This window comes from Sphaeramia orbicularis, chromosome 7 (genome assembly GCF_902148855.1).
Source record: "Sphaeramia orbicularis chromosome 7, fSphaOr1.1, whole genome shotgun sequence".
NCBI lineage: Eukaryota > Metazoa > Chordata > Actinopteri > Kurtiformes > Apogonidae > Sphaeramia > Sphaeramia orbicularis.
The window spans coordinates 47517260-47661438 of NC_043963.1; the positions used below are offsets into that span (position 1 = coordinate 47517260).

The 144179-nt window shown below is 38.6% G+C and overlaps 3 protein-coding genes across 11 annotated transcripts in view; all 3 read right to left on the reverse strand.

Moving 5' to 3' along the window:
- The window catches only part of rcc2 (regulator of chromosome condensation 2), an 18676-nt gene extending 8133 nt beyond the window's left edge, over positions 1–10543 (reverse strand). For 4 of the 5 annotated variants that reach the window (XR_003935868.1, XR_003935867.1, XM_030139171.1 and 1 more), the window contains exons 1-7: positions 10424–10543; positions 9268–9477; positions 7873–7966; positions 3846–3989; positions 3624–3755; positions 2566–2654; positions 1628–1742 (exon numbers count right to left, since the gene is read on the reverse strand). Coding sequence is in view for 3 of the 5 variants with exons in the window: in XM_030139171.1 (XP_029995031.1) it covers positions 1628–1742; positions 2566–2654; positions 3624–3755; positions 3846–3989; positions 7873–7966; positions 9268–9468 (775 nt within the window). In the remaining 2 variants the exon portion in view is untranslated. Of the gene's footprint in view, positions 1–1627; positions 1743–2565; positions 2655–3623; positions 3756–3845; positions 3990–7872; positions 7967–9267; positions 9478–9956; positions 10100–10423 lie in introns of those variants that run through there. The other variant, XM_030139172.1, reaches the window with a different exon arrangement.
- An 11718-nt stretch (positions 10544–22261) lies between these two features.
- On the reverse strand, positions 22262–99320 carry tns2a (tensin 2a). Of its 5 annotated transcripts, none has more exons than XM_030139158.1 (28): positions 98676–99320; positions 74384–74489; positions 74217–74254; positions 48686–48724; positions 48204–48242; positions 47134–47183; positions 46499–46682; positions 46200–46250; positions 45976–46098; positions 43351–43415; positions 42820–42903; positions 41863–41975; positions 41496–41556; positions 40212–40287; positions 39755–39884; positions 38845–38910; positions 38534–38650; positions 36638–38212; positions 35606–35771; positions 33795–34936; positions 32241–32372; positions 31991–32086; positions 30288–30365; positions 29332–29409; positions 29072–29240; positions 26396–26464; positions 26086–26115; positions 22262–23067 (listed from the first exon to the last, which is right to left on the reverse strand). In XM_030139158.1, exons 1-28 carry the CDS (start codon positions 98805–98807, stop codon positions 22929–22931), a joined length of 5148 nt encoding a protein of 1715 aa, XP_029995018.1. In that variant the 5' UTR covers positions 98808–99320; the 3' UTR covers positions 22262–22928. The 5 variants fall into 5 exon arrangements, with proteins under 5 accessions (XP_029995018.1, XP_029995017.1, XP_029995021.1 ...); XM_030139157.1 differs by having other exon boundaries at positions 48204–48245; XM_030139161.1 differs by lacking the exon at positions 98676–99320 and adding an exon at positions 88401–88474 and having other exon boundaries at positions 48204–48245.
- A 43799-nt stretch (positions 99321–143119) lies between these two features.
- LOC115422660 (keratin, type I cytoskeletal 18-like) overlaps positions 143120–144179 on the reverse strand; it is a 3278-nt gene continuing 2218 nt past the window's right edge. The window contains exons 6-7 of the mRNA XM_030139103.1: positions 143890–144110; positions 143120–143292 (exon numbers count right to left, since the gene is read on the reverse strand). Of these exons, the coding sequence (XP_029994963.1) occupies positions 143166–143292; positions 143890–144110 (348 nt within the window). The 3' untranslated portion in view covers positions 143120–143165. The remainder of the gene's footprint in view (positions 143293–143889; positions 144111–144179) is intronic.

Here is a 144179-nt window from a genome sequence, read left to right on the forward strand (position 1 = left end):
CCAACATAAAAAAAAGGGAGGACAGAAGTCCTGTTATAATATTAGTCCCAAACAAACTTACATCTCTGTGATGTTTTGATGTGCAACATTTATCTCTTCTGTGCCCTTTCCTGGTCATGAACCATAGAGGCTGCATGGATGATAATAAAGGCCATTTGTAAAAATGTTTTGATTAATTGAGTAAATTAAATAGGCATTAAGCATGAATAACCACTGATAGTATAAATTTAACATAATGTGCTGTGCACTTTTAATACCCCTTGGCCAGAATGGACAGACAGACAGATGATAAAATGATTACAATACCCCTTCAGCTGGAGTTGGCCAAGAGGTAAAAAATTTCAGAGGAGTGAATTCTCAGATGAGATGAATGGCATGTACTGAGGACATGATGAATATAAATGCCAACATTAGCCAATCTTTGTATAATCCCTGGCATAAATTATGGAATCACCACTCTTGGATGATGTCAATTTGATTATTTAATTTTGTAGACTGAAATTAAAAAAAAAAAAAAAAAAAATATCACATACATGCCACAAATAATATTTTATTCTAAGTGACAACCTGGCTTTAAGAAACAATAGAAAGAAGAAAGAAATTCCTAATCATCCTAGTCATAATTGCTTTTTTTTGATATCACGCTGAGGAAAAAAAAAATGCAGTCACTCAATTCCGAAGACAATATTATGAAATCACCTTGTGATTTGCGGTTGTAAAACAAACACCTGCAGATTAAATCTGTCAATTAGTCTACAGTAAAAAAAAAAAAAAAAATTAAATAAAATAGAATACTTGCACACCTTGCTGAGCTGTTGCACCAAACTGATTCACATGAATCATAATTCTAACATGAGAGATGTCAGTTCAAACAAAGGTAAGAAGGTGAATGACCACAGAACGCTGCAAAAGATGTTGACTGTTCACAATCAGCTGATTAAAATGTAGACCAAGTATGGCAAGGTTGTAAAAGAAAAGAATACTGATAGACCAAGGAAAACATTAAAGTGTCAAGACAGAAAACTAAAAACATGTCTTCATAACAGAAAACACAACAAAACGAACAAGAAAAGCACTCGGAGAGCGCAGACCTTCGCCAAGACAGATCTGCCCCCCAATCACCACCAAAATGTAACCATTTCTTCCTTGTGCCAAGTATCAACATTTCCTGAAAATCTCATGAAAATCTGTCCATAACTTTTTGAGTTATCTTGCTAACAAACAAACACGCACACAAACACACAAAACAAAGTGATTACAATACCTCCTGGCAGAGGTAATGAGGAACAAATGGTCAGAAACTGTAAGAAATTGGATCTACAGACAGAAAAATCTATGATTTGCTTTTTTTCAACAAAATTAAATGAATGAACATCCTCCAACAGTGGTGATGCCATTGTTTTCGCGAGGGATTGTATTTCAACATCAAATAAGAAAATGATGTATGTGCTGTCTGTCATTATACTATTTTTAAGGTTTCTAGATTACCTCAAACACATGTAACATTTGTTATTAACACCTTGGTACATTCCAGTATTCACGTATGTATGTTATGTCTTGCTACATATTTTTGTAAAACTTCGCCCTGCTGACAAAGATTAATTGTGACTTCGTGTTCTGAGCTTACCAAGCTGTCCATACTCTGGACATCCAAAGGAGTACAGGTTTCCTTTGCAGTCCACCACCATGCTGAACTCGGCACCACAGGCCACCTTCACCAATGGCTGGCCATTGTAGGAGATCTGGGGGGAGCACAGACACAAAAGTGTTGACCTCTGATGTCACCGAATGAAACATTATGAAATCCCACAGCCACCTTCACAAACATTGTGAAAATCCTATCAGACACCTCCTAATTTAATCTCCAAACTTCAGGAAAAGAATTGTAGATTAAGGATGATTTAGGAAAATTCTCAGAGCAACTCTGAGCAAAGAACCGCAAAAACTTGTATCTCATTGTAGAGGCCTTTTGTTTGTGGGTTCTATCTTGACACTCCCCATGCACACACACACATGCACATTGGTTGTGCATGTGTGTGTCAGCCCTTCAATGATCTGGAGACATGTCCACTTTCACTTGTTGCTAGTTGGGACAGATTGGAGCATCCCTGCCACCCTTGTGGGGATTAAACCGGTCAGAAAATTGAAGAGCTAGATCAGATAAAACAATAAATTTGACAACAAACTGGTTTACAAAACAACTGTTAATTAAAAGTTCAGATTTTATGCAAAGATGTGAGCAATTATTCTTGTATTGTATGAACAATTACCATTGAGAAAAAATTAAAACCTAACTGATTTTAGCCAACATTGTGTTTCATTTATTTTTTTTGGTTGCAATGTATTTTGGAGGTTTTAAATTTAAGTACTTTTTTTTTTCAATTATTTAAGTTTTTGCTAAAACCTATGCCACCAAAATCCGATGAGAAAAAAACATCAAATTCATTTAAACCTCTGTTGTAAACCATTTATTCTCAAATGGATGCAACTTAATCCCACACTTCCTGTCATGCCATTGAGTGCTGTGTGTCCTGCACTGTGGTACAGATGGTAGTGATGGCTTACCGGTGCTGGGCTGAGGACGGCGTCTGTTTGGCTGCCTTGGCCCAGCTGGCCCAACTTGTTCTCACCAAAAGAGTACACAGTGCCATCCTCTGAGGAGAAAGCATCAACAAACAAGCAGTATTTTTAATAGATATTAATAATACGAAATACTTAATAGTATTTCAAGCAAATACTATCTCTGAAGTAAAATAAAAGTTTTCTTTCACAACACTGCTGGTTAGCATGTACTTATTCTGTAGCAAAACAGACCATAATCACATAGTGACCATTCTTCTTAACCATCAAACTCAGGGGTTGAAGCTCAAACTCTTTCATCAAAAGAATAAGCTTGAATTATAATATGGAAAATAAATTGAAGTTCTATTTAATTGGTCGGTATATTAACGTGCAGTTTGTTTAGTAAAGCATGTTTGAAATTGCGTAGTTTATTTCTTTGTCCAGCGGGCCGAGGCATAGTTTACTTATTGTACAAACAGAGGACTGAGGCTGACCAGGTGTCCTGCTTTGTGTGAAACTACACAACATTTTTGATCCTTTGTTCCATATATCAGGGTAACATCCAATGCCAATGTAATGTTTTTATGACAATACAAACATTCATGCACATCAGGTTGGTATCCAGATGTATCACAAATTTTATCTGAATTTTCAAGAAAGCTGTAAAAAGAAAGTGTGACTTAATATACAGTTTAATCTACTACTGTTGAGAGAATAACAGTATTAATCTTCTTTTCTTGACATTCACTAAAACTTAATGATATTTGTACTGTATGATACTGTTATTCCGATGTACTTCAATTTTCATTTATTGTGTCTATTGTATCTGACTTTTTAACTGACTAGTTTTACTGATGAAAATTTTACTTCGGTTAGAGGTGGGTTTAATGTACAGTTTATGATAGTCCTTACCTTTAGTGTAGGATTTTGGTTAGTTTTAGAGATTTACATGCTTTATGGGTAGGAAATACAATAATTTTTCATATCGTCATCACAATCCTGAACAGTGCACAACACACATTTTGCTTGTGTCATGCAAGCCTACCATATACGTGGTCTACCTGTGAGTGCCAAGGTGTGATTGCGTCCAGAGGCTGCAGCAACAATCACATGATCTGCTAGAGCCTCGATTAACTTTGGGGCTTCAAGACGCTTGGTGTCACCATGACCCAGCTGACCTTTGTCATTACGACCTGAAGAGCAAAACAAAAAGCAGGGGTCACATTATTTGAGTCACAGAAAAACAAAGACCTGGCCATGGATGTGGCGTGTTGACTTCTTACCCCAGCTCCACAGCTTCCCCTCAGTAGTCATGAACAGACTGTGTGCAGAACAGGGACCTGACACCACACAGCTAACTTGCACATCGTTCAGGCAGCCGTAGCGATGAGGACCCCACAGGTTTTGGCCCAGGTTGCGGAATGCCGCTAAAAAAAACAAAATACAAAGACACACCACATAAGTATCTCAGATATTCTCCTAACAATCAACTCCAGTCACATTGTCATACCAACACAGAATTACAATATATCAATTTATATTTACAGGTTATATCTCTAATTCTGAGAATCAAGAAGGAAAGGGCAGCATTTCATGAGAAGGCTGTAGTGTTGCATGCTCTGAAACAGATGAGATTTACTCTTTATGCTTATGATACAGTTCCTGTGCAGCGGTACAGTGGCATAGTGGTTAGGACCTCCTTCTCACCCCAACTCCCAGTCAGACCAGAGCCTTTCTGTATTGACTTTAGCCTTGACCATGGTACTGATGAAGATCTGGAGTTAAGTCCCCAAACATAATTGCAGTTCACTGCTCCTAATGCCTGTCTTGTGTTAACACTAGGTACTGAGTGCCTCATAGGAAGGGTAAAATACATAAACCAAATTTCCGTACAGGCATAAGAAAGGGAGTTATGCTATAATTAAGCTCTATCAACATATTAACAGCAGACATCTCATGAACTAATGCAGCATTTTCACAAGAAAAAGAGAAATCTCTCTCTATTTAACTGTGTATGTCAATGGTTTTACAACAGAAGGGGGATGTCTTGATGCTTTGACAAACACAGCATCAGACCCATCTAGAAATGCTCTTTGTCTATGCAGCTGCTCCTGCCAACACCCCCAACCCCCAATACACCTCAACAAAGCAGATTTATCAGGGTGCACCCAAGTACCAAGTCAAGGGTTGAACAAGGCAGCCCACAGTGAGTCCCAGGCATCAGTAGGCCCATTGAGGGGGGCAGCACACAACATGCATGAATACGAATAGGCATTACTGTCACAATCAATTAATGGCATCTCTATGGTGTTCACACATAAGTGGTCTATACATCCCAAACAAAGCAACAGACGTATATGCGACATGTTCTTCATCTTATGTCAATTCATTCTCTACTGCAGACATAGCAGAAATCAATCCTCCATTAATTCTGTCTGGCTACTAAAACCCTGCAAACTGCTACATGTTATGTGGACACCACAGCGATGGTACAGCAAAACACTGCAAAAAACCTCAGCGAATCCTCCCATCTAAGTCTGTCAAATATTCACTGTAATGGCTTGGTGTCATTCTTACTTTTATTAGATGCAGAGGCATAATTTTTATATATCTGCATGTATGTGCACGCCTCCTAATCAAAATCAGACTCTGGCTCTGTGACTATTCAGCTCAGAGTGATAGTGATAGTTACACTATACACAGCTGTGACACCATTTTCTGTGGACTTCAATTACATAAACCAGTAGACAACTGATAGCAGATCACTGACGGCAAATATAACAATTTCTAACAGTCATGCTTCAGATGCAAATGATATGACAAATTCACTGACTGTAATTCTTGTTATTAAATTGTGTTTTGATGCCAGATACAGATGAAGTTTATTGATCCCCAGAGGGAAATTCACTTTCTTAATCAGACAAAATTTAAAAGGAAAAAAGGATGAATCATTACAGTGAGGTGTTAAAATGCAATAGTGTTAGAATGAGTAATGAAAATAAACTAAAAAAGAAAGAATGAATCCTCAGACTGAGGTGTAACAGAGGTGTAGACACCGATGGCTATGGGTATGAAGGATCCTCTATACCTCTCAGTTGTAGCTTTGCACTGGCTACAACTGACCAGTAAAACGTGGGTAGAATGTAAATAACAAAAGCCCCTTTTCCACCACAGCAATTTTATTGGAAACTTTGAAAAACCTTGGCAAGTTTTCACCGAAATTACCAGGGCGGGAAAAAAGTTTCCCTTGACCCCATACTTTGCCATAGTAGCAATTTAAAACAACCCACCCATTAGCACAGGTGAATGTAGGGCTGCACGATTTTAGCCAAAATTAAAATCTCAATAAAAAAAAAAAAAAACAAAAAACTAGATTTTTGAATAAAACTACAAAAAACAACGGGTCGGCATATCATTTTGTGAGCAGCCTGCAATGCAAGGCACTGCTCCCTACCTACAATCTGTGATGGTATCATGGAAGCCCCAAAAATTCTGTGATGGGCCCACAGAAGTTATACCAATGTAAGTCAGTGACAGGCATCAGTCATGCATGTGTGCATGCGTGGACCATGAAAGATGAGTGATCCCCATGCGGTTATATTTAAATTGGGGATCCATGTGTAGAGGAGACCGACTCAGGACATGCTGGAGGGATTATATTTCTGGATTGGCCTGGGAATGCCTCAGGATTCCCTGAAGCTGGTGGATACGACTGGGGAGAGGATTGTCTGGGCTACTCTGCTGAGGCTCTAGCCCCTGCAACCTGGACTGGAAGGAGCAGTATGGAACGGTACGGATCAGTGTGTGGACAACGTAAGATGAGTGATCCCCATACAGTTATATTTGAATTGAGGGATCCGTGTGTGGACCACAGCTTACATTGGTATCACTACTGCGGGCCCATCACAGATTTAAGGTCCATGGTCATTACATGGACTTCTGTGAAAGACCACTCTCACAGTTAGGAGGAGGAGCCTATGGTAGCATGGAGGCCGCGGCTCAGAGGCACACAGCCTGCAGACATGAGAGAGGTGAAACTGATTCGATGATTTCCCTTTTTGAAAAATCGTCCTACTTAAAAAATCCGATTTTAATTTAAAATGTATTAATCACAGAGCCCTAGGTGAATGAATGACGTGAATGACAGGCTAGTCATCCCTAGTCAAGGTGTAATTTTTAAAAAAATGTGGGGAAAAAATTCCAATCCCAAAATTGACAACTGCCCTCTGAACAAATATCCAAGTAGTCAAATATTCAGGTCCAGCCCTGTGAAACACACAATAGTAATTACTCAGCTGTAGCTGTTGTCTTGCTTTTCATTTGTATTAGGCTATACTTTTAAATTCTTCATATTTATTAAGGATAACAGAACTGAGCAGTTTGTTCGAGTGAGAAATGTGCAATGTTAGAACTGCCCGTGCTTGTGATTGGTCACTTGCTGCCAACTGTACCTCTTTACTGTGAACATACTCAGAACTGGAGCTAAAAAACCCAGGTTGACAGTCTGATAACACCATCATGACACTACTTAGTGACCCAAAGAACAGAAAGAGACCCTGGGTCCACTGAGCTCATTTTGTGAGAATTACAAAAGATGCATTAACTTAACAGAAAGACTGGAAGCTAAAGCCGCATGTACAACATTTCTCTCAATGACTGGACAAAAACACAATTATAGCATGCTAACATCTTGCTCTATCCATCCTATGTGTCTCAACTGGGTCAAAAATAAGGATTATACATAATTTTTTAAAAATCATATAGTGTTAGATAAGATAATTATGACAATAAATGAAAACTTATTTATTTTCAGTACAGGGCTGACTTTTGGTTGTGATTATTCATAAAAGACAAAGATGACAAAGGACAGAACAAGATGCAAATATTGAAATGCGGTGAAGACACACTTGCTATGGAATGGGTTCATTTTCTGTTTTGATTTGATGTTTATTTTGATTAATGTGGTGAGAACCAGGTTGTGCTTTATAACAGTAATCAAGATAAAGAAACTGAGCACAATCTAAGTTATTTGTGGTTTTTTTTTTAAGATTAGAACACTTTTCACAAATCCAGAGGTAGAAAGCCTTAACCCCAAAATATGATAAAATCTTTTTCTTCAAACATCAAAATGTGAAGACGCAAAATTAAGTAAAACTACGTCACACATTTAATAAGTGGCTTAACCAAGAATAACTAGAACACACATCATCATTATCATTATGATTATCATATTAAAAAATAACAATAATTATCTTTTTATCACCAAACCATATAAGATCATGTCAGATATGTGGTGTCAAATGATCCTACCTTGTTGTTTTGGCACTTCCTTTCTTCCAATCAAATCCCAGTTGGTTGCGCCAAATATAAGGAGCTGACCTTTCACCTTTGGGCACTCAAGTTTCTGTGGAAAGGACACACTTAGGTCACCAATTAAGAATGTATGAATCAGCCTAAATTCAAATAGTAACCTGACATAATTTTTGCATGTTTACTTTGCAGTTTATTTTCTGTTATCCCTCTCAAGTCAGGTAAATCAACTATGAGGGGGCTTCAAAAAGTTTGTGGAAAAAAGACAGTTGAGAAAATGGTTTAAGTTATGACATTTTTCAACATACGCTCCATCTAAGTCATACACTTCTGCAAGCATTGATATCAGCCTTTAAGTCCATCTGCGTAAAACTGCTATGCTCTTTGTCCACAAACTTTTTGAAGCCCCCTCATACGTCACATAGGCTACTGAAAGTCATGATCATTTGTGAGCATTTCAAAGGCAGTATTTTCTGAAGAGATATCATGTAAACTTGTCTCAAAATGTTTGTTACACTGTACGCCAAATATACCTTTCAGCTGTCCATACAGAGTCAGTGTTTTTTTTCCAACTTCCGTGAGTGCAACCATTTTGTGTGATTTAGTTGCCTTAGTGACTGAACATATTGTATAGAAAAATCGAACAAAACATTAAAGAGTTCATAAGTCAATATACATCTAGAAAATGTCGTTTGTGTCCTACACATTGATGTATAATATGGAATTTGAAGTGATGGTAACATATGATGTATAATGTACGTTATAACAAAAAAGATGGCTAAAACTAAACATACTTTATTGAAAAATCAAACATAAAAATGAAGACTTCATAAATGGCAAGTTAACATAACCCTTGAATAAAGGGAAGAGAGAACACTGCCTCAGAAAAGTTCACGAAACACTCATGAATGATCACAACTTTTATTATGTGCCCTTACTTACATCTTTGTAAAGGCATGAGCACCATGAACAATAAATCAGGGGTCACCAATTCTGGTCTTTGAGAGCTACAATCCTGCATGTTTTAGATGTTCCCTCTTCCAGCACACCTGATGGGTCATTATCAGGCTTCTGCAGAGCTTGATGATAGGCTTATCATTTGAATCAGGTGTGTTGGAAGAGGGATACATCTAAAACATGCAGGATAGTAGTTCTTGAGGACCAGGGTTGGTGACCCCTGCTGTAAATGAACATTTCACTGCACCATTTTTTATCAGAACACTGTAAAATGATGCTGACAAATAAATTCTATGAACCTGAGTATTTAATTTGATTCCTTTTTTTAAATCCTCAGTACTTTTATTACGTTTGTAAATGGCACACAGGTGTAAATTAAGACAAACGTTTACATTATGTTAAAATACTCTCACTAATCACAAAGCGCATCCAACTTACTATTTTCTCTTTCACATCATCTGCCACGGTGACAGGCTGCAGACCTGACTTGGTGGAAGGCTTCCCAGGCTTCTTGTTATTCTCCTGCTCAAAGTCAAACTCATCGTCACTACTGAAGTCTCTCTCTTTCCTTTTACCACTAGTCCTCTTCTTTTTCATCCCACCGTTCCCCGCTACGTCTGTCACCTTCTTGCGTGGCATCTTCAGTACCTTGGGGGAAGGGGGGTGGGGGTACAGTGTTCATTTAGTCAAGGTACATACATAGTGCAGTATATTAAAACATCAACTGTATTCAATGGAAAAAAATCGTTGTTCTGCGGTAGACAACAGTTGTTAGTGGTACACACTCCATAACAGAGGATGAAAGCACTGATAACTGTAAAGATATCCCATTTTTTAGATTTCAGGAGTGATTGGCTAATAACGGGCATTATTAGAAAAATATATCTGACATCTTTACACTTTGTCAGGCGACTTTTGAAAAACGAAAATTGTTTTGCTGTCTGTAAACCCACAGCTAAGACACCACCAAATAATACTGCATATTAATGCGGTAGCTCATAAATAAGCTTACTATATCCAATTAGCTCATACAACCTTCATAGTAAAGTGCTCTGTGTGATATTTTAACCAAAAGTCACGAAAGACAGTGCACGAAAATACAACAAACCACATCATACAACACATACCGGTAACCGTCTAGTGTAGCTGCTAGCATTAGCTTCATTAGGCTAAGCAGCAACCCACTGTCGCTCTTTGTTCACATAATGGTAAGGAAAGCAAGCTAGCAGATGGGCTAACACCCAACACATGAATGTATGTAGCTTTGGTTGGTCGATGCTCAAACGAGCAAAGCAAAGTTTGTAGCGTTAAGTCACATCGAAGTAACCATTACTTTTAAACCCGGTGAGGAATAAGCTTGTGTAAATTTTTTAGAGTGTAACAAAAGGCTCATTAAGCTAATGCTACCTCGCTACTGTAAGCTAACAGGCACTCCAAATAAAGACACAGACCCTAGACGAAACGTTGGAACAACAAAAAAACTTTTAAAATACATTTTTGGATTTGGCGCGCTCTAAGTTTAGCAATAGCACGCTCTCTGTAAAATCTAATAACGTTACTAGACATTTCATATAGCTAAGTATAAATCATGTACCGGCAATTTCCTGATTCAGCAGCTCTCTGTCCGTCTCCGTTTTGATTGATTTGAACAAAAGAAGCTGCAGTCTGCTTTCACATCACGTGGTTCGCCTTTACTATTCATACAGGAAACCAACCCACCACTACACCGCACACCAAGTAACGTAAAACACTTCTCATCCTAGTCCTATTCCCGTTCAACTGCACTCTCTGGCACTAAAAGTTATACATATACTCATTAAAAATCATCTTGCCCTTCTTTACACTTATCCATCCGTAGACAATAACAGACCCAGTTCTCAAACAAAACATAAACTATATAAACTACAACTGCAGCCTCACACCGGATGTTACTAAGTACAACACACTGAACCTCAAATAGATTAGATGAAACTTTACAGATAGTTTTGTGTGAAACTACTGTGCTCATCATCATCATCAGTATTAAAGGTTCAGTGTGTAGTAATTACTGACACCCAGTGGTGATGTTGCAGTTCTAGTTTATGTTCTGTTTGGGCTGTTGCAGGGGTGTCAGGGTGGGGAAGCAAAATTTACAATGAACATTTAGTTGTTTTTTTCTCAGCAGGCACTACGTCAGTTGTTTTGAAACCAAACATATATTGATGTCATAATCATACCTAACACTATTATCCATACCTTTTCAGAAACTTTTGCCCATATGAGTAATCAGGAAAGCAAACGTCAAAGAGTGTGTGATTTGCTGAATGCACTCGTCACACCAAAGGAGATTTCAAAAATAGTTGGAGTGTCCATAAAGACTGTTTATAATGTAAAGAAGAGAATGACTATGAGCAAAACTATTACGAGAAAGTCTGGAAGATACTATTAAAGAAGAATGGGAGAAGTTGTCACCCGAATATTTGAGGAACACTTGCGCAAGTTTCAGGAAGCGTGTGAAGGCAGTTATTGAGAAAGAAGGAGGACACATAGAATAAAAACATTTTCTATTCTGTAAATTTTCTTGTGGCAAATAAATTCTCATGACTTTCAATAAACTAATTGGTCATACACTGTCTTTCAATCCCTGCCTCAAAATATTGTAAATTTTGCTTCCCCACCCTGTAGCCCAGTGTTTTTCAACCTTGGGCTCGGGACCCCATGTGGGGTTGCCTGGAATTCAAATGGGGCCGCCTGAAATTTCTAGTAATTGATAAAAATAAAAACTTGCTAATAATAAAACTATATAGTGAGTTGACAGAGACAATCCTAATACATAAAAGACATGACGAACTCTGAAGCTGAAACTGAAGCACTGTGGTTCTGTTTATCTGTCAAATGTTCATTGTGGTCAGTTTCAGATGGTGCAGCTCTTTCATAATTCATAGTTTGAGTTATTGTTTGTTCAGTATTAATTGCCAGCCTTGTAAATCCAAGCTGGACTGACTGTACATATCCTGACCAAAGAAAATAAAATTCTCACTTTATGCAGTAATCTACACCTGACTTTTCTGCCTCCATCCATAATAATATACATTATGTAGACTAAATGTCATCTAAAATTAGTGTTTATTTGCAACATAGTATAGCAAACTATTACATGATCAAAAACAAATTAATTTTAGCAAAAAAAAAAGTCTCCGTTTTGAATGTCTGGGGTCACCAGAAATTTGTGATGTTAAAATGGATTCACAAGCCAAAAAAGGTTGGGAACCACTGGTATAGCCCATGGACCAAAAACCAATCTGACCCATATGCGAATGGCAAAAATTACAGTGAAGATATTAAACATCAGAATTTTAACCTACAACAACATATGACAGCTCTACATTTTATTCTGGGTTAATGTAAAAAAAAAAAAAAAAAAATACATGACGGAAATGTCTATATTTTCAAACTATCCTTTCACAATAAAATGTGAACAATCTGTACAAATATGAATTATACAGCAACCTGAAATGTCCTCAGAAAAGTAAGTACAATTTTAACAATAATATGCCTGTTACTAAACATTTTGTGTATTTGTAGATCCCCTGTAAGTTGTGTTAATAATAAGCAGAATCATAAGACTGTTGAAATTGCACTTTTCAGGTTGTACATGTTTGTTCAGGTTACTCACATTTTCACAGTGTCATTTTTTTTTTACCTTATAATGCATTCATTCATTCATCTTCTGAATCCACTTTATCCTCACTAGGGTCGTGGAGTGTCCTGGAGCCTATCCCAGCTACCTATGGGTGAAGGCGGAGTACAACCCAGCTAGCAATTTTTTGTTCTCAAAACATTCTGAAAATGTGGCCAAAAATGTTCTTGTAATGTTCTCAGCGGGAAGTTTTTGTTACGCTCCCAAAATGATCCAAGGTAATGTTCTCTCTAAACAGTCTATAAATGTTTTGTGGTATCCTTCTTAAAATGTTTGGTGACAACATTATTCGAACATTATGCGCTAAAGTTCTTAAAACATTCTAAGCGGGAAGTTTTCTTTACGTTCCCAGAATTATCCTGGATAATGTTCTCTGCAAACATTCTAAAAATATTTTGGGTTCACCTTCAGAAAATGTTCAGTTAAAACATTGCTAAAATATTATGTCCTAATGTACTTAAAATATTTTCAGCTGTTTTGTTTGCTCCCAAAAAGATTTAGGATGTTCTGTAAAAAACATTCTAGAAGTGTTTGCAAGCAACTTCTTTTTAGAACCAACTTCACGCAACTCTTGAAAGCATGCATCTGAAAATGCAAATGGAAGCAGGAGAAACAAAAGTTCAAACAGATGTTGTAAGCTCCTTTCTTTATTTTTAAACACAAAAGCTTGTAGCTTGTATTTAAAAATTAATTAAATTAACTATCTGCCACAAAAAAAAAGATATGCATTTTCATATCACCCAACTTGAAATGTTTAATAATAATGTGATAACGAAGAAAAACAATCTTAATTTTTTTTTAACAACTTTATTTATCATTTTTCCCATAACAATTACATCCTTAAGGCATGTCTTACACAATTTGTGAACCTGCCCCCCCCCCCCCCCCCACTTCAGGTGGTGTCCCCACAAATACATCCATATAAACGCATGTTTCAAATGGACAAACAGAACACCAAAAAGAAAAAAAAAAAAAGACTCAAACCAATCTGTGTTGATCATTCCGGTCATATCACCAACATTCTGGACCTCTGGCATGAGACAAAAAAGTCCCAGCAGTCAGACTGTGGGCATTGAGAAGACTAGAATGGCAATAAAAGAGTGAGGAAGAAAGAAAAATACATTAAATAAAAACAAGGAATCAGGCAAAAGGCAGGTTCTTGATATGAGTTATGAACTGTGACCAGGTTCTGCCATATTTATCCTCCAACCTGTGGACTGTATACCTAATTTTTTCCAGGTTCAATCCCAACATCATCTCTCTAATCCAATGAAAATAGGCAGGAGGGTTCTTCTCCTTCCAGTTCAGTAATATCAGAAGGCGGGCATGCAACAATGCAAAGGCAATTGCATTTTTGTGGAGATGAGACATGTTTAGCTCATCACTAACTACACTGAAGATACCTGTCAAAGGGTCAGGCTGCAGTGTTTTGCCAGGTATCGCTGAAAGTGATTGGAAGATTGAAGACCAGAAACCATACAAAGATGGACATGACCAAAACATGTGTCCCAAAGAAACAGGAGAATATTGACATCCAGGACAGTTTGGTGCTACATTAGGATATAATTTAGACAGTCTGTCATTAGAATAATGCAACCTGTGGACAACCTTAAACTGAATCAAACCATGTCTGATACAGAGAGAAGATGTGTGTATACGCTGTATGGTATTTTTCCAGGTGTCTTCTGGTATTATTTCTCCAACTTCTCCTTTCCATGCTGCTTTGATTTTCTCCCACTTATGAGGACAGCTGTTCAGGATTAATGCATATATGTTTGATATTGCTCTTCTATTGAGTGGATTTACATTAAGGACTAAATACAGTAGGTCTTTAGAAGGTGGAGATAGATACCCTGGAAAAAATTTAGAGGCATAACTCCGAACCTGCAGATATCTAAAGTAATGAGACTTTGGTAAATTATGATCTTCACATAGAAATTTAAGCTGTCATCGGTGAAGAGATCTTGAAAACAGACTAAGCCACTTCTGTGCCAAACTGCAAATGCCTGATCTATTTGAGATGGTGCAAAAAGATGATTAAACATTATTGGAGAGAAGCTACATATATTTGTCAAATTAAAATGTTTTCTGAATTGCATTTAAAGGGCCAGCGCTCAAAATGACCTTTCTGGTGTCATTACACACAAATAGTGTTGAAGATGGACCTGTGGAGTTGAATTAATGAAGAATTCAGACCCAAGCATAGCATTTATAGTTTATGTAGATGACAGGGAAATGTTTTAAAATGCATAATTCCATTTGAAAAAGCAAAATATCACTCATTTAAGTGAACAGGTAGAACCAATACATGGCAGGACTTTTACTTTATGGAACTGGAATTCTCCACCACTGCTTACCACTATGATGACACAAAGTGGTGTAACACAGCAATCATCAGGGAAATTTGTGTTGTACCCCAAAATTGCAACCCTGTCTGTATCCCTGCATCCCTTTTATTTACCATGGGAATACTCACAGTGTGTCATCACACTGGTGTGCATTTTTACCAGGTAAAATGTATGTAAACTATTTTATTGTTCATTATTTTGGCCAAGAGTTAAAATGAAAATAAAACCAAAAATACAGCTTCAGTGTGAAATCATGTGCATTGATCAGGGTGTAGTTGGGAAACACTTTCAGAGAGTAAAGTAGGCCTAGATGGAAAGCCTCGGGCTGAATGATAATGGTGGCCATACAATTGTCGTGTATTTTTTAAATTATGTTTTTAAATGCTCACTCCATCTTCAGAAGGTTCCTCGCCAGTGGAAAGAATCTGCTATTGTCCAAAACATGAATTCCAAGGTTTCTTAATGAGTATAGGCTTGTGTCACTGACATCTTGATATGAAAATTTTCAAAAAGATTATTTGGGATGTGATGCTGAACAATGTTCAAGCAAATCTGGATCCACTCTGGTTTGTTTACAGGTCCAGAACGGTGGTGAATGATGTGGCAGGCATTATTTAAACTATGATTTTAGCTCTCCTAGAGGGAACCAAAGCTGTTGTGTGACTTGTTTTAAATGATTTTTCATCTGCTTTTAATTGCATCCAACACCATATTTTGCAGAACAGCTGCAGTATCATCACATTAATCCTGGACTGATATGTGGACTGACTGTTTAGTTAAAAGTATGGGAAAGATAGCAATGCAAAAAACCAAGAAAGCCTTTTCTATCTTTAAACAGTGTTAAGATGTATTTCACATTTTGTCCACATGTGCACATTTCGCAATGTATGCAACATCTGGAGAGCATTAGCGTGTGTTTGTGGAGCAATATCTATCGATCACATTAGCATAATATTGCATGACAACCTTATGGAATTGTAGAATGTTTACATTACACTTTAGCATGAACCAAGGAACACAGGCTGTAGATTCATATGGAAGAATTATGAACCAACGTAAGATTACACCACTGCTGACAAGAGCAAAAAGTTCATTGTTTAGTGGAATATAAGATCTTATATGCATTTGTACTGTGTGATCCTTTGCTGTTTTCCCAGTGCTGTAATAATGATTGCTTCAACTGAAGATCAAGTTGTTGGCTACTTTTGTTCATCTTTGCAATGAATGTCTCATCCAGATCATCCTTACAAACAGAAATGTCAGCTAGATTAATGGAACTTTTAGGATCATATTCCAAATTCTGTACATCACTGGGCTTTGGGAGTCATGTTTTCTGAAAGATGACAAATTGGAACTGGATTTGTGGTATGATGCACTGGTTGGAACTGGTCTCAATTTAAAAGAAAAGTACTGAATACTTCCTAGAGCCTCTTTTGTCTCTAGTGTTGGCATCATCCACAGACATAAGCTGAACATTCTGTACAAAATCAGGAAAAACTGTGATACCAGATGAGCCCAGTAAAGTTTGAACAAGTGGTGCCAGGCACAACAAACCCTGCCGCTCGCATGTATTGTAGCTTATTTTGGCATGGATCCAGCTGATGTCATCATGTCTATGCGTGTGCTGATGTCAGCATATCAATTGTTGCTATATATGTGCCAAGTTTGAAGTAAATTGAAACAAAATTTATGTTTTTATAGAGATTTGAAATTTTGCCCATTATAAGTAAATGGGAGGAGAAAAAAGATTTTAAAACTTCATACAAAATTTGAGCTTTGACCTACTGTTCCCAAAATGTAATCAGATCTGTTCTGGGTCACTGGCAATCTGTAAACCCAATTTGGTATGAATCGAAGCAATAGTTTTGCTGCTAGAGTGTTAAACAAAGAAACAAGCAAACAAAGAAACAAACCAAAAACAATACCCCTTGCCTCCCCTTCGGGGGCAGGGTAATTATTGAGGAACAGTTGAGAGCTTAAATCATGTTTCTGTATTAACACAGGAGTAAGCAAAAGAGCTCCAAAGATGCCATGAATTTTCATGATGTCTTGACTATGACCAGAAACTTCTTTGCGATGAATATTTTTCCATGTTTATTTCAAAATTACCCTTTTATTTTTACACTTGTGTTATTTGGGTGTGTTCTTAAAGCTGCAAGAAAAGTTATGCACTGAAATTCACAAATAAGAAGAATAAAAGTACTGAATATGTATCTGTTGATGATGATGATCGTGTTTTGCATGTTTTTTACCTGCAGTTTGCAGTGCTGTGCAGATGTTCTTTACCTGTATTTTGCATTGTTGAGCAGATGTTCTTTACCTGTATTTTGCAGCATTGTGCAGAGCAGCTCCATCACTTTTCTTCTATTCCATTGTTTGTTTTCAGGACCATAGTGAAAACTTTGTACATGGTGCAAACATCCCAGAACAGCCTGGATACACAGACTACATAGACTGTGCTGCCAACACCACAAACCATGGTAGACATGTGTTTCACTCTCTATCTGCACACATAAGTCACTGCTCATAAAAAATGTTTATGAAAAGCACAAATGTGGCAGGAGAATGTTGTAAAAGGTGCTAAGGACAGTGTTGGTTTGATGCCAACACTTATCATTTCTGAGATGTTAATTTTGTGTGACATATGGGCATCTAAGTTAGCAGTCCATGCCAGTTTTGACCCTTGTCGTCGTCTGAGCAGAAGTGTTACAGACGGTTCTGTCACTTCAGACTTGTTGACAGTTGTCCGTTTTATGTCACCTCCATCGTGCTCTTTGGCCTGGTTTTGGAGACCGAGGATGTGGCAGAATGCTGTTATGGCTGACATCCTCAGCTGACAATGAGCCTTTATGGATGGTATTTGTGCAGGACTTGAACTTTATGCTGCAGAGTCATCCGTGTCTGCTGTCACAAATCACATTGTTCTAGAAGTTGAACGCCACCATGACTCTGCTAGTCATAGTCATAGTTTGGAGAAGTGTGTTTGCACTGTAACGGTGGTACATGTCATGGACACGATGCTTTTGCTGTGTTATTTAACTCTGACCACGGAAAGGGCAAATAGAAAAGTATGACCCTGGATGGTTTTAATGCGTTCTTTGTTACCTCACATATATGCAACCAATTTCAGATCCAGGCTTTAGGCGCTGTGGTGTGGATCGACTTTAAATGATTTGTGCAGATACGACCTCAGGTGTGACCTACTGAAACACTTCATATTATTTCCACCCATATTGAGGCAACTGAATGGAGCAGCTGAGGCGTTCACTGTCTGTATTCTGTATTCATCACTTCACTTCATCCTTCACTTCATCCTTCACTTGTACATCACTCAATAAGAGACCAGTGAATGTACATCAGAGCCTGAACACGTCGACTGAAACTTAAGCTCAAGTATTTTCAATTAACTGAAGTGAAAACTTTAGGACTGATTGAAATTTGACAGTTTTTTTTTTTTTTTTTTTAAAGAAAACGACTGTTCTTGTAAATGCTTTCTTTGCTTAGTAAAGATTTTAACAGGATTAAAAAAAATCTCTCTCTCTATATATATATATATATATATATATATATATATATATATATATATATATATACATACATACATATATATATACATACATATATATATACATATACATATATATATATATATATATATATATATATATATATATATATATATATAAAATGCATTTCTGTTTGGTTCTAATTCTTTGTAGGAGCTATTTCTCTGTTTAGTTTTTTGTTCAAAGTTAATTTACATTTTTGTTTAGTAATTTAGTATTTTTTGCTAATTGTTTATTTTTGATTCTTTGTCTTTTTGTTTGCTTAATATTTAGAATATATTTTTTGATTTTCATGGTTATTGCTTTCATTCTTTACTATTTAGCACCTTTTTGTTTTGTGTTTTCTTATGAGTTTAGACCGTGGGCACCTGGGCATAAATAGGCAGCACTAAGGGAGATCAGCATGCACCTGGGTGGGCCTATGAATTTTTTTTTTTTTACCAGACAGTCAGTCTGGTCAAACAGTCAGTCAAACAGACAAACAGTCAGTCAACAGCATGACAGGATGAGCAGGAGAGACAGCATAAAGGCCTTGGTTGTTGTTTGCCTGCAAAAAGCCAGAAAATAAACCACTTGGGATACATCTAATAATAATAATGGATTAGATTTATATAGTGCTTTTGTATGAACACATACAGTGCATCCATTATTCATTCACACTCTGGTGGTGGTAAACTATATTTATAGCCACAGCTGCCCTGGGGCAGACTGACGGAAGCGTGGCTGCCAATCTGCGCTTACAGCCCCTCCAACCACCAACAAACATTCATACACCAGTGTCAGTAGCAGCATTGGAGGCAAGGAGGGTGAAGTGTCTCGCCCAATGATGCCCCATGACTGGGACAGAGCAGGATTTGAACCGCCAACCCTTCGTTACTGGACTTCCCGCTCTACCATCTGAGCTATGGCCATCCCAAGGTATGGACTAGGGTATGGACATTGTGTTTTTGACTGCATAAACCACAAACCCATGGGGTGCATCTAGGGGTTATTTGAGTTATGTTAAAGTCTTGAGTTGAGTCACTTTTAAGTAGTTTAAGTTTGATGACAAATAGCCGCTATATTCTTAAAGTCACTGAAGGGAACAATAAACAAAATTAAACCCTTACCTGCTGTTTTATTGTCTTTTTTTCTACTATTCACTGTAAATAAACACAGTGACAAAGCATCTTAGGTACCACATCATTTCACTTTAATTCTGTTCTTCATTTTTGCATACAAAATAGCATTTCCTCTCAAACAAACAAGTTTCCTTTTTTATGTCTCATACACTGTACTATAGCTGCATGTGAAAATATATTACTACGTAATATAGAGATCAACAAGAAAACAGGACACAATATATTATCACTGTAATACAACTAGTGTTTTTTTCCCTACCGTACAAGGCAACACACTAAATAAAAGCGTAATAAAAATACAAGAAGCAATAAGTACAAAAATATAACTGGATAAAAAGCTTATTAATACAAGAGTGCTTTGTCTTTGGTTAAGTACATCCGTCTTATCGGGTGTGTTTCCGCTCCATGTGAAGCGGTGGAATCGGTGAACACCAAACACGTCACGGCGGTGGTGTGCTTTAACACTGTACGTCCTTCCCCATCCAGCTTTTCCCCCACATTTCACATACGTTTCTTTAGAACGAACACATGGACGTAATAATACCTACTTATAATCTATTTACCAAAATACCCTCAATGCACCAGAACCTTAAACACACACAGGCCGCTACCTCTCACACCCTCGTGGTTAACATTCGAGTTGACTTTCAGTAGAGAGTTAATCAGCCTCTCGTCCGCTCTTGTTACTAGTGTTTGTGAGTGAAAGCATGATTGTCGTCTAAGTGGAATAAAGTGGGTTACACTGATACAAAGGTGCTGTGGGGGAATGAAGTAAGAGTGGCTGTAAATATACTGTACATACGTCTAAATACCTGAACAATCTCTAGATGCACACATTAAATTACAACGTCAGGGCTCTGGGTGCTTTCACATACACAATATAAACACCTGGGTTTATTTTAAGGCAGTTTATGTGACATATGTTGAGATTTCAAACAGTTCAAACAGCTCCTCGTGTCATTGTCTGGATTTCATTAAAGCTGATGATGAAGACGATTAAACGTGATTTTAACAGGTCGTTCAATGTGGCCAAAATGATCAGATGCAGGTCGACGGTAATGCTTTGGAGAGAGAATTTAAAGTTCCACAACCCTAACCCATTATTCATAATGACTTTTATGTCGAATGTTGTGTTTATTGACTCCAACAAGAGACACATTCTTTACACCAACGTCGTTTTCTTTTTCATTTCCTCCAGGAAGTTGTGATATCTTGATCGTGACAATTAACCCATAAAGACCCAAACAACCAAAATCATCTACTAATGTAAAATGCTAAATAACTTCTGAACCACTAAACCTATTAATATGTTGAAATACTTGGTATAAAATGCAGTTATTCATCTTTTCATGGTCATCAGATATGACCCATTTGGACGTTCACAGGCTCCGTAGTGAAAGTGGAAACACTGTCATATTCTACAACTTTGATTCACCAGTAAAACCCACAGTTTGATCAATGACAGTGGATGGACATACTCAGTTCATGTTCAGTTAATGATATCTCTGCTGAAAAAGGAACTTTTTCTTCAGTTTTCTCTGTTTCTGGTATAATAACCCTCAACTTTAATCTGGGCTTTTATGAACATCTACATGATCAGTAAATGAAATATAGGAAAATACATGATTTTGACTGAAAAAAAGAGCAAAATACAGAGGATAATGTGATAAATGGTCATCAATCACTTAAGAAAAGTTAAATATAATGGAAAAAAACATTTTGGAACTGCCACAAAAGTAACATTGGGTCTTTATGGGTTAATCCAAATTTATCCAACCCCAGAAAATTGTGCACAAGATTTTCTAATCCAATTTTATCACTGCATTGACCAAACATTGTAGTTTCACCAATTGTAGACGTCGCCAAACTCACTTTATTTTATAGTGGTAAAGATATTAAAAAGCAGACATGAACTATATGGACAAAATATTGGCACACACTGAATTCAGGCATTTTATTGCCAATGAGGCCGAGTGACAAAACTATACTGTAAAATGTCTGATTTTGTATTGTGATAAATATTGAAATTATGTGTTTAGAGTTTATTTTATTTTCATTGTCATCTCAAATACTGACAACATGCTTCAGTTTGTTTTTAGTTAATTTTTACTTTAATATTTTTCTTGTTCTGACCATAAATATCATTTTAAACCACAAGTAACTCTGGTTTCTTCAACTCTCAAAAATCAGCCTTTAAACTTAATGAAATGTTGATGTGACATTTATCTTGATAATGGTCAACAACTGACAGGAACGTTTTTATCATGTTTCAACTCAGGTCCTACAAGCTGGAGGTTTGTTGTGTGTAATATTTTTGTTAACCCTTTAGGTGCTGGGGTATTTCAAAAAGCTGTCTGTTTCACTCAGTTAAATTGCTTGCTGCTGTATTGAGGCTTTGGCCCTAAAGAGTTAATATAGTGAGGAATATTTTTTGGTATTTTCATACTGTTGAATACTGAAAAGAAAAGTTATCAGTGTCCTGTGACAGAATATATTTGAATGTTTTGTGCTTTGCATTTTCATTCCACAAACATGTTATTCCTTTTAGTAATAAAAGTCCCTCAATTTCTTCATTTAGAGATGAAACAGATTTTGTTGGTAATGTATTTTATCAGAAAAGAAAGAAAAGCTGCCTTGATATCAGGCATTTAAGGCTGTAACAATGCCACACTACACTACAACAGTTAGTATGGTTTTTTGTCATTAGATTATGTTTTTTAGTAATTGTTTCTGGGAGTTGGAGGTAGTTTTTACTTAATTCACTCCAAGTATTTTTTTTCTTGTTTTGTTTTTTTTGGTTTTTTTTTAGAAAAGCTGCTGGTAAATTGTGAAAACACCATTACATAACTGGAGGAATGGCTTTAGGAAAAGGGACAACTGTTATTGAAGTGAAAAACTGCCCATCAGTAGCCATCAGTGACTGACGGCGTCTCAGGTTTACACATATTCTAACAAAACCTTTTTTATTTGTCAATGAAAAAATTCTGCCAAGCACAAAAACTAACAGATAAAAATCACTACTAATAGGAAACGCTGTTCTGTCTTTTTGGTGACGTATGGTGAAACTTGACAGAAAATCTGCAGTGATCAGATAAAATTGTAAGTTTGTGCAGAATTTCCAGGGTTTGTTTAATGTGAGTGTTGTGGTCACTCTACTGCAGCTTCCTGGAGGAAGTGTCAACATTTCAGGTTCTTAAAACACACACTTCCGCCTGTTTCTATTACCACTATTGGACGAAGAGCCCATGTGTGTTCCAGGAAAACACAAGCACTGATACAACACAAAGGCTCATTATGAACACAGATGCCTTTGCACTGTCACAGGATACGCTGCATGGCACTGTGTGTCTGCTCGCAGGTTGGTTTTCTCTGTTTTGGAGGCCATCTACCGCCGCTGTGACAGCATCACCTTGTTGATGAAGTTGACGATGGCGGGTGCAGGCTGTTCGGGGTCCAGCTCGGCAAACAGGTGGCAGACGTTCTCCGCTAAACTGCCTGGCTTTTTAGCGACAAATCCGAACACCCTGAGGAAAAAAAGGCAAATAAATAGAGAGATTTGATGTGAAGGAGAATGTGGAGGAAGTGGAGACGTTCAGACATAAATTTGTTCATGGGTCAATAAGACAATAAGGTGCCTTCGGTGAATCTAACTGTCACCTTGAACACGCTGCAAAAAAAATTGACATGATTGATTGGGGTTTTATTCTGAACGGACAAACACTTACACACATACAGCAGTACAATTTTAAACCTCTTGAAATTTGATTTAATTGTTTTACACAATTTTCTTTGAGAGAATGTACATGATTTGTGCATGTCCCTTACACTGCCCTTGTAACTTTAGTGAGTTTGATAAGTGTTAAAAAAAAAAACAACTTTTTAGATCATTTACGTCATTATACTCAACAAGTTTTTTTTGGATAAAAACAAGTAATTTTTATATTTATTATTTTATTTTCATGATAATATTTCACATTCTACACATGTGCTTGAAAGTGCTGTCCACCCTGTCCCTTTGGGAGAATCGCCCCTTTAATAATCTAATAATTATAGTCTACGAGAGCATTTAGCATTTTGTGTTTGTACTTAGATGTGTTAAGTAGGCCTGTAATGGTACACAAAATTTTTGGTTCGGTACGTTTTCGGTTTTCAAAGCCACGGTTCGGTTTTTTTCAGTTCAGTACGGGAAGAAAGAACACCCCTCAAAATGTCTATTAATGCATTTATGAATTTTTTTTAACATTTTTCCCCCAATTTTTGGAGACAATAGAATATAGAAAAACAGGAATAATATAATTCTGCTGCTACAAATCAAATAGAAAATAAAACAAATTATTAATATTACTAAATGTATTTTAAACATTAGTATTGCACTTTTCCCTGAAAGGTAGTTTTGAACAAACAAGAAAAATCTAATCACAGTTCTGTCAGTTCACATTCTGCATAAAAATAACAAAAAAATCCACATGAAGTGCAGCATTAACAAGAGGATAAACTGGTATTCTGTTTAAACAAACTGAAGAGAAACTTTGACAACACCATGAAGCAAATTATTTATTTTAGGACAGAGAACAAACTGTTTAGGACACTGTGTGTATTTGTGCGTGCCTGTGTGCACGGGGGATTTTTTATTTTTTTTTTGGTGGAGCCGGGGGGTAGTTATATACCTGGGGGTGCGGTCCATAACTAACGTAACAAATGCTGTTGTGAAATGAAAGTGAAACTTTACATACTTTCAACGTTCTATTTATTCCTCTGTTGTACAGCGTGCGTGATAGACAGACAGACAGACAGAGCTAGTGTAAGTGTTTTAGAACTACCGTAGTTCCTAGGGGCCAAACAACGTCCGTCTTATTAACGTCTCTTTCCTCGTTGTTGTCTTTCACCTGAACCTGAACTGATCCAAACTGGACTGGACTGATGGTGGAGGGTCTTCAGTCTCTTCCTTCCAGGTTCACATCATATTTGTTGGTTTTTTTAACCTTATATCCTTTTTCTTTTTCTCATCATACTGTGCCGTTTTGGTACAGCTGTGTACTGAACCAAACAGGTGCGTACCGAAACAGTTCGGTTCGGTACGTGTACCGTTACAGGCCTAGTGTTAAGCTTAGCATGTCCACCCTGTCACCACAAAATATCATTTTAAGGGGTCATATTTTGCTAAACCCACTTTCATTTGTACATTCATTCGTGTATTTGGACCCTAATAGTTCAAAAAGTTTGAATTTGAACCCTCCAGGTGCTGCAAAGCTATCTTTATATTCATTTTGGCAAAAAATTGCGTGGATTTCTACAACCTGTTTTAATTCCGTCTTAATTTGTTGTGTCTATGACTAGTTACGTCACGACATTTGAACATAAAAGGTCAAGACTTCTGTCGAACATTTCTCCGAGTACGACATAACTGTTTGTTAGCAGCAGCAGTTGTAGTCCATACTGAAAATATGTCCAAACTTCGAACACAAGAGGCTGAACGGGACAGAGCAGCACAGTCAACAACTTGGAGGGGGTGGGGCCTCAAGTGGCTCATGTGTATTTAAAGGGCCAGCGCTCAAAATGACCTTTCTGGTGTCATTAGTCAGAAATAGGGTTGAAGATGGACCTTTGGAGTTGAATTAATGAAGAATTCAGACCCAGGTATACCATTTACGGTTTATGTAGACTACGGGGAAATGTTTTAAAATGCATAATTCCATTTTAAAAAAAGCAAAATATCACTCATTTAATATAACATTTTTCAGAAATTCTTAATATATTTGTTGAACAAAGTCCTTTTCAAAGATGACCTACTGACCAATTCAAGGTCCAACATTTGGTCAGTAAATGCTAATTTTAGCCAAAACTGTCCACCCTGTCATTCATTACCTCCGCCAAGGAGGTTATGTTTTTGTCGGCATTGGTTTGTTTGTCTGTCTGTTTGTCTGTCTGTTTGTGTGCAAGATAACTTAAAAAGTTATGGATGGCTTTGGATGAAAATTTCAGGAAATGTTGATACTGGCACAAGGAACAAATGATTAAATTTTGGTGGTGATCGGGGTTGGTGGGGGGGTGGGGGGGCCCACTGATTGGCCTTGGTGGAGGTCTGCGCTCTCCAAGTGCTTCTAGTTGTTACATGTATTTGTCAATAACAGGGTGGACATATTTGTTTTATATTTTGTGGTATGCTTGTACTTTAATTAAAAATGATCAAAAATGTGTGCGCTTGACCAACATGCATTACTAACAGCCTACAGTCGACTTAACACATTGAACATAAAGTTAAGCGCAAAATCTCATGGTTTTTTTCGGACATTTTAAAGTCTGAAAGGCACCTTACAGTGATATTGGCCCTAATATTGTCTGTGATTTACAACTGTCTAGAGGTGATTTAGTTTTAAGTAAAATGCTGATGTGGTGATGATCTCTTTCATCGTTAAATCATGTACGCTGGTATGATTCTGCTAAGGCTCACATCCAATCTGATGCCATGCACAGGCTCTCCCAATGTTCTAAACACATGCCTGGGTTCTTGTCCTCACTCTAAACACAAACAGAGCACTTACTTAACAGTGGTGTTGTCTGAGTTAGTCCACCTAAAGCCAAAAGAGAGAGAGAAGAGGGCAGACTCAGACGCAGGACATGCAGGCAGAGCGGCCAAAACAAGCTGATGTTCAGCTGCAGCCACGGCCAGCATGCACACAGTCACACATCATATCTGAACTAAAAGGACCGGCCTCTCATGCATGCTCACAAATGCAAACAAAGCATGGAACCGGTGTATGGAATGATGTACTGGGCTTGTAGGTGTGGTTCTACAGGTTAGTTCTGCATCTGTTTACACATGAGTCCACCTGTTTGGTCTTCATCACGTACCTCCTGTCTTTAGGGTCGATGCTGCTGAAGGTTACACTGTTCACGGGGTAATGCCTTCTGAAGAAAACTCTGCACAGAAAAAACAAAATAAAGAATGAGACATGGAGGGTTCATGACAAGGGAAATGTTACATTCTGCTGAATTAGCATGTATACTGTATAGGGGTGGATGTACTGGGTCTTTATAGAGGTAACCCATAAAGAGCCAGTGTTATGTTTGTGGCAGCTCCCAAATGCATTTTTCCCTCTATTTAACCTTTCTTAAGTGATTTAGCACAATTTATATAATATTATCCTCTTTATTTAGCTTTTTTCAGTGTAAATCATGTACTTTCCTGTATTTAAATCACTGATCTTGTAGATGTTCATAAAAGTTCAGATTAAAGTTGTGGGTTATTATATCAGAAAATAAGAAAAAAGAAGAAAAGTGACTTTTTTCATCAAAGATGTCAATAACTGAACATAAAAACAAGTATCTCCATCCACTGTCATTGATCAAACTGCATGGGTTTTACTGGTGAATCAGTGTTATAGAAGATGACAGTGTTTCCACATTCACTACGGAGCCTCTGAACATCCAAATGGGTCATATCTGATGACCATGAAAAGATGACAAACTGTATTTTACGCCAATTATTTACACGTTTTGACAGAATTAACGGTTCAGAAGTTATTAAACATTTTAGATCAGTGGATACTTTTGGTTGACAGTGGATGATTGGGTCTTTATAGGTTAATGCTGCCTTCGTGTGCTATTGGAAATTATGACATTACGAGTGTATTGTGTTCAAGTGCTTTTGCTGTTGTGGCGAAATCATGGCTGACACACTATTTATCATAACCTGCTACTTGGGTTTTGAGCGTGTTAATTCATCTGCATCTGTATTTCTTTTTGTAAATTGTGTATGCTATAAATGTGCAAAATCATCAGCTAACAGCAGCAGAACGTTAATAAAAGCAGTGTTTATCATTCATGATGAATACCTCAGTGCTCTCTGTCATGTTGAAAAGTTCAAAGGTTATTTTCATCTCGGCAGTTCCTGCATCAAAATCTTTTACCAGTTCTACATTGGAAAATATAACATAAGGGGACATTCATGAGCAATTTTTGAGCTCGTAATTAGTATTTACCAAAATTCCCGTAGCACGTGAAGGCAGGATTAGACCAAAAGATGATATTATGAGTGTAGTGTGAAGTCCTGACTGTAGATGGCAGTAAAGCTATTTTATCTGCAGAGGAGAAATGTGAAGCCAAACATCTAGCAGTAGGTATTTACTTCATAATGGTTTAGTGCTTCCTGTTATTCCTGGAGAGAGTGCATCGGTTCTATTTATTTAATATTATTACTTATTTTTTGTTTGTTTGTGTTGTTTTCAATTTGATCTTGTAGTATTGTTATTATGTTAATGTTGTTTTATTTGACTGTTGAGTGTTCTTAAGAAGGAAATATAAAGGTGAATCACATTGTCTTTATGCTTGGAAATGGATACTGAATGTCTGTTTGGAATGGGAGGACCCCAGGAAGAGTAGCTGATGTACTGCATCAGCTAATGGGGATCCTAATAAATAAATAAAACACAGTTAGGCTACTGAATGTCATTATTGGCCTGAACCCAGAGTCAGAGCTTATAGTAATATTAAAGAGCACTGACTTTTATCAGTTAATGACCACCTCACATCAAATGATTAAGAGGACAGGAGCACGTGTCAACTGAAAAAATAAGACCAATGGCCCTGTATCTCACCGGCATATTCTATCAAACATCAATAACAAGTTGAATTTCTGCTGCTAAGTTAGAGTCCTGTGGTCTGGATGCAGATCAATCACCCAATAGAAGTGGGTGGTATTTTCACTGGAGGAGAACTCAACTAATTAAATCAAACTCCATATGACTTCCTATCAGTGCTCAATAGTAACCATATTGATGTGTTAAAGCATTCCCATGTTATAAACCATTAAAAGTAAAGGCAAATTTTACATACTTCAAAAATTTGTCAAAAATTCAAAACTGTGAACAAATTTTTTAGACATTGTCCCAAGGAAGCAACATAAAAAATTTGAAACATTTGATATTTGTCTCTGTAAGAGGCACCCTCTGCACAACCATAACATTATCCATTTCTATCAGTACCCTTTATCCGGCTGTTATTATTAGTATTATTGGTTATTTAGTTATGTATTTTTGTTCATTATGATTTACTATGCTAATATCATCACTATTATTACCACTGTTGTTAATGATAACGATTTTTTCCCCTTCTTTTTTTTATTATCATTTATTGTTGTAACCAACTCCTTCGTCTTTTCTTTCATTTTTTTCTCTCTCACACACACACACACACACACACACACACACACACACACACACACACACACACCAATGTATAATGATGAATATGTAATTAGTATCTGTTACTGTTTTGTCTTATTTGTTATCGTGTCTTTCACATGTTTTATTATGTACTGCTCATTTAATAAAACAAAAAAAAAAGAAAAAAAATTGAAACAAATCTGACCAGTAGTTTCGTCAGAGAAGATGTTTCAAGGAATTGCTGATGAAGATGACGCCGGACACAGTGCCTTCACAATAACTCATGACCTATCAGCTGATGAGATAATAAAATGCAAACACTAAAAACCCTCCTGTCTGTATGTGACAGTGTTCTTATACGTACCTGCGCTGGCTGTCGGTCAGCGTGATGCCCTGTGACGTCACCTTGAACTGGACGACGGTGGCGGCGGGGCGGGGGTTTCGGCCCAGAGTGGCATCTGTTGCCTTGGCGATGGCCTGAGGGCCGGTCAGAGACTCAGTTTCCACCGAGTTCAGGTAGAGAACGTTACAAGCTGAGGGAGGAGGAGAAGTCAGCACATGTGATGAAACTCAACTGTCTTATGTGTAAGGTTTGCGGTTTAGTTTCATGTGACGTCATCTCACCAGCTCCTTGTTTGAGGAGGTCGGCGGCGGTGCTGATGTGACTCACTGGTTGAACCTCCGTCACCTCTCCAATCAGATCTACCAAGATGGAGGATGGACACTGTTACCACAGAAATTATTCTAAACTTGGTGCCATTTGCGAACTGTTTGTTCGATCTAATATTAACAGACTTTAACCCTTTAACCTCTGAGACATTATTCCAGGTAAACGTGCTGCTGTGAATTTGTGTCCATTTCAGGTTCATAAAAGCTGCTGTGAGTATGTGCTTGTGTTCCTTTTCTTCAGTGGTTTTGTTTTACTGTGTGTTTTAGGGTCAAAACGGGGTGAAATAACAGAAAAAGACAAAGAGAGGAAATGAAATTTTACAGGTTTTTACTAAATAAGGCACTCAGAGTGTACATCAATAAGAGATTTAGGATGTTGAACATGAACTGTGAACTGGAACACACTGAACAACAACAGGGATTTGAATTTTGCCCCAGTAGTTTGCCCAGTTTTGGGGCTCGTTTTTTTCTAAATCAGTCCAGCTGCTTTTTGGCACCTGGTTGAACTCCAAAAAGCAGTTACATGGTCAAAACTCAGTAAAACTCAGTAAAAAAAAATAAAGGAAATCATGACAACTCTGCAAACAACAGTGAAAACAAAAACGACAAGGAAAACAATGTAAAAAAAAAAAAAAAAAAAAAGAAGCCCAAACTGTCTATTTTTATAGTCAGTCAGTCCCACTTACAGCTCTGTGTTTTGCCCCCATTACACAGGCAGCCAGGGGTGCACTGAGCATGCTCAGATGTCTATGGAAAGAACAAGGTCTATTCTATCAGTGTGTTTTTAAATTTTTCCTACAAGCAAACGGTTGAATTTCTATAAATATTTCAAATAAAATAAACATCCAGAACATTCACCACAGACACATCAGGGGTTAAAGGATTAACTGAATCTAAAAAGCAGTGCTGACCTTTCTCTGGGATCTTCAGGGCGCAGGGTAAAGAGATGGGTGTGATGGAGTGCTGGTAGACTAAGGCAGACAGACTCCCTGTAAACACGTCAACACCAGTTAATGACCATCATCTTGTAAACAATTTCAGCAACTACAAGACATACATATGCATATCCAAACATATGCTTTTAAACTTGACTGAAACATTGCTTTAACATTTATCTGTTTTCGACACTGACTGATATAAAAATCAACATTCTGATATTTCTGGCCATATTACCCTGCCCTTTGGTATTAAGCAGGAACTGGATGCTGATGTTTTTTTTATGGTAACTTTACATGTAACTCTAATGCCTCATACCCAGAGGTTACAAATATTGCCTTGTACATGGACTGGGGGTTAAACTGTTCTCAGGCTTCAGCCAAAGACATTTAAAAGCAGATCACAAAAAGATTACAAAAGTTTTTAAAAACACAACTATATTTTTGCTCACTTATTTATGTATATTTCTTTAATTTAATCATATTGATAATATATTGTCTAGTACATATTGTACAAATTGTTGTTCTAAATGTGTCTTAAGAGTGTATATATATATATATATATATATATATATATATATATATATATATATATATATATATATATATATATATATATATATATATATATATATGTCACAGTAGAGATTGAAATCCAGTAGGATTCCTAATCCTACTAGGACAGATAGGAATTGTAGTTTGTCCTAGGACAAACTAAAACTAGGACAAACTGAAATCCTACAAGACATTAGGATCTGAAGATTGGAATTCCAATCTGTCCTAGGAAAATTTGCAATCCTACTAGGACAGATTGTAATTCTATTTGGAAGTGGGATCTGAAGATTGGAATTTCAGTCTGTCCTACGGCAAAAAATAAAAGAATTCTGTCAGGACAATCTCGAATTCTATTAGGAGAATGTCAGATTATATCAAAATGTATGGAAAATAGACTGAATCATTTCACACCCAAAATTCCAGTCAATTTCAGCATAGGTAAGCATACAATATCGCCATCACTATTCCAGCTGAATTATTTTCATATCTTAGATACAGTATATGTCCCTTAGGTTAATACACATTGTAATAAGGGTGCCAGCCGTTTGGTCCAACCTTATTCAATGGCCGTATGTAAATGTCATTGGTATGTAAATGGACACATTTGCATAGGGCCATTATGAGTTAAATTCTCCTAGGACAGATTGGAATTCCAATCTTCAGATCCTAATTTCTTGTAGGATTTCAGTTTGTCCTTGGACAAACTAAAATTCCTATCTGTCCTAGTAGGATTACAAATCTAGGACACATAGACACAAATTCCTATCTGTCCTAGTAGGATTACAAATCCTACTAGGACAGATTGAAATTTTAGTTTGTCCTAGGACAAACTACAATTCCTATCTGTCCTAGTAGGATTAGGAATCCTACTGGATTTCAATCTCTACTGTGACATATATATATATAATTTTTTTTTTTTTCTTTTTCTTTTCTAGTTCTCTTTTTTGTTATATTGATAATTTACTTCCTGCTACTTTTTATTATGCTTGAATAGATGAATAGATTCTTGCTTAAATGAACTAGGTATTCTGATTCTGATTATACTTTTTAGGACCTTCAAAAAATCATGGGTATGTTGCTGTAGATTTTCGTTTAGAGATGTGAAAGTATTCCCAAAAGCTCACCAAAGTAGGGCTCATTCTGACAGCCTTTGATCTTCACTCCTCGAGGGCCTGTTTCTATCAGGAAGTGTCTGACCAACTGTTCCAGAGGGTCGCTCACTGTAAAGCAGAAAGATGAGTTGCAAACATGATCCTTTAGCGAACAGAGAGCTGCTGCTCAAAGAGTTAGAAAAGCCAAAAAATGAAAATCCAAGGTAGAACATTGTAAAGAACAAGTGGAATTGCTGTCAAATCACTGAAAGTGTGGTTTCACCTTTGCCGCTGTGGTTGTTGACGTTGGGGGGAGGTGTCGCCACCTTCAGGGCCAGACCATAAGCCCCCTGGAAGGAGTTACTGTCCCGGATCAGGAAAGTCCCAGGCTCTCGCTCCTTTAATGCTGTGATTGCTGCATCCAAAAAAATAAAACTTATTTAACTTACCTTTTTGTGTATGGTGTTAAAGTACCTATTATGTAATGACTTGACAAAATGTAATAATTTTGCAGTTTTTGAAATAATCTGCCATAATTTCTAATACTTAAGAGCCTGAACTTGATGTACATTTCCCTGTGTTTTGTAATAAATTATCTTATATGGTGATGGTTTTCTTGATGAGCCATATCTTTATGAGTCAACACTGGCAGAAATTAATTCATTTTTTCCTGATCAGCTTTTGATACATAGTCCTCGAGTTCAGCTGTATTTGTAGGTAAGTGTGATAAAAAGACAACCTTGCTTCGACTTATGGTCGAAGGGGTCTAACCCTAAGCAGACTAAAATAAAAAAGCATTATCCAAAGTTAGTTTTATTAAAAATATGCATCTATGAAGAAATCAATTTTTGGTGGTTATTATACAGGGTGTCCAAAAAGTGTCTTTACAATTTAAAACATTTATTACAAAAGTAATTGATGAGATATGTTAATCAAATTTGTTCTATGTACTCAGTAGTTATCACAGTCTTTTATCACATTGTGGGATCATGTTCAATTGAATCACTACTCCATTTTTCTTCAACAACAGATCAATTACTACAAATGCTGACCTTTGACCTTTTGACTGAATATGTCACCACAGCTGGATGACCTTCTACCAACCATCATTCTCCAGGTAGATGGTGCACCACCACATTGGGGACAACATGTTGGTGGGTTCTAAATCAAACATTTCCAGACTGGTGGATTGGAAGGGATGGTCCAATTCCCTGGACACCTCGTTCACTACATATCACTGCCCTGGATTTATTTCTATGGGGTTATGTTAAAGATATCATGTATCGAACAAAGATACGGGACATCAACGACCTGACGCTAAAGATCACTGATGTCACTGATGCCATTGATGAGTCTATGATACAGCCAACATGGAAACAAATCCAGTACCGTCTGGATGGGCTTCATGTAACTAATAGTGTCCATATAGAGGTGGATTAAATGAGGCAAACACTCAACGTGCACGTGCAGCATATTATTACATTTTCACCATAAAAGCAATGCAAGTACATGTATAGCAAAACTCAGGGACTTCAGGCCCAGAGCTGATCTGGAAAAACTCATTCACACTTTTATTTTCCAGCAGGACTGACTATTATAGTGACTATAGTGCCAAAAACCTTGACTTCATTAAAAATGCAGCTGCTAAAGGAGGAACTTTTGTAATTTTGTAACAACTACCACATTATGTAATGTATTAAATTTTGTGTTCAGGCTGTTGATTATTTAAAAATGTGGGTGTTCTTATATAATGAGGTGAAAGTATTTTGCATTTTTGTTCAGTTATTACATAATGCAGTGTTTTACATCACTTAAGGCTTGATAAATCTGAACCTACCCTGCTCTCTGGAGATGCCAGACTTGTACCAGAACTTTGAACTGTCCTGGACAAACTTCACGCTGACCCTGTTCTCAGTGTCCACAGACGCCACAACTTCACTCTGACCAACCGATGGTGCAATTTCCCCCACAGTGGGAGAGAATGTGACGTGGTGCTGATGCTGGTTGGCAGAGGAGGACGGAGGCGCTTGGCCAGTCGCTGGCCTCTGTGCCCCCACACCGTCACTGAGTGACTGAGAAGGCGGGTGGCGCTTCTCAGGTAGTGGAGGCTGTGGGTGGGGGAGGGGGATTGTGATGGTGGAGTAGTTGGAGTGGGATGGGTGCAGTTGTGGGCCATGAGTGGGGTAGCAGTGCCTCTTATTAGTGTCCAGAGTTTGATGTGCGGGTCCCTGCGGCTGCGGCTGGATGTGGTTTGGATGATGGGGGTCAGACCCGCTGAGCATTAACCTCCTGCCCAGGGTGGCAAAGCCTGGAACAGGGCTGTCAGAGACCGGAGACCCCTCCATACTGACGGACGGAGGTTGGACGTAGGATGAAACTGAGGCAGGAGACGTAGGGCTGGTGGGCGTAGCGGGTTTCTGCGCTTCAAGGTGAGATTCCCTAGTTGGAGAGGATCCACCGGCCTGTACCGAGGTGAGTCCTGTGTGGTTCTGGGTCTGGTTCTGAGGCTGTGACACTGCTTGGGCTGCAGTAGAAGGTAGAGCAGCAGCCTCTGAGGGGTGAAGAGGGACCGGGGTGGGTTGGGGGCATGTGTTTGGTGCAGGTGAAGCTTGGATGGGGGAGGGGCTCTGGGTTGGTGTGCTCAGCGTCATAGAGTCAGGAGCCGTGGGGTTTGGGTTCTGTGTGTTTGGGTCCACTGCGGAGCTGCAGTGCTGCTGAGCAGAAGCTGAGGACAGTTCGGTTGGAGCGGTGCACTGGTTCTGGGTTTCTGTTTGTGCAGATGCAGTTGGTGTCGGTGACTGTGTGTCCTTCGTAGTTTGGGAGATGGATGAGGATTCTGTGCCGCTTCTTTGGGAATCTGAAGAATCCTGGACAATGTTATCAACATGGCAATGTCCGTTCTGAGGCTGTGGACCCTCATAGTCACTGCTGATGATGTCTGTAGTCCGGATCTCATAGTCCCTCCCACCTGGACTGGGACTTCAATGAACAAACATGAATATTAGTCAACAAAGTATGGGTACCATTATGAGGGAAAATTTTGCATTCACATTTGAATATGTTTATGGTGACACTTGATATTAACATATACATATTTACCTTTAACTAGTTTCTTAAAAGCATACATTAAGTATCATATTAGCCACTATTTATTAAACATTATACATTCCTGCCTTATCTTGCAAGACAATAGTCTACAAGACCATTAATTTATTGATTTCCCTCAAGTCAAGTAGCATGTGCATGTGTAAACACATTGTAAATATGTATCTAATATTTAAATTTAAATCTAAATTGATATAAATACTTCTTTTTTGTCTTTATTTTTTATGTTTCACAAGTGTATATTTTCGGATTTCTTATCTTATCTTATGTTGTTTTACAGCTCTGATTATTTGGATAAAAAAAGAAGTTCTGGATGCATTTGGAGGGTAGTTTGATAAAGCCAAAGTTAAAGAAGCTCTCCAAATTAACCACTATATAATACTATTGGTAATAGTGGTCCATTTTCAGGCCTGGTTACAAGGGAATGTAACGTGTCTGGGTGTAAATGGTGATACTTGAGCCAATACTTTCATAAAATATGAATACTGAGTGCATAAATATCCATGAATGCATGTCTGACGCTGAAAGAATACAAGTGCATACCTTTCCTGGGTGCGTAGAGGGCTGCTGGTGTGGACAGGTGTAGGTGGTCCGGACATGTCAGACGGTGTAGAACAAGCAGCGTGACCATCTCTGTGAACCCTCTTGAAAGAACCATGGGTAATGTGGTCCCTCCAGCCTACACTTTCACCAGAACTACGAAGGCCATCTGAGAAATCACAGGACAGCAGCCTTATTGAACAAGGCATTGCCTGAGGTCAAAGCACCTCCTTTGACAATAACTTCAATTATTAGGACTATAAACTAATATTAATTTTCAGCAGTTATACTGAAAATAGCCTCACTGGAGACTGAAGCTATCTACAGGAACAGCACGGGTAGTATTTATGTTTACATGATAAAGAGCTTTTAATGAGACAATAACTTTTAGACATCATTTTGAAATTTGCAATCTAGTAATATCTTTATTCCATGATGACATTTGGTTGATTCCATGTAATGTTTCTAAATTCTTTTTAGAGCAATTCATTGTTTGGGACTTTTTTTTTCAATAAAGCTCTTCACCAATCCTTAAATTGCTATATCAGCTACAAACCTATTTATCTGTCATGCTTCTGTTAATCCAAGAAATTTACAACATAATTTAATGTGAAACCAAGCATCTATTGGTGAAGTATTTACATGGCTATTAGGTGCTGATATTTTCCTTTTGAACTGATAATTAAAAACACCCCTCTCAACCTGATAGGAAATTCCTCCCAACTGGGCTGAATTGAGCAGGACTCTTTGGATTAAGGTAGTTACAAGGCATTTCTTCTGACTGGGCTAGTATACCAGTCATTAGTGGCATATTAGTGTACATGTAAATACAGCTCATGTTTCTTTAAAATCCTTGGCTTAATATCTAAGTGTCAACTGTTCAAGTTTTGAAACTTAACAGGAGTCTATTCCCAGGAAGATGCCATCTGTGAGTAACGTGTAAAGCATTCATTTAGTTCAGCTTACGTGATGCAGTGCATGTTGCTGCTGATTATGGTCAAGTTCCCAGTGTATTTCTACGTTAATGTGACTCACCAGTGTGTGAGTCAGAGCCATATGACTGCTGCAAGTCTGCGTGGTGGTGGTGGTGGTGGTGGTTGTGCTCTATTGGCCTGTTGCCGTGGCTGCAGGTGCCCGTCATGGAGGAAGGGGGTGGCAAAGGGGACGTGGACTCAGACTGGTATCCTGAGGCATAGCCCCTGCTCTCGGATGGGGACGGCTGATACGGTGAACAAGGGCACACCTGCCGGGGCGTCTGGTAACCGCTGCTGCTGCTGCTGTACTTCAGGTCCAGGTGCGAGTGTGCGTGGGACCTCGACGCCTCTGGGTAAGCCGGGTGTCCAGATGGCAAGGGATCAAAGGTAAAGGCTGGTAGGTCGTGACCCTGTGGGCCATAAGAGGCTACGGTGGCCCTCCTGTGCCAATAGTCAGCCTCCCTCTCCCTCTCCCACTGCAGCTCAGCCTCCCTGTCCCGCTCCCAGTGGAGGGACAGCTCCCTGCCTCGCCTCAACCCGGGATCCCTCTCCCAATGAAGCTCAGATCCATGTGGTAACTCCGCCTCCCGGGCCCTCCTAAGCCCCACCTCCCGCTGCTGAAGCTCTGCATCTCTGTCCCAATGGAAACTTTCAGCTCTTTCCAGTCTCAGAGCGTGGTAGGCGGCTGAGTCCTCTCTGCGGATGCTGCAGTCCCTACAGGGGCAGCCGGCCGGGGGCAGACCGTCCATGAGCATTATGTCATGGTAGGTGGGACTGGTGGAGGGTTTAGTGTGGTGTGGGTGAGGATGGTGGCTGTGAGGTGGAGGAGGGTGGTGATAGGGAGGGTAGTCGTCGTCTCTGCAGCAGATGCGACCTGGTGCAGACAGAGGATGGTGCAGTGGGTGGTTGTGAGGGTGAGGGGTCAGATCTGGGGATGGGTAGGGGTACATATGGCGAGATGACGGAGCCTCTGAGCAGGAGCGGTGTAGGTAATGCGGCGGCCCACTCTGCCTATCCCACACCAGGTCTGGTGGTGGGAGGGACTGGTGTGGGTGTGGGCTGTAGTGCTGGCACAGATCCATGTGTGATGGAGGAGCGGCTGAGTTGGGGCTGGCGGAGGGGGTCGCGCCATGGTGCCCATTGGTGCCGGGAGCCCGATCGAGGCAGTAGCCGTTGGGCATGAGGAGCGTACGGTCGCAGCCCGGCTCGGCGCAGCGCTGGGATCGGTACCCATCCCGACAGGAACACGACCGACTGAGCCTCAGCGTTCCGGTTCGCTCTGAAGGTAAGGAATCACCGTCATCCAAGATGGCCGTCTCTCGCTCTCCGTCTTGGTGTCCCTCAATGCCACCGAGGAGGCGCTCCAGCTCCTCTTGCTCTTGTCTGGTTGGAGGTGGAGGATGAATGGGCTCCTCCTGGCGGTCAGGGTGGACAGATGGTTGATTGAAATGGCTGGAGTGGGCGGAGAGGCCAGAGTCAGAACCTTGAGTGATGAGATGATTGGGTCTGTCTTCTACAATGCCAGGCCCTGGACTGCTGCCATTGGTTGAACTGAGAGAACCTGAGCCGGGACCTCTGCGCTTCTTTATCTGAGCATAAAGGCTGCCATCGACAGGACCCCTGGTGTGGGCAATATCTAACAGACACAAACAGGACAGCTAACTGAAAAGAACTGCATTTTCTAAAACACTGTTATTATATTAGACATTGTAGTTAAGCAGTGCATTAATCATAGACGTTATACTTTGTTATTATATAACGTACTACTGGCCTAATGAGTTGCTATATGGAGAAAAGTTTTTATACATTGTAAAAGCTCAACTGAGTTGAAAATGGCTGCTAGTAACAGATGGAGATGGGTAAGTAGAACCAAAAATGTAAGTGTAAGTGCCAACTTTTTGTGATTGTGGCATATCCAGAGTATGGCTGGCAGTATTTATTAAAGCCAATTTGTTACCTTCCAGACTGTCCTGATACCGCTGGTTAAAGTTCTCGTAGGAGTCCCAGCGGACCACCGGGTCTGCAGTGTTGTAGTCGACTGTAACAGCTGAATCGTTCTTCTGGTACTCACGGCCTGAGCAAATACACATTCCACTTACATTTAATTCTCTCAAAGCTCTCATTGCTTTGCATTCACATATTCTACATCAGTATTCAAGTATTTTTTAGTAATAAGTATTTAGAAAACTTCCTCTTCCACAGATTTGTCAAAGAGATACTGAACTTTTGTGGTAGAATAAATGAAAAGGAATGAGAAGTAAAGCTGACCTTTGATCTTCTCAGGCCCAGAGGAGAAGACAAACTCCACTGTTGCATCAGATGGAAAACGTTCATCTAAGGAGAAAAAGGAGAAAATGTTCTACACTGTGCTGTGCATCAACTCTGCTGAACATATTTTTTCTAAAAGAAAAATATGTTTAATGGCATTTGATATGGTACAATTTCCAAATATAAGTGTAATCTCTGAGTAATTTGGGGGAGTCAAACACTGGTTCTGTTCCAATGTATCAAACTAATACTAATGTCTTCCACAGATGTGTTGTGAGTTGAATCAACCCACAGTGGTGCTTTTACATATATCTGTAATACTTCACTGAGCCTAATGGACTCACCACTGCATATTCATCTGTTTTACAGACTGGCTTCTCAGCTACAATCTTCTATCATTTCAGCTAAAGTGAAACTAATGAGGAAATGAGGTAATGAGCATATTCATTATAGGCTTATGCAATAGACCAGCACTCTGTAGAAGTCCTTTACTCTACAGACTCCCACTGCCTGCAGTACAACTCATTCTCACTATACCGGCCTCCAGAGGGCGGTTATTATGTCCAGGATGGGAATTAAGCTAGAGCTATTTAAGGATTTATTCAACCACAGCATTTAGAGACTATTCTATGTAACAAACCACTGTAAATCATTCCAACAAAACTTAATTCCAGTGAGCCGCTATTATGTCACTTAACTCGATGTAGTGATTATCCTGCTGCAATTAAATAATCATGCCTTAACAGCCACTTAAATCTCTGCAGATACAAATGCAGCCATTGTACAACAAGGTTCAGGTTTCATAGAATGCCTGAAATTGTTTGTAAGTACAGTAGCGTTTCTGTCGCTACACACTTTCCCCATAATTACACTGTTCTTTTTCTACTGCCTACTGCCTTAAAACACTCACCAGTACAAGCTTGGTCCAGCTCTCCTTTGCCAAACCAGAGCTGGGAGCCGTGGATGGTGCAGGTGTGGAACTGCAGCCTGAACACAGTGTCTCTGTCAGCACTTTGGGCCCGTCTGTGGTAGCATTTGACCTGCAGAGGGCAGCAGAGGGGGGCAAAAACAGTCCAAACTACATGAGGGGATAATGAGGGGTTGGGGCGGTACATTTCAGGCTTTTCCAAAACTAGTCACACCTACAGTTTCAAAATGACTAACTGCACAAAACAAACAAATTATAATTCCTTGCTGACAATGTGGTAACTAAATTAAGTTATTAGCAAAAAGATGGACACTTGGGATCAGAGTGTTCTTTTGGTGTATGTTGAAGATAAAGTTATTAAGTCATGATGATGCCCCCTCCCTGGGAGATGTATTATCTGAGGTCATGGGTCTGTCATTTCCTTCCCATGTGAACTCACCATGATGTCACCCTTTAGCAACAGTGCTGGTTCAACGGTCACACACAGACGCCTTCCTCCGGTGCCCTGAAGGTTGCTACATAAACATAAGTACATAAACAAGCCTGTTAGATAAGTTAAAAATAGGACCAATGTCCCTGTATCTCACCAGCATGTTCTATCAAGAATCAATAACAAGTTGAATGTGCAAGTTGTCAGGTTCTGCTGCTATGTTACAGTCCTGTGGCCTTGACGCAGGAGGTCAATCTCCCAATAGAAGAAGGTGGTACTTTCACTGGAGGAGAACTCAACTAATTAAATCAAAGTCCATATATGACTTCTATCAGTGCTCAATAGTAACTATATTGACATCTGTAAACATTTTCATGTTATAAGCCATTAAAATATGACCCATTATAAGTAAAGGCAAATTTTTAAAGCTGCATATGACATTCGTCACCAATTTTTCATCAAATCTGTAAAACCTGAGTAATAGCCTAAGTATCACAAATCTGTTAGTCTTTCTGTGATTACACACCTCCCCTCAAGGTGAACTTTGAAGTGTATGTCATCACAAGCAATCCATTTGTTTGCATAGCAAATCGAAACCGAAACCAAGCCGTCACTCGGGCTTTTTTGGAATTCCACGCAGCAGCAGCAACAGCAGCAGCATGAAGCATTGAAGCCGTTTCCATGTTTGTTGCTGCTGCGGTCATACTGCAGCTGGAAGCTACATAAAAAATTTGAACTGAAGTAGTTGTTTATTGAAAATGTAAACATTGATCACTTTGAGTTTTACCCTTCAAGGTCATCGAAGGTCAAAGGTCATGAACCCAAATGAAAGTCCATATATGACTTCCTATCAGTGCTCAGTAGTAACTAACTTAATATCTGTAACCATTTCCATGTTATAAACCATCAAAATATGGACAATTATAAGGAAAGGCATTCTTTTATATTTCAAAAAATTAAAAAAAAATGTAAAATCAAAATATCTAAAAACTGTGAACAGACTTTGTAGACATTGTTCCAAGGAAGCTACAAATAAATTTTTAAAGTATTATTTTGGTTATTTGCATTCTAAACTGAAGCCCAGCTTTGAAACACTGGAGGATTAGCGTTATAAGCTACACTGAATAAGGCGTCTTTGTGTAATTTTCTTTACCCTTGTCTTTTTTAATTCGACTGTGACGGTGCTGAAACCTCAGCTCATACACAGCGAACACCCTTAAGGCAACAAATCCGCTTCAACTGCAGAGTTTATCTGTGTTATCAATTGAGCATATGACAGCAAACAGGACTCACTAAATGCCTGAAGTGTAGACCAGCTGCATAGACTGGTAGATCTTCACGAAGGGGTAGTAGCCTAGAGAGGAAAAAGAAGAAGGAGATTTAGACATAGGGAGCATTATCAACACGAAGACAGGAATGTGCTGACTGCCAGCCCTCCTTCTAGACATGATCATCAGATTAAAGATAAACAGTGAGTGTGTGAGGGTGGAGGGTGAATGTGACTATACACACTCACAATAACGCTGTGATTCACAGTACAGCGGCAAGACAAACATCACATCACGCAAACATTTTATCTGACTGCAGACATGAGGAAAACATTGACATTGTTTGTTGAGTGATTGAAGGATCTGGTCACTGCAGACTAACAAATACACACCTCCTTCACCCTGGAAATTGGGAAGTGATGGAATGAGAACTTGGTGGAGAAAGAGCGGGCTACTGTTCATCTTGATGGCCCCGGAGAGAAGGCCCCCAAAGTAATAAATATACCTAGGAGACAAAAACGGAGACAGATGCATATCTGAAAAAGAAGACCCAAACATCTGAACACATGTCAACAGTCAGGATGCTGACGGATGTTATAAAACACACATCAAAGGTTCACCATTTCTTAAAATGTCACTGTGTCCCAGTAGGGATGAGGAAAGATTCCATTTTTTTAAACACAATGACATCCTCTCCAGTAAAGCCTGATATTAGGTACCATTTTCATACCATGGATCATTACAGCTGTCAATCATGTGTTTTTAGACCTGCCCTTATGTTCTGAAAATATGTGACATTTTTTCCGTTGCAGGGTCGACTTTCTTTCTTTGTCTGAAAACAAAGGCAGGAGGAAGTGCAGAAGTCTCCCCAGACCATAGAAGTGTGAAAATGCTGAAAGAAAATTCTGGATTGTTTTTCTCAGGACACCAAAACATACTGCTTATTGAAGCGTTAAAGTATCAGTCACTACAATAAATGAAAGGCAAGCACATGACATCCCCTCAGCATCAATTAATAATGGAAAGTAGGGAAAGTATATAATACAAGAGTATATAAACATTATGATCATTACTTGAGCAGTTTTGAATTAGTCACAGCCCTATCATCTACTGCTGTATTTCACTGTCATTCTCCGTTTCTGTAGAAGCTGAAGTTACACAGAGAAATCACATCAAGTAGTTGCTGTCAGTTGCTTGAAGATATGAAGCTGTTTTGTTTTCTCTGCTCTTGGAGTATGATGTGAGGTTTACAGTGAATAACCTCTGTTGTGATGAGGCACACCCTTGACCAACCCCTGACCTGACCCCTTACCCAACCGTTTACCCAACCCCTTACCCATGGCCTCTACCTGTTTTGGGATGGCTGGAGAGAAGAGGACACCTTATCTTCACAGAACTTCCTCATGGCAAGAGTACTGAGAGCCTGGTCCGCCCTGCACATACACAAACACACACACACACACACACGCACGGACACACACACACACACACACACACACACACACACACACAAACATTTCAGCCAACTATTTCCATCATGGGACTCACACTAGACTCTCCAAATGCCAGAAAGTACATGGAGAGGATACAGCTGGCATTGGCCACAGGATAAATAATTTTCCACTGTTCCTGTGTAAAATCCACAGAGCTTAATTGATCAAACGACTTATCAACAAAGTCTGAATGGAAATCATTGTGCATCAGCAACTAGATACTCACTTTTAAAAGTTTTAGACATATCTGGCATACATGTACAAATGGGTGCATTTAAAGGGTTTTTGTGCGTCACTTCAACAACCTGTTAATGTTTTCCGTATGCCGATTCCTTGATTGATGACAAAATGTCAACTTGTGGGCTTGAATGGATCCCACACACTCACCCTGCAGATATCTTGCTGTAGTGCATGTAGGCTGCAATGATCACTCCGGTTTTACCTTTGTGCCCCTGAAGGAAGAAGAAGGATCAGTTATGTAAGACCATGAAATATTTGGTGATGTGTTGGTTTGGTCCTTGGGGCTGTGGTTTGAACAAACAGCTGATTTTGACAGAGGTTCCAATCCAACGGCTCTGACAGGAGGGTGGGTTTCTGACTGTGATAAAGGGCTACAGCTTTCACAGCAGCTCTACCATGGACATAGGGTATAAAAGTGAGTCTGCCATTTGAGCTAAAGAGCAAATTAAAAAGCTCCCTGTGGAGTTTTATTTTTTTACCACTGGGTGCTCCAAACTTCCTGACACATTCCAAAGACATTCCGGCCTCGAATTCCTAATGTGACCCCAGTAAGCAGTAAAGCAGGCTGCACCTCCACACACTAAGCACAAATTAAAGCTTGTTTTGCTCGGCCTGCCTCCACATAGATTCTTCATTCACAAAAACTTGTTTATTCTCGTCCTTGGCGTGATCTGCAGCTGGGAAACTGTTGCCTGTAGCTGGAATGTTCTGGAAAAGCCAGAAGACCACAGTGGTAGTCTGGTTTTAGTATTTCAATTCTCCCAACCAAAAACAATAAATAAAACACCCAGACAAGCCATGGACGCTTTGTCACAAAGCGTTGGCTGGTCACTGTTGGGCAAGAGTGGAAAGGTTGACACCACCACTGTTTTCCTAACACACTGACGTTAAATTAATTGGTAAATAATGCATAACAGTGTGGGCGAGAGGAAACAAGTTGCAGAATTACATGGTGTACTCTGCAATTTCGGTTTTATTCAAGCTATAGTTTAACTGCAATATCAAAGATGATTTAATGCATCTGAAAACAGAAACTAGTGTGCCTTCATCTCTCTATGAATTAGTCAATGAAATATTTTTGGATGTTTTAGTTATCTATCATCCTGGAGGTCATTCTGTAAAAACTTAAAACTAATGCTACAAAATCCTCTGTATTTTTTCATACAAAAGAAAGAAAATTCTTGTGCAATTTTAGGAAAGTATTTTCCTTCTGTGGAGGATCCAAACAGAAAATAGCAAGTAGTGTCAGGCAAACACAGTGGATCTTTAACCCATAAAGACCCAAACAGCTACCATCAACCACTAATCCTGTCAATATATTAAATAATTGGTGTAAAATACAGTTTGTCATCTTTTCATGGTCATCAGATATGACCCATGTGAATGTTCAGAGGCTCCATAGTTACCGTGGAAACACCAGCATCTTCTACAACATTGATTCACCAGAAAAACCCATGGAGTTTGATCAGTGACAGTAGATGGAAACATTAGTTCATATTTTCAGTTATTGACATTTTGCCGAAAGGGTCACTTTTTCTTCAGTTTTCTCTGTTTCTGATATAATAACCCTCCGTTTTACAACAGTTCCCAGTAACCCCCCCAACAATTTCGAAGTGCACTCCCCCATAAACAGTCCATTTGTTTACAAACAGTCACGTCAGTCGGAAATTTTCTGAAATTTGTTGCGACATGCATTGTAGGAAGCAGAGCTACATGCAGCCGCATTACTCACAGGGACTTGCTGTTTTCTTTTTCTTTATCACTGCATTGCACTTTATTTTTCATGCACTTTATCACTGTATTTATTTGATATCTGCCTGTGTGGGTGTGTAAGTGAGTGTGTGGGTGTGTAAGTGAGTGTGTGTGTGTGTGTGTGTGTGTGTGTGTGTGTGTGTGTGTGTGTGGGAGTGAATGACTAGTGAAGAGCTTTTTAATTTTGTTGTATTGTACAATGCAATGACAATAAATTATTCTATTCTATTCTATTCTATTCTATTCTATTCTATTCTATTCTATTCTATTCTATTCTATTTTATTATGGCTGCAGCAGCAACAAACATGGAAATGGCTTCATTGCCTCTTGCTACTGCAGTTGCATGGAGCTCTGCTTCCCACAATGCATGTGACAACAAATATCTGAAAATGCCCGACCGACATACTCAGTCAGTCTCTGTTTCTAAACAAATGGACTGTTTATGGTGGAGTACACTTTGAAATTGTTCACTGTGAGGGAAGAGATTCAGGTGAGTAATCACAGAAAGACTTATGGATTCATGATACTTAGGCTATGACTCGAGTTTTACAGATTTGATGAAAAATTGGTGACAAAAGTCATACCCCACATCAAGGTCTGTTTTTTTTTTTTTTTTTTTTTGGGGGGGGGGGGGGGGGGTCAGTTGAGAAATTCAATTATAAGCAAAAGTGTGTTGTAATTCAAGCGCTATTAAATATGTACCAAGTAAAATAATACTGAAAATTGATTAGTAATGTTTTACACTACAAAAAGCAAAAGCAGCAAAAAGTAATCCATTATTGTAATGCATTACTTTTGTAATGCATTACTCCCAACACTGTAAATGACAATAAAGAATCTTGAATCTAGTCGATGATGAAAAATTATTCAGAAGTGTTAGACTTAGGCAATTATGCTATGAGGCTAACCATATTCCACACTGGACCTTTAAAACATTGTGATATCTGCCCAGGTCTGAGTCTGGTAACCAGGCTCTGAAGGTCTGTTTGAAAATCCCCCATGACCCTGTGAACTCTGACCTTGCAGTGCAGGACAACCACATGCTGGGGGTCAGAGGTCAGCCACATCTCCATAGCCTTACATATGGCACAGATCTTGTCTAGAGGCGGCGCATGGAGGTCGGGCCAACCGAAGTCATGAACCTGGCAGTGGACGGACAATGGAGAACAGATAATATGATTAGAGTAGATTCAATCAACTGAATTCTCAGCACGAGGTTGTAAGAGGAGGAGAAAAGCTCTACCTTTGGATTGAGGCGGGTGATGTCGTGGCGCCGTTCAGAGAGGTTCAGGAGCTGAAATGCAAGAGAGGCTTTGAAATCCGCAAATCTACTGACACTTCGAGGATTTCAGCTTGTGCACGGTGGGTGTGTCAAAATCAAAGGAACTAAAGGGCTTATTTGTGGCTGCAGAGTTCCTGTGGTTACACACTGAATTGTCTGTCTTATCTCTTGTGTAATACAGAAGAAAATCACAGCCCCACTAAACCTCATGAAAGCTCTGTGAATTATAGTTGGTCTGAAATGACAAACTGTTGTCTTACCAGAAACTTGTCCTGGTGTTTGGACTTGAGCATGGCTGCCACCTCCTTTAAGTTAAGCCTGTATCGCTGCTCCTCCAGCTTAGGGGGGAAGAAGACAGAGATGATCCTCTCGGTGATGTAAGTCAGGTCGAAGTCGTAGTGACGCTCCATTACTCGTTCCATCACCCGGTCCACACTGAAGCTCCTGAAGAGAAGGGAAAGGAAAAGACAAAAAGAGACCAGGGATCAGGGGTGGTCATGCAGAGAGAAAGAAACACACAGAAATAGTCCAAATGTCAACCTTATTACACTGTTTCATAATAAATCAAAAGCAATTTAACATAAACGCTCCAGCACTGAGTTTCCTAAAACCTCTGGCTAGTTCTATGGAATGAGAGAAAGAAGGAATAAAAGTAACACAGGCAATATTGTTTGTGACATGTAGTTAAGATCATAAGCCAAGTTGCCCCATCACATGGCTGACACTAAACCTTGTGGAAATAAAAAGTAGAGATGGCCATTAGTTTGAGGAACAAGTGGTTGAAAATAAAAAAAAAAAACCAAAACAGGGACGATCAGTGCCAATGATAGACTAGGTCTGCATGTTGTTTTTAATCATTTCTTTAAGGGCACTTCAAATAATGAAAGGCCTTTACCTTGGCAGGGTGTTCCTCTGTTTGGTATAGGTCAGAGACTTGGTAGACCCCTGTGGGAGAAAAACAAAAGCACAGTTAAAAACAGACCACTTACCTAAAATTAAACATGTACTAAACTTAAGGCTATGGAGGATTTTAACAGTTATGAACACACAGTTATCACTCATCTTAGATTCAGATTCTGTAAACTGGCTTAATCGTCTCATCTACACCAGCTCTAAATGCAAAATGTCATGACATAACTTTGTTATGATGTGCTGCTATATAAATAAAATTTGATTGATTGAGATTCTTTATTTGTCATTTAAACATTACATCATAGATGTGGTGCAAAACAAAAGATGATGCATTGGCCTTGGTAAATAAACAGAAAAAACACTTGTAGAATAATATAGTCTAAAACAGTATCAAAATATATCAATATTCATGCACATAATTAAAAGCTGTGATAAAAACGATACTATTTCAATGTTAAAAAGTACTGCATTGAATATGGCACAAATATTGTACAGGTTTTGGATTAAAGTTAACAGGTAGGGTCAATATTGAGATTCATTCAGTATATTGCTTTGTTTATTTGACATTTCATATACAGTATGTATGTACGTATAGCTAGCTAGCTAGCTAGCTAGCTAGCTAGATACATAGATAGACAGACAGACAGATAGATTCACCTTACTCATTTATTTACTCTAACTTCTTGCATCTTGTCATTTCATCCCACTACATCTTCAAATCAAACTCTTTCCATCCATTCCATTTTGTATATTACATCTCAGTCAGAGTGTTGACAGCCTCACTGGTCTCATTTCTTATTATGGATTGTGTGTTGCAGCCTACAGGAGCTCAAGGATCATCTGGCTCTGTTCCCTCTCTGCTTTGTTTAGTATGTGCTAAATCAAATTCAATGAAGCCACAAATGTTTTTCCCCTGTCAGCTTTGGACATTTTTGAGATAAACTGCATGACGCTCGGGATTCAGGGGAGAAAGGCAAAAAAGGAAAGATACAAAGAAATGAGTCTGAGGAGCAGAGGGACCGAGAGGAAGAACAGAGGTTAAAGTGTGCTCACCAGATGCTGGATGTGTCGAGAAGGAGCGGTCCCTCTTCTCTGCTGGATGTAAGAAAGAAGGGATGACAGGTTAAAAAAAAAGAACGGCATTATGGGAGTAAGAAGATGAGAAGAGGAAAAAGTGGTGTGAGAGAGAGAGAAAGATGTGCAAAAGGACAGGATGATAACAGGAAGTGAAAGGCAAGAGGTTAAAGGAGGTGAACAAGAGGATAAGAAGGAGAGAAAGTGGGATGGGGAAAGGAAACAGGAGAGTTAATTCAACAAACAGACTCTCTAATGGATAAACACTGTTACTTTCTATAGCAACAGCAGCTTTTTTTAAGCCGAAGTCCCGCCGTGCTCCAGGAATGAACCGAGCTCGGCTGAGGCCTCGGCAGGAAGGAACCACACAGTAGTTTTGGGAAGCCATACCTTGTAACTAAGGACAAACATTATGCTCAAAACTCTTTGGAAAAAGAAATGGCTGAGTGAAGTGGACGTACCAGATCATTGGAGGGAGCTGGGATACATGAAGAGGTGACCTGGAACAAACAGAGACAGCCACGTCACATTAAAATAGAAGAAAAATTAACAAACCATCCACTATTGCTTTAGGACACAGGAGAGATTAAAATAAAAAATACAATTTAAAAAAGCAAATAAAATAAAAAAAACTAGAAGCACTCAGAGAGCACAGACCTCCACCAAGGCACATCAGTGCCCAGGATTTGCGTGAAAATTTCAGGAAATGTTGATACTGGCACAAGGAACAAATGATTAAATTTTAGTGGTGATCGGGGGTGGGGGGGCCACAGGGGCCCACTGATCTGCCTTGGCGGAGGTCTGCGCTGTCTTTTCTAGAAAAGCACTCGGAGAGCGCAGACCTCCGCCAAGGCAGATCAGTGGGCCCCCGTGGCCCCCCTACCCCCAGAATCTATTCATTTGTTCCCTGTGCCAGTATCAACATTGCCTGAAGTTTTCATCCAAATCCGTCCATAACTTTTTGAGTTATCTTGCACACAAACAGACAGACAAACAGACAGACAAACAAACCAACGCCGACAAAAACATAACCTCCTTGGCAGAGGTAAAAAGCTAAAGCCAAGGCTTCCAAAAGCGAACCAGGAACATACATTATACATTTTTACTTTTCTACTGTCAAAACTATCTTGACTAAATGCACTTTGCAGCCTTATCCACATTACTCTCAGAAACGGCTTCCAGAACAAAAGAGGTGAAACTTATGAAACTCACAAATAAAGAAAAATTAAGTCAAAAGTGCTGGTTGTAGTTTTCAAAATACAGTTTTGGGTCATGATGCAAAATTCTATGAATAAATGAGAGAATGGCTGTCTGTTCTACTTCAAAACACTGCACAGTAGAAAATATTCACTTTATTCCTTCTAGTGTAAGATTTATAAATCTGTTCAATTAATGTATATAAAAACTGTATATATGCAATAACACTGCAGCATTTTTGTCATTTGTTGTCCAATTCATTAAAGCAGGCCTTTGTCAGCTTTAGCATATTTTACCACTGAAGCAGATGGGTTCTAAAAAAGGTTCAGGGACAGAATGGTAGAATGTCAATCAACAACTAATGTCAGGTAGCTAAGAGCACACTAGAACCCCCCCCCCAAAAAAAAAAACAAAAACAAAAAAAACAATAGGCCTGCTTCGCAATAAAAGTTCAAAATCTGCTCCACATACCTTACATCTCAAAACATGTAAACAAATAAATGAATAAATACTTCAAACATTCACTACTAAACTATAGTTCCATATGTCAGATACATTGTTTGCAGTAAACATAATGTCAGTGCTTCAAACTAGAGCTGCACAATATATCGTTTGAGCATCGTCATCACAATGTACATATGCACAATAGTCACATCGCAGGTCCTGCGATGTAGGAGGCAAATGAACTCAACGTGTTCTCATCTAATTTCAACCTGGTTACCTGACACACACTGCGCGCAGCGATCCATCAATCACAATTGTTCTTTATCAGTTTGCCAAAGCAGACCACGCCCCTGCACGTGGTGTGAGATACTGGTAACAACATTGAAAAATGAGCAACGAACAAAAGAAAATCACCAAAAATGAAGACTTGGTGCCAAAAAGAAGAGCAACGTCAGTTATCTGGAATTATTTCAGCTACAAGAAGGATGATATTGAAACACGTGTTCTGTGTCGACCTTGCACCTATTGCCACAACGAGAGGAAACACAACTAATTTGTTTGACCATTTACATCAGCACCACACAGCTATTAAATCCTCCTGAGTATTTTTTCGTATTCCAATATATATCCCAGGGTTAAAAAAAGTCGCAATGTTAGTTTTTTCCAATATCATGCAGCCCTAGTTCAAAGCAAACCATCCACTCTAGAAGCTTAAAGGGGTCATATTTTGCTAAATCCAGTTTTATTAATGTTTGTCACCTTTGTTTGTGTATTTGGACCCTAATAGTTCATAAAGTTTGAATTTGAACCCTCCAGGTGCTGCACAACTATCTTTATATTCATTCCAGCAAAAATCAAGTGGATTTCTACAGCCTGTTTTAATTCCTACTTCATTTGGTACACCTATAACTAGTTATGTCATGACATTTGCACATGTAAGGTCAAGACTTCCGATGAACATTTCTCTGAGTATGCCATAATTGTTTGTCAGCAGCAGTGGTTGTAGTCCAAACTGAAAATATGTCCAAACTTCGTGCCAATTACCTAAAATATTCAGTTGTTGATTGTATTAATGAACACAAGTGGCTGAACGGGATAGAAATCACAGTCAACAACCTGGAGGGGGCGGGGCGTGAAGTGGCTCATGCGTATTTAAAGGGCCAGCGCTCAAAATGACCTTTCTGGTGTCATTACTCAGAAATAGGGTTGAAGATGGACCTGTGGAGTTGAATTAATGAAGAATTCAGACCCAAGCATAGCATTTACACTTTATGTAGATCACAGGGAAATGTTTTAAAATACATAATTCCATTTAAAAAAGCAAAATATCACTCCTTTAAGCTAAATGTCAGTTGATGTTTACCAAGATAAGACCTCAGGTTTAGAGGAAATATTTGGGCTTGATGAAAAGCTGGTTCAGGTAAAAGGGATAAAACTTCTAGGCACAGTGCCCAGATTAAAGACTAACATAATATTTCAAGGCTTTCAGACGGCAATGGAACTCAGTGAAGCTGTAATGGAGGAGAAAAACACAGACAGTGACACATTTAAGAGTTACAGGATGAGTATCTGTAAAACCACTTAAGTACCACGTAAATACAAATACAGCTGATGTTGGAAAGCATGCTGAAAAAAAAGAAAAAAAAACATGACGTTTGTGCAAATAGGCAACATCCAGCAGACAGGACACACATCTGATTCCCATGTCTGCTGTAATTCTGCAGGTCGTTGAACTGTGACCAGAGGAAGCAGAAGCTGAACAGCAGTTCTAAAGAAGGGGCCGAGGGCCACAGTCATGCTTACGTAACACATGAAACAAAGGGGTACACACATGCACGGGCACACATGTGCAGATACACATGAGCAGAAATGCATGCACAGATACACAGGTGCACACACACAGGTGCAGCCATGCATGTGCACACACACATGCGGAGACATGCATGTGCAGATACACATGTGCAGATACACATGTGCAGATACACATGCACAGGGCAGTGTTCCTAGCCTGGTAGGCACTGTTTATTTGGATACAGGAAAAGGGCGAGGGCTTGTGTATATCTCATTGTGCACAAAAGGGAAGTACACAGACCCTGAACCTAGGGGTGTGTCATCAGTGTGTGTCAGCCTGTTATTGTACTGTGTGTATGTGTCTGTAAATCTTTTTTTTTCCCTTGTTTCTTATGTATCGGGCTAACTTACTCTGTAGCTTGTGCGTAACTACAGACATCAACAGGAAGTCAGAGGAACAGATAATGAGTTAAACTGAGACATGTCTTCACTGAATTTGTAGGAAACAGATTCAGGTTGTATCGAAGCTATCAAATACAGAAACTAACTGTTCCTGTGTGACTCACGTTAATGTTTTTTCCGTCTCTGTAGGGAAATGAATGTCAAAGCTCATCCTGTGTTGTGGTTCTTTTTCATTCCCAGTTTGAACCCAGTCGTGACCAGACAGGTCATTCCCTCCTGTCTGGATCAGACCTACTCATCTGCCCCTAATTCAGAGCATCTGAAACAATGCTGAGCTTGTACATCCCAAAGATGGCTTAACTCATCAGCAGCATATGAAACTCAGCACAAAATTTAAGAAAATACTTCAATGTTACAGGGATTCAACTCAATTTTGGGTCCAAAGAAGTTGGATTCAAATGAAGTATTGTTGTGGAATAAGCCTGTTGTTGGTCGGCCATTTCATTTTTCCACTCTCTGCATGATAACGGTGTCAAGTCCCCACGTAGGACACGAAACAACTCAAGACAGAGCACCATTCAATAAGACGGGCCTCTTCATTTCTTTATGTGGCTTTGTTTTAAAGGGATGTATGCCACTGTTCTGCTGCTGGTATCAGCTTGACTCACTTGTTTTTTCTGCTGAGACAAGAGAAGAGACAACCAGGTACTTCCAGATACCATTTCTAGTACCACCTTCACCGAGGCCCCGAGATACTACATAGCAGGGGTGTCAACATATGACCCGTGGGCCAAAACTGGCCCGCCAAAGGGTCCGATTCGGCCCATGGGATGAATTTACAAAGTGCAGAAATCACACTGAAGATATTAAACGTCAAAGGTGTCAACTCATTTTAGTTCAGGGGTCACATACTGACTTCTAAGGAAATAATAACATAATATCCTATAAATAATGACAACTCCAAATATTCTCTTTGGTTTAATATGAAAAAGTGAAATTACATAATGAAAATATATATATTTACAAACTATCCTTTCACAATAAAATGTGGAAAAACCTGAACAAATATGAACAACATGAAATGTCTTCAGACTACAATACTTAGAATACCTAACAAGTACAATTTTATCAATACTCTGACTGTTACTAAATGTTTTGTGTATTTGTAGATTAACTGTGATCTGTAAGTTGTAATGTGTAGGTGTAAATGTTAAACTGAGACATAATATAGTCTAAATTAAACTTATTTTTCTTAGGACATTTCAGGTTATACATGGTCGTTCAGGTTATTCAAATCTTAATACTGTAATTTTACTTTTTTCACACTAAAACAAAGTGTAAAATATATACAAAATTATTATTTATACATTCTTATGTTATTATTTTACCCTTCCAGCCCACACAATATCATGTTGGGTCGTATGTGGCCCCTGCACTAAAATGGGTTTGACACCCCTACTATATAGTATAAGCCTATAGCATCCCTACACATGGGACACTATAAACATTTAAATAGACCAGAATGGCCACAATGGCCATGATCACATTTATGTAATGTGTGATCATGTCAACACATTGGATATGCAGCCAAAGTGGACGGAAAACTCCAAAAATGTTGGAGCAAATTTTGAAGAAGGCTCTATCTTGGTAAATCAACCACAGATTGTATATATAAAAACTTTATTTTAACCTGAAAAAATAATTATAATGTTTCGTTTCAGAAATTACACCTTAGAATTTTATGTTTCATTGCAGTAACTGTAGTTGCACTTAAGACAATGTCACAATAGTTTACTATGTGCAACAACCACCCACAGAGTGAATACTAGGAGTGAAAACTATGAATATTATGAGTGAATACTATGCCTGCCTCAGAAATGCCACATACATGGTTCCTACAGTTGTCTACAAGTTAAATTTAAGACTTTTTAAGACCTTTTTAAGACTACTTGGAACAGAATTTAATGCCCATTTCAGACTATTTCATGGCCATACTGGCAAAATTCATGACTCCTACAATTTAGTAAAATGTATTTATTTACTCCAACGCCTTGATTCCCACTGATCCAAGTCATTTGTCACTGGTTGCTGCAAAGTTAGCAATAATGGGTTTCTAATTTCAGTATAAATTGTCAGGTTGGAATGGGTGGAACTGAGTAGGTAAACATTACTTTCTTTACACCTTGTACATTTAACAAACACATTTACACACAATACAGCCAACAAGTTGGTGATAGTATGGCAATATAACTTAAGACCTACCATATGAAATTTAATCCCTTTTAAAGACTTTTTAATGGTTTTGAAGGCAGATTGGGAAATTCAAGACTTTTAAGACTTTTTAATACCCCGTGGGAACCCTGTGCATACTGTTATCCAAACTGAGCCGAGCTGTGCCGAGGCAGGTCGAGCTGATGCTGGCGGTTGAAAAGCAGCATCAGTCATTTTAATACCAGGCCTGGACATTGTTTGATACTTTCACTGCAACACAAATGTGACTGGTTTAATACATATCGTTTTTCTCCATTCCAAAAGTATTATTGGTTCAGCCAGACCTTCTTCATTGCTCACACAGTACTAAAATGAAGTGTGGAGTTGAATGTGGATATGCAAGACTGGAGCCGTGGAAAGGATTGTACCTAAGCAGATGTTAAAGTACTACAGCAAATGTCACTGGAAAACTGAAGCATTTGTCTTTACTCTGAGATAAGCCAATAATGTCAATATGTCAGATGATTTTATGCATTTTAGGCAGTAATCCAAATATTATGCATCGTATAAGCTTAACCCTTAGTTTTCTCCAAAGCACTGATATCTATCTATCTATCTATCTATCTATCTATCTATCTATCTATCTATCTATCTATCTATCTATCTATCTATCTATCTATCTATCTATCTATCTATCTATCTATCTATCTATCTATCTATCTATCTATCTATCTATCTATCTATCTATCTATCGATCGATCGCATAAACCCTCCTTACATGGGACTAGTATGACTTGTGGACCATAACTCTTTTGGGAGGCACAGAAGTCCTGTTATAATATTAGTCCCAAACAAACTGACATCTCTGTGATGATTTGATGTGATGTGCAACATTTATTTCCTCTGTGCCCTTTCCTGGTCACGAACCATAGAAGCTGCATGGATGATGATGATAAATGACATTTGTAAATATGGAAAACTGCAGCATTTCTCTTTACTCAAACATAAGCCAATGATGTCAATATGTCAGATGATTTTATGCACTGCAGGCAGTAATCCAAACTATTATGTATTATATAAGCTTAACCTTTACTGCACAGTGTGTGACCCTAAGAGATACTATTAAGAACACAGTTTTCAACAAAGCCCTGGGAAAACTGGGAATTCTGGCAAGTAAGGTCAGTAAATGCCTCATTCTTGCTTTGTGGTGCTTGATGTGTGTCCAATGAGAGCCATGCCACAAAAGTCATAATGAAATTTGGTGGTATTGTTGGAAACTGCAGCGATCCAACTCAGCCTTAACAAGACAAATCAAAACCTTCTGGAAGCATCCACTGGATCTAGTTTCTGTTTCCTCAGCCAGTCTTGGAAGAGTCCATGGTTTTAAATTTCAAACTGTTTTGACTACAGCTATTTTATTTTTGACATCGTACCATTAGTTGCTTTTTATTGCTGAACCTATTTTGTTCAGCCCTTTCATATTGGCCACTGACCCGTGTTCTTCCTGGTTCATAAACACTGTGTCAAAGCTCTGCTGACCTTTTTGTCTTGCCCTCAACCTAAAGAAGAAAGCTCCTAACGCCTATCCATCTCGTCTTAAGCAAAGCAAATCTTTCTTTTCAATTTCTCAAGTTTTATCCTCCATTTGTACCTCATCTTCACTCTATCCTACTACTTGCTGAGGGCAGCTGCAAAGCCAGAACGAATACACCGCACCAGATTCCATCTCCTCCGGCCAAAACTTATGCACAAACTTCCTGCTAATAGACCTCCACCCATTTTCCTCCAAATGCTTTCATCCAACTTACCTTTCATCTACTCTATACTTCTTCCTAACTGCTCCGACTTCTGCTCTTTTCTATTAACTACTATCTCTGCTCTTGTGCTTTCATGGCTGATATTTCCTATTTTGCTTTCTGTGCTTTTTTTAATTAAATTTGCATGTTCTATGTCTATGTATCCCTATCTCTAGTCTTCCTTTTCATTTTTCCCTCACTACCACCCACATTTCTTTTCCATTTACCTTCTTTCATTCTCTGTTTATCCTCTCCCTCTCTCCTTTCTTGATCTCAATACTTTTTTCCACTCATTATTTTCCTCCCTAATCTTTTCTAACAAATACTTCCTCTCAACATTGCAATTTCCTGGTGCACTTTCTAGAAATCGGTCTTTTTGGAAAACGTCTTTTGTAAATCTTTTAAATTGGTGCACTTCCCAGTTTCGTTTTTACGCCTTTGTACTCAGTCTTTGAGTGTTTCCAAACTTGGTGGTCACAGGTTGCATTCCCTCTGTCCATCACAAACCAAATACCCTCGAAGAGGACATGACTGGCTATGTGCTAACTTGCTCTGACTTGCTTCTGTCTACACACCTAAAACAAAAAGCAAAGTAAACACAGAAGTAGCTGAAGACAATTAGCATGATTTGAGCAGCACAGTGGAAATAACAACATAAATATTATTTCTATCTGTGTACATTATGTACATTCATAACCCTGTCCTCTGTCTCTCCAACACACTCTTGTTCCATTCTCTCTTCTTTCCCCTTGCCATCCCTCTGTCCTCTTCCTGTCTTCTTCTTTGTTTTGCCGCTGTGGCCCTGGCTCCTGCAGTCCTTTACATGTTCTTTGATCCATCAAAGCCAGAAGGAGCATAGCTAATGGATAATGCACAGCTCTGTGTCCTCTCAACGCATGGTTTAAGAGCTGTGGGCTCAGAGGGATAACTAGGGGGTGAGGTAGCAGCCATGGGATGTTATTAGTGTGAGAAACGGCTATGTGTGATGTTTGTGAGCGCCCGTGTCAAAGGTTTTAAATGATTCAATGTGTGTGTTGCAGATACAGTATGTGACGGTAAAAAAATTCATTCTTTTCATTGGGTTAGTGTTGGCAGTGTAGTCATTGTTTTTGTTCAAAACATTAGTCCCCACTGCCACCTCTGAAAACTTATGTCATGGAGTAGAAAGTCTTCAACAATGTCGAGGTATTCCAGAAGTCTTAGAACTCCTAATGTACAATACACTGACAGATTACAATGGAATTTTTTGCCAAATGATACCAACAACCATGGCTCACTGAAGTTTGACATTTTGGACTGACCTTATTACAATATCTACCTAAAGTAAACACACTTCTACATGTTCTTGTACAGACAGATATTGTGTTTCCATGAATACCACCGGACGCCTAGACTGTGGCGGCTTAATATGTCTTGCCAGAGTTTTGTAATGAATCAAAAATGTTGTTACACTCTCACAAAACTCTACTGCATCTGTGTGAATCAGACTCAGAAGCCAGATTCACAGATGATTGACTTACTGTAATTGTTAGTCATTTCTTCAACACACATTACACAAACTTTCAAACTATTGCTATAAACAGTGTGAAATAAAATCAACTACCTAAAGACATGATCTAGTGACATTACACTAATGCTACAAACCAGTGGATTAGTACAACGCACTTTGTAAAATACCATAATCACACTGATAAAAGGGTCATTTAAAAAGATGGTTTGCTGGGTAGAAATGCTTTGACAGTGCTGTTACTTTTTTAATGAACAATCCTCCTGAAAAGCAGAGCATCTGACAAATTAAGATCAATCTCAACCTAAGATTGTGACATCAACTAACAATATTAGTTTATGGCCCACGGTTGGTATTGTCTGTATTTGATTCTGCACCGAGTTACACAAACTGGGGTATTTCCTAACCTAACTGCTTAAAAGTTTGTCTGAATCCTTCTGCATTCACCCAAAGATTGTAGGTTTGAAGTATTTTGAAGCTATCTACCATTACCAAAGTTGTGTATCACCAAACTGGTGTTGATTTCTCAGAAGCTAACTTGAAATATTAAAACTAAAACTAATAGTCAAAATCTGAATGCTCCAGGCAGAAATAATATTTTGCACATCAATGTGCATTACAGATTCTTGCTCATGGGAAGTCAACTGAGAAGACAGAAGCACTAATCATAACGTCCCATGAAATCTATATCAGACAGATGGATTGAGAAAAACATCAGCTGTTGCACAATTATGCCAAATCCTACGTCAGTGCATTGAGAATTTAATGTGGCTCTGAGAGCAGCAGGTATTAGACATAACATCTGTATGCTGACCATATAGTTAGAGCCAGACCAGATCCTGATCTCCTCAGTTACATTGGCGTGCATTACTTCCTTTGAAGGCTAGCCTCAGGGCTAACAGTCGCCTCATTTCTTAAGCTCCCTAAGGAGAGCCAATCAGAGCCCAATGATGAAGGCTGCCACGAATCAGCGGTGAAAGCCGATGCTGGCCGTGACCTCCGGTGCTTTCATCATCACCATCATCAGAGAGTGAACAAGAAAATAATGTAGGCGGCCTTGAAGTGAACAGACCACAGAGTAAGACCCTGGGGGCAGTACTTTCCCTGATCACAAGAACAATGACATAACAGGTGTGTTAGCCACAAAACACATACAGACACAACATAGCAGTAGTAGAGAAAAAAACACAAGCTTATCTGAGCTGTCAGTTTGTTTTAACAGTAGGACACATAATAAAACCTGTCACTTCCACCTCTCTAATACAGGAGTTCTGGTTAATGTAAAAAATAACTACACATACCAAGATCTCCTGCACCCTCATGCCCTTCAAGAAAGTAAGCAAGCATGGTATATCTTTATGCCTTCCACCTGTTTTCTGTCAGAGCTCAAATTCCTAAAAGCCGGATGGTTAAAGGAATGTAGAGTACAGTTGTGTGAGCCAATTGAAACCATACAAAAAAAAGGAGGGAGGGAAGCAGGGTTATTAATACTCATTTACTTAAAATGAAGTGTGTTTGTTGCAGGACTTGTCAGAATCTGGTACATTTTCACACAATTTCACCTGCATCCACCTGTTGACCAAAGCTTTTACAGCTATATGTGGGCGGAAAATACTACCTTTGCTCTTGCCCCCGTGCTCTGTATACCATTCAGATGGTTTTTTGTTTTTTTTTAAATCAATTTAGAAGCAGGGACCACTTGGCATTCTCCAGATGAAATAGATCCAATGAACTTGCCCACTTCCTATGCTGCTTCTGGGTGGGCAAAGAGCAACTGTTCATGAATTTATTTATTATGCTATATGCAGACGATTGTATAATTTATGTTTTCATTCCTGTTATAACATAAACAACAAAGCACATTTTCTGCAGGACTTCTGCCATTGACAGCTTGTTCACACGGCTACGATAAAGGACTGTCTGGGTTTACGTGACTTTTAAAAACCTATTTTATGCATGTGTGGGAGTTCAAAACACAGGTGGTCCATTTCAGGAACAAACCTGCATAAGTGGTTTTATAGCAGTTTGGAGAATTACCTGGCTTCGCTGTATAACCTTCAAATGCACCCTACATGTCTAATGCCTCTTAATCATGACAAGGTGAACTTCATGAGAAAACCAGAAAGAGAAACCTGCAGTCCACAAAGTCTCCTAAGTAAAAATAACACCTGTGGGTGACTACTGACTCTCATATGACCCTTTTATGCCTTTCTATAAGTGAGGCCAGCTAACAAAGCCTTGGTGTGTTTTCTTTCTTGCCAGTTTTGAAACATTTTCTCACTGTTCAGCACATGTTTCCCTCTCATGCTTTGTCTCTTGTTCCCACACTTTCTTATGACACCGAGAGGAAAGAAAGGGGTCTCTGTCTTTCAATTGTTTGGTTCCCTCTCTGAGCAGCTGAGAGGGAGGCCGAAGATATTGCAGGTCACATGGGTCTCTGTGGTGGAGATTTAATGACCGAGTGGGAAGCAATTCCCTGTTATGGAGCAGAGGGTCAACACAAACATGCTGAAATGTACTCACAAAGTTAAGCAGATGGAAAACACAAACAGGAATGTACTCAGAGAGAGGGTTTCTAGGTGCATGTGCATGGAGAGAGCCAAAACACATTCAATAAAATGCAAAAGAGTCATCCACTGGTCTTTACCATCTAAACAAGGGCTGAGAACTTAAAGCCCGACAAAAATAAACAAGGGTAAATAAACAAAGCAGGAGGACATTCACTAGGATTAGATTGGCAGAGACCAACAATGGAAAGAATCTCTTGTGAACTAACCAACATAAAGCGTTATTACAGATCTGCCTTCAGCTGCATCTGCCTTTCATCCAGATGTGACACCACAGATAACGGCCACAGACGCAATCCCAAATGGACTGAACAATGGGCGCCATGCCTTCCTTGTCTATAATCGTACCACCCTTCAGCTTAAACAGTGGTTATCATATTTGAAAAAATGCATTCACATATTTCAGACAGTCATTGTCTATTGTCAACAAAATGCTCAAGGGTCCATCATCCTCAAAACACGACAGCACAACAAAGACGGCCTTGTGGTGAAGTCTTCGCTGTTGCTCAGAAGTTGTTTTTTACCGTATGAAAGAAAAACAAGTAATAAGAAGACACAAAGGCAGGAATTCTCAATTTTTCTTAAGAGTTGACAAAGAGACAGTCATATCAATAGTTTTGTTTCTATCAAAGCATTTTTGTGCATATTTTGAAGAACTGTATGAGCAAAGGTTAATGAATCAGCAAAATTGACAAAAAAAGGGCTATTTTGGTAGTAGGATTGGTTAAAACATGCCATATTTGCTGTAAAATAAATAACTACAAAAACACACAGCCAGCTTCTCAGAGCTAACCTCATAGCAGTTGTTAACAATATACTATGTTGCATCACTTTCTGACAACACAAGGCCAAGAATATTCAATCAACCAAAGCAAAAGCCAAACTTGGGCTGAAGGATGAAGCCAACACCACAGCGCCACAGCCTGCAGTTCTTTGAAAGGCCACGTCTGCTTCCAGAACCAAGTCAAACCCTTCAGACCCCCTGTCTGTTTAACCCAAAAGACCCAGAAAATCGATCAGCGGCCAAAAGCATCTACTGATCTAAACTGTTTAATACTTGTTGATCCACTAATCCTATCAATACATATAAATAATTGGTGTAAAATACAGTTTGTCATCTTTTCATGGTCATCAGATATGACCCATTTGGACATTCAGAAGCTCTGTAGTTACGGTGGACACACTGTCATCTTCTACAACATTGCCAGTAAAACCCATGGAGTTGGATCAATGACAGTGGATGGAGACACTTGGTTTATGTTCAGTTAATGATATCATTGTTAAAGAAGTCACTTTTTCTTCAGTTTTCTCTGTTTTGATATATTAACCTTTGAATTAACCTTTAAATACAGGAAACTAAATATAGGAAAATACATGATTTACGGTGAAAAATGAAAAATACAGAGGATAATATTATTATAAATGGTGGGAAATATCATAAGGATGTTAAATAGAAAGAAAAATTAAATTGGGAACTGCCACAAAAATAACACTGGGTCTTTATGGTTTAAAAGGTTTTGTTCTCTACTGCTAATTTTACTGTCAGAACATTCTGTCATGAAGTTTGTTGGTAACTTCTAAAGTCAGTAGATCATGGGATTCATGTTGCATTATTTGGTTTATGAGTTAGTTATCTATTGTGAACATACACTAACCAAAACAGAAGCCGCTGTTATCAGACACCACTGTGTGTATTTATCATATGGATGAGTATTTGCTGGTGCTGGTGCTGGTCGGCTCCACTAGACTGAACTGTGAGATCAGAACAGAACACTCTATAGGAAAATATGAACCCCTGCAGCCACAGCACCTGACAGAAAATGAATTCAATGTGCATAGATGTGTGTCAGTGTATGTCATCACGGGTTTTATCATGTGTTACTGTAAGTGTACAATGATGTAAAAAGGAATTCTCTTTAGGGGACAGAAAAGTTAGTGTTACCTTTGTGAGTTTCACCCTTACCCTTCCCCAGCTCCACCCACTTGTCAAAATATGGGCAAAAACGAGATGATTATTGCCAAAATAGTTTGTTCATTTTTTATGTACTGGCTATGCATGATACAAGTCTAATGAGTGTTTTTCTTTTTTGCAGTATTTCAAAAGTTGGCTTTAAATACACTTGGCACAATGTGCTACTGCATGTTGTGCAATACTGTACACATTCAGAAGTTTTTATATTTATTTTAGTGGGTTTTATAGTAGTTTTTATTCTATTCTATTGTTTTTACCTATTTTTTATCTATGAGACTCTAGATGGAAGTCAGCCGTATGGCTATAATCTCTGTTATTTACATGTAAATGTTCACTACTATGAACTGTCCCATTTTAAAAATAAATGAATGAATCAATATATCTATCCATTTTTTCTATTGTTGTCTATTTTTTTTTTTATCCTGGTCATTCATGCTGCACACTGAGACCTGGGAAAGTGTGTTTGTTCTGATCCTGTCTGTGATCTAATGACAATAAAACTGAGTCTGCGTCTGACAATGATGTGTAAACAAGGCTCATATCAATTCATTTCCAGGATTTCTCAATCTTTCTTCCAACTCCAGTTGTACATGAACTAAGTTTTAGCTTTTTGTAATTGTCATTGTGTGTATGTACTCCAGTTTATAAGCCAGGTCAAATAGTTGCTATGGATATCACTAAAATCTGTGATTCATACCCTGCATCAGTATGAGTGCCGATATTTCAGATCCCTGCAACTAGAGGAATCTAAACGCTGTCTTCCTGTTATATTTAAGGCAGCCCAAACCCAAACTTATGCCCCTGCTGGTGCACACATACACACCAAAGGGTCGGGTTGGCCGAGTCCCAGCTTGGCTAAGCTTACTGTCATGATTATGGTCTTAACGCTCATCAACATCGTTCACTCACTCGTTCATTCCCTGTTTCTCTCTCTCTCTCTCTCTCTCTCTCTCACACACACACACACACACACACACACACACACACACACACACACACACACACACACACACACACACACACACACACACACACACACACACACACACACAGCTTTAACTCAAACCATGCCAGCCTATCTGGACAATTACCGCAGCTGTCTGTGATAAAGTGGTGACTCCTTTAGTCAGTAGAGACAGTCATAATGGCTGTAATGTTAAAAAAGATTCAGTTGGAGGTTGTTATCCACAATGACTCACACTAAGTACAGCAGTTTTCGGTGAACTGCAGCCTTCAGGAGGGAAACCAGAGGCCTGGGCTCTAGGCCACAGAGTGCTAAGCAGAGATTACTTACTATTGATGTCATTTAAACCCCCCAACAACATATGTGTGATGCCTTGTACCACCTACGGCCACTTACAGTAAAACCCCATTAATCTACTGTACATTATAAGTGTGTGTAACCCAAATACAGAAACCGAAAGCTTATACCCTAGAACCTCTCTGCTGTTTTTCTTTGTTATTCCAATAGCTTTATCCCTTAAAAATGCTTTACAACTCATGTTTTAACATCAACGCTGGCCCTGAGTGACATACTCCTGTTGTAACAATAGCATCCCTGCTACAGAAAGGAAAAGAATTAAGCAAGAGGTTTCCACTGCAAAGGAAATCTGTCGGGTGAATGGGTTGTTGGGTCAGCTGCGATGTTGAGTTATATGTTAGGAAAACATTACTCCATCATTCCATCTCCTCATCACTTCCTTTGCTTTACTGTCAATGCAAGTCTAAAGAACATATTGAACAGAGAAAAATAAGTGAATTTACTGCTTTTAGTAAGCGCATTAAAAAAAGACAGAAATCTAATATATGTACCAAGGCTTCAGGCAAAAAGGCTCCAAAAAAGGAGCTCCATCTCCTCCTCTTTTTCGTCTATACTGCATGTTTGTTAATAACATGAACAAATGCTAGGGAGCAGGATTCTAACCACAAGTGTCCTGATGAAAGGGTTTTACGTTAGAGAAGTTGCCCTTCCTCTCCTCTGCATCCTCCCTATTTCCACTCCATCTATCTCCGCCTGATTTTACATCCTCTTTTTCCTAACAGCACACACAAACTACACCTCATGTAAAATGTTTCTTTGGACATGTTCAGCGGATAGGAGGACTGACAAGCAGGAATTCTGATATGCAGAAGGGAAACAGGGAGTGTAATTACTGTGATACACGGTTCTACGTTTCCGACACACACCATCTGTACAATGGTTTATCACACTCAACTGTTTTTCCAGCCAGGCCTATAAAGTGGACTGTATTAGTGTCTGTTAGTCCATTCATTCCATCAGTCACTTTAATAAGGTTTGTCAGCGGTCAGCCATTAAGTCATTTGTGACCATTTGGAAGCTTTGTGATTTCACATGGTTCACATGTATCCACAGTCAATGAGACATGTTCACCACATGAACAGTGGGCATATGGTGCCTTCAGTGTTTTCTAAGTTCATGGGAAGAGGGTATGTCCTTGTAAAAGGGAATTCTCTGGAAGCCTCAAGTTCACAAGTTTACTTATGTTTTCAGAAATGGTGCCATTCATGGATGTTATGTTAATATATTATCATTTTAGTCACACACAGTTTTTCTTATAACTTTCTTAGCTTTGTGTCTTAGAAAATGCTGATATTCTCTACAGCATCATTGATTTATTATGCCCTTTTGGCTTCAAGACTGTTGTTTTGCAGTCATGTTCACACAATTTACCACTTGAACAGCTAACATTTTGAATACAGGATTTTCCATGGCACAATCAGAAATGTATGAACTTCACTTAAAGTGCACCTGTACTAGTCATGCTTTGACATTAATTGTGCTTTGTATATTACTTATAAGCAAGAGAGGCGCAAATTCAGAAAACAAATTCTCCATAAATGGGTGCTTCTATGAAACTGGGTACATTTTGGTACCTGGCACTTCGTCAGCTTTTTAGACCCAATAATATAAGAGAATTTTAGACATATTTCCCCCCAGGATGTACCCAATGATGACCTCAGATAAATGCAAAAAAAATGATACTCTTACTCTGAGCCATCCCAAACTTTATGAATTTTTAATGAAATATTGGGGCCAAAAATAGGACCAAAATTGGGACATGAAAAACAACCTAGGTGTCATTGCATTTTATCTTGAAAACATGGCTTGAAATGGTCTTATATAGCACTATAAATAAAGACACTGTGTTAAATTTGATGGTCCTAGGGGTTTTTCTAATCCAGACATGCAGGTATTTCATGAATCTTGGTCTCATTCCAGGTTTTGCGTGTAACTCATCGTGTCCACTTGCATTTACATGCAGAACCTGCCCAGTTAAATGCATATAAATTGCAAAGGATTTTGCTACAGCAGTTATTTTTGTGAAACACTCTGCCTTGCATAATTAGTTCAATTCACAAAATGTACCTGTGAGAGAATAAACAGATATTAAAAAAAAAAAAAAAATAGTAGCACATAACTTCTGTGTCCTTTTGAAAGTGTTACATGCAGATTTTTGTATTAAATATAATGTAAAATAATATAAAAATGTGTTTTATCTGAAAAATCGTTTCTCTTTTATCTCAGTAAATACTTTAAAAATAGACTCAAAGTGCTTCCAAACTTGCTTCATAACATTAGTCTCCATCTGGTTAGAATTTTAAGCCCCCATGCCCAGTTTCATAGAAGCACCCAAATGCATCACACTGGACCTTTTTATTACATGAAATACGGGCGGGGGCAGAAACTATGGGAGCAGCCATTGTTGGCTGTAAGTGACGTACCTGTCATCGATTCCGGGTAACTGAGTACAAGTAAACAAGCAGCAGTCAGTGAGGGAGATTGAGTGGAAAGCATGTGTTTGTGCTTGTTGTTTGTGCAGCCGTAAGCTTTGCACTCCACCTCTGTCCTAAAGACAAGACCCAGCACTGGCCGATAATGCGTCATCTTAGACTGGTGTGTGCTACAGGGGGTCCGTGACCAGTCCATCACAGCCCAGGTAATCAGACAATACTACGAGTCTGTGTCACTACTGATGATGGAACAGCACGTGAAGGAGGAAACATGTCACTGACCATGACGGACTGATGGAGCAGTGACTTAATACTCTAATGTACTTGACAACGGGCTATATCATAAGTCATCTGACAGAACCGCTAGTATTACACATGATCTTCAAAATAGCTAACAATGAAAATTCACACGTACCCTTTAAAGCCAGCCACTGACATACACCAAGTAGGATGTCAGTTGTACGTTATTAGCTAGGTTATTAGCTATACAGTATAATAAAGATTTTGCAGCAGACTGTAAATCACTGTTAATGTAGTGAGTACAGTATAGTAGTCAACTGCAGAAAAAGGTTCAATGGGCTGAACAGGAAACAGGAAACGCTAAGAGGGACTTCTGCAGCCTGTGTGACGGTGAATGTGCTAAATTATGCTAAATGTTGTTACCTCTAACATTTATAGGGTTAATTTTTCAAGACTTGCTTCACTAAGACAAGTTGGAAACCCAGGAAAAACTGATGTGTGCTATTGTTATGTCAATCCTGAACATTAATGTGTAATAATAAACTTGGCTGTGGTTGGACAATTAATCCAATCCTAAGTCATAAACAGCCACCAGGAGTTGTCTCTACTGTATGTGATGGATACGACCTTAAGTGTTAGTGTTAAAACAGGAAAATACTGCAAATTTACCAGACAGGACAGTAGTCTCCGGAACAATTTTATTTTCTTTTTTTTATATCATAAAACAACTATTTGAATATTAGAAAAATCTAAACCCATCCCTAAAACCAGGTAACACCATTAGAATGACACTGAATCCCTGCATAGTTAGAACTTTATGTAGCATTATGTACACTATTTTAGAGACAATCTATCTCTGTAGTGTCAAACTCATTTTGGTTCAGGGGACACATACAACCTGACGTAATCTCAAGTGGACCAGACCAGAACATTATTAGCATAATAACTTATAAGTAATGACAAATACAATTTTTTGTCTTTGTTTTAGAACAAAAACAAATTTTTAAGAAATTTCTTAAGAAAAATAAGCAAAGTTTTAACAGTATTATGTCTCAGCTTATTATTTGCATGTGTATTACCACTTCCACATCACAGTGGATTTACAAATACACAAAGTATTTCAATAACATGCATTTAGAACTTAAAAATATAGCATTTAACTTTATGATCAATACAAGTCCACGACGTACTGGTCAGTCACAGGAGCACATTCAGTGAGACTGAATCCACCCAAATGCACCACTGAACCACACAGGAAATCATTCTTGCCTGTGGCCATCAGACTGACTAACTCTACCTTATAACCACATAATTATAATTACACACAATTATATATTTGCACACTTATTATGTATATTTCTTTAATTATCATATTGATAATATATTGTCAGGTACATAATATACAAATTGCTGTTCTAACTTTGTGCCTTAATAGAGTGTTTTATTATGTACTAGAGCAGGGATCCACAGGTTCTAGATGTGGTAGTTTTTATGCTGCAGTGTATTTGTGCATGCTGTACCGCATTTGTCCAGCAGTCACCGCCAAAGCATTCTACCCATAGCAATGTAATTGTAAGGCTATTGTACTCCAAAATTACTAATATTTCCCAAATATTGGTCCTATCAACTTGCCGTTTTTGCTACTGTCTTCCTTAACCAAAAATACATAAGTATACCAAACTGCAGCAGTCAGCTCTTTCCGGATTTTTCGTGACTCCCTGGACACACACACACACACGCACGCACAGAGAGGCCACTTGGCTTTTATAATACAGATATTTGGTATATATATAAATTCAGAGCTATATGTTTGTATGTTTAGAGGTTTATATATACATGTATATAAATATGTTTTTTTTCTTTTTCTGTTGTACTGACAATTTCTTTCCTACTACTTTTTATTATACTTGAATATATATATATATATATATATATATATACCCCCAATAAACATACTTGACTGTAACACCCAATAATTTGTCTCTGGGATAAATAAAGTATTCTGATTCTGAACTTTTTAAGACCTAGTGACACCCTTCACTGTTAAAATCTTCAGTGTAATCTTTGTACTTTGTAAATTCATCCTGCGGACCGGATTGAACACTCTGGAGGGCTTTTTTTGGCCCGCGGGCCATATGTTTGTCTGATAGCGGTTGTGTGTATTTTATTTTGGACAAAAATGGTAGAGTGACCAAAACAAACTACTATGAGAAGCAGGGGTTATGTTTTCTGGGTTTGGCTTTACTGCAGCCTGTGTCCAACGCTTACCCAATAAAATCACCAAAGAAAATAAACAGCTCAAAGCAAAGTGGTCTCCCCAAGTTCACACAGCTAAGAGGGTATGAGTCGTCTCCTCTTGGACAGTTTGGTTTCATTAGTGGACTTCTCCCGTGTGACTGGGGACGGGAGGCATTTCCCGGACCGGCGGAAATGCCTCTTCTTGCCTAATTAGACCGACAGCCCGGTCAACGCGTCACAGGCTGCATTTCATTATTTAATCCTCCGTCTTCCCACTGTTCCCATCCTCCTCCTCCATCTTTTTGCCCCCTGGGGCCCCTGTCACAACCCCCCATTCCCCCAGAGTCCCCTACCCACCCTCCAATTCTCTGTGGACTGAATTTTCCACTTGGGATCAAAGATAAGGAGAAACTGTTCTCGGAGAAGAAAACATGCTGAAATAAAACTGTTTATGGCCTTCGGTTGGTTTGTGTGAGTGAGTCTCTGTGTGTTTTTATGCAATAGAGATGAGCCAGCTGGAGGTGGTTGACCTTGTGGGTAAAAACTAGTGTGACAGAACAAAAAAAAAAAAAAAAAAGAACTGTGCAGAGAGGGAGTATAGGCTACAAACTATTGTCAAAGTGTTATCACCAATCATCCTTTGTGGAATGGGCGTTTAAGGACAGGGGGCTTCCAGAGAACTCGAGCAGACACATTTACAGGATACCGGCCATGAGGTTATGAGATGATTTGTCACCGAGCTTTCGCCAACACTACCCGGGCGGGGATGTAAATAGAAGCCTGGCGAGAGCAAGATGGCTTCCAGATGACAGAGGGGAGGCCTCCAGATGTATGTGTGTACGTAAATGCAAACACACACACACACACACACACACAGTAAATACACTCACGGATGAGTCAGGAGTACAAGGTTATGAATAATGAACAAGATTAGTAGTGAGGAAATGACGAGACAGCTGACATCTGTATCTGTATTGTATATCAAAGAAATATCTCAGAGTCAAGATTCCTTTTATTGTTATTGTATACATAGTGGATACACAATGAAATTCTGATGAGCTTTGTTGAGATGGTACTTCTTGGGTAAAAAAAAAAGAAAAAAAGAAATGCACAATGCAAAATATTTAAATAGTATTAAATGGTTAAAAAAAAAACAGTAAAAACCGCGAAATTTAAAAAAACTAAAAAAAACAAAACAAAAAACACACCCCTTGCCCCTCCCCCATTCCGTCAAGTAACACATTCACACATTCATACCTTCTTAGATGCAGAGGACAGTGACAGGTACGCACAGTAGTTATTGCACATTGGTGAGTTTCCATTATTGAACATTGCTGATAATGATTATTACACATTATTGATTTTCCATTATTGTACATTGTTGATTATTACATGTGGTTGGTTATTGCAGGGTTCAGTGTATTGATTGCTCTGAGGGAGAAGCTGTTTGCCAGTCTTATAGTCAACCCCTCATTTCTAAATTTATAGTGTCAAATTCTTTAGCCCCATTTGGCCAAAAATATCCCCCATCATCCAGTAGTAGATAAAGGCTGGAATGGACAGAACAGCCGTATCCCCACACCCTGCCTTATCCAACCTCACCCTTCCTGTGCAACAATGATGGATATCACAGTCTGACTACCAAACATCAGACAGTTGCACTCACATCATCACGCAACATCCTGCTTCTATTTCTGGGATTAATGACCACTAAACTTTTCTGTACAACGATACTTTAGAGCTTTATCATATTACGAGATCGTTATCAGTATGTGGAGCTGTTTCACTGAATTATGAGACGCCTGTTGTCTGTTTTGGACAGGCATTAGGTTTTTTTTTTTATCAATGCTCAACTAAAAAGATCAAAGTTCATCCTTGTCCTTGGAAACATACACTGTCACAACCCCATTTGATGATTGTCAAATATGGTTAAAAGGACCAGAATAGCCTGTGGTTGGACCCTGACGTTAGATTGTTCCCAAATGCTGTTTCTAAGCTCAACAATGCACTCTGAAACTCAAATAATAAATCTGTTTGTGTGATAAGCTGCTCTTACACAATCTGCTTACTTCCAAATTTGAGGGATTTCTTGCTGGAATAAGATTTTAAAAGCAATTTAATTGTGACTGAAGTAAATAAACACTACCACGCCATTCTCATTCAACACATCTATTGCATGTAAAATATGAAAAAGAATATGAAAATAATAGTTTCCTAAATCCAAAGAGAATGAAAGTGTTTCCTAGATAAATCCTATAATACTAACGAATAATACTGTATATTACATATTATGGGTGGAACAAAAAATATTGATACATGTAGTGTATTCTGTATTCTATATTGTATGATACTGTCGCCAAATGTTAATACTTTGTTAAAACATGTATTTATGAATGTTTGTCCAAATATTTGTACACATAGACATGCACATTGAAGTCAGTGTGTGTACGTTAGCTCGGCTAAGCTTGAACTGTCGACTGTGTATAATTAGTGGAAAGAGGACGCGTGACATCACTCATTGAGGTGATGTTTTTGGCGTAGTCTGTGATTTTGACCGTCACCATGTTGGCTTTTTGGAGCCAGACATGACCATAATCAGTGAACAAAAACAAAGTAACTTCATCAAGCACTGCGTAACAAAGTCATTTAATGACTAAATGTTTTTAGTGGAACCTAAAGATTGACAGTATTGTTAGACAGTGTAAGTCTATGGAAACTGTGCAGTTAATCGAAATTCAATTACGATTTCGATTATTACACGCAACAATTACAAAAATTATGTAATCGAGAAAAAACGATTATTAATTTTGAGTTGTTGTAATTCACGCGCACGCAAGCTACCATGAGCTGCTCTGCCCCGCCCCCCTCTAAGCTACTGCTGCCAGCTAGCCGGCAGGTCCACCCCAAGAGGAAAGTTGTACCTAGCGGTCTGGAAAAATGGCAGGAGAATTGCAGCAGAAGTGCTTGGTAAACAAAAAAGGCAAGTCATATTCAATTGTATGGAATCACTTTGGGTTTGATGAAGAAGACGAAGAGCAAAAACACATCACGTGCAAAAAGTGTTTCGTAGTTGTGTCTGCACCGACCGCTAACACAACAAACCTTTTTAACCATCTAAAGTTTAACCACCGCAACCTTTATCGTAATCTTATGAAAAACTAAAATGCATAAAAACAACTTTGTCCGCAATGCAATCTTCAGTCTCCGAATCTCTTTACGCTGCAACTCCCATATTAACCTAACCCTAACCCGTATAACCCTAACGTGCGTATTCTAGATGGCTGATGTATACAGAAGGCCTGAACTGAAACCTCACGGCACGCCACTGAATTTACTGTTTCATACTACATTGAACATACTTGAATTTATAATTTGCACTTTACGTGAGTTTTTTTTTTTTTTTTATTGCTACAGTTCTATGGCAAGTCTATAGCAGTTTAATTACAGTGCACTATTTATTTACAAAAGGAAACATACTTGAATTTACAGTATACTTATTTGCATTCAAAGATTTTTTTGTTTCATACAAAAGTGAACATACTTTGTTTTAGTGGTTAAAAGCTTCATTTATGTTTAAAGAGTATATTTTACATTGCTTTGCAAGAAAAAAATAAACAACTTTAAGGTTAACAAATAATCGTTTTTAATAATCGTGATTTCAATTATTACTAAAATAATCGTGATTATTTTTTTTTTCTATAATCGAGCAGCCCTGATGGAAACCAACAACACCAAAATGTAATGAATTAATACACATTGCTGCTTTTTCCTTTGTTTGTTTGTTCCTTGGTTTCTCTTCACGTACAGACATCTATATTATAAAAACCAAGTGGCCTCTGTGTGCATGTGTGAATGTGTGTCTCAGGATTCACACAAAATCTGGAAAGAGCTGACTGCTGCAGTTTTGCAGTATTTTGAGAGATATTAGTCATTTTGGAATACAATAGCCCTTCAGTCACGTTGCTATACTATATATTATTTCAATGTAACAATGAGCTCACTATCAACTGCATACTTAATCAAACCTTTTTAAGTAAGGGTGAGGATGTCTACAAGAAACCCCACCTAAAGGATACAAGACATCCCGTATCACAAGTTGTACTGAACAGTCTGATGGTGTGTTATATCTTTTTATTGCCTTCGTCCTATCAAAGCCTTTCTTTCATTTCTGAACTCCTCCTCAGGGCTCTCTTGTCCTATCCTGGTCTCTGCCACATGCCTTGGCCCTCTGCTTCCTCTCCTGGACCTGTTTCCTGCCCAGCCTTGGCCTCTACCCCCCCACAGGGTTAGGGTCTGCCCCTCTGCATCCCTCTGTTTATTCATCACACCATCCCTCCGTCAATGCGCCTTTCACAGAGGCCACCGTCTGAGGCTGTCAGCTCCATTTGCTTGAAGGAATGCATGAGCAACCTTCATATTAGGAGAAATCTCAGGACTTCTGCCCTTATAGTGCCACTGTCATGTGTCTTTGAACACCATGATTGTGTAACAATCTACAAACCATCAGTCCGATAAGAATTCCACCATTTCATCTTGTGCCCAGTGCAGTCACACCAGTATTTAGGACATCTGTTTTCCAGGGGTCTGACTTGTTAAGTAAGATTAGCAGGTCAGTATTTGTGCTTAACCCTGGCTTCGTAGGGTCATGTTGGTTATTGTCACTATGGTAACACACTGCACATTTAACTTGTCCCAGGAAAGATGTAGCTGAGTTTTTTACTCTTCTTTCCATCCATGCTACTTCTGAAGTCTGCTTAATGTAGAAACAAACAAAAGGCTGTGTGCATTACTTAAACAAACCTCTAATTTAAGTATTTTGACTTTGTTTAATGAGACACGTCACATGTCATTGGACTGATGAGTTCATGTGAAAGCATTCCTACTTATGTTCATGGGAAATAATCTGTTTTCTTCAAAAGCGTATTAGGGCCATTTTAGGCAAAAAACAAAAAGAAAGAAAAGAAAGGGAGGGTGGGATTATAGTAATATTCTCAGACATTAGAATTGCTGCTTTGTGTTTGCAAATATCTGTTAACTTATGAAGTTTCAGTAGTCGCTTTTCCATTGGACATCTGCGCAAAACTTTACCGATATTTACTGAATCTCAAAAAAACTGAAGTGCGTAATGTCAGTTTTTCAATTAAATCACAAATGCGACTATCTGTTTATTTATTATCGCGAGATGACACAAGAAGTCACTCCATAAACATGGCAACGAACATAAATATGGTGTTGATGTACAGATATATTCATTATTATTGTATATTACCCCTCTATCTCGTGCTTAATTAAAAAATGATTGGGTTTCCTGGTGTGTCCACACATACCGCGACATGTTTCTTCTTTTTCTTCGCTTGTTGTAACGTCTGTCAACATCCGTTTTTTTAATTCACCTGACTCTAGTTGCGAAAAAAGGTCTTTCCATTGCAGTGTTGCGTGATATACTACTTGCGCTATGCCCAAAAAACCCCCTCTTGCCAGCGCAAAAACTTTTAATCGAAAAATGAGACTTTTGGCGAAATTGACGTTTTTCCATCAGGTACATTTTTTATGCGTTAGTTATATTTGCGCAATTTGAGGGTCAATGGAAAAGCAACTATTGTATGGCATTTTTGAAGTGTTATTAGAGAATATTATGATAGCATAGAAAACTAGATCTTTCACATGTATGTGAAATGTTTATTATAATTAGTGTATGAATTTCTCAGATCCGGCCAAATACACTTTTGTTTGGTCAGTTACCTTTAGATCTGATCATCAAAAGTCAATCATTCTTGAATTCATCAAGGTGCTACAATCTGAGTTTAATTCTTTACCCCTCCCCAGCTCTGCTTTAGACCCAGCCTTTCGTTACCGGCTAAAGTTGGTCCTTACCTTGGCTTCACACTTCCTGTGGGTAGCTGTCTTGCATACTACGGCAAATAAGAAAAGAGAAACAGCAGGGAGAAGGAAATATTACAAAATATGGAAACAAACAAGATGAAACCTACGTAGTAACTTTGTTTAACGCTTACACCCTAAGATGTGACTTTGACGTTTACCTCTGCAGAAGGAGCCCACGTTGTCCACGTTCTGACGGCAAACGCTGCACTGGCGCTTTTTCTTGAAAGTCTTTTCCTTGAAGACATGGGGTTCTCCTTTACCTGCCTGTTAACACACACACAAACAAAGAAAAAGGAGGATTACACTCAGTTAGAAACCTGATACAGGACCAGACACGGTCATGCTGTCTGCAGGGCTGCCTGTTCTTACAAACAAGAATCCTTGTTTGACTTTCATCCAAGAAGTTGGTGATTTCTGTCTAACACGATGAAAGGTGAACACACAAAGAAACCTACACCTAATAAATAAAGTACAGTAAGACGATAATGACTTGGGTGGTACTAGGCTGTAATACAGACAAGAGCTTTAGGTTGTCAAATCTAACCTGTATGTAAGACAGGCCAGAATGCACAGTTGTGTGTTTAACTGTGGTTCCATCCATTCTTTACTCCCTTTGCCAGCTGAACTTCTGTCCTAGTTGTGTAACTGTCTTCCAGTAATAATCCCTGTAGTTACCGCCCAACTATATAATCCTCTGTGTGAGTGTGAAGATTTGAGGAAATAAAAAGAGCAAATGTGTCAGTGTATTTCTTAAACAACTGAAAGAGAATGGATGGTAAGTCTACAGGTGTCCCTCATCCTGCCTGTGTTCTTCTATGTCAGTGTGTGTCTGTATGTGAATACTTCAGCGTGTTATTTTGTGTGTAGCTTTTCCCACCCAGTGCCTCTTTGTTTCCCAACATGGGATCAGATCCACAGATCCCTGGGCATGACTTTGAACATGAGAACGCTAACGAACACAGACTGAAGAAGGTGACTGCTTAGCATGTTTTCATGCATGGATACATAATTGGAGAATGAGGGAAAAGGAAGGTTGGGGGAGATGTGAGCACAGGAGTATTTGCAGTGTCAAGCTGAGAAGCAGCACTTGTACTGGAGAAACCAGAACCTAACGTTCAAGACAATCTGAATCTGTCAGATGTCAGAATGTTCTTACTGAAGCTCATATTTGTTGTAAAAGGTCTGACTAACATTGTGTTTGGTGTATTTCAAAAATTGTTTGTATTATTATGTTTCTAAGCCAGCAACTGTATTTAGTTTAGAGCTAGCTTATTATTCTTCGGTGTTTGGTTTGTCCTTACCTACCTACAGAGATTGCGTAATGTGTTTTACTGCTGCTGAAGAAATAATGACAAATAGAATGATGACTTCAGACAGTGAACATTAACTGCAGATCTGGCTTCTGAACTCCCGTGTGCAGTACGTCTGATTTACAGTCTTTGCCCAGTCAAGGGTGCAGAACACAACATTAGACATTTAGTTCCCTCTCCAGTGGGAAAAATTGGACCACCACAGTCTAGGTAATTAATGGGAACACTGCAGTGGTCTGAAACGTATGACGTATAGTTAGGAAACTAGTGTTGACTATACAAATGAGTACATTTGTTCTGGGTTTCTTCAAGCTATTGTCTACATCAGTGTTTCCCAAACTTATTCACCTCGAGACTCAGAGGAGAACTTTGGCTTCTCCTCGGGACCCAAACTTTGGCCCTGTAATATTTTTACTCAGCTGGGGCACAAGGTGATATCAAGCAAAATAACATCAGTGACCACTTCTAGCAAGTTACATTAGTGAGAAACCACCAGACCACCAACTGAAAGACAAAAAGTTTATACAAATACACAATAAATTATGGACTGATTTATTTTTCCAGTAAAAACATTGGATGTTTTAACTTGTAAGGGGTGAGAAACATATCAATAAAAGGTAAATGTCAATAAGGTTAATAACTGAAACAGACTCAGTTAATTATAATTCAATGGGTAGAGAAAAAAAAACAATGTAATTCTTCAGTTTTAATTAGGAAAATTAACTTATATTTTATAGCATTGTCATGTTTGCTGGGTGAAATGATGTCTGTTACATCATATGTCACTGGGGGATTGATGTACCTCTCTAAAACTGGGACTACAAAAGGTCTAACATCTACTTTGGGTCCTGATCCTAAGTTTGGGAAACACTGGTCTAAAGACTGAAATAGTATCCATCCGAAATAATGAAAAAATGCAGCTTCTTGCCAAATCCCTGGTCACAGTCTGAGCCTCCAGAAACCAGATAACAAAGTTGTTATACTTTGGTTATAACTTGCCTACATTCTATTAGAGGTGAGAAAACTGTCATTCAGTCATGGACTGTGACTCCCCAGATGTCAGCTGTTCTTTTACCCAGACTGCCCTGTCCCAGCCCTACTGGCAGATATTCTGTACATGGGGATGTGCGTCACTCAACAAAGTGTAAATATGACTGAAACACATACACACCGTTGGCATCATCACCAAGAGAAAACAGTGGTCTGTAAGAGTGTGGTGTTGTTTCTGAAGCTGCTCCTGTTTCCACAGCTCTGGATAATTAAACTGATACATGAACATAAAGGGGTTTTTGTTTCCCGTGTATGTGCCTTTCCTCCTTAGTAACAAAGAAAGGAGGCTGTTTGCACACTTTTTCCATGATCCTGCAGCTCTGACTCCGTTCTAGAGACTGGACAGTGTTTGGACAGCTGCCTGCCTGGCATCTGCTGCCAGCTGTGTTGGATGGCTGCAGACCTGCTCCAGTACAAGTGTACTAAGACCACAGAGCCCTGGATGGAGGTGGACTGGGTGGGTGGCGGGGTGGGTTAGGTGGCTGCAGACCTGCTCCAGCACAAGTCTACTAAGACCACAAAGTCCTGGATGGAGGTGGACCTGGTGAGTGGGTTGGGTGGCTGCAGACCTGGTCCAGTTTAAGTGTACTAAGACCACAGAGCATGGATGGTGGTGAACTAGGTGGGTGGGTTGGGTGGCTGCAGACCTGCTTCAGTACAAGTCTACTAAGATCACAGAGCATGGATGGAGGTGGACTGGATGAGTGGGTGGGTTGGGGGGGCTGTAAACCTGGCCCAGTACAACTCAGAGTCCTGGATGCAGGTGGACTGGGTGGGTGGGTTGGATGCTATTCTCATTTAGACTTTTTGATGTCCAAATGTTGCTGAAACAAATCTATAAATCCCCACAAGGTTCATCAGTCTTTGATGTTATCTTGTCTTGATCCTGTTTTGATGAATCTTTGGTTTGGCTCCCATCCTTTTGCTCTGCCCTCTCCTGACCCTCCTCTGCCTCATGATCAGTCCAACTCCTTCAGCTTCTCTCTGCTTGTTAGCTCTGCCTTGACCTTCATGCCCTGTGACCAAGCATGTACGATATGGACCTGGACACACACAAAGAGAAGCGAACACCAAACACAAGCAGCTGAAGCCCAGCCATCAGCAGTGAACTCATGTAATAATCTCAGTTGGGCGTATGGGCTTGTATGAGTATATGGCCCACCAGAGGCCCATGTGAGTTTAAAAAAGCAACCAGTTACTGTCAGTGTAACCGCAGTGGTGATGTGGGCTGACAGATAAACACATAGAGCAGAGGTTGGCAACATTCTTCCTGTTCCAGACACAATCAAGACCACTATATAATCCGACCACAGGCAATCATGGTTAGACAGCGATACAAGACTGAGCTACTGAATCTCATACTGACACTGATGTAAGCTTTACACTGTGGGTCATGTGAGGGGACTGAAGGGTAATCTTGAGGAAACTGCAAAAACCGTTGTGCATTTAGTCAGTGTTAAAGACAACAGGCTGCAGACAGATGAGATATAATATAAATCAAATAAGTGATGATGAAATAATAATAAATACGTAAGAAGGACTGCTGCAAAACTGATGAAACTATTTAAATGAAAATCTATAACTTCTTAAATGACATTTAACTACAACATCATGTATGCGTTCTGACTGACCTAAACCCAAACTATCACCAGAGCAAAGTTTTATGCAAAGAAGTCTACAAGAATTTACAGCAAACCGAGCTCTTTTTCTAAATATAACTTAGTCAAACTAAGCATATTTGACTCCTTTCTCATTTTACAGTGTGTACACTGTCAACCATCAAAAGCAGCAACACTATGTGTTTTTGAAGAAAGGTACTAGCTTATAATTAAGAACGCTTCAGAGAGGCTAACAGGTTATTGTTGGGTGTCTGTGTCAGTTAGGACTGCTGCCCACTTAGACATTCCACAGATCTTGTAATATTAAGTCACTATATAAGTTTCTTTTACCAGCAGTAAGAGTTAGTGTGGCAATACCACACATCAATTGTAAGTTAGGTGATTTTGAAATGAGAAGCGACTGTTCTATATAGGAGCACAAATCAGAGTTAAACATAGAGTGTGTTAGTGCCATAAACCCAACAATTCTGTGATACTTGATAATTTGCAAGACAATCCTTTATCTGTGTGTGCCTGAAGAAGAACAAAAAAACTTAAACAGGCTAAAAATACCAGTACAGTGATAACACATCACAAGGTGAACTAATGTAATCTCCTTTGTCTTTCCTCTCTTCCTTTGTGTTCTTTTACTGACCAGCATTTTAGCTTTTGTTGCCGTAAAGACCGACAAACTGTACACACTGAAAACCAACACAACTTTGCATTTTAACACAAACACCAACATTAGGTATAGAAAATATACTCAGATTTTTTGCACTTGAATCACTGAAAGAATACTGTAAATGTTGATATTGTAAAAACAGCTCTACTTGGGAGTACATCAGTGGAAAAACAGTGAAGGTTTACAATGTTCAGGAGGATTACAACAGTAGAGGAAGACGAAAACAGCTGGAATACTCTCAGTGTATGAGCGCTAAAAAACAACCTGTGATGCTGGGCCCGGACCCCAGGATAGTAATTACTGTCACCACAGTAATAGATGAAAAACATCCTCCTCTTTTCCTCTAGTAAAACATGTGTTAGTCAGTCATCAGTAGCAGAAGCTGGTCCTGTTAAGTTACATCATCGACCAGAGCAAAGAGCTCAAACACAGGGGAGAGTATACATTTTTCAGAAAATTCAGAGTTTTCTCTTTTTTAGAAACACACCACATCTACCTCCCATCAGCAGAAGTTAATGATGGACAAACCGTGACACCAAAGAGCACATGTGACCCTTCAGCTCCAAACACCCACCGGCTGAACCTGCCTCCACTTCCACCGAACTGATGACACTGACTGTAAACAGCGACCTGAAGAAACAGTCCAACACACTCACTCACATGCATACGTTATCCCTGCAGACCATCAGTGGAAACACACACCGTTCCCTTTCCTTTTCCCGTCTCCATGTCCGTGTACCACCAGGACAGACCCCACCTCCTTCACAACAGCTGCGACGCACAAGAAGGGCCTTTTTCTAATATTTTTAGCCTTCTGGCAGAAAAAGGAAGCAGAGGTCTGAGGAGTCAAAGAGATGCTTTCTAACCAAAAATCCCTCCCCTTCCTCAGTGCACGTCTGCCAGCCGTCACTGAACAGTAGCTGGATTGAATAAGGGAGGGCTAGGACACATACACACAGTACATTTATGCATACAAATGTCAAAACAAATACAGAAACAGAGAGAGCCATTTGTGTGCAGTAACACATATGTGCCAATGGAAATCCCTTCCCTCTTGTTTCTGTCTAAAAATAGTGTTGATATTTAGACAATGCCTGGCATTGTGTGGGAGTGGTACTGACTAAGACACTGGACTCAGATCTAAGCTGAGGCTGCACATGGTCAATGAGGACACATTTAAAGGACCTTTAAAGGCTTCAGATTGGTCTTGTCCTTAGAGGAACTCTGAGCCTATAATGGGACACCAACATTTTCAATTACTCATTTTCTTACTGTAATTTTATATGAAGCAGCCTATGATAAGAAGAACCACTACAAATCCTTTGATTACATTACACGCTTATGTTTTGGTGCAAGAATCCTGATATTTTGACCACAATAATGATAGTAAATGACAGTCTTGATAGACAGCAAGAACAACAAAAAATTCCTCAAGAGGCCAAAATCAGGAATTATTTATCCTTTCACTACACTGCAGATGTCTAAGAGCCAATGAAACACGATGTCAGTGTTCATGTGTACCATCTTAGCAAGAAATAAACACTAAATGAGTCAAATCGGCAGGAGAATCTGTTTTCAGTCCCTTCGGATTTTAATACAAATACTGACTTTGGCACCTGTAAGACACCACATTACTGAACATCAGATTTATAGACATCTCCAGGATTAATTTATCATGCCTTATTTCTCATCATCCTCCCTGTTACTTCCCCTGAATAATAACATATTCTTATCTCGATATTTTACACCCACTAATGTTGATTTATTCTGAACAGTGTAATGTTTATGAAGTGCTTCTTCAACTCACAGGCACAGGAAATAGTATTTTCATCATCACTACAATAATAACATATTGTAGTAATAGCATACCCACCAGGTTTCAACCATGACATAGCTGAGAAAAATGTATTTTAAACATAATGAGGATGGACAGAGGAGCTGTGTGCATACGTCTGAAATTCATTTCAGCATGCAAACATTTACCTCTCACATGAAGCCCTGGATGAACGGGCAAATGAACAACTGAACATGCATTCCATCCATTCATTCTAGATTAACTGAAGTCTGTCTGGTGGCAACTGCAATGCTGGTTTATTATTAATTTATTCATGGTAAGTCGTGTTGTCATCACAATGTGTTTCCTTTTCTTTCCCAACAGTACCAGTCTTGTTGGGAGTCTTACTGATAACGCTGAATAGAAGTGAACTGTTTGCCAAGTAAAAGCACATCTGGAGTCCAAAAGGTGTGAGCACAGAGCAGGTTTGAGCAATAACAGACCAGCCTCAGTGTACGGTAATAAGAGGAAACCTTTTTGAAAAGAATTTACAGGCTTGACCCTCAGTTTCACTGGAAAGATCATGTCCCGAGTTGCTCTTTTCTGTACTCAAAATTTTAATGTGTAGAACTGAAATGTACTGAAGCCCCTGGCAGGGAAAGTGCAAAATATTGAGGTTCTCATTTTAACATATCACCTGTGGAGATCAATATACCCTCACTGTAAAAAAAAAAAAAAAAAAAAAAAAAAAAGATAATGATGCATAGGTGAAAAGTAAAACCGGCCACTGACATAACAATTGAGCTTTCATGTTACTGACCTAGAGTTTGTCAAATGTTTGGCAGACAGCAGTAAGCAGACTCTGGAAGTGCAGACTGTTGTGTCAATATAGCCTATCTTTGCATATTGTTAGCCTCATAGCATAATTGCCTAAGTCATATGGACAGGTGTGTCTTTTCTAACAGGGGTATGGAAAACAAAACAATAATGACAAATTTCATAACATAGTTTTATATTGTGATAAATATCATATTGATTATTAATATTGATGTTTATATCACAAATCAGCATGAACAGGACATCTTACAGCTGTAGACATGATGTGTCCCATTATTTTTGTCCATATACTTTATAAACATAATTTCCTCTTTAAGTTTAATGGGAAATTTTTCTTCCTGAGATGTGAAGAAAGTAGATGGTTAGTTGGGATAGAAAAATATAATTTACAGTCAGAGAAGGAAAAATATTTTCAAAATTTTGAGGTAGAACATTTAAAATTATAGTCACGGATAGAAAAAAACAACTTAAAAAGGAACTAAGAAATTAAGTAAAAACCATCTCTAAGGCATTTTGGAAGCAAAGATAACAATTTAAACCAAATTAACCAATGCATGTAATGATATTTATCACAATATAAAACTATATGATGAGATTTGTCATTTCTGTTTTATATCCCAGACCCCTGTTAGAAAAGAAACACCTGGATTCAATGTCCCAATACTTTTGTCCATAACAGTGTATGACTTAAAGCAGCGTATGACGTCCATCACCAATTTTTCATCAAATCTGTAAAACCTGAGTGATAGCCTAAGTCAGGAGTGGCCAACCCTGGTCCTGGAGAGCCACTATTCTGCATGTTTTAGATGTTTCCCTCTTCCAGCACACCTGACGGTCGTTATCAGCCTTCTGCAGAACTTGATGATAGGCTTATCATTTGAATCAGGTGTGTTGGAAGAGGGATACATCTAACATATGCAGGATAGTGGCTCTCCAGGACTAGGGTTGGCCACCCCTGGCCTAAGTCTTTCCATGATTCCACATCTGAATCACTTCAAAGTGTACTCCATCACAAGCTGTCTGTTTGTTTACATACCAAACCAATGTCATTCGGGCCTTTTGGAAATTTTGTTGCGAAGTGCATTGTGGGAATGAGAATTCCACGCAGCCACAGTATGGCCGGAGCAGCAACAAACATGGAAACAGCTTCATTGCTTCTTGCTGCTCTGGCTGCATGGAATTCCGAAAAGGCCTGAGTGATGGCTTGGTTTCGGTTTCAGTTTGATATGTACACAAACGGATGGTTTGTGATGGAGTACATTTCAAAGTTGCTCACCGTGAGGGAAGTGGTTCAGGTGCCTGATCACAGTAAGACGAACGGATCTGTGATACTACTATCACTTGGGTTTTGCAGATTTGATGAAAAATTGTTGACAAACGTCATATGCAGCTTTAAGCAATTATGCTATGAGGCTAAGGAAATGTAAAAGATATACTTGCTTCAGCCCTGATTCAGTGACTTCTGTGTTTTAATCCAAATTGTGTTCAGAGTGCTAGAAACCTTCCATGACACCCCTGACATGAATGGTCTTGTGATCATTTCATCATAGTAGCTCATTCCAGGCTGTTGGTTTGAAGCCCTGAAACACATGTGGTCATTCAGGGCAGTGTCCGAGCCTTCCTGTGTACTTGTACTTCAATCCCTCCCTTCCATTGAAATCATCTGATGCAGGCTGATATCTGGCTTCCTGCATCATTTGTTGGCATCGAGGCCTGCATGTGTGTTAATACATGTGTCCAAAGGGTGGAACAGAGACTGGCTGTTCCTGAGGTGAGGTCAGTACTCCGCCATGACACATTTCCGTTCCCTTGGACCGATGAAAACACACAAACACATTCATATACAAACACATGTTACTGCTCCACCAACAAACCCCCATATTTACTGGTAAAATACAGCCTCTGTTTAGCCTCAGATGTTGCCCGTGTACTGTAAAGTGGCCTCAGTCAGTGAGTGGATGACATCATTCAGGGTGATGATTAAGTAATGGTAAAGCTCGCTAGTAAGGAACAGATCAGGCCAATAACTGCAGGACTGTTCTCTCTGAGGAAACGTGTTGCCTTCTCTGCTGGAATAGATTCTAAACACATGTATCACGTCTGTATTAATGTTTCAGGATTTGCCAGCCAAGGGTGGGTATCTGCTAATTGTCAGTAAAACAGCACAAGTAAAAGAAAAGCAGTCAGTGTTTGAGTCTGTTGGCTTAGCAGTGCAGAAGGAGTATCCCACGTAAATAAACAAACCAATAAAATAATACAAAAAAAATCATCAAACTACACAGCTGATCATCTAATCTCACGCTCACATATTTAGCTCAGTGGCCGATGAGCCATGAGTTATTGTGAATGTGTTGTTTTCTTCATTATTGTGTTCATTATTTTTTGTTAGCAATTTCTTCTTCTCTGATGAAACTACAGGTTGAATTAATTTCACATTTTATATGTAGCTTCTTTAGGGTAACGTCTACAAAGTTTGTTCACAGTTTTGAGAATTTTAGATTTTTTAAATTTTGGACAAATTCTTGAACTATTAAAAATGTGGTTTTATTTATAATGGTCCATATTTTGATGATTTATAACATGGAAATGGTTAGAGATATCAATATATTTACTATTGAGCACTGACAGAAAGTCATATATTGACTTTGATTTGATTCGTTGAGTTCTCCTCCAGCAAAAGTAACACCCACTTCTATTGGGAGATTGATCTCCTGCATCAAGACAACCTCACAAATTCAACTTGGTATTGATTCTTCATAGAACATACAGATGAGATACAGGGACATTGGTCCTTTTTTTATGATTAGCAGTAGAGCTGGACAATTTTGGCCAAAAATAAAATCCCATTTTTTTTCATCTAAAATCTCAATTTTCAATTTTGATTCGAGCTGGTGGTAGCGTTTTAGCCGGCATGTTGTTTTTATGCGCAGCCCACAATGCAACGCACTGCTCCCACTCTGGTGTGTGATGATGTTTGAGCTACTGAAATAAGTTAGTTGTGCTGCTGTCTTTGACTGACACCGCCTTCAGGCTGAGTTTGCAGCAAGGAATGGTTTGGTCTTCATCGGAAACTTCAAGGTCGTACCAATTCCACACAACCAACTTACTCTTGCTATTTTTAGCCACAAACTTCTCACTCTCCTTAGCAAACGGCATTTTTGTACTGGTGTGTGGAGACCAAAAACTGTGGAGACCGCTCTCGCAGTTAGGAGGAGGAGCCAAAGGTAGCCCGGAGACATGAGAGAGATGAAATTTGATTTAACGATTACCCTTTTATAAATATCGTCCTAATTAAATAATCCAATTTTGAAAAAGAAATGGATTAATTGTGCAGCCCTAATTAGCAGTATCCAAACTGTCTTCATCTGACATAATGGATTGGTCTAAAGTAAAATGCTCACAGCTCTATCTTTGTGGTTAGGTTATATCACGATAATCAACTAATCACCCAAAACATCAATGGGACATTTTAAGCTTCACAAGTGCAGGATTTACTGACAAAAAGACAAAAATCGCTCCCATCTAGATTTACAAACAGTTTACATTCAGTTCCAAACTTACTACTCCATTACTCTGACTTAGACATTTAACATTCCACAGGTTTCTGATTCCTAATAAAGTAAAAAAACAAAACAAACAAAAAACACTTCAGAAAGACATAAAGCATTTTCAGTGACTGACTTGTGCTTTATTTAATTTAAAGGCATGTCAGTAGGGTTTTGTGTTGTAAATGTAAATATGGCATCCCCCTACTGTTAATCAAAAATGTACAATAGGAGTGCCTTGCTCAAAGGCAACAGCTGTTGTCAAAGGAGGAAGAAGAGCATTAGTCATTTGGATTTCCTGCAGAGATTTTTCCCACAAAGTCTAATTTGTCATCTTTATTCCAATCTGATTAAAATGCAGGCAGACTGCTGCTTATCTGCGGACATGAAATAGAGCTTGCATAGGACAAAATCTGCTAATGGCCACAGTTATCAGTAAAGGAAAGGTTAGGAGAAGCCGGACAATGTTATCTTGTTACTAATCCGTAGCTGTTTTATAATATTACAAGGCAGGATAGAAACTCTGACGTGGGATCATGATACAGAGCCAACAATAACTGGGTGCTGTGTGATTCTCACATGGGTCATTCATCAGTTTAACAGAGTACACATGCACGTGTACAGACAAGTGACCAATTAAAGGAAAATCCTGATGGGAGTGGTCTTTTCCACAATGACAATGTCCCCACCCATAGAGAACAAGAACTACAGTAAGTGAATGGATTGATGAAAATGATGTGAATCAGATTCTACGGCTTTTATCTCAATCCAATTTAACACCTACAGGAGAATTTAGACAGTGCTCTCCACCACCACCATCAAAACACCCAAGCAAAAAACAACTTTTGGAAGACCGCTGTTCAAATGTCCAAAGTTCATACAAATGTAGAGTCAATGCCAAGATTCTGGAGGGATGGAGTGGTACTATCCACCAGTACATGTGTATGTCTACATCATACATATGATATCAGTACATATGACCACAGTGAACACAAACACAAGCATGCAAAACACCACAGCATCCTCCTAGTCAACTTATACTTAGACTATGTTCATTATGTTTGCATTGCCAGTCTGTTCAATTGCGATTTACTTTTTCCTTTGACTGTTCACATTATTTTTCAAAACGTGGCTAATATCAGTTACAGTCAAATGTACAAAAAGCAGTGGATTTAGTTAGTTAGTTTTAATACACAGTAAAAAATACTACAACTGCACATTCAAAACATTTAATACGAAAATATAAGTATAGTCTTCCCTATAATATAAGCCCAGAATCAGTTAGAGGTCTGGTCTGATCAGGCCAAACTGTAATATGGATCTGTGGTGCCTGTTATACGTGTTCACTTTAACAATTTTAATGTTAAAACATTCAGCAATATACTTCATGTGTTTTCAACACTATTGTTCTAGGTCACTCTACTGAAGTGTTTCAGCCACTGCAGGTGTGTGTGTCTTAACTTTTTTTTTTGCAAACTGACATTTATATAATCTTGTAAGCGCAACAATAAAAGCTCTGTTAAGGAATGAATAGTCTACCTACTAAAATATGATCTATTATTGCTATTATTTTGTAATAATTAAGGCAGTATTACCTTAGTAGATTGCTAATTATTAAATGGAGGAAAATAGGAACAAAAGCCTGCATCCAGGGTCAGGTAAGGCCAGTAAAATAAAGGCCCTGGATAATATTTGAGGTGGTGTTGTCAATATTCACGGTGCTGTCAAAAGGTCATTGCCAGGGTTTTACTTTTTATATATGATGTTCTGGGTTACTTTACTGCTGCATTTATGTATATGTCTCATGTAAACTACAGCGTGTGAGTAATGACGTCCAGTGCAGAGTTGTGATAAATCTCCATGTATAGTGACATATCAGTCACATGAATTCTGATCTGACTGTTCACACTAAATCCACACTGAAAAAGATCGGTTTCATGCACACTCACCTGCACTTCACACATACCACTAAAACCTAGCTGCAGTATTTGGCTTTATTTGCCCCCCCCCCCCCCCCCCTTCTTTCCATTTTGTAGTCCTATGTCCCTTCTTTTTTCTTTGTACTTGTATAGAAATGTGCACTTATTACTTGTAAATTACTTATTACTTGTAAATATTACAAATATATTCATTTTTTAATGGGGAAATAAAGAAGAAAAAGAAAAAGGTCAGATCTATATCTGATCCATAAGTAGCCAAGATCAGAATTGAAAAGATTAGATTCCATATGATTTATGCTGTTGATCTGTCAATCTGTTTTTATGCTTGTGTCTGTTTGTAGCTGTATGCTTTTTATACCTGTGTATGCATCTGTGTTTTGTTGCCTATGTATTTTACTACTGATTTTATCGTAAAGCACTTTGTGAAACATTTCTGCAAAAAGTAATATATAAATAAACTTTATTAGGATTATTATAATTAAATTATTATCTGAGTGGCAGATGAGTGAACAGATCAGATTTGTGCCACTTTTACCTGATTTGTCACAGCCACAGTATGAGGTAGGTGTGTTTCAAACCCAGTACAAATGCACTGTAATACCTCTGACATCATGTACCTTTTACATGAACTACATTAAACTCATTAATGTACAGTTTATAGGTGGTGTGAAGGGGAACTGGAGACAGCTGACTTTACACATTACAGCTAAAAATAAACCTACAATGATAACAGAGACATGTGGAATCGAGCCCCAGCTCCAAAGAAACACTCATACTTCAACAGCTGATTTAAGCCCTAACATTATCTACCCTGTAGTCACATTCTTGTCTAATGAAAACACCTGATACCTGCTAAACTCATGTCCAACATTGTTCTTGTCCGCATTAACACTGAGTGACTGGCGCAGTTTCGGTGCAGATGGAAGGAGCTTAAAGCATCATATGACCCCGTTCACAACATTTTATGTCAGTTAAATGATCGCGTAAGTTCCCAGAGGGCTGCAAGGAAATCTGTTTTCCTCGAAAACTTCCACTGAAACTGCAAACGAAAACACACGCAGTTTGGAAATGGCGCTAAATGTGCTTTAACTCACTAACGTAATAACGAGCAGAGCGGAAATATAAGGAAACTATTCCCTCCATGAAAGTGTGTCAGACTTAATGAACTTTAATTTAAAACACGATCGCTGTCACACACACGCGCGCGCGCACATACGCACACACGGAGAGTTGCGTGACTTTTAGGCTTCTGTTGGAAAGTGCGCAAATGGACATGAACACATGCGCATGAACAGTCAGCATCACACACACATCCATCCTCCATCTAAGTCCATGTACAGGCTGAAAATGACTAAAAGCAGAAAGACTGAAGAAAAAAAAGCACCTGGATGAAACTTTTCTCCGTCTGTTCTGTTCTGATGGATCTGATTGGCTCTTACCTTGTTCATTTTCCCGCTGATCATTGGCTCTGTTTAACATCTGCCCTTCATTCTCAGGAGGACATTAATAACATGGACTGAGACGAGAACAGATCAACTTGTTTTCTTTACTCCAGTCCACCCTCCTCCGGGGGGCGGGGCGGTGGGGCAGGGGGCGGGGTGGAGGACGGAGGGGGTGGAGCCCTACGCATGTGTGACTGTGACTGACATTACACCCCTCTGATTGGTCCGTACAGGAAGGGAGCGAGAGGAATCTCACGGTCCATTGGCTGAAGTAAAGTCCAGAATATTCCGAGTAGAACCGGGTTAAACAGGGAAGTACGGAACCATCGAACCTGGACAACACCCAGAACCCGCCCATCAAGGCCTGGAGTTATTTCTCACAACTGTTTTGATTTGGTTTGTTCATACAGACAATGGGAAAATACTCCAAATAGAAGTATGTACTTTTTATCAAGTTGTGTTGTCATTGTTTTACTATGATTAATGATAATAAACATTAGTTCTATTGCTGTTATTATTGTTACTCTTATTATTGACATCATTTTCTAATAGTGGTGTGTGGAGACAATGATACTAATGACAGTAATAAAAACTTATTATATTGTTAAAAAATAATATAAATGATGGTAATAATGATGACAGTATTAGTAACATGTAAAATATAAATAATAGTACATGCTGGATCATTTTAAAACAGAAAATGATTAATACCAAGGTAATATTATTGACACATTGACTACAACAATACTATAAAATGCTATATATATTCTACTGGTTGACAGAAAGTGGCTGAATAAATTTATACTAAGGAATATGTGAATATGTGGAATGGGGGTGGGAGTATGTCTTCCCACTCCTTTTCTGTCGAATATAGGTAGAGTGTACGTCTATGTATGTATATCTATCTGTGTGTTCACTGTTGTACATAAAGGTATATTCATGTTGTTTTCTGACATATTGTTCTTTTTATTCCTATTCATACACATCAGTATCACCTTTGACCTTTAGGGTCAATGATACAATCATCTCAGTTACACTTTATCTATCGACAATAAGTCACACTGTTACAATCATTTCATTAAAAGAGGTACAGTTTTAAATTTATATAATATGTGTGGGCATCTATTTTCACTTGTAAATATGGTACATTCATTATGTTCTTTCTTTTTGTGCTTCTTTTTCTTTCCTCTTGTCTTTTTTTCTTCACTTTCACTTGCTCAAAATAAATGTTCAATCAATCAGTCAGTGATGCTTTTGGATTTTTCTGCATCCCTGCATATATTACATTACATTTACTGATGTACATGTTGAATTCATTTGATCCACTTTATTGTACTTGAGTGACTCTCAATCTGTAGAGATGTAACTGATATAACTGTTCATGGTGAGATGTTCATGATGTAAATGATAGAAAGATATGTTTACTCTGTAGGTAAAAATGAAATTTAGATTTTTTTTCTTTTTAATTTTTAGTTTCAGTCAATTCTGGGAAGACAAAAAAAATGTATAATATGCTTTCTCTTCTAGCACTATATCAGAGCCAAATCTGATGAAAAAATATTTTCACAATTAATATATTACATGAAGCAAACAGGTTGCATTCTGTGTTTTCACTAAGCAAGAAAAGTCTCCAGAGAAATAATGTACAATTTTGCAATTTAGACATTTTTCACAACTTCCAAAAAGCAAAACCTTTCTTAAAAGAATTAATTCAATATATTACTGTTAGAAAAATGATAAGCCATCCTTATGAGGTTAGTTAGACAGAATGTTGAATTTCATTCATGTGTGATCTTAGAAAAGTACCAAAGCCTCAGCCGTGTTAACGTCTCGTCATTTAGACAAAATGGGAGATTCATCCATCCTGAACCTAAACCAGTGAGGCGTATTTACAGACAAATTCAACATGACCCTGTACATCTTACTAAGTAGTATTAAGTATTAAGTAATAATTCACTTCCATCATTAACCCTTTACACATGCAAAGACAGATGAGCCTACAGCAGCATCTGTACTGATGTGTTAGCAGCAGCATCTAGTGGTTAAAGGAGGGAAATGCAGCCCGGCATATTGCAGGGTTTGTGTGACAGTGATCATGTTCTTATGGATTTCAAAAGCACGGGTTTTTGTGAGTTTTTGTGCCAAGCTTTAGGTTCAAGTTTTTAGTTTAAAAGTGGAAGCAATCTGAGACGCATGATTATAATTTCTAGAAGCATTGGCGTTTCCTGACAAACATGGCAGTGTAAACCTTTGACTCTCTGCTGCTCATGGTTGTGATTACATCCTCTATATGCAGATACACTCCATGCATTTGTCTGCCTTAAATTATTGTACGCAACAGTTTCAGATGTCTAATGAACGCAGCATTACTTCCATATGTTAGACTGACGTGCAGGTATGAGGGCTGTTCTGTATATCCATACCAATCAGTCATGATGGATACAGTAATCCACCCCCCCACTCCCCCAAGAACACGTGCACTAATGCAGCCCCATTCCTTTACTCACAGCCCAGGAATTTCCGGCTCATGATACTATAAAAAAAAAAAAAAAAAAAAAAAAAAAAAAAAAGCAGGGGACTGATGGATTAGATTGGGGTGTGGGTCTTGGGGAGTCTAATTGTTTACGGAATTTCTGCTCTTTTTTCTGGCAGGATGAGAGGAAAGAAGAGGAGGGGGTTTAGGAGATGGATTTGGTGAGTGAGAAGGGGAAGAACAAGAGTTGTAAGGTGAAAAAGGTAAAAAGGAGGGGCTGGAGGGGGCACACAGAAGACTAAGAAAATACTGAGGGACCATGAGAGACAGGAAGTGGAGCTGGGATTGGAATGAAGGGTTGAGTCTGGGAGTAAAGAGGGGGGTGGTCATGTTTTTCAGAGGAAAGATGAGGAGTACGCTGGACCTACACTGAAGACGAGATGAGAAGGGAGGAATTTTATCAAGTGTTGATGTGAAAATGATGTGTGATTTTTGTTCTGGGATTAACCAGTGATCATGTGGGTAAACACAGAGTGAAATATAGCACAGACACCAGGTGCATTTTTGTCCCAAAAAGAGGCTTTTTAGTGGCTCTTGAGGAAGTAGCAGGTCTTTAGGAGGTAAATGGGAATGTGGTGGGACAGAGTGAAAACCTAGGCCAACAGGAAATGAGGGGAGGGGGCTTAAAAAAGGGTTGTGTGTGTGTAGGCTGGCTCTAATGCCAGAGAATGATAAGGTGCAGCTGTTTTAAAGCAGCAGACGAGTGAGAAAACAGGCCGAAACACAGTGAGATGCTGATGACGACAAGGAGCGCATGTTCGTGTTTATTGTGCAGATCCTACATGGTCCCAAAACTCACATTTTCTAATCAAACTTTTTGGACAAACTTCAAATGGACATTTTTGCGTGTAAGAAAAGAAAATATTATGTTGCATACTTTGCGGAGAGGTGTTTCTTTTAAGGGTGGTGCTGGGATTTGTTGGGGGTTTTGGGGACTTACTTGAGGGAGGAAATGGTTTATGTCTTTCCTTTTCCCTCCTCGATCAGCTTTCATCTGCCCTGCCCACGATACACAACAACAAGCATTCCTCAAATCCTGCGCAGAGTTTGGGACAGATCATTGTCTTCAACCCGCAGGAATCTAGCCGACTACATCCACCCCCTGAGTTTGGGCTTTACACAGGAATCCAGACTTTTACCAACACGCAGAAGTGTACAGCTACATCTATTCTATTCTATTCTGGACATTAGTAGTGGGGGGGCTATATTTAACCCTAACTGGTCAGTGTTGCTTCCTGTGTTTGGGTGTGTGTTTGTAGTGAATGCCTGTGGTTTACGGCTTCTCTATTGGTCACGGCCAATCTAAACTTTGTTGCTCATGAGAAATTAGAGGGAAGCAAGACAAATACATATAAAACCCCATAAAACCACTGTCAAAACTCCCAGCTTCTATATTTTTCTACAGTTTGCAATGCAAGAAAAAACAAAGAGACGTTGTGGGATTTAATTTGTTCTGCCCGATGGCAACAACATTGTGCACAAAGAGAATGACCTTTTGCATTTGCTTTGCATTTTCTGTACATCTAGTAAACAAAGAAGTGTTAAACATGCAGCTTGAGGAATCACACTGTTTCCTGGCAAAGACTGATGTGAGAATAACTCCATGCCAAGAAATCCCATTAATGATTCTCAGACTTAAACCACTGGCAATGCATTTAGGTGAATTCAATATACGGTTGTTATATTGATTACCAAGATATTAGGAGATCTGCATTTTAATCTGGAGAAGATTTTTTGTGGTCATAACATACAATAGTCCTAATCAGTAAACTATTTCATGACAAGAATGTAACCTCATGATGGCAGTTTCATTGCTTCAGTCCGAGGCTCGCCTACTTTGATTTGTCCCATATGAATTCTGCCTCATTCTCCAGAGTTTGGCACTTTATTTATTTTTTAAAACAGAACCATATGGACTGTGATAAAAGGAAAAAGAGAAGAAAAAAAGTCAGAGACCTTCTGAGTCTTTCTCCAAGCATGTGTTTACTCCAGGATTCTGTTTTTAGAAAGGCTGTTTATTGATGTCCGGCTACACTATCAACAACTGTCCAAGAGGAGTTTAGTATGTATCTAACTAACAATATTGTAAGGTCAGCATGGGATTGTGGTTTGAGCACACACACACCACTGGTAGCATATAAAACCAAAAAAGTCTGGGGATAATTTCATAACCAGCAGTTACAAAACAATGACAATCTCTGTAATAAGAAATGTTTTCAGTAAGCCAAAAACCCAATAATAGCACAAATATGAAACTGTAAGGTCTGTCACATGTGTTCACTATCCTTGTATCATTATCTGTAATATTGAGTTGTTTGTGATGTCACAATGACCTTGACTACCAGCCAAGTGAAGGTTTGAAGATGTCTGAAGAAATCCTGTCCAGCTGTTCGTCCGTATTCAATCATAAGAATGGATCATAGATGGTGTGAACAAGTGGACAGAGCCACTGTTTTTGGGTTTTCTGTTTTGAGACCAGAGGTTTGTGGAGTTGGTAACTGTCGTCTCAGTTTATTGTAACTAGAGGAGACTGTATTTGGACAAAGGAGCCACAAGGGATGATGGGGAAACTATAACTCCCATCAAACTTTTGCATAACAACAATGGTGACAGTCTTGTTAGTGTGGCTTATTAAGCACAACTACAATAGAGCCATCTGTCTGAAAAATAAATAAATAAACAGAATAAATGTCATTCAACAAACAGTGACCTGGCAGGTGAGCAATGTCACCTGTAAATGAAACCCTTTCATCACATTAGATGATCCAAATAAAACAATTGGTGCCAGGCACAACAAACCCCGCCCCTCACACATAACCTAGCTTATTTTGGCGTCGATCCAGCTCATGTCATCAAATCTATGCATGTGCTGATGTCTGCAAATCAATCACCTCTATATATGTGCCAAGTTTGAAGTACATTGAAACAAAATTGATGTTTTTATAGACATTTGAAATTTCGCCCATTATATGTAAACTAGCTCATTGACCCGTGGGGAGCCACAGGTTCTACATGTGGTCGTTTTTATGCTGTTGTGTATTCATGCATGCTGTACCGCATTTGTTCAGCAGTCACCGCCAAAGCATTTTGAGTACAGCAACGTAATTGCAAGGCTATTGTATTTCAAAATTACTAATAAAATCACAAAATAATGGTCCTATCAACTTGCTGTTTTCACTAGTCTGTTGCTTGACCAAAAATACATAAGTATGACAAACTGCAGCAGTCAGCTCTTTCCAGGTTTTGTGTGATTTTATGTGTACACGCATGCACGCACGCACGCACACACGAACGCATGCACGCATGCACGCACGCACGAACGCACGCACGCACACAAAGGTCACTTGGCTTTTATTTTATAGACGAGAGAAAAAAGATTTAAGAAATTCATAAAAAATTTGAACTTTGACCTACTGTTCCAAAATGTAATCAGATCTATTCTGGGTCACTGGCAATCTCTAAACCAAATTTGATATGAATTCAAGCAATAGTTTTGTTGCTAGTGTTAACAAACAAAGAAACAAACAAACCGAACCCAAAACAATACTCCTTGCCTCCCCTTTGGGGCCGGGGTAACAAATGAGACAAGAATGACTCAGAGAAAAAACACTGACTTCATATTTTCACAGAGAACATCATCAGTGTTTAGGCAGGGAGGAGGATACTTGCGCATTGGTCTCACTTCGGAGCTGCAGTCGTTGGCTCTTGTCAAGTCACCGTGACCTTTGACATTTGGCCACTTAAATACTTTCAGTTTATCCTTGAGGTCATATGAACATTTATGTAAAATCTGGAGAAATTCCATGACACCATTCCTGAGGAGGAGCCTGTAGGACAGACACATGGATGGATGAACATTCTAAATACATTCTACTACGTACAATCCTTATTTTTTGTTTGTGCCTTTACTATACTTGTTTGCAATCATGTTTTTGTCCAAAATATCATAAACTTAGTTGTGTTTTGACTACACAATGAAATCTAGAAGACATGAACACAATGTCGCCAGTGAAATCCAAAATATTTCATATTGTATATGGGTTTTTGCTTCCTTATTTTTTCTAAATTGAATGTATTTGCAACATTGCCAGACATAAAAAATAAAACCTGCACCAAAACATCCGCTTCCCATGTTCTTGACATAGCATAAGCAAATTATGTAATCACACTGAGAGCTGCATGTGGAATATCATTTTGTCGTGCCAAGTGTTTCCAGTAAGCTCTTGGCATCGGTGTGGTATGGGGTCTAAGCATGTATGTAATGTTTGCCAAGACATGAGACATGTTCTAGTCAGGTTGATAGTGCCATCTGAACCTTCACAACCATGTCAGGGACATATGATGGATGAATGGAATGAAGAAAATGAGAAAAACAACAAGCCACAAAAAACAAGTTCATAAAAAATGACCATAAATAGATGAGACAACATGTCCATGAGCATAATCGGTGGGGATCCGAGCCTTTCCCACACCCATGCTCAAGTGGGGTCAGTCAGTGGCAATGACGTAGTCCAGAGAGCTCCATGTTCCCACGCTGCTCAGCATGTGATACGGAGCCGCTGGGACTGTGGTGCAACCGAGCATAGACGCAAAAGGCACGCAAACATACTGCACACATGTTCATATGTTACACAAGACTCAACTTATTCACGCCTGTACATCATCCAAAGCTGGGAAGCAGCTGGAGTCTGCAGATATCTGCTTTACTTGAGTATTTATGTTCCTGACAACTTTTAACTTCTACTCCCTACATTTGAAGACAAATATCTGTACTTTCATACTTAAGTTCTCATGTATTTTTGGGTAAATATGTATGTTTTAGTTAGCATCATCACACATCTTCCCAACATTAACATAACTGAGTTATTTTTGGGTCGTTTATACACTACAAAAAAAAGTTAAGGATATTATTAATTTTTGGGCTGTTTTTTTTTCAGTTGGGATTCTTGCACAGCGCTTTTTAATTTTTTGTGTGTGAATTAAATTGAAACACATTTTTTTAATGACCAGAGATAGTTTTATTTACAAATGGCAAAAATGACAAAAATGACAAAAGACAAAAAGAAATATCTCTTAACTTTTTGTTTGTAGTGTATATTGTTAGCCACATATCATAGTTGCCTAAGTCATACATTATATGGACAAAAGTACTGGGACACATTGAATTCAGGTGTTTCTTTTCTAACAGGACTCTGGGATACAAAACAATCATGACAAATGTCATAATACAGTTTTATATATAAGTCTAAATTGCTATCTTTGCTTCCAAAATGCCTCAGAGATGGTTTTCACTTAATTACTCTCAACAATGATTTATTTATTTATTTTTATCCATGACTATGGTTTTAAATGTTCTACCTACAAATTTCTAAAATATTTTTCATGCAAAATAATAATTTTCTAACGCAAACAAAACTAAAAATCTACTTTCTTCACATCTCACTTAGGAAGAAAATTTTCTCATTAAACTTTAAGGTAATATTGATGTTTATTACCTATATGGACAAAAACATTGGGACACATCATGGCTACAGCTGTAAGATGTCCTGTTAATGCTGATTTGAGATAACAACATTGATATTACTAATCAATATGATATTGATGGCAATATAAAATTCTATTATGACATTTGTCATTATTGTTTTGTATTCCAGACCCCTGTTAGAAAAGAAACACCTGTATTCATCGTGTTCCAAAACTTTTGTCCACATAGTGTATGACTTAGGCAATTACGTTTTGATGCTAACAATATAGAAATAATTCCTAGTTTATTCATTGGTGCATATGACACATGTAAAATGTAACAGGAAGAAAATGGCGAAAACAAAATGAAAACAGACTGAGAGTGTCTGATTTATTTTGTAATGTGGCACTTATTTTTTTCATTTTGTTTACTATAATATTAAATCAAAACAAAGAAAGTTTGTGCAAAAATAAACTTGTCTCAACAACATGAAAATTATGTAACAAAACTAACAAAGTGTAAAAAGGTGTTGCAAGATGGAAGCAATATAAAAGACATAACCAGACGAAAATGACAAAATCGTCAAAAACAACAAAAGCAACAAAGACAAGACGAAATCTGTCATAACAAGATGAAAACATTGCAAAAGACATACACAGATGACAAAGCTATAAAAAGACAAAATAAACAAAGAAAATGGAGTTCTGAAGCTGACACTGAACACTGGAGTAAAGTGCACTATTTTCTGAATATAGTCAGTTGTCTTCAGCAGTTTTGGTTTTATGCACATATCTGTTTTTCACCTTGAGTAAAGAATGTGTGTACATTTGTCATCTCTGATCTAATCAAATCTGATGGAGAGGTCAAGGGTCAAGGCTTCTTAATGCTCTCCTCTGACAGTGCTCCGTCCTGCCTCTGTTTACGTTATGCTAATTCCCCCGACAGCGCATGGCGACACCATCACAACAGTGTCATTGTGTCTGTGCAGATGCTTTAGCTCTTGCTCAGAGACCCCATCATCATCCACGTCACCTTTTGACACAAAAACCCTCCGTGCAACAACTTTTCACACCACCAACCTTCAGCCGACCCAACATCACCTGCTCAGACTAATGGACAATGTAAGGGGGTGGGGGGTTCCATTTCCTGCCACATGGATCTGATGTTGACTGTTCTCTACTCTTTTGTTGACCCTGACCTTTGACCTTCAGAGCAGAGCTGCAGGACTTTACACACGTTACCTGAGTCGCCTGCTAGCATACATACCAACAGTATATTAGCTCTTCTTTAGTCATTATAAAGCACTAATTAACAGCCTATTCTAAACTATAAAAATGTAGAAACATAATAGTGCTGGATAGATTTAAAGTTGCAAAATATTAATTGATTTCTAAAATTGTTTTAGTTTTTGGTTCACTCAAGCTAAAGTGAAATTCAGTCAAATTATATAATTTTAATCAATAACATCAATTCAATGCAATAATTGTATTTCACTTACTTCTTTAACATTAAAAAAAGCAATAAAGTGAAAATTGATGAAATGAATTACTTAAATAAATCTTTCTTTGCTATTTTCTTTTCACTTTAGAGTTTATTCAGTGTTATATCACTGGGGGTTTTTTCTATTGAAATGAATTACTATTTATTTGACATATGATTAAATATGAATATATGAATATGTTCAATTAAATCATTTTTTGGTGAAAGTTCTTGTAACATTTTATCAAGTTTTATCAGCATCTCTAGTCTCTTTTTTTACGCTTTGCATGTAAATGTTTGTACAACTACTTGGTCATTAACATTTTTTTCTCAGTAACCTACTAATTTCTGTCCATTGATCACAGGTAAGGGAGTTGTATATAAATAATAGTCTAAATATGCTTTGTTCACTATGAGATGGTAGGAAGGTGCATGTCTACCATCAATATTACAAGGTTAGTGTTGGGGAATATGTTTTTGCAGAATAAAGTTTCAGAAACCGCTTTATAATGATTAATACAGGGACAAAGGTCAATATTATCGATGGTGAGAAGCAGCTAGTTAAAAGTAAATATGTGCAAGTTTATATAAAGTGTAAACAGATTTCCCATCAGGTCTCAAACATTCAGAAGTCAGCAGTCATTCAACTCCATCTAGCAACAATTCGATGCACATCCCTCAAACAACACATGGTGTCTCCTTCAGAAGCCCATGTGGTCGGATGTAAACTAGTTCATGCTTGAGCAGAGAGTATGTTTACGTCCAGCTTTTGTTTAATCAGAGCGTTCTCACTGACCTTTGTGAGCCTCATTCTGCCGCTGTCACTCCGGTCCAGACTCCTTCTCTTCAAGGATGAGTTCCTGACCACGGCCACCGGCTGCTGCACCTCTTCCTCCCCGCACCAGTCCGAACTTAAGACGCAACCCATATAGGTGTACAGGTCCTGGACTCTGGGACTGGGTTTTTGTTTCCTCCCCCCTCCTCTTTCTCCCTGTCCTCCTCCCCACCCGTCCTCTCTCTCTCTAAACAGGCTCTGTTCTCCAGCTCCAGCTCCTGGGCAGCTGTTTTTGTCAGCTGGAAAAGGAGGGAGACGGGAGGCCCTTCCCCTTTTCCTGGCTGGCGTTCAGCTTGGCTACGGGGACAGAGGGGAGGATACAGCACACGATCACGCTGCACCCCCCCCACCCCCCCTCTTCTCTATATGCACTTTAAAAACACCTCGGTCTCAAACTGTCCACTTCAACATGCCTATCCTTAGACTTAACTTTGACTTTCAACCTGTACCTTAGTCCTTCTCTGTCCCATACCTGATCTCCTACATGCGTCTTTTGCTATAATTCCCACCTATTTCTTCCTGTATTCCCTCTGTCCTACCTGTCTCTCCTTTTCTTCTCTCCTTCTGCAGTCCCATCCCACCATGCCTTCCTCTTCGTTCTCCCTCTCCGCCTGCTTCTATCCCTCTGCTAGGTTGCCTCACTCTTACATATACAATTACCTCTCTGTTCTCACACCCCCTCCCCATTCCTCCTCCTCAGCTCCCCTCTGTTTCCTGAGTCCAGATACAGGCAGTCTCTCCTTAGCTCAGGCAACACATTGTCTGGAAAACAAATAAGAAAACACAACAAATGACGGCAGCTGGAAGGATGCGCGGTCAACCAGTGATTCAGAACCTACTGAGCCTGGCCTTGTTCATTCCAAACAGAGGGCACTTTGACTGTATAACACATATCTAACATATAGCTGAGGATGAGCAGATGAGGAGTTGTATGGAGGAATGTCTAGTGCATCCTTGTCATTGTGTGGATGATATCTGCTGAGCATGTGCAAGTGTGAAAAATATCTCCAGTGTCTGTTTTGCTGTTGTTTACTTCTCCTCCCTTGAGTGTTTTGGGAGTACGTCAGTGCTCACAGGGCTCCGAGGAGTGAGACTGTACCCCTTAAAAGGCAAATTCTTGATGCGCCTCCAAAAAAGCCCCCTCCCCTTCTTTGTATTTACTCTCCCCAGTCCTTCTTCTCTCTTTGTTTTCTTTTTCTTCTTCCCTTTCTCTCTTTTCTCTCTCTTCAGACATAAACCACCGCTGAGCACATCGTGTTATTACAGGCACCTTTCCCCAGACAAGTCTTCCAGGTGTCTTTCCTTATTTTGGTCCAGCTTCAGTCCTGCCTTCATAACCTACCATCCATCAAATCAAGCCAAGCCATCCCGTTCTAAACCCTCGTACTAACCCCCTGATGTCTTAAGCCCCCCCTTTCAGTCAACCCTAACCCCCCTCCCGTCTGTGTACGTCTACATTTTCACTCTTCAGACATGAGCTCAGGCTGCAGGACAAGTTTACAACCAGCCCCCCTCCTGCTTTTACATGCCATGAAATTAACTCCTTCTAATCAACTCAGGACCTGCCAGAGCTCGATTTGCATCTGTAAACACAAAGAAATCCAGGGGAAAGAGAAAGCAGTAGGGAAACAAACTAATCAAATCGACTAAAACCTCAATGACATCTGTAATATGTTGAAGAAAATGCATCAAGTTAACATTATTTATATAGTATATCTCATGACACAGATTCAATGAGCAAAACTACACAATACACCAGACATGGCAAGAACACTTAAATTAAAAGAAGTTACATATATAAAACATTTATCATGCTAACATAAAATTAGATGTTGTTTCAGTAGTAAGAGATGTAAGTTCAATCAGATGTGTCCACTATCTTTACATAATTATCAGTTGATGCTAGTCCTTCGATACTAGTCATTATGGCCAAAAATGTGTTTTGGTTACTTTAGCCCCTTTTACACAGCACTTCTGTTACAGGAATATTTAAACCTTTATTATGGAACAATGTCTGTGTAAACTAAATGGTGCGATCATTTGGAACCACCTTTATTATGTCACTGTAACGCTTCTGGAGGTAGTAACAGAGCTGTGATAACGGTGGAATAACGATTCTGGAACGCTATGTAAAAGAACACCTCTCGTTCCGCAACCAAGGTGTGACGTTTACATAACATATTGCATGTGTGACCCTCATGCCAAGGGGATTTAAAAATAAGCGTGGACCGTGTACAGTAAACAGACATATCAAAGTAACCAGAAAGATGTCAAACTGGGGAGATGCCAAGATCTGCAAGCTGTTGTCACTTTGGGCAGAGGACTGTATCCATGTTAACATTTGTGGAATGGTGAAAAACGGACTGACTGGAGAGGTTAGCAACACCGCTATGCTTGGGGCATTTCCAATACATAAGTCATATGTCACACTATACGCTGCGCTGCGTCACCACCCCTTTGATTCTGGAATGCAGGTCCACTGTGTAAAACTCCAACCTGTCTCACCTCTGTTGTGGAAATCAGTCAATGGCGGAAAAAAGGTGGGATCACCATCTCACCTTTTTTCCGGGATCTCTGTGTAAAAGTGACTAATGAGGTGACCCTTGACTTTTGACCTTTGACCAAAGTGTAATCAGCTCATTCATTCCTCCATTTCCAAAAATGGTGCAACATAGGCTTCACCAATGACCCAAACCGTACATTTCCTGTCTCCTAAGTAGGTGTGGTCAACAGGGTTGAGGACATATGAAAGTAAACTAATACGATTTATAAAGGGTCACAAAGGATCACAGTAGCCTAGACCCATGGGCACTAAAATGGTTTCAGTTCATCCTTGAGTTCAAGTAAATATTTGGACCAAATTTGGGGAAATTCCTTGGAGGTTTTCTTGAGACATACAGCAGTGGCCATAATGATTAGGACACCTAACAGATCTGAAAAATAGTGATGTTTATTGCCTCCAAAAAATGATTTCATCTCATAATGTTCATGAAACATGCAGATGGTTGGTCTGAGCACAACAAATACCAGATGAAGTGAATCCTACTGTTGTTATTCACTTTTTAACTTTGATATGTGTGTAATGAGCAGGATGGACCTTGAACGTCCTACAGAATCACAGCTGTGTCTGAAGACTCCCCATCAGCATCAGTTTAACCACAATCACACCTGACCAGGGAATTTGACATTGATAGTGAAATAGACATAGCCTTTTGATGGCTCTATTCTATTGTTTATAAAGTATAAAGATAACTTTGTAGATATTTCAATAATTTTATGGGTGTTTTAAGGAAAAAAAAAAAAAAAAAGAAGAAACAAAGAGGAAACCTGTTGAAGCTTCGGCGAACTACACCAACAGCAGTCGCCACATTCAGTGGAGAAAAAACACATCTGATGAAAGTGTTTACATCCACAAAGTTTCCTTCAAAATGTGAATAACAGTAACAACCTGAAATATCTTAAGAAAAATATGTCCAATTTTAACAATATTCTGCCTCAGTTTATCATTGACACACGTACATTACAACTTACAGATCACAGTGGATCTACAAATACATCAAACATGTAGTAACAGACATAATATTGTTAAAATTACACATATTTCTCTTTAGACATTTCAGGTTCATATTTGTTCAGGTTATTCACACTTTGTATAAAAGGATAGTTTGTAAATGACAAGATGTTTATGGAATTTTACTTTTTACACTAGAACAAAGAGAAAAAAAAATTGTGTTGTCATCATTTATATGTTATAGCGATAGTATTTTATTGGTCTGTAATTTTTGCATTTCAATGATTCATTCAATGGGCCTGATTGGACATTTTGGCAGGCCAGTTTTGGTCCAGAGGCCATATGTTTGACACCTGTGGTTTAAGGGGTCAGTGCAATGACAGAATGTATGTTTGTGTGTGAGTGAATGGTTTCTGCTTGTTTTCTCTATATTTATTTTGCTTCTTTTGTTTGTATTTGTATTTTTATGGTAGGTTCTGTATATAATTGATGAACTGATTGGATGGTACTTTTAAGTTAGTTGCTACAATGACAATAAAAGTATTCTATTCTATTCTATTCTATTCTATTCTATTCTATTCTATTCTATTCTATTCTATTCTATTCTATTCTATTCTATTCTATTCTATTCTTTAAAGCTGGCGTCCAGTAGTTAATGCAGATCAGAGAGAAGCAGCATTTAGCTTTAAATATGTTTATAACATGATAAAAGGGTTGTTACAGCCCAGTGGATGTAAACAGGAGTATTCTGGTTGAAAATGTGGCTTTCTGGTGTCATTAAACTGGCTGTTATTAGTATAGTCTGGAAGTGAGAAGATTTAAGACAAATTTCCTGAGTTTTAATTGTGTTTTAATGGTGAGGACTAAAGGGAGGATGACAAAAGACATGTAAACATCTGAGAGAGGAGTAGAGAAGGACAAGATAAACCATGTCCAAATATGGACATATGAAGGACAAAGAAAAGTAATTGTAATCTTAAGAAAAGGCCTGAGACAAAGAGGTTCAGAAATAGACCCAGTTGTGATGATGTCAGGAATGACGCTACACAAACAGTCTGTAGGCCTTGTTCTCTATCACAGCGTCTTCGGACTGAACAGTTATTTTCACATTTTCATTCAACTCCATCACAGGGGCTTGTACTGAAGAGGTAAGAGTGGACACAGCGGAGAGATGTGGAAGACACCCTCAGCTCCAACATTCAACATAAAATGATCATGAGTTAAAACAATCCATTATGCAATAAAATAGTCCCTGTCAGTGTTGTATGAGGATCTATGATGTTTTTGGATTCATTTTACTGCTGTGTATTACATTTTATTGCCCTCCATGTTTATGGTTCAACTCATCTGAACAACTTTATATGTGGGTGAATACTGTAGCTTCAGCTTTTTCAACTGATGGTTCATGACCCTCGAGTTTAGTATATTTAATTCTTGTTGTTTTTTGTTTTTTTCCCCATTATTATTATTATTATTATTATTATTATTATTATTATTATTATTATTATTATTATTATTATTATTATTATTATCTGGTGTCAAACTTTAAGACAGACATGCATCAAATATATGCAGTTTTGACCATGGAAATGCAGACATTTGGTAAAAAGATGAGCATGTAAGTTTACATTGTTATTTATAGACAAGATGATGAACGAATAGGATGCTGATATGACCCGAATGTGACAAAAACTGACAAATAAACAGGGATTAAACCCTAAATATATCAAGTAAGAATTAAAGTATCAAACCCAGTTTTGTAAGGTTCACTTATTTCATGTGCAGTTGTGATTATTTTTCTCAGTTTATTATTAATGTGTTTAATGTGTTTTTCCAGATGCAGTGATGGAAATACATGGATATTTTGCTTTTTTTTTTTTTTTTTTTTTAATGAACATGTGTTTATGGGCCTGTTTTTGTAAAATACATTTGCTTGACTTGGATTCTATAAAAATGTGTCACAACTTGATGACTATGACCATGTGGTCAACATCAGTTGAGAGCCACATCGTAATCTATAACATCATTAGCTGACATGTTTGTGGTGTTTCCTTGTGTGTTTTCATTTCAATCCTAAAGGGTTTTTAATGATTATAATAGTTAACACATTTGGATATTTTTGTGCTAGACTGGAAAGTGTGAAAAAACTGTCATCTGAAAACTAAACTACTAATAACTAAACTAAATAATATTTGCCTCTAAGATGTAGTAAGGATGTGTTTAAAGCTAGATAAAATGAAATGCCCAAGTCCACGTAGCAAGTTTTTTTTTTAAAATTTGAATGAAAACATCTTCTCACTCTGCGTCTCACTCTGTCTTTGCTGTGTCAAAACATCTGTTTTTGTGGCTTGTCCCGAAATGCATAACCTTATTGAGCACAGGAACAGGATGGTAGCAGACAGACAGGCAGAGACACACACAGAGAGGGAGAAAGAGAGACAGACAGACAGAGGCAGGCAGGCAGACAGAGAGAGAGAGAGAGAGAGAGAGAGAGAGTGACAGAGAGAGAGAGAGAGAGACACACACAGAGAGGGAGAGAGAGAGAGGGAGAGAGAGATAGACAGATAGACAGAGAGAGAGAGAGACAGGTAGACAGAGAGAGACAAGAGATACAGACAGACAGATTCACACAGAGAGAGAGACAGACAGGCAGACAGAGAGAGAGAGAGAGAGAGAGAGAGAGAGAGAGAGAGAGAGAGAGAGAGAGAGAGAGAGAGAGAGAGACACACAAAAAGAGGCAGAGAGCGAGAGACAGACAGACAGACAGACAGACAGAGACACAGAGACAGACAGACAGGCAGGCAGATAGAGAGTGAGAGAGACAGACAGACAGACAGACAGACAGACAGGGAGAGAGACAGAGGGATGGATGGACAAGCAGATAGACGGACAGACAGACAGACAGACAGACAGACAGACAGACAGACATTCTCACTGAGTAGACCTATTACCTTTTTTCACACATAATAACAGGAAAGAACATAAACATGGTCCATTATCTTTGACCTCTGGTGTAAAATGAAACTGTGTGTGTGCATGCGAGCGTGCGTGCGTGCATGCGTGTGTGTGTGTGTGTGTGTGTGTGTGTGTGAGCCTTTGAGTGTCATTTATTGAGGCTGTAGTTTTACCATGTGGCAGCATCAGGTGGATTTATCCTCCTCTATGAGACTGACGTCAGATTTGACACAGAGCAGCAGCAAATACAAAGGCAGGAAACACCGTGTGGAGGTGGAATGGCTTCAGCCTTAGTCATCATGGAAAAGAAATAAAAGTCAAGCCTGGCTGGAAATGAAATGTGTCACTTCCAAATAATCAGGAGGATCCTGCAGATAGAAAATAGCAGCCAGCAGCACATTCTCTCCTCTCTGCTGCGTCTGAATACAGACCCAAACACCTTTTCCAGTTAAAGTTACTGATGTATCACCGTGCAGGTCCAGGTTCCACTGGAGTGGAGTCAGACCAGGTCCTGAACAGTTTACTACCACTAATAATAATAAAACACTAATAAGGTCTAATTCAGGAGGTTTCTATCTGCACACCTCACTTACATGTGAACACAAATCAACAGAGAAATGCTCTCACTCTGATAGATTTGCACAAGCTTCCAAAAGAGTGGCGTCTTCACCTTTCATTTCATTTCACTTATTCATATCCCCATGAGCAACTGAAACATCAGTTGCTATCCTTCCTGGGGTCTCCTCTACATTGCATAACGAGTTTGATTATTTGCATTCATTTTATACCATTCATGCCCACATGCACACACACACACGCACACACACACACACACACACACGGACGCACGCACGCGCATGCGCACACACACACACACACACACACACACATACACACACGGACGCACGCACGCATGTACACACACACACACACACACACACACACCTACACACACACACACACACACACACACACGGACGCACGCACGCATGTACACACACACACACACACACACACACACGGACGCACACACGCATGTACACACACACACACACACACACACACACACACACACACACACACACACAAAACCTTAAACCTCATAGACACTGCTGCCCTCAGTGTCTCCATGAATCTTTAACAGTCACTGTCTGTTCAGGCCAACAAGTAATGGAAAGCAATGGGGATAGTGTTTGGAGCCTTTTTTTCTTCCCGATGTCTTTGTTGATTTTTTTCTTTTATTTCCATTAACCCAATAAAGACCCAGGTCTACTTTTGTGGCTGTTCCATAATATTTTTTTCTTCATATTTAACCTTTCTTAAGTGATTTATCACCATATATTATAATATTATCCTCTGTATTTTGTAGTTCTTTTTTTCAGTGTAAATCAGGTATTTTCATATATTTAATTCATTGATTATATTCATAAAGGCTCAGATTAAAGTTGAGGGTTATTATATTGAAAACTGATGAAAACTGGAGAAAAAGTAACTTTTTCAGCAAAGATATCAATAAATGAATGTAAAAACAAGTGTCTCCATCCACTGTCATTGATCCAACTCCATGGGTTTAACTGGTGAATCAAGGTTGTAGACGATGATGGTATTTCCACGGTACCTACGGAGCCTCTGAACGTCCAAATGGGTCGTATCTGATGACAATGAAAAGATGACAAACTGCATTTACACTAATCATTTACATGTATTGATTGAATTAGTGGATCAACAGGTATTAAACATATTTGATCAGTAGATGGTTCTGGTCGCCAGTGAATGTTTGGGTCTTTATGGGTTAATCTATGCATGTGAGGAGGATAAAACAATGCAAGTTTAGTTTCACATTCTTGCAATATTACATTCACTTAGCTGTTTATTGCAGACAGTTTTTGTACTGATTTGAGTTGCACTCCTTCCTGCCCATAGGTTCCATTTCCTTTTTCAGTTTCATTCTTTCATATGTTATCTGTATTTTAATCTTTAATGTGAGCAACTTCATTTTCAGTGTCTTCATCCCTGTTGATATTTAATTATAATAGTATCTATCTATCTATCTATCTATCTATCTATCTATCTATCTATCTATCTATCTATCTATCTATCTATCTATCTATCTATCTATCTATCTATCTATCTATCTATCTATCTATCTATCTATCTATCTATGGTTGAACTGAGCATGTCTCAGTCTGCACAGTTCACCAAGGTTTTTCAGATGGGATTTCCTGAGGGGGGGGGGGCATCACATCCCTGTCCTATCATTGCCCTATCATTATATAATAAACTCCTTACATCCATGTAGTGGGTAATGTGGGCTGCTCTGACACAAACCCAAATGAATTGTAGACAATCAGGGAATCCTACAGGTTAACGTCTAACAAATGAGATGACTGTGGTTATGCTAATACCATAGTACAGAATTAATCTGACCACTTTATGCAGCGTAAAGATGAATTTAACACAAAGGTAAATGGTTTAATCTAGAATGAAGAGTCTTTGTCAGTCTGTGTATTATACACACATGCAACACACACCTCTGTATTAAACCTGTGACTAACACTATTGGAAACTAGGAGCAGTGGGCTGACATGTCCGATACCCGGGGAGCAACATGGTGGCTTAAGGGACTTGCTCAAGGGCACATCATCCAACAGCCTGACTCTTTGGTCTTTACCGACATCTCCAACCCCCCCAACCCGATGACTTCCTGCCCCACCTTGTCCTCAGTCTGTCCTTCGTAGGTTCACTCTGGGTTCATCATTGTGGACCAATGAATTTGATGGATGGTCAGAAGTCAACTTGGATAATGTTATAATTAAATTCAGGTGGAATGGCTTCTTTTATAAGTAATGATAGAATTCAGAAAACTGGAGCATGTGTTAGTCTGCAGCTCATTTTTCCCAAAATCAAATCCATTTACAATAAATCAAACAGACCATGAACAGTTTACAGATGAGTATTTCCCTCACACGATTGTAGTTTGTGATTATATGAAGAGCGCACCATCCTGTGGTGAAAATGTGAAATTACATGAAATTTAGTTTATAAAGATGCAATGTGAGGCTTCAATAATTTGCATTTTTATGCTTTTTCCCCGCAATGCTTGGCTTATACTCTTACTTTCAGATGCTTTAAAAACACATACAGTATAGATAAGAGTCTTAAATGTTTCACAGCAAACTCTAAAAGAAAAATAAATTGCGGCCATAGATAATTTAAAAAAAAGTTATGAACAAAGTAACACATAATATTATTGAAAACATTTAAATTAGTAAAAAAAAAAAAAAAAAAAAAAATTAGACAAATTATGTTATAAAATACACATAATGAAACCTAAATATTTGATATAACCAAATAATTTCACAGAAAATTGTTAAACTTGTTAAACATTTATCAGTTCAGTTTCACGTACTAAATAATGTTTCACAAAAACGAAGACAGTAGATTTAGCGGAAATACATATTTCTTGTGCATATCAATCACATCTACTCAATAATAATGATTGTTGTTTATAAGATATGTAAATTCCATGTTTTTACAGAAGCAACATATTTTATTCTTCAAAATATTCTTTGTACTTGTTTATTAATTAATTAATTAATATGAGTAAAAATATAGTATTTTTCAAAAATCTATTTCCTTTCCTATATACACAAACTACAAATATTAAATATTTAGCCTTTAAGTCTCCATATCACCATGAAACCACTGTATAAGAGCCAAAAGGCCAATTTTAAAGCATTTAGCTGTAGACAGATGTACAATTAAGATGGGAGGATTTCAACTCTGCTTTAATTTTATTAGTGATCAGAAAACTTCATACATTGTTCACAAAACACAACATACTGAAATGTGTTGCTTCAAGTAAATATGGGAGACATCAATTCAACAGTTCAGATTTCACATTCAGTAAAACAAAAATATACATATCCTGTGTTATGATAATGATCGTCATATTTACATGAAGATGGGATTTAAAGGAGCTGTATGTAAGAATTATGTTTCAAGTAATCATAAAATGGCCCTGAATGTCACCAGACATTAAGGAATCATGTTGATTTCAATATCAATATCACTGACAGTAGTAGTCCAGCCAGAATATTTGCATTTGAAAAGCTCAGTGTCAGTCCACAAGTAATGTTTATGTTGTCATGTTGTGTTTTGCTCTGTTGCTCCACCCATCACCTGTCTCCCAGTCATCAAGTCGGTAGCGTTTCAGCATCCAGGTTGCCAGTTCCCACTGATCTGCAGCTGGAACATTTCTGATCATAAATGTCTGACGTTACTAAACCTAAAAGGACTCATTATTATTCCCAAATACGTCATGACAAATTGAGAAACAAAACAAGGATATGTACAGGAGATGCTTTTGAAACATGGAGACAGCTGAAAGTGGAGAAGAGTTTGAAGACCGACGCTGGCTCTCTTGTAGACTCCTGTGGCCTGCGGTCTCACCACCCGGTAAGAGCCACTGAAAGCCAGGACCGGACCATGGTCTCTTCACCCCGGCTGCAGTCTCTTCTCCCAGACCGCTTTCTCTTCTCCTGGCCCGGAGAAGAGACTGGGCCCAGTATGAATAGCAGCGTAGGACTCGTCGATTGCCATGATAGCTCCTTGTAGTGGACACTCATGCTGGATCTGGCAACCTCTAGTCTTGGGGGACACTCAACAGTATTCTGAATGTGATTGCAGTACCAGTTTTGGCCACAATCCTACATACGACTCCCTTAACCCTCCGGTATCCGGGTGTGCCTTTTAGGCACACTTTGCACTTCATTTTAAAAAACGTCATATTATTTTTCACAATTTAAATAAGGTTAGAATCCAAAAGTTGTTCATTTTTGCATGATCTTTAAAATTCTGGCCACCAACTAAAATGTGCACATTGTAAACAAAAGAAAATTACAAGACTAGCATCTGTCTCCCAAGTGTGCCTAAAATGCACTATTTCTTCCATTTGATATGTATGATTAGGGCTGACCTTGATTTACAAAAATAACATCAAATTAGAGCAGAAAAATAAATCAATGTATAATATTTAATAGTTTGATTTATAGGTGTGCATTTTACGCACACTTGGTGACAGATGCTAGTATTTATGAACATTTGACCTAGCGCCAAAAATAATAATGCAGATTAACCAGTGTTGCTGTTAATCACTGACATATGCCAGGCTGCAAAAATCAAATAGTATGTGATCCACTTTTTATGTAGTACAATGAAAAAAACTATTTTTTTTTTTAATGTTTTTTGCATCCAAAAAAAATGGTTTGTTTACATTACAAACACAGCATTTAAAGGGTTAAAAAATGTGACAATTATTGAGTATTTGGTATTTTTATTTACGGCTCAAGTTGATGAAATAGAAAAAAGTATAAAAGAATTAAAAACAAACTGTATGAATTTTTTTTTTTTTTTTTTTTTTTACATTATTCCACAAGTGTGCCAAAAAGGCACACTTGGTGCTTAGTAAGGGCCTTGCTGGATGGGATACTGGAGGGTTAATGATGTTGTGTAACTTTCATTTTGTAGGAATAACTAGAAACGCTAGTGTGAAATTGTACTGTCTGTTTTCACTTCACATGGCTAATTGATATTTGCCTCTGGTGCACCAGCTAATTAATTACACTTACCCTTTTATGTTTTTTTTTTTTTTTGTCTTCTCATGTTTTAACCATATTCAGAGAAAACTTGGAGGTTTAATCAAACATTAGTGTAGTTTGTCACCTGTCTGCCAGAAGGGGCACTTCTCAATTTGTTATGTGAAGTAAATACAGACATAATAACTACACACTAACATTTCAAACTGAAAATAAAAATAAAACAAAATAAAAGTCACATAACACCATAAAATCTTGTCTTTATGTAAATATGATTTTTTTTTTCTTTCTGACAAGACATTGCGTCGGTGCGGTGCTGCCATCTACTGGTTCTTCGTAACGTGAAATGTAGGACAGGCACAAGTATTTTATAAAGTGCAGCTGTTGAGGTTGCGGTAACAATTTTAAAAACACATGCATTGTTCATTGGAGTCTCATTGTTATTATATTAATTTTATTTTAATTATATAAATTACTCTTTTTTATGCTGCTTAAAGCAACATTGTGCTGTGTTAAATTAAATTTTGTGTTAAGTGTTGAGTCTTCAGTGTACTTTTCATTTTACTTCAATATTTCATTTTTATCAGGTGTGTTCTTACACTTCCTTTTCTACGTTTTCCATTTTAGCATATGTGCAATTGTTCACTTTTAATGTGTGCTCATGCTCTTTTTGTTTTTGTAACACCTGTCTGTTTTGTTCTGCTGTTTCTCCCTCTTTCTCCCTCTCTCTCTCTCTCAGTCACACCTCCTCATCAGTCTAACTCTGTTCACCTGTATCCTCAGCTGAAGCTCATTAGGCTGGGCCTATATATTCTCCCCTCTGCTCTCTGTTATTTGCCAGATTGTTTCTATCTTTGTGTGATACTCTCCAGCGTTTACTCCTGCCTGTATCTCTGACCCTGTTCGTTCCGGAGCTGCCTGGATTATCACCTATCTGCCTGTCTGAACCCCTGGTAACCGACCTGCCTTCGTTTGACCACGTCTTTCTGCCTGAACCCCAGATGACTGACCTGCTTTCCGTCCCTGACCACGTCTCCTGTCCTCGCCCCTCTGGTCTCCTTAGGATCTCCTGGTTTCCGACCCACTGCCTGACCCTGGTTCACCTGCTGCCTGTCCCGTGTCTGTTGCTTGTTTGCTTGAGAATAAAGACTGTGCACATTGAGCACCTGAAACTGCACTTGGGTCCTCCGTTGTACTTGTTACAGTTTTACCTTGTTCTGTTGTGCGACTGTTAATTTTATTTTTTTTTTATTGTAATTATATAAAGTGTATTTGCTTAAAGCTATACCTACCGATGTGGCATTTCTCACAGCACTTGGTGAAAGTTTGAACATGAACCTCCCTCCAAAGCCCCGCCTGCTTCCCAAGTCGTCAGAAATCGACGCATGGTCAGAGCCCTGTGGCAGCACTTTTTGAGGCAGGGGGTATCCCTTCTGCATTGAAATCCGATGCGGAGGGCGGTCTGATAGAACTACATGTAAATCCCTCAGTGATGTTGAGCTCAGACACTCTCCTCTCACCTGATGTGCAAGGTGGAGGTCCGGTCCATTTGGCGTGTCCGCGGACCCCTCCCTCAGTAATCAGACACATCATCCACCTGCTGGGCTCCTGTTCCATCAGTAGACCCGGTATTTAAGGGTCTGGTCTGTGCAGTGCTGGGTCATTGTCTTCAGCTGATGAGGTCCCTAAGCGATGGGCGCGTGCACTGTGAACGCACGGCCTCAAATTTTCCATAGACATTTGAGGTTTCATAGTCCATACATTTATCAGCCTACATAATCCTACATTGTGTGACACCATGTACATGTACCTGTATGAGTCCCACGGTCATAAAAGCTGAGCTTTGTGCAGATCTGTCAGTTCAGTCCAGTACACGAGACTTCCGGACTTTTATCTTCATCCTTCATTCATCAGACTCCTGTTTGTTCCCCTTAGTTGTTGTTTCTGTTAATAAATCCGTTTTTTCCTTCCACATGTGCATTTCAGTTCTATCCAAACACATCCTTAGACAGTAGACTGTGGTCAGTGACAGAAGAAGCAGCGCCAGTGAAGCGTCAGATTCAGAGCTACACGTATCGGATGCAGGGACGGCGATAATGGATCGGATGCTGGACGGCCGTAATGGATGACTGACAGGAGGCTCAGCCAGGTTCGGCCAATTATTTCATTCAGACCGAATAAAATGATTGGTCAGACTTTTATCAGAAACATATGAGAATTAAACATTTTTGAGTTTCAAAACCTGGTGGATTTCTTTTACATTTTAGTTTGACACACACTTATTAGGAGCATTTTAAGATGACAAAAGAAAAGTGTAAAAATGCCACATCATACAGTATAGCTTTAATGGTCTGTGTGTTTCATATAATTCTATTAGTGTGTTTTCTTGGAATTTGATTTAAACATTAGAAACATTACAAAAATTATTGAATGCAGATCGCTACATTCGCCTAGTTTGTTCATGATCCAATATGGTTTCTGTCTTTTTACGGTGAGGGATCTAGGCTGTTTCTCAGTATCAAGAGCATGGAGTATGGTCTTGTGAACTTGGTGAGTATGGTTTAGGTAAGAACGATCCCAGAGAGCGGGCTTCCTAAGAATGAAAGTTTCTCTGTAATTGGAACGGCTGTGTACTTGTGAACTTTCCTTCCTGTCTCTGCTGTATTTACTCCATCTGCTCCATAATGCATTTCCCTCAAATCACCACAATGTCACTTGATTTGATTTCAATACATTTGTACTAGTATTTACATGTCATTTATACATTTTGTATATTTTTCAAACAGAGGCGATTTCTCAAAGACTGCAAGGGAAGCTCAGCTTCCCCTAAAATTATGAAAATTAAATGGCCAAATATGTACGGTTGTGTTGACATTTCATTGACTACAAATGTGCTAGAACATGTTCATCTCAAAGGCGAGTTCGTTCAGAATCAGCTTTATCACAAATCAACGGACTCGCTGTTGTTCACTTCTCATACATTCCCGTTGCACTGTTTCCTCATACAGTCTCTGCTCAGTGCATTTGCCTGTAGACGCTCAGCGTGCATGGACTTCAATGGGACTGCATGGAACAGTTTTTTTTCATTGCCTCAAAACTGGATGGTAATTGGGTAAATGCCACGATGTTGTCCCGCCCCTGGATGCTCAGCGTCTCTGGGGGTGAACGGAGCTGTGGGCGGAGCTCGGCTGGGCTGGACGCTGGGCTTCCACGTGCTGATTGGAGGATCAGTCGAAAGGCTGAATCCCATTTGATTGACAGCTACTTTGAGATCTCCTCCTTCACTTGACAGAGTTCAGTTTAATATCGTTGCGAATTCCGCTTGTGAAATCGAGAGAGAAACCACTACGAAATTACTTGTTCATTTCTTGCACTGTAAATACACAAATATACAAATCACAAGGAACGGAGGGCTGAATTTATATTTAAATAACTTGACAATTTTTTTGATGTAAGCCGACAATGAGCTTCCCCTGTCTGAAAGACGAGCAGCCGCCACTGTTTTCAAATCTGTCATACATTCCGCCAGCAGGCTCATGGCCGGGCTGGCACGAACTGCATCTTGGGAATTATTTCCCAGCCAAGTCTACACAAGTCACCAACCAGTGCATCCTTGGTTTAAGCTAGCAGACAAGAGCAGCATCCACGTATTCCATGCATTCTTGGTTTATATGAACTTGGAATGAGAACAGTACTGGGGCCACGACTGATGACGTTTCACGAGAATGCGAGAACGGAAGAACAGCCAAAAACACGTATTGAGAAATGACCTCAGTCTCCTTCAGTGGTTCAATAGATTCAGCGATTCATTCAGGTCTTTAGTTTCATGATTCAGTCCAAATTCAGCGGTTCACTTCCTCAGTCTGTCTGTTGGTGGCAACTAATCTGGTGACAATCGGAGATCTTGTCATAGAGACTTCCTGCAGATCAATGTGTCACGCAGCACTTCTGTCTCCACCAGCTTTTGGGTGATTCTGACTAGTTTATGTGATAATAGACAGTTATATTAGCAAAGTGCTGCTGAATTGATTCAACTCGTTCACTTAACTGAATCGATTCTTTTGAATGATTTATTTGCAAATTGTCCATGAAAATTGGACAAGCTGTAAGATGGTACCCACGTTTAAACATTCACCACCTTGGAGCTCATGTTAACTAAAGTTTTGTTTGCTTTGTCTCTTCTACTCTGTGAATAAGTCAAGTCTGTGGCGCCTCAGTCTAAACACCTGCTACCAGTTAGCATTAGCCGATTCTCTGTAGTTAGCATTATTACTGTTACACTTCAGTACTCGGCGCCCTCCATTAACATTTAAACTATACACGACTATCGGTGAAACACTTTACAGCAACACAAAAACATTCTAAACAAAGCAGTAATTGTCCCTTCCATACAGATAAGCCCAGGTCTGGTCATGGTGAAAGTGCAGACATTTAGGATGACGTTATCTCTGCACCATCCCAGGGTCTTTATATTTACATATTTTCACAGTGTGTTATTTCAGCAGTTTACCACAAAATGCAATTTCCTTGACTAAATGTATCTTTTAACTGACACTCATTCATTCATTCATTCATTATCTGAACCCTCTTCATCCTCACTGGGGTTGTGGGGGATGCTGGAGCCTATCCCAGCTACTTATGGACGAAGGCGGGGTAGACCCTGGACATGTCACCAGTTCATCGCAGGGCTGACACAGATCACATGTGTAAATGATGCCTAATCCCAAGAGGATCAGAGTCAGTCCTACGTTCCCCAGTCCAACATACACGACAGAAATGTAGTTCCATTTGTAGGGATGAAGGCCTACAAACCAAGATTGCAGCCAGTGGTGTTTTGCTAGTTTCACCAAAGGTTAGGGTTCCCCAGTGCTACATAGGTACTGGGGCACACATACACTCCCCAGGATCACAGACTTGTGATGCAATTTCTTTCTGAATTAATGTCCCGGTGGACACAATGGAAAGGCGCGGGACTTCAGCTGTGATTTTATTACTTCAATTTCCAGATGCTTTAATAACAAGTGAGAACCACCTGCTCATGAAATCCCAATAGTTTCTTCAGTGTTGTGTTTTTGTTTTGTGAACCTAACCTGCATGGAACAGACCATAGAACAGTGACACCTTGTGGTTCTTTCCAAAAGTAAAAGAACCAATTTACCTCAGCCACCACTAGAGGGCAGTGCAGGTACAGAAACCACAAAGTAAAGCGTCTGTTTCTGCTGCAGCTGTTCTGTCTGACCCTGAACACTTTTTATCACTGTAGTCTGTTATTGCATATCTAATGTGCACGTTTCTAACATATTTAATAGGATTTTATGAGAACATGCATTGTACATTTTATGAATCAGAATGTTTTTAACCCTTTAGAATCAACTCTTCGTGGAACCCTAATCCTAACCTTGTTTAAGGCCACTGTTTGAAAGGAAACATCTTCTAGTTTCTGTATTTAAGACCAAATGGAGACTTGACCAAATCTGCTCCGAACCCTGCAATGACCCTGTGAATTTATATGTATTTACCTTTTCTTTTATGTGATGTGATTGAATTGAGCCATTCATTCATATGGATAAGATAAGATAAGAACAGAACAAGACAATATGTATCAAATACAACAGAAAAATAAAAGATTGGGAAAAAAATTGGTTAAAGTGATAAAAAAAGACAAAAAAATAAATAATAATAATAATAAATAAAGTAACAAGTGTGCAGTAGGTAGGGGTCAATAAACATGTTGTGATGGAGGTTTGCGTACAATGAGAGCATTTTATCATGATACTGTTTATTGTTTTGGTTTTTTTTGTTATTATGGTTTTACAGCTGTGTTTTTAACTTATGTTACTGTTGAACACTGGTGTGATAACCAACCAGTTTTTCCTGTAGTCACACTGGATTAATGTGACACCACCTGACAAGTTACTGCATCACAGGGTTGTCAGAACACATGACTGGGATGGTTGTTTGTTTCTGTGTGCAAATACTGTATCAATATTTCCATCACGCCACCATGATGTGTGTCATTGACACATATCCATTTCCAAATCAAACTGGTTCACTGACTTCTGTTTTGCTTCAAACCTGATAATCATCAGCCTTTTGTTAGCACAGCTTCTGAAGGACAAAATGGAAGTCTAGTACAACACCTATAAACAGAGGTGCTTTTTGTTGATAGGGCTCAAAAATCTGTGTGGATATGAGGGTTAAGCATGAAAAAGAAGGAGGCTGAAACAAAGAAGAAAAAGCTACACTAAGGAGTATTTTCTTCCTGCTTCCCTGATTTAGTGTTTCATCTAAAAAGAGTAACTCCCAAACAGTTCAATCATTGTTTTGACAACAGCGACTCCCCCTCGCATTCCAGTAGCTGCTGGATTGGACTGCTGTCGACCAGCATGCTTTTCATTTATGTGCCACCCAGGAGTTGATTTGGCGCAACTTCTCTTTGTTCAGCGCTGACATACAAAACAGTAGATCTTCATAATTATACTCAGTCCAAAACCAAATTACAAACAGAGGCCTTCACCAGTCACAAAAAGGGGAAGTGAATTCAACAGCTACAAAAAAAAAAAAAAAAAGACACTGTGAAAGACATTCATTATTCACCCTGATGTGTTGTAGCAACTGCAGCCCGGACAGTCACATGTACACCACTTCCCATTCGTTTGCCGTTGCCATGGTAATCCCCAAAAGCACAAATGCACATCAGATTAACAGTGTAAGACCCAGACAGGAAATAAGGAGACAGAGAAATGTCAAATATACTCCAGCTCAGACAGATGAGAGTGTGTTTTAACCTTTTAACACACACTCCAGTTAAAAGACCCTAAGCCTACAGAACGGTAGCAGCCGAAGGGCAACGTACACTAACCCTAAACCTAACACTGAAATGGGTCGCTGGTGACCTTAACGCGAAGAAGGTTTCTTTAATAAATGGTGGCCTGCTTTTCAGTCTAGTACGAGGTGTTTGAAGCCATGAACTGTTTTAACACCAAATATCTTTTTGTGTATATGTTCTATAGTTGATTTATGTGTGTGTGTCATCTGGTTGTAAGACGTGTAACAGAAAACACACATGGAACTTGGAAAAGTGATGGAAACACATCAATGACTAGGCTATGAATAGACTGTGTGTGTGTTTCATGTGTGTTTCGGGCCAATTCGTCCACCTTTTCCCACAGTGGGTTGGACATTGTCGTTTTTTCCTCAGCGCTGTTTTTTTTTGTCCAATACTGAACTGTTGGGTATTTCCAGAGGCGCTTGTTTAGTTTAAAAGACATATTTACAACTTTGAGTTTGAGATACAATAATATTAAGGTCCCATATGTACAATGAGATATATACGTTTATGCTTGCTGTAAAATCTCCCTTTGTCTGTGTTGGCCTTTGTATTTTCTATAAGTAATAAGGGACACAATTTGTAGACCTTGTGGAAGTAATGTGATGGACCAAAAGAAAATCAAACTTTACTTGTATTGGGAATATATATTATTTAATGCATATTGAACTGAGGTTGAAGAAAAGTAAAAAAGAGGGAGTTTTGTAATAAAAGAGGCTTTTACTTGCAGCAACATATGTCAAAGATTAGACACTTAAGTATTGTATTAAAACATAATCTTAAAGTTACTTAATAAATGTCTGAATACTGCTTTAAAAGTATAATTTTGTGAAAAATGCAGACATTATTGTACCTATGAAGCCAATGATAATGATAAAGGTTATCACAAAGTAATTTGTTAGAGCTGAATATATTTGACTTATTACTTGAAAATGATTCATTACTAAACAAGTTGCTGCCTTACTGTGCTACATGATGCACCATATGCCTATAGGTGGAGAAAAAAAGGCCCCTTATTGTTTTCTCTTCCTCTTTCATACTGTTTAATTTGTCATCACCCATGAAGAGAAAATGAAAAGAACACAACACTTCATGTGAATATTTGCATGTATTTGTGTTGGAGTCTGTGCACATACCATTCCTTATAAAGGCTGTTATCATGCACATTAACACACATACATGCAGGACACTTTACAGTACACACACTGTGTATGTACACGCTCAATGTTCCATTTTCAACAAATAAGTGTTATCTCAATTCAAACGGGCTATTGTGGATTTAGTCCAACTGGAAATGGAGACACAACCTTCTTCCTTGTTTCATTTTCATTCATGGTTAAAGCTCTGGTCCCTCCCTTTTCATTACGTCAGTCGCAGAAGTGAGAAGTGTCCAGCGTTCCACACTTGACTTTGTGAATGCACCGTGCTTTAACTGAACACACCAGTTTCAGTTCAGTATGTGATTCGAGAAATGAATTTCAAATTAAGTTACCTTAGATCAGATCCATGACAAACCTCATAGAAGCTCACAATCACATGTGAAGCTTACATTCTGAACTTTTAAAGAACAGGTCTAAAAGATGAGGACCCAACTACAGGGGTTGGACAAAATAATGGAAACACCTTCACCTCAAGATGATAATGCCCCAATCCATACAGCTAGAATTGTTAAAGAATGGCATGAGGAACATTCTAATGAAGTTGAGCATCTCGTATGGCCGGCACAGTCCCCAGACCTCAACATTATTGAGTATTTATGGTCAGTTTTAGAGATTCAAGTAAGACGTCGATTTCCACCGCCATCGTCTCTAAAAGAGTTGGAGGGTATTCTAACTGAAGAATGGCTTAAAATTCCTTTGGAAACAATTCACAAGTTGTATGAATCAATACCTCGGAGAATTGAGGCTGTAATTGCCGCAAAAGGTGGACCTACACCATATTAAATTATATTTTGTTGATTTTTTAAGGTGTTTCCATTATTTTGTCCAACCCCTGTACCTACATTATAACACAGGTGTCAAACATATGGCCCGTGGGCCAAAACTGGCCCGCCAAAGGGTCCAATCCAGCCCATGGGATGACATATTAACAATCAAGGGTGTCAAGCTCATTTTAGTTCAGGATCCACACACAGACCAATATGATCTAACGTGGACCAGTCAGACCATGAAAAAAGTACTATCACAGTAACCTATAAATAATGACAACCGCAAATTTCTCTCTTTGTTTTAGTGTTTTAAAAGTAAAATTATATGAAGGTGTTTACATTTACAAACCATTGTTTTACAAAAAATGTGAATAACATGAACAAATATGAACAACATGAAATGTGTTAAAAGAAGTAAGTACATTTTTAACAATATTCTGTCTGTTACTAAATGTTTTGTGTATTTGGAGCTCCATTGTGATCTGTAAGTTGTAATGAACATGTGTAAATGATAAACTGAGGCAGAATATTATTAAAATTGCACTTATTTTTCTTAAGAAATTTCAGGTTGTTCATGTTATTCACATTTTTAAGGAAACTTTGTAGATGTAAACACTTTCATAATGTAATTTTACTTTTCCACTGTTATTATGTTACTGGTCTGGCCCACTTCAGATCATATTTGGCTGGATGTGGCCCACCAGGTGGTTTGTCAGAAAAGTAGAAATGGAATTAGCATGAAGAGTTAACATGTAAAGCCATTTTTCATTCACTAAAGAGTCTCATGTTGGCATTTTGAAAATAGGCCACGATCCAGTGACCATGTTGTTTTAGTGCAAAGCTTCAGTCAACACCGCTCAATTATCTTCTAACCTGACAACAGCACCCAATAAGTCTACATCCTCATCCCATCTATGTTTAGATTCTGTAGATTCTGTACAGGATGACTATAGATGACTGAAATGCAAAAAACTGTATTGAGTGAAGAGCTGTCCTCATGTATTATCAGCCCCAGGTTGTGTGTTCTTAGTAAACACACCTGCACCATATTAATTCCATACAATTTCACTGTAACTAATGACTTTTTCCATCAAGGATGATTTGAGTGTCTAACAAGGCGTCCCATGCAGCCCTGTCTGCAGATGCCAGCGTGATTATCTGGCAGGAAACATGACCTGGTCTCAGTGCGATCCCTGTGTGGTTCCTGGCACAGTTCTTTGTCAGATTCCTCAGAGTGGATATGCTCAGAAGGACTTGTGCTGGACTTACTGAACCGAGGCTTTCAGACATTCACATTCACCCGACCGCTTTACCCCCCTCTGGCCAAGACCGACCGAGTTATGGCCCAGCAGTCAAAGACCTGTATTGTTGTGTGGTACACTCGGAACAAATGAATCAGCGAAATTGCTCTAAATGTCTTACTGAATTAATATTCAGCTGAGGGGATACAGTAAGCACTCTGTATTATTTGATTTATTAGTGACAGAAGTATATTTTTTCTCTTACAAGGATTATCAGGGTGCTTGGTCTTTATCCAAATAAAAATTCCAGATTTTTTCCAGACTTTTCAAAACTGCTATTTTTTTCCTCAAGACCTTGACTTTATGTACTTGTATACTTGCGTGTCTACTTTTTTGGTTGAGTTTGTACCTGTTGTGTGTAGTAGAAAAATTCCTTTTAATAAATGTATGAATGAATGAATGAATGAATGCATAATTTGTAGTAAATTATGATCAGAAATGTTTTCGAAACATATGAAAATCACAAAAGTGTATGAATATCACACAAACAACTTTCACTACAATCATTCCAGTACCGAGCACTTAGTGAAATAATATCAAGTTTTTTATGTTTTCCTTGTGTTTTTCTTATCATAATAATAAATAAAAAGCATATGCTAAAATTTGACTATGATAGAAACTTTTCCCATATTTTATTAAGACTTTCACACAAAATTCCAGACTTTTCAAGGTCTGGAAAACAACATTTCAAAATTCAGTACTTTTAAGACTTTCAAGACCTGTGCAAACACCCTGGATAATAAAATCAAGTTTTACGATAACTTTCTGGGCGATGGTGTATTTACATGATGGTATTTAAACCATAGGCATGGCGTTATCTGTTGTATAAAAGCCCTTCACATAAGGCAGACGGACATGGGAATGCTTAGTCCCTTCACACAGATAGACCAAACCAATTTATCACCACATAAAACTGACAAAGAAAAGGGGAATCTTTAGGTCAAGTATATGAGTTACTGCATGCTCTGACAGGATCACAAATAAAATGATTAAGTTAACAATTAAGGCTATTTACAATGGGTGGAGATGCTCTTATACTTGACCTTTACTTCTGACGAGAACTTAGAGGTTAAACGTGCACATATAGGGATTAAAATAACATGAAAAAACAAGTGTCTGTCAAAGTAAAACATGCCCGTGTTGCCTAAATGCTGATTATAGCTTTACCGTGAATCCCTGCAGGATACAGCTTGCTTACTTTTCATTACGCGACATGTGAAGCAGTTCAAGTGAAAGGCTTCCAATGGTGCTAAGTCATCTTAATTAACAGCTACTATAATTACATCTCCCCCTCTATCAGGTCTTTGTCAACCTCTACCCTCCTCTTTGTCCTCTGTCTTAACTCTGTCCATGACTCCCCCTCTCCCTCCTTTTTTTTTTTATCCACTCTTGGCAAGAAAACAGGTCTCATGAGGTTTTCCAGAGGTCCAGCTCACGGAAATGTCAGTTTGCTTCATATTCTGGTTCGAGTGAAGAAAGACATCCACAGAAAATGAGGACTCAGATGCACTGTTTATAGCCTCGCATTTATTTATCCCTGATTTGGGCCTAATACCGACCATTCCTGGGATAACAAAGCTCTCAGCCAGATAAAACACTTTTCACTGAGAAAGGTTCACTGTGATATTTAAGAGCTATTTGTGCAGGTGATGAGGTGGAGCCAGGTTTATGGATTACATCACAGAAAACGTACGACCCCTGAGGTCAGGGAAAGCTTGTGGGATTACGGATGATGTCATTGGGAGGAAGGTAGTGGGTTAAACAAACTGACGTCATTTTGGAGAAGTTTCCAAAACATTCGCCTTATTATATCATTAAATGGCACAACAATACTCTCTTTGAGACAGCTATACGTCAGGCAGCAAAAAGATTAGTTTTGTACAATAATAAATCCACTCTGACAAATTAAATCCTTTGTTGTTGAAAAGAAGAGCAGGAGTCAGACCCATGCAGAACAGATCCCTCATGTTTTTAACCTGCTACTTGTTTTCTAACATGCCGAGACTTTCATTGTTGTTCTGTCTGGAGACAATAATAGGATTTTAAATTACGGGTAGCATTAGACTGCTCTCAGTACCTGGATTACGCACAGATTGAATGGTTTGTCATTGCAACTTTTGGTAAAGACTGCATTAAGTTTAGACAGATGTCCTTTTGTTTCCACAGTTTATAGGATAACACAAAGTTGTTCTTGCCAAATTGAGGATTTAGAGGAGAGACTGGTTTATTTTTCTAATGATTATCCTGTACAAAATCCAGTTCAATAAAAGCTGTTGTGTCAGAGCTGAACAGTGTTGCCCAACTTGAAGTAAGAAGTTACTCATGTTGCTCATTACTTTTTACTTGAGTACAAAAAAATGGGATTGTAGAGGTTGCAAGCATGTGTTACTAGCTTACTGACATGGGAAAATGTGAACCTCATCAAATATTTGTATAATAAATTAATTTAGTCTTCTCAGTGTAGATGTTTGACTTCAGTGATAGGAAAAAAATAAATATACTATATTGTGGATGAAGAAGCAGTGAACCTGAAGGAATATGGTAGTTAAATTATTAATTAGTGTAAGATAACAAAAGCTAAAGTAAACAAGTTTAATGGCACAGACTTCCCATGCTTTGGACACCATTTAGAAGCTTTGAATTTGAAGCCAGAAGTGACCATATTTGGACAAAAGGGAGGAGCTTGGGAAGCACGAGAGGTCATGGGTTAACTTAACGAAATAGTAACATTAACATAACGAGAAAGCAAAACATACATTAGAAGGTTCATTTATTAATTCATTCATTCATTCATTTTCTGAACCCGCTTTATCCTCACTAGGGTCACGGGGGTCGCTTGGAGCCTATCCCAGCTACATAGGGGCGAAGGCGGGGTACACCCTGGACAAGTCGCCAGTTCATCGCAGGGCTGACGTATAGAGACAAACAATCACTCTCACATTCACACCTATGGGCAATTTAGATTAACCAATTAACCTATTAGTGCATGTCTTTGGATGGTAGGAGGAAGCCGGAGTACCCGGAGAGAACCCACGCAGACACGGGGAGAACATGCAAACTCCACACAGAAAGGTCCCACCCCCCGTCGACTGGTGTTGGAATCGAACCCAGGACCTTCTTGCTGTGAGGCACGAGTGCTAACCACTGCACCACCGTGTCACCCTTATTATTAATTAATGACCAATTTATTTATTTTTCTTATCAATGAAAGAGGGCACTTTACAGTTTATATTTTGAACACAAAATGTACTTTAAAAAATTTGTTTTTTATTATATATTATAGTTAAATTTATGTTATTTGTTTACAAAGTTAGAAACTATAAAAAGACACTTTTGGCACAGGAACAAATTTTGCCAAATTTTTAAAAACAAAAACACTGAAGCGAGAGTTGGGAGTACTTGGCTAAAAACGTAGATTTCAGGGGGTACTCCACTGTAAAAAGTTTGAGAAGAAGCAGTTAGCCTGAAGGAATACGGTGGCTTTAGTGTTAGCTAACAGAGGCCAAAGTTAGCGAACCAATTAAATGAAACACAAAGCTTTTTGAGACAAAAGTTGTCGCAATGCCTCCTTTAAGAAAACCTGCAAACATATAAAAACATGACTGAGATCATTAATGCACACATTATGCATCATTATATGTCCAAAGTTTGTACAAGGCAACATGACCTATATTCATCCAAACCAGTGTTGTATAAAGTACTAGAAAGTCATACTTGAGTAGAAGTACAGGTACCCTCCCAACAAATTACTTTGGTAGAAGTTGAAGTCACCAACTGAAATACTATTCAAGTTAAAGTCTTTAAGTATCTAGTATTTACTTAAGTATATCAAGTAATATAGAATTAAATGTACTCAAGTAATGAAAGCAAAAGTACAAGTAAATGTTATTAACAACCAAAGGCAGTTAGGATTTGGAATATCACGCTGCTGCTCACATCGACAGATCATTGGCAGGTTGAGTGTGGACCATCGTTTGCACTTGTTCATTATGTGTTTAGGACCAATGACAAATCACCTTCTTCACTTTGTTGCAGTCACTGATAATCTCAGTGGTAAAAACACCAAATTTCCTTTAATTTATTTTTTGTAATGAGTAATAGTACTGCGCATTCAAAATGTATTGAAGTAGAAGTATGCAATTGAGTTAGGAAATGTAGTGAAGTAAAAGTGGAAGTAAACACAATAAAAAAAACTCAGTAAAGTACAAATCCTCCCCAAGCATACTTGAGCACAGTAGTGAAGTATTATTACTTAGTTACTATACAACACTGATCCAAACAGACATTTTGGTTTCCAAAAGCAGCTGTTAATGACAGTAACTATGGTTCAGTTCTGTTCGGTTTAACACTGACTACACCTGTGTGTTTTCCTATGACAAAGGTCCACTCAAAATGTGGTTATACAACTCATTACTAAAAAAGCAATCCCTTACCGCGCTTATTCTTATTATTCTTATTATTCTTATTATTACAGGTGAAAATGAGGCTTTTACTGTTTTTCTTTCGTTTTCACATTGTTTAATTTTCATCACACATCTGGATTTAGTTTTGGGGATTTTTGAGGATTAAAAGGGGTCAAGTGTTCTGTTTCCGTTGTGTGCTAAACCTGAAACTTAAAATATCACTGCTATCAAATCCATTTTGAGTGGTTGAGTCAGATTTTACATCAGGAGGAAAGAAAACAGCAGATTATTCCTTCGACACTCCAGGACTCTCCTCCCTGCTCTTATAAGGAAAGTTAGATGTTAACTCTATCATGATGAGCTGTGAGGATGTGGGGGGGGGGGGGGGGGGGGTGACTTCCCCCAGGCACACCACATTAGGTGAAGTCAGGACAAAATATTAAGGGGTCAATGTGGTGGGCTCACTTTATAAAAAAAAAAAAGGATGCTTTTACAGTGAGATCAGTGCAGGAGTCTCCCTTACATAGCCCAGGAGGACACTGAAGACCACAGGAAGTCCACATAAGTCTGCTTATGTAAGAGCACCACATCTGCGTCAACACTCAAAGTTACATGTTTGAAAGGTCCAGTGTGTACGATCCACCAAGTATTGTATTCAATAGTGTATAATCACACACAAATAAGATATGTATTTTATTATTTTGTTTGAATGAGTTTCCAGCACTTTCCACAGAGTCCCTCAATGTTGCACAACCATTTTTCCACAGTAAATCAGAACAGACTTTTTCTTCTTTCTCTTCTTTCAATTTTATTGCAAGAATTCAACATGTAACAGCAGAGCCAAAGAGAGCCAAAGTCAAGTAAAAACAAAAAAAAAGAGTCAGAAAAAGACCAGAATTTGACACTTTTTTTTTTTTTAACATTTTGTGTCGAGCCACACATTAGAGTGGTCTCAATTGAACAAATCTGAATTGTAACCTGAATATTAATCTGAACATTAATATGAATATTAATCTGAATACTAATCTGACTATTAATCTGAACACTAATCTGACTATTAATCTGAACACTAATCTGAATACTAATCCGAATATTAATCTTAATACTAATCAGAATATTAATCTGAATACTAATATGAATATTAATCTGAACACTAATCTAAATATTAACATAAATATTAATCTGAACACTAATCTGAAAATTAATTTAAACATTAATCTGAACACTAATCTGAATACTAATCCAAATATTATTCTGAATACTAATCAGAATATCAATGTGACAATGAATCCGAATACTAATCTGAATAGTAATGTGAACACTAATATAAATATTATCATGAATATCAATCTGAACACTAATCCGAATATTAATCAGAATACTAATCTGAATATTAATCTAAACATTAATCTGAACACTAATCTGAATATTAATCCAAATATTAATCTGAACACTAATCTGAATATTAATCTGAAAATTAATCTGAATACTAATCTGAATATTAATCCAAATATTGATCTGAAAATTAATCCAAATATTAATCTGAGTATTTATCTGAATATTAATCTGAAAACTAATCTGAATATTAATCTAAACATTAATCTGAAGGCTAATTTGAATATTAATCCAAATTTTAATCTCAATATTAATCCAAATATTAATCTGAATACTAATCTGAATATTAATCTGAACACTAATATGAATATTAAACTGTAATTACACTTGTTGCTCACATATATAACAGCTAAAACCTCTTGTCACAGGTAGATTTTCTACAGCCCAAAAACAGTGTCCAGAGAAGGTGGCAGAAATCTTCCTCTCATTATCACCTGATTTAGAAAATTCTGAGGGGTAATTATGAAATGTCTGCCTAGTTAAACCATGAAACTACCATGAACTGCAGCATCACCTAAAACAGCCCAGAGGAGACTAAACAAACATGGTCTCTAATGAGGGTCTAAAGGGCCCACCATAAGGTTAGGGTGATGGGGCTGTTGTGCTACTTTACCACTACATGTCACTAAACATTACATCTTGAAACTTTAACCTCAGGTGAATTCTGGCCAGTGTGTTTCTGACCGTTCATTCTGTAATTTAAAGACATGTGCACAGTATTATTAGAGAGGACTTTTTTTATTTTAGGTAAACCCATAACTCTTCAAAGTATGATAAAGTATCTAGTATAGCTGTCACGGGTCATAAATGTTTAAATAACTAATAAAATAACTATTTTTACAGTGTTTTTTTCCCCACATTCCTGCACTACATCAGGTGCATTAGTTCATCATTACCTATCTGTATTTAGGAGGCAGAATCTCACTATATTCAGTGTAAAATCCACCGTTTCCTCCCGTCCAACTGCCCAACCCATGCAATGTCCAATAAGTCTTTCCACGGCTCCTGCTCTGACCTTTAGATTTCATTTTGCAATTGTCCGACCCCATGTGGATGAGAAATAAAGGGCAGGATTGCCGGTAGCAGAGAGCTCTGACAGGCCTTTTTTGGTCATATCACAGTAATCGCTGGCCAAATAAGCAGCTGCTGGGAAGAACTCTGTAGACTCAGCACCGAGCTGCATTACTGCTGCCTGACCTACTGGAATGCACTGGCTGTCTGACACAAACCAGTTTGGACATTTGGATCAAAGACAGACTTGATGATTAAATGAAGATTTATAAAGCAGCCAAATTTTTTCTTTGAAGCCTGTAAAATCCAGGGAATTTTATTTGTTTTCTTCTGTCTTGTGAAATGTCTATTACAGCATGTCCCAGATGTTTTTGTGTGTCGAGAACTGCACCGACACAAGGGGGGAGTGAAGTGCTAATATTTGCAAATGATAAGTTTTGTATAAATAGGGGTAGTTTTGGGAAGAACATCCTATTCCTAATTGATCGTCATGTGTCTTTATTTCTTCAGAACGTTGCCATGTACTTATTAAAATCCAGCAGCACATCCTGTCTGAAAAAAGGAACACACTGTGGCACTTCCTGTCTGTTAGTCACTGCTAAAAGTAGCTCCACTGGGGACAACACTTCCACTGGGGAGGATGTGCTAAAGAATAGGGGAAAGGGTGGATATTGGCCACAACAAGCTCATATTGGTTAATATTTGACCTGGATGAAGTCGTCTTACACAATTTCAACAATATTAGGTCACAGATGAATTGTTCTAGAATGTGGTAAAAAGCAGCAGGACTTTTGTGGCTTAAGAAGTTTAGGAGACGTCCTGCCTGACTGGTGTGGGGATGGGGACAGACAGCTGTAACAACCCTGGACTTGATGAGGTAAAGGGGGAGGTGTTGGGGTGATGACAGACGCTTCATTACCTCTTAACCCTGTAGATGGACTGTGAGACACTGGATACGAATACAGACACAGAGGGACCAGAAAGGCCAGGATACGCTCTCACACACATCCAACAACAGAATGGAAACAGGACTGGAAACCAATGGAAATACCACATAATAATATCAATGATAATACCAATAATAGTCAGAATTTAACAAGTGGATTATGGAGTATCGCAAAATATATTACATTAATTCATACCAGATTTCAGTCAGGGTAAATCTCCAATCTATGTAATGTGACCACACACATTCTACATTTTCATTCATTCATTCATTCATTCATCTTCTGAACCTGCTTTATCCTCAATAGGGTCGCGGGGGGGGCTGGAGCCTATCCCAGCTACCTATGGGCAAAGGCGGGGTACACCCTGGACGAATCGCCAGTCCATCGCAGGGCTGACATAGAGATGAAAAATCAGTCACTCACATATTCATACCTATGAGCAGTTTTTAGGTTGACTAATTAACCTATTAGTGCATGTCTTTGGATGGTGGGAGGAGCTGGAGTACCCGGAGAGAACCCATGCAAACATGAGGAGAACATGCAAACTGTACACAGAAAGGTCCTTGGCTGGAATTGAACTCAGGACCTTCTTGGTGTGAGGTTACAGTGTTACATATTTGTGCTTACATTATTTTATTTTTTTTTTTAAATCTATTTTTTATTATTAATAAACTACTTCAAGTCAAAGTAAGTTGTTCTTCTTTTCTTTTCTTTTTTTTTTTTTTTTTTTTTTTACCTTTTTTTTTTTTTTTTTTTGGCCTGATTACATATTTTTACCACCAAGAAAGTTATGTTCCACAGTTCCTGATGGCAATGACAACAGATGATCAAATGTTGGCCATTTCGGGTCAAAGGTCGAATTAGGGGAAACTCCCTAACATAAAAAAGGGTAAATTTTTTCTTTTTAAAATCGTATCTTAGTCAAATCTCAAGTGATTTTATTCAAATTTACACAACTATTACTACTACTACTACTAATAATAATAATAATAATGGTTCACTTTTCAAAACAGCAGTTTACAAAGTCTAACATCATGATCCACACAATATTACATACTGAGTAGCTGAAGCCTATAGTAAACCATAGTAAAAGTCATAGTAGATAATTTTCCAAAGATCCTAGTTGTGAATCATTATTGTCTCCATGAAGTTGATGGGATTCCTGGGGGTGGTTTGCACTGACTGCTTTCCAGTTTAGATTGTAAGACTGCTTTGAGTGGAAAAATACCAGGATGCTAAAGGCTGGAAATAACTTTGGATGAACCACATTGTGGTATAAAGGTTTACATGTTCTGAAACTGGTGGTGGCAAAATAGAAAACTGGTATTAAAAAATGGGAATGTTCTATCATCGAGAGACCAAGTTCTCATGGTATGTAAAATTTGGAAGATACGTAGTCATAAGTGTAAAATCAGATTCATTTTGTGAGATTTTATTTTGTAGAACCCAGAATTATAGTGTATTTGAAGATGAGGTATTTATATATGTCAAATATAGATCGATACATCTAATTATTTGTCATTACTGTAAAGGTCTGACAAAGTGATAGACCTTTTTCATGGGGAATGTTCTGTTTTCCAATGTTAAAGATGGAAATTAACACCAACATATGGAGGTGAAAGTCTGTGTCATTCTGTGTAACCTAAAGAAGATGCTATTGGTAATATGAGGAAAAGACCAGACATAAACCCAGTATTATAGTAATAAGAATGCACTCTACAGACTGACATATGACACTGAGTTGGTGGCAGCAGCGGTGAGGGGCCTAATGTAATTTTCTATATATCACTATCCCTCCACTTCACCACAGCTGTCCTCCAGCTGTTCACATCACTTTACTGTTTGCAATAACTAAACAAACACTGAGTTTTTCTGCAGCAGTGTTCAGCAGGGTACAGTTTGACCGTTGTTTCTCGTCAGTATTGCCATGACGACCCAGTAAACACTACGAAACAGGATCTATGAATGAAACTAACCTTTGACCCCCAACTATATAACCAACCACTAGCAAGATTAATTACTGTGTTTTCCCCTTTTCTTTGAGTTCAGGAGGCACCCAAAACCCCCCAAACATCCTGTGTACACAGTGATGTCAGGTGAGGATCCTCCGGCTTTGTCCTGTCTGACAGTATAAAGGAAAGTAAAAGGTTTCAAAGTGACACCTATTGACACAAGGAATGTCTAGCACTTTTAAGACCACAGACATTTACAAAGAACCGCTTGCAGCTAAGTTTAATGGGGTGTATCTGAGGCCAATTTATTGTTGAGCCTCTTTCAAGCTCCGCTGACAACAAAGCAGAGTAATCTGCTGCTATTATGAGGCCTACTTTGTGCTACTGACATGACAACTGACTTTTTTTTTTGGTCAGGTAGCTGCACATACGCTACATAAACAGAATGCCAAGAGCAAGGCCATCTGAACTACTGCTGAAAATATGAACACATCAGATCAGAATGTATTTAGCTTTACATAAATCGCAACAATATGTTTTTTGTGTTGTTGATTTGTGTCCATGATACAAATGTATCTTTGCAGCTTTATTAGTTTCACTACACTGTGTCAGTATTTACAATTACTGATCCACCAATGTGAGAATAATAAACACAGCTGTTAGCCTTAGCTTGTCAGTGTTACTGCTAACATGCTACCAAGCTACCATCTATTTCTACATGTAAATAGACTGTACTTATCAAGTCATAGTTGTTGCTCAGCTAGCGCATTTAAGTCCAGCCTCAGCTGTACTTGTGGTTTGTGGTCTGGATCCTAAGACATACAGTGGATCTACACTTTGACCTCACTTTTTCCTTTTTGCCAAAAAAGCTGATGGAGTTAATGACAGTGTTGAGTATGTTGAGTACAAATGTATAGTTTAGACTGGAGACTAAGAAAAACCTAACAAGGCTAAAATCTGCAGTCGTAACGGTTAAAGAGTCAGCACGACCAACAGACATGGTAAAGGCCTCCATCCATGAACCTTGGTTTAACTCTGTCTCATTGACCTTTGGTAGATGTTATTTCCTTTTCCTTTCTCTCCCATGGTTTCCTGTCATCACTTCATGGTCTTCTCTATTAAGAATAGTCCCCTGAAAGATCCAGTGTGTGAGATTTACTGGGGTTTAGGGGTCCTAGTTACAGAAATAGAAATAATATTCTGAATATTTCAGTGTATGATCACCTGAAAATATGAAATTTGTTTCCTACCTCAAAATCCACAGAGCTCAAATCACACTTCTGTCTTAATAATTAATAATAAAGTGCTTTACTATCACTACTTTTATGTTTTTATGTGTGTAGACCAAACCAAACACTCGATCTTTTGAGGGAGTTGCACAATTTCAGCATCCAGTTGAAGGTGAAACTATTGTGGTATATTTCTACAACTTTACCCCTAGAGGGCACTGTATACTACACATGACAACAAAAAAATAGCAAAGTGTTCTACAAAAAATTTGATATTTTCATCCTAAAGCTAAAGAACGTTAGTAATGTCTTAATCTCTGCATGTCTGTTTTCTGATACATTCCAACTTAATCACATCTTAAAGACATTATGGGGCTATCGTCAGTGTGTCCCCATCTGTCTGTATGAATGAGTCGGAATAAACAAACTAATAAACTAACCAAAAAATAAATAATAAACAAATGCTGTGTTCAGTAATTATGTGGGCAACCACTTTATATTAAGTGAAGAGTCACTGTGGGTCCTCAACCAATACTAAGTGACGTGTTCCACTCTAACACCCCCAGTTTTACGACTTAACCGTTAGAGAAAAAACAACATTTCCCAGAGTCACACCCCTGGTGTTCACCATTTCCACTCTCCTTCACTGGGATTCATTTTCCCGAGGGCAAACACAACCAATAGCTCAGTCAGGATTATGTTACATGGGCTTTTTGTGTTCTTCTAAAATTTGAGAAATCAAAGTAAGTGTGCAGGTGAGACTGTGTGGGCGTCAGTGTGCGTCACACTTCCTGTTATGAAATGGGGTCACAGGCTCATGCCAACTTCCTGTAATGGAGGTAGGGTCTGTAGTTTTAGCTCTGTCACAAACTGTCCTGCAGTGAGTGGACTGCATTTAGAAAGTGAACAACAGCAATAACAATTATTCGTTGGTTTTATCGCCAACCTTCTTGATTTTCCTTTTGACACTTTGACCGCCATCATGGTAACACCCATTTTATTTTGTTCTATCTAATGTTTTGTAGAATTAAATCATGTTTATCCTCTGTGTTTGTGGTGAGGTTAATTTTAATGTTTCATAATAAAAGATTTTGAAAATGAAAAAGGTCAATCAGTTGCACATGAATTAAAAAATGTCTGTGCTCAGCCTTTCCCATGGTAATATTAACCATAAACACTCTATACCACAGCAGTACGTCAAAGCCACCCGTTCCCATTAGAATATGTCAGCACACTCCCAAACATGTTGCCAGTAAACAGGAGATTATCAGTGTAGACACAGTTAGTGACTGATGGCATCTTCACACGGACTTACTGTGGGCTTCAGACGTGGTGCTGTTTTATGATAACAAGTTAAAACATGGGGGGGGGGGGGCTGAAAAACATATATTGTAATAAAGATAATGCTGCTTGCTACATACCAGGTCATATATAAACCTACAGAGGGAGTTTGTCACTATCCACCATGTTTTTACAGTAACTTAGAACATCTTTCTTCCACTTGACGATGGGTGACATTCACCATTAAGGTTAAGGTTAAGGTTAAGGTTGAGGTTGCGTTACTTAAGTGTCACCTGCTGTCTGTGGGTGTACCAGCATCAACATCACTGTTTCTAAAAAGCCCAAAACAGTCTAAACCTAATCAGCTGTAAGAAATGCCTCTTATATGTTTTGCAGCCACCATACCAGAGAGTGAGGATGATGTTCATTTGGTTGCAAACTGGACATGCACCACTAGATGTCATTAAATATCACACACTGAATGTGTAAACAAAACTATGGTATCTTTAATCTAACCAAGCGTTGTGAGTGCCTCAACCGAACCATGAAAGGCTTAATAATGCTGTCCAGCTGATGTTGATGATATTGATGGTCTTTTTGGTGAAATGGAAAACACCTGTGGCATATTTCTGTTTACATTCAGGAGCAAGATTTCTAGGTCAACATTATAATAATTCACAACAGTTAATTACTTTATACTGAAGTCCATTACATTTATAAAACGTATTTGTGGTTATGATTTATATGCATTTGGATGTAATTTGTGTGAGAATCTCTATCTGTCTCTTTAATTTTTTGTTTTATGATATCTGTTTTATGATATCACTTAAGCAGCTGTCAGCTGTCTCTTCTATGTGTTATAGTTCAAAAGAGAAGCATGTTTGTATCTTCTAAATGTTCCTGTCATTGAACTCAGATCAGAGTTTCACTGCTTTAATCATTTACCCTTTGCTCTGGAATGTGAGTGAGTTACTTATTTAAAGAATGCCAAGGTCACAGAAACTGTTGATAGCAACATTCAGTTGTATGGTAAGTGAATGACGTAACATTTTGAGAAAAAGCAAAAAAGAAAAATCAACATGCTTTTCCTGAATATAAAGTAAGTTATAGCAAAAGTTGTACATTTCAGCATCTGTTGAGCTCTGCTGTGGAGCTCTGTTCAGCAGGAATAGACTGGATTCATCTGCACCCCAGAGTTGTACCACTGTATTTTTAGCAGTGGTTAGGTGGTCATCATCCTACTCCTTCGGGCATACAGTTTCTGGTCACCAAGTTCTTCTGGTGAGTTTCCACGGAAACCAGACGAATGAGTCACTCAAGAAGTTCAGCCAATTCAGCTCTTCGTTGCATGAGGCCCATTCTCTCTCTTCCCGTACGTAGCAGGAATGGAAAAAAAGAAAATACTGAGGGAAAACGGTGGCTGGATAGTGGCATGTCGCCCAGTTCTGTTCTTACTTCATCTACTCTCTGCACCTCCTCCTCTTCCTCCCCCTTCTGCCTCTTTCACTTTTCTTCTCTCCCACACTCTTTAATCTTTCACTTTTTTTTTTTTTTTAACTTTCTTAATTTTTCCCTCATTAGCGTTCCACAACCCTCCCTTTTACCCTCTTCACAGTCCCTGACCTGCAGAATCTCCAGACCGTGGTCAGATTCTCAGTAACTGATTTTCTCTTCCCATGAGTCATTTAAGGTGACATTAGTAAACTGCAAACAGTTCATTTTTGTTTATTAATCTGTCACTGCTCAGATGCTGAATGGGAGACATGGCCAAAGATTAAAGCTGGTGAATGCAGCTTGATCTGAACTGAGTGTTTGCACGCTGCTGTTTAGATTCTGATTGTACGTTGTGATTAAAGGCTTCCTGTGGGCAGCCTGTTGTAGGTATCTGGCACCACAAGTTCATTCCAATTACAGTAGTGGAAAACACCAACTATAGTTACACAAGCACTGCATTTGAAGTACTTTTCTGCAGTATTTTTATTTTATGGTACTTGATATGTCCACACCACTACATTTCACACCAAAAATAAGTAAGCAAAATTTATTCATGTAACACTTTTCACAGACAGAATTCATAAAGAGCTTTACAGTAAAATCAGAAGTAGGATACATGGTCAAAGAAAGACACACCGGCTTAAAAACAAAAACAAACTGGCATAAACCCACACCTACACTCAACTAGACTCAACAAAATTTAAAGTGCGAAGTGACAGTGGCAATGCACTCCACAGTCTTGGGGTCACTGCTTGAAAGGCTTGATCCCCTCTAGTTTTGAAGTGGGTGTGGGGGATGACCAGCCGGCACTGACTCAAGTTTCTAAGACCATGTGTAGGTTTATGCAATTTTTGCAACTCAGAAATGTAAACAAGGGCTCGACCATTTAAAGCTCTAAAAACGAGAACTAAAAATTTTAAAATGACTCCTAAAATGAACTGGGAGCCACTGTAGTTCTGCTAAAACCGGTGTGATGTGTGGTCTTTTACTGGTGTTAGTTAAAGGGTACCTGTAGTGAATTTTCATTGCTAGGTCTTTCAAAAGATCCTGGATAATACTTGCGGTTTCGTCAGGTAACTTTCATCATAGCCTGTTGGCAAGTCGGTGCAAGTACTAAGTCATTGCACCATTAGTCAGTCATGGTCACTGACATGTTGGCTCCTTTATGGGCTGTTCCAGCATCAGTAGTGATGTAGACTCATTGATTTGTCCAATTGGCTGGGCTGTGATGGACTGGTCAATGACCCCCGTGCAGCAGACACCAGTCTAAGATGACACATTGTTGGATCAAATAGACCCATTTCCTCAAAATTGATAGCCATAGTTTGCTTTTCGAACATGTGCTTTCCACTCAATCTTGCTCACTGACTGCTGCTTGTTTACTCACACTGATTACCTGGAATCAATGATGATAAGTCACATACAGCCGGCAATAGCTGCACCCATAAGTTCTGCCCCTGTGTGTAATTCAAGTAATAAAAAGGTTCAGTGTGGTGCATTTATGTTTTTTTTTTATTTTTATTTTTTATTGAATTTGTTTAAGCATAAGTAAGACACAAAGCACAACTAATGTCATAAGCATAACTAGTGCAGGTACACTTTAGAAGTCTTGCAGCAGAGTTCTGAACAGCATGAAGGCGATGAAGATCTTTCTGGCTCAGACAAATAAAAAGGCTGTTCCAGTTGTCTAGACGGGAAGAAATAAAAGCATGAATGATCATCTCAAGTTCTGCCTTCGACAGCAAAGTTCTCAACTTGGAAATGTTCCTCATTTCAAAAAAGTAGTTTACAACAGATTTTTTTTGAGTGATGCTCAAACGACATTGTTTAATCAAAAATAACACCCATTTGATTGCAGGAAATGCTCAAAACATCCAAGATCCCAGGAAAATAAATAAATAAATAAAAGATTAGACAGAAAGTTCACAAACTAAAAACAGATTTCTGCATCTGAATGTGTTTTTGCTCTTTCCTCTCCTATTAATCATGTGATGAGCGCTCAGATTTTTGTGGTTTCCTTGTGTATAAAGCTGAATATGACGTAGTTTAAATTAGCTCCAACTCCTGCAGAAACAACAGCACCCACCATACTTCCACAACATAAGTGTTTCGCTATAACGCTGGTCTACAATTTTTTAGAAATGATTTGCTTCAGAGATTAAATGTGCTAAATGTTATGTATTTTAATAAGATTAATTGGAAAATAAATGACAAAAGTGCCGGCTTGCTGATGTTTTCAAGGTATATGATTAAGTGTTATTATACATATATACTGGTTTATATACATTTATATAATAGTTTTATAAATCTTCCACTAAATAGAACCTGTAAAGTGAATGTATTCTAATGTGCAGACAGTGTTTTGAAGTAAATCTTGTAGCTCTGAGACAAATATTCCTTTTGAGTCAAACCCATTCTCTCGTTAATTCTTGAATTTCACATTTTGACCCAAGGCTGTATCTTGGAAAGTTTAGCCAACCAACATTTTTTACTTGATTTTTCTTTATCAGTGACTCTCATGTGGTAAAATTTCATTACTTTTATTCTGGAAGCAATTTCCTTGTAGACCAGTGTAATCCAAAGATGTCAAATGTAATAATATATCTGTTACAACCAAACCAATACTTTAATTTCAATGGTTTTACAACACATTGTTACTAATATCTACAGTACATAATTACGTTTTATTTGTAGACAGATTATTGGAAAATGAATATTTCATTTTCCACTGAAATTGACTCAGTATTGTATGAACATCAATTCTTCCACTGTTTTCCATCTTTGCATCACACTGTCACTCCTGTTTCTCTTCCGATCCTTTCCCTTTTCTTTGCCTCTCCCCTCAGTTCCCATTCTCATACCTCCAGCCTCATCCTTTTTTGGCGATACACACCACACCCTTCTTCCACCACTGATCCTTGACTTCTCCCCATCTTCTGGCCCCGTTGGGAGGAGGCCCAGCTTGTTGGGAGAACTGGAAAACTGACTGACACCGTCACACCCAGCAGATGTGAAGGCGAGAGACTACGTCAAGAATGTCTGTTTTTAATGTGTGACAGAGGGAGTAAGCCATGATTCATGACTCATCTATGGTAAGCACGTTAACAGTATTATTTAGAGAAAAGAAAAACAGAGAAAGAGAAACACATGACCTTTGACCTCATCTTGATTGACTCATGGATGACTTGGAGGAAATTATGAATGGACTTCTCAGTTAAAACATTTTATCTTGCATAATAAAGCTCTTCCAGGCTTTTTCACATGAGGTAAAAGTTTCTGTAATTCTGCCAAAAGAAAAGGGAGTCAGTTTATGGATTTCTACACTGTGTGTGATGCAACATACTTGCAACACTCGGCATATGAAGTATATCTTCCACACTCAAAATTTAGAAGTCACATTTTTGGTGGATTGCAACATTCATGCAAACACCCAAGGACAAAGCAAAGCACATGGGTGGCACAAAAAGAATCTCATGTCACCACCTCTACAGATTATCAGATTACAGTCCTACTTAATCAGGGAATTGGAATGAGTTTGGCACAAGGGATTCTCAAATTTGGAGACTTTAAATAATAACAAGTCAGGGGATTCCAGTTTGTACTCTTCTATCTGACACCCTCAGCTGGACTGACATTTGAAGAATTGGCCTTTTAAGTGTGTGTGTGTGTGTGTGTGTGTTTGTTTTGTTTTTTAGAATGTTTGCACAGTTTAACGGCACAGAAGTATTTGTGTGTTAATTTTAGGTTTATGGCAGTGTTTTTCAACCTTGGGATCAGGAACCCGCGTGGGGTCGCCTGGAATTCAAATGGGGTCACCTGAAATTTCTAGTAATTGATTAAAAAAAAACCCAAAGAAAACAACAACTTACTAATAAAAAATATATGGTGAGTTGAGATAGATAATCCTAATACATAAAAGACATGACAAACTGTGAAGCTGAAACTGAAGCACTGTGGTTCTGTTTATCTTTCAAATGTTCATTGTGGTCGGTTTCAGATGCTGCAGCTCTTTCATAATTCATAGTTTGAGTTATTGTTTGTTCAGTATTAATTTGCAGTTTCATAAATACAAATTGGACTGACTGTACATATCCTGACCAAGGAAAATAAAATTCCCACTTTGTGCAGTAATCTCAACCTGGCTTTTCTGCCTCCATCTATAATAATATACATTATATAGACTAAATTTCATCTTAAATTAATGTTTATTTGCAACCTAGCAAACTATTACATGATTTCAAACAAATTAATTTTAGAAAAAAAAAAAAAAAAGTCTCTGTTTTGAATGTCTGGGGTCGCCAGAAATTTGTGACGTTAAAATGGGGTCATGAGCAAAGAAAGGTTGGGAACCACTTGTTTAGGTAATACGTACTCACCACTGTTACATTTCCATTTATACAACCTGTTCACTCCAAACCTAACCCTAACCCAGCGGATATAAAACTCTCCTGCTGAGATCCAATATCTCAGTAGTTCGACATGTATCCAAAGGCCTTCACATAATTTAGTTTGTAACTCAATGAAAGCTTTTGTAACATGACAAACCAAAGCTAAATCTCACAGGCCTCCTTTATCTGTGAAGATAATAAAGGTAGTGTGGAGGCAGTTCTGTGGGGCCTGGTGAAGAACTGTAGATATGCAGCAAAAATATGCTTAACATGCTTTGTATTATCTGTTTCTGTTCTTATCTACCTAATAATTGCACTGTCTCTCTCTGTCATTCTGGCTGAAAATGTCAGAGGCAAGACAACTCAGTGGCCAGAATAAAATGTTATTGTTTGCCTCTGCAAATTAGAGATACTTACAATCTCAACTTAAAGTGTCATGGAAGTATTTGGTCCTTTTTATTTTGCCTCCATAGACATTAGGTGGTTTATGTAGATGGTGGATGTACACAATCCAGAGAGTGGAGTTCACATCCTGACTTTAGCAGGTTTTTACTTTTAGGCAGGTTAGGTTAGGGTTAGGAAAAGGTCATAGTTTGATTTAAACATGCAACACTGAGCCTTTTTTTTCCTTTTTCTTTTTTTTTTTTTTTTTTTTTTTTTTTTTTTACAATTTAGCAGACTTTTTCTGTATAAAACTCTGGGATCATTCTCTAACCCTAACTGTTGTCAATGCCTAAACTTCAATCAAACATAAAACATTTAACACTGCTTTATTTCTGAGTGACTTGGTTAGTTATTATGGCTTCATTCTACTCACCAGTTGGAACACTATAATTTTGATTTGTAAATATCTAGAAATCTTCACCCATAAAGACCCAGTGCTACTTTGGTGACAGTTCCCAAATGAAATTTTCTCTCAATTTAACCTCTCTTAAGTGATTTATCACCATTTATTATAGCATTATCCTTTGCATATTTGTATGTTTTGGTGAAAATCAGGTGTTTTCCTATATTTAATTCACTGATCATGTAGGTGTTAATAAAAATGCAGAGTACAGTTGAAGGTTATTATATCAAAAACAGACAAAACTGAACAAAATTAGATTTTTTTCATCAAAATATATTATTATGATGGATCAATTTTGCAGAAGATGATGGTGTTTCCATGTTCACTACGGAACTTCAGAACGTCCAAATGGGTCATATTTGATGACCATGAAAAGATGGCAAACTGCATTTTACACCAATTATTTACATGTATTGACAGGACTAGTGGTTCCGTGGGTATTAAACATTTTAGACCAATATCATTTTGGTCAGTGGTGGATGTTTGGATCTTTATGGGTTAATACGGTACAGACAAATTGTGATCAGTGGTGGAGTGGTCACCGGAGAGGAGGGTGTACTCTCAATTTTTGCCTTTTTTTTTTTTTTTTTTTAAGTAGTCCATAAAAAACGCCCTGTTTTAGCAAAGTGACATGTAAGACTACTCAATTTAGTTTACCCAAAAACCTATCAGTAGAATTGTTTATAATTACATAATTATCATGACTTGATCAGGAGCACTTTATAGGTATTACTGGCTACACAAGCAGCTGCAGGAATGTAAATGTGTTCAACATGAGGCAAACATAGGATAACATTAGTCATTTATAACGTTAGCCTACTCACAGTTTAACTATTGGTGACAGAATATCTCCTCTAAATGTGCAGTCATATGGGCAGTAGTTAAACAGTGACTCATTTGGAAACCACCTGAAAACTTACCTCACATTTATGTATTCCATGAAAGTATGTTCTCTCAATATGTGCCACTCACTTGAAATACGTTTATTCTGCCTTTCTTGTTTGCATTTCCAACTAGAAAAGCACTCGGAGAGCGCAGACCTCCGCCAAGGCTGATTAGTGGCCCCCCCCGTGGGCCCCCCCACGCCAAGGAGGTTATGTTTTTGCCAGGGTTTGTTTGTTTGTTTGTTTGTCTGTCTGTCTGTTTGTCTGTCCGTTAGTGTGCAACATAACTCAAAAAGTTATGGACAGATTTTGATGAAATTTTCTGGTCTGCGCCCCCCCCCGTGGGCCCCCCCACCCCCGATCACCACCAAAATTTAATCATTTCTTCCTTATCCCATTTCCAACAAACCCTGAAAATTTCATCCAAATCTGTCCATAACTTTTTGAGTTATGTTGCACACTAACGATCAGTGCCCCCCCCCCCCCCCCGAGGGCCCCCCCACCCCCGATCACCACCAAAATTTAATCATTTCTTCCTTATCCCATTTCCAACAAACCCTGAAAATTTCATCCAAATCTGTCCATAACTTTTTGAGTTATGTTGCACACTAACGGACAGACAAACAAACAGACAAACAAACAAACAAACTAGAAGCACTCGGAGAGCGCAGACCTCCGCCAAGGCTGATCAGTGCCCCCCCCCCGTGGGCCCCCCCACCCCCGATCACCACCAAAATTTAATCATTTCTTCCTTATCCCATTTCCAACAAACCCTGAAAATTTCATCAAAATCTGTCCATAACTTTTTGAGTTATGTTGCACACTAACGGACAGACAAACAAACAAACAAACAGACAGACAAACAAACAAACAAACCCTGGCAAAAACATAACCTCCTTGGCGGAGGTAATAATCGCACATCTTTCAACAAGATGTGCAGTGACCTGTCAACTAGGGTGGAACTGGCACCTGAGGTGTCCAATCAGGTTCCAGAGGTGGCCAACACTAGGTAGTAATATTCTCCTCGGCATGACCCGCCCTACTCCGCCTTTGATTGGCTCATCAGTTCTCATACCGAAAGTTAACCAATCTAATCAGTGAAGGCAGGGAGTACTAGCCAATTAGAGGCAGAGTAGGGCGGGTCATGGCGTCTCCATCCCAAGAGAAAAAATGAGCAAGTTGGCTCAGATATTACTGATTGTCCAACACAGGACAATCTGATCAAGAACAAACAGACTTAAAAACAGTTTCTATCCAACAGTAATAACCATAAAAAACTATCTCTAACACAACACATTTATACAGTGATCATGCTGGGGATCGTGCAATGACAGAATGAATGGTTGTGTGTATTTGTTTCTGTATGACTGTTTGACACTTTTTTTTAATTTAGTTGTACATGTTACAATGACAATAAAGGACTATTCTATTCGGGGGGATTCAAAAGTAGGTAGACACAATGCTGACTGAAAAATAAGAGGATATTCGTCGTATAGTGCCGTATACCCTGGACTACACCACTGATCGTGATTATACACATTCATGGGTGGTAGAAACATGCAATGGTTGCATATTTTTCTGGTGTGTTGCGGCATTTGGGTTGCCAGAAAACAAAGCACATGGTTGCAGAGGTTTCCCAACACCCTGCAGCAAAACCTAATGTCAAAAGTCGGACACAAGAAGCTACTTAATGACTTTTCCTGAAACAACAGATAACTGTGACACACACTCCCAAATAGCAGCCGCGGGGCTTGCAATAATGCTCACAAAAAGGGCACAAATTAGGAAACTATTGCTGGCTTTCAGCTGTGGTTTAGAAATCTTGTTTGGGATCTTGCAGAATGATTAATGGTGATGTCTGCTGAGTGTCGCAATTGTGAGTTTAAAAAAAAAAAAGAAAAGATGAATGCAAACTATACAAGCTCTCTAAAATGTCTAAAAATTTCCCAGACAATTACTTAACTGTGCTGCTATTAACATACTATATGAACAGTTTATGAACTCTAAGTGATGCAGATATTAAAGCGAGACCATTAGCGAGTTTGTCTCAAACATCGCACAAGAATTGACAGAATGTGAATGTAAATAAACAAGAAACGGAAAGAAAGCCCAGACTGAACTGAACTGAACTGTGGTGTGACAGGACATGGCATGGGAACAGAGGATTTTGCCTATGAGGTTAATAAACTCCAGGTCAAAATGTGCATTTCTCAGAAGCTGAAGGAATTTCCTGCACTGCCTGTAGATATGGGTGTGTGGGAGAATGGTGGCAGGAGGCCAGGCATCCATCACTGTTTATGTGGATAACAGGGGTGTTGTCCATGTCACAGGTTCTTTGTTAAATATTTAAAACTTAAAGCCAAGTTATTCTATTTATTTGGTTTTTTTTAATAAACGGGTCTACAAACAGATAACCCATTTTTTATTAAACACAGTAAAAACCAGCAACCAGTCACATGTTTTACATTTTATTGCTCATTTCGAGGTTTTCAGCTTTGTTTCAGTTTTTAACTTGTTCACTGGATTTGACGTCCTTGCTCTCAGATACCACTTTGCCGTCCACCAGGGTCTGAGTGACTGTCACCACTTTGGTCTCCACCACCTTCTGGTCCACTGCATCCTCAAGTCTGAAAAGATCAGTAAGATTAATACATGGCTGATCTGTGTAACCAAATACAGTAATACTTTTAACACCTATACAACACTGTGATTTGGAGTTCATGCACATATACACTTTCAATCTCATTCATTAATTCATTCTATATTTTATTCGGAAATGTGTATTTTTGGACATTTTCTACTGCTCTACTGTGCCTATAACTGTGTAATTATAGCTTTACTTTACCACAGCAGCATAAAATATAATTTAATCACCTTTCTAAAATAATTTTCTATGTCATTTATTTTCAGATTTTTTAGGAATGAAAAAACTGATTTACATTGGATAGAGGACAGAGCTGCAGACAAAAGGGCTGTGTTTTCATATTCTGGTGCTTTTTCATGTTTTCAGCTATGCTAAAGGCTATGACACTTGCATGGGTACTGATGACTTGCTTTACTTTCCACATTAATGTCACTGCATGTTTGCATAAGATCATTTGAATCTGAGCAAATTTGCACAAATTTGTACGCCACAGACAGAGGTTTAACGTCTATGATGTCATAATGCATGTCTTTCAGTAAAGCCATCGCCCACGGCTACATACGAGCCGTTTTATACTCACCTTAAGTCCCCACCGTCGAGCAGCCTCCTGTACTCAGCGATCTCAGCCTCCAGTTTCACCTTGATGTTGAGCAGGTGTTCGTACTCTCTGCTGTTCTGCTGGATGTCAGTGCGGATCTGAGTGAGTTCTTCCTGCAACCTCAGGATGACTGAGTTGTACTTCTCCAGCTCTATGTTGTACCTCATTTCAATGTCACGTAGAGCGGCCTCAAGTGATGCTTTCTGTAAAAGGATGATCGAAAAGTTTAGTTAACTGGTTTGGGAAAACTACATAAGAATTTGAGAATTTAC

Excerpts from the sequence above, each read along its gene's own strand:
- tns2a (XM_030139157.1), bottom strand. The coding sequence starts at position 98,807 with ATGGGTTGCGTCTTAAGTTCGGACTGGTGCGGGGAGGAAGAGGTGCAG. Across the intron at positions 48,725-74,216 it reads ACAGGAAGTGTGAAGCCAAG|GTCACCTCTTCATGTATCCC; the intron begins GTAAGGACCAAC and ends TGTTTGTTCCAG. Across the intron at positions 26,116-26,395 it reads ATCGACCCTAAAGACAGGAG|GTGGACTAACTCAGACAACA; the intron begins GTACGTGATGAA and ends TTTTGGCTTTAG.